General features: G+C 37.7%; 17 protein-coding genes, 1 long non-coding RNA gene and 2 pseudogenes across 29 annotated transcripts in view; 12 read left to right on the plus strand and 8 right to left on the minus strand.

The window, feature by feature from the left end:
• Positions 1-3,734: 3,734 nt before the first annotated feature.
• On the plus strand, positions 3,735-6,415 carry LOC137737625 (polygalacturonase 1 beta-like protein 2). Its single transcript, XM_068477161.2, has 2 exons — positions 3,735-4,184; positions 4,352-6,415. Exons 1-2 carry the CDS (start codon positions 4,113-4,115, stop codon positions 6,176-6,178), a joined length of 1,899 nt encoding a protein of 632 aa, XP_068333262.2. The 5' UTR covers positions 3,735-4,112; the 3' UTR covers positions 6,179-6,415.
• Positions 6,416-21,418: 15,003 nt separating this feature from the next.
• Positions 21,419-22,942, minus strand: LOC137735876 (uncharacterized). The gene is made up of 3 exons (XR_011068739.2): positions 22,650-22,942; positions 21,816-21,876; positions 21,419-21,702 (listed from the first exon to the last, which is right to left on the minus strand). It is a non-coding gene; the product is annotated as an uncharacterized LOC137735876 (long non-coding RNA).
• Positions 22,943-23,617: 675 nt separating this feature from the next.
• On the plus strand, positions 23,618-25,970 carry LOC137737948 (uncharacterized). Its single transcript, XM_068477536.2, has 3 exons — positions 23,618-23,853; positions 24,195-24,313; positions 25,636-25,970. The coding sequence occupies exons 1-3, from the start codon at positions 23,678-23,680 to the stop codon at positions 25,653-25,655; spliced, it is 315 nt and encodes a 104-aa protein (XP_068333637.2). The 5' UTR covers positions 23,618-23,677; the 3' UTR covers positions 25,656-25,970.
• A 946-nt stretch (positions 25,971-26,916) lies between these two features.
• On the plus strand, positions 26,917-29,448 carry LOC137738461 (protein CORTICAL MICROTUBULE DISORDERING 4-like). Its single transcript, XM_068478091.2, has 4 exons — positions 26,917-27,893; positions 28,074-28,286; positions 28,384-28,475; positions 28,572-29,448. The coding sequence occupies exons 1-4, from the start codon at positions 27,126-27,128 to the stop codon at positions 29,293-29,295; spliced, it is 1,797 nt and encodes a 598-aa protein (XP_068334192.2). The 5' UTR covers positions 26,917-27,125; the 3' UTR covers positions 29,296-29,448.
• Positions 29,449-29,888: 440 nt separating this feature from the next.
• Positions 29,889-33,149, plus strand: LOC137736995 (uncharacterized). 2 transcript variants are annotated; one of them, XM_068476331.2, is made up of 3 exons: positions 29,889-30,085; positions 30,204-32,015; positions 32,821-33,149. In XM_068476331.2, the coding sequence occupies exons 2-3, from the start codon at positions 30,250-30,252 to the stop codon at positions 32,825-32,827; spliced, it is 1,773 nt and encodes a 590-aa protein (XP_068332432.2). In that variant the 5' UTR covers positions 29,889-30,085; positions 30,204-30,249; the 3' UTR covers positions 32,828-33,149. The 2 variants fall into 2 exon arrangements, with proteins under 2 accessions (XP_068332432.2, XP_068332433.2); XM_068476332.2 differs by having other exon boundaries at positions 29,934-30,085; positions 30,209-32,015.
• A 1,463-nt stretch (positions 33,150-34,612) lies between these two features.
• Positions 34,613-39,560, minus strand: LOC137736294 (ubiquitin-like-specific protease 1D). 2 transcript variants are annotated; one of them, XM_088683002.1, is made up of 14 exons: positions 39,060-39,560; positions 38,737-38,794; positions 38,477-38,571; positions 38,122-38,387; positions 37,943-37,985; positions 37,629-37,714; positions 37,480-37,512; positions 37,276-37,371; positions 37,059-37,161; positions 36,611-36,708; positions 35,844-35,969; positions 35,636-35,750; positions 35,191-35,298; positions 34,613-35,072 (listed from the first exon to the last, which is right to left on the minus strand). In XM_088683002.1, the coding sequence occupies exons 1-14, from the start codon at positions 39,408-39,410 to the stop codon at positions 34,932-34,934; spliced, it is 1,719 nt and encodes a 572-aa protein (XP_088539128.1). In that variant the 5' UTR covers positions 39,411-39,560; the 3' UTR covers positions 34,613-34,931. The 2 variants fall into 2 exon arrangements, with proteins under 2 accessions (XP_088539128.1, XP_088539129.1); XM_088683003.1 differs by having other exon boundaries at positions 37,629-37,711; positions 39,060-39,512.
• Positions 39,561-41,041: 1,481 nt separating this feature from the next.
• Positions 41,042-47,559, plus strand: LOC137736685 (RNA-binding motif protein 25). 6 transcript variants are annotated; one of them, XM_088682446.1, is made up of 8 exons: positions 41,054-41,672; positions 43,002-43,246; positions 43,357-43,509; positions 43,712-44,126; positions 44,211-44,888; positions 44,995-45,593; positions 45,718-45,943; positions 46,280-47,559. In XM_088682446.1, the coding sequence occupies exons 1-8, from the start codon at positions 41,156-41,158 to the stop codon at positions 46,438-46,440; spliced, it is 2,994 nt and encodes a 997-aa protein (XP_088538572.1). In that variant the 5' UTR covers positions 41,054-41,155; the 3' UTR covers positions 46,441-47,559. The 6 variants fall into 6 exon arrangements, with proteins under 6 accessions (XP_068332018.2, XP_088538572.1, XP_088538569.1 ...); XM_088682443.1 differs by lacking the exons at positions 41,054-41,672; positions 46,280-47,559 and adding exons at positions 41,697-42,148; positions 42,292-42,396 and having other exon boundaries at positions 45,718-46,165; XM_068475917.2 differs by lacking the exon at positions 46,280-47,559 and having other exon boundaries at positions 41,042-41,672; positions 45,718-46,165.
• LOC137736686 (equilibrative nucleotide transporter 1) lies at positions 46,525-48,483 on the minus strand. Its single transcript, XM_068475920.2, has 2 exons — positions 47,943-48,483; positions 46,525-47,457 (listed from the first exon to the last, which is right to left on the minus strand). The coding sequence occupies exons 1-2, from the start codon at positions 48,481-48,483 to the stop codon at positions 46,727-46,729; spliced, it is 1,272 nt and encodes a 423-aa protein (XP_068332021.1). The 3' UTR covers positions 46,525-46,726.
• A 2,272-nt stretch (positions 48,484-50,755) lies between these two features.
• On the plus strand, positions 50,756-53,942 carry LOC137736643 (putative LRR receptor-like serine/threonine-protein kinase At1g07650). The gene is made up of 8 exons (XM_088682447.1): positions 50,756-51,655; positions 51,921-51,965; positions 52,076-52,186; positions 52,269-52,382; positions 52,566-52,784; positions 52,867-52,982; positions 53,081-53,341; positions 53,434-53,942. The coding sequence occupies exons 1-8, from the start codon at positions 50,950-50,952 to the stop codon at positions 53,683-53,685; spliced, it is 1,824 nt and encodes a 607-aa protein (XP_088538573.1). The 5' UTR covers positions 50,756-50,949; the 3' UTR covers positions 53,686-53,942.
• A 3,005-nt stretch (positions 53,943-56,947) lies between these two features.
• LOC137737330 (aldehyde dehydrogenase family 2 member B7, mitochondrial-like) lies at positions 56,948-62,612 on the minus strand. Of its 2 annotated transcripts, XM_068476775.2 has the most exons (11): positions 62,103-62,612; positions 59,881-60,015; positions 59,603-59,745; positions 59,348-59,501; positions 59,036-59,265; positions 58,649-58,738; positions 58,202-58,375; positions 57,978-58,115; positions 57,735-57,872; positions 57,569-57,630; positions 56,948-57,481 (listed from the first exon to the last, which is right to left on the minus strand). In XM_068476775.2, the coding sequence occupies exons 1-11, from the start codon at positions 62,167-62,169 to the stop codon at positions 57,208-57,210; spliced, it is 1,605 nt and encodes a 534-aa protein (XP_068332876.1). In that variant the 5' UTR covers positions 62,170-62,612; the 3' UTR covers positions 56,948-57,207. The 2 variants fall into 2 exon arrangements, with proteins under 2 accessions (XP_068332876.1, XP_088539261.1); XM_088683135.1 differs by lacking the exon at positions 59,881-60,015 and having other exon boundaries at positions 62,103-62,300.
• Positions 62,613-63,423: 811 nt separating this feature from the next.
• Positions 63,424-65,311, plus strand: LOC137736295 (putative receptor-like protein kinase At5g18500; annotated as a pseudogene).
• Positions 65,312-65,320: 9 nt separating this feature from the next.
• LOC137736912 (U-box domain-containing protein 19-like) lies at positions 65,321-67,588 on the minus strand. The gene has a single exon (XM_068476230.2). It carries the CDS (start codon positions 67,482-67,484, stop codon positions 65,568-65,570), a length of 1,917 nt encoding a protein of 638 aa, XP_068332331.2. The 5' UTR covers positions 67,485-67,588; the 3' UTR covers positions 65,321-65,567.
• A 9,548-nt stretch (positions 67,589-77,136) lies between these two features.
• On the minus strand, positions 77,137-84,259 carry LOC137736913 (aldehyde dehydrogenase family 2 member B7, mitochondrial). 2 transcript variants are annotated; one of them, XM_068476231.2, is made up of 11 exons: positions 83,814-84,259; positions 80,090-80,224; positions 79,812-79,954; positions 79,557-79,710; positions 79,244-79,473; positions 78,853-78,942; positions 78,406-78,579; positions 78,182-78,319; positions 77,939-78,076; positions 77,773-77,834; positions 77,137-77,686 (listed from the first exon to the last, which is right to left on the minus strand). In XM_068476231.2, exons 1-11 carry the CDS (start codon positions 83,878-83,880, stop codon positions 77,413-77,415), a joined length of 1,605 nt encoding a protein of 534 aa, XP_068332332.2. In that variant the 5' UTR covers positions 83,881-84,259; the 3' UTR covers positions 77,137-77,412. The 2 variants fall into 2 exon arrangements, with proteins under 2 accessions (XP_068332332.2, XP_088538303.1); XM_088682177.1 differs by lacking the exon at positions 80,090-80,224 and having other exon boundaries at positions 83,814-84,241.
• Positions 84,260-90,458: 6,199 nt separating this feature from the next.
• On the plus strand, positions 90,459-93,912 carry LOC137737220 (spermidine synthase 1). The gene is made up of 9 exons (XM_068476643.2): positions 90,459-90,914; positions 91,574-91,650; positions 91,757-91,879; positions 92,069-92,173; positions 92,452-92,524; positions 92,623-92,694; positions 92,788-92,983; positions 93,415-93,526; positions 93,621-93,912. The coding sequence occupies exons 1-9, from the start codon at positions 90,731-90,733 to the stop codon at positions 93,684-93,686; spliced, it is 1,008 nt and encodes a 335-aa protein (XP_068332744.2). The 5' UTR covers positions 90,459-90,730; the 3' UTR covers positions 93,687-93,912.
• Positions 93,913-100,770: 6,858 nt separating this feature from the next.
• On the plus strand, positions 100,771-106,202 carry LOC137736917 (putative carotenoid cleavage dioxygenase 4, chloroplastic). The gene is made up of 2 exons (XM_068476237.2): positions 100,771-102,013; positions 104,990-106,202. Exons 1-2 carry the CDS (start codon positions 101,341-101,343, stop codon positions 106,087-106,089), a joined length of 1,773 nt encoding a protein of 590 aa, XP_068332338.2. The 5' UTR covers positions 100,771-101,340; the 3' UTR covers positions 106,090-106,202.
• A 1,811-nt stretch (positions 106,203-108,013) lies between these two features.
• Positions 108,014-110,385, plus strand: LOC148692013 (putative carotenoid cleavage dioxygenase 4, chloroplastic; annotated as a pseudogene).
• Positions 110,386-111,488: 1,103 nt separating this feature from the next.
• On the minus strand, positions 111,489-112,791 carry LOC137736296 (uncharacterized). Its single transcript, XM_068475589.2, has one exon. It carries the CDS (start codon positions 112,667-112,669, stop codon positions 111,680-111,682), a length of 990 nt encoding a protein of 329 aa, XP_068331690.2. The 5' UTR covers positions 112,670-112,791; the 3' UTR covers positions 111,489-111,679.
• Positions 112,792-113,361: 570 nt separating this feature from the next.
• On the minus strand, positions 113,362-116,070 carry LOC137737147 (serine/arginine-rich splicing factor RSZ21). Of its 2 annotated transcripts, XR_015955153.1 has the most exons (7): positions 115,914-116,066; positions 115,647-115,756; positions 115,444-115,532; positions 115,040-115,277; positions 114,598-114,726; positions 114,225-114,422; positions 113,362-114,095 (listed from the first exon to the last, which is right to left on the minus strand). XR_015955153.1 is itself a non-coding variant. In XM_068476538.2 (6 exons), the coding sequence occupies exons 2-6, from the start codon at positions 115,733-115,735 to the stop codon at positions 114,416-114,418; spliced, it is 552 nt and encodes a 183-aa protein (XP_068332639.1). In that variant the 5' UTR covers positions 115,736-115,756; positions 115,914-116,070; the 3' UTR covers positions 113,362-114,415. The 2 variants fall into 2 exon arrangements, 1 of the variants encoding a protein (XP_068332639.1); XM_068476538.2 differs by having other exon boundaries at positions 113,362-114,422; positions 115,914-116,070.
• Positions 116,071-117,477: 1,407 nt separating this feature from the next.
• LOC137736790 (putative potassium transporter 12) lies at positions 117,478-122,109 on the plus strand. The gene is made up of 9 exons (XM_068476060.2): positions 117,478-118,052; positions 118,523-118,751; positions 118,857-119,105; positions 119,410-119,460; positions 119,617-119,877; positions 120,004-120,056; positions 120,148-120,262; positions 120,391-120,645; positions 120,919-122,109. The coding sequence occupies exons 1-9, from the start codon at positions 117,783-117,785 to the stop codon at positions 121,977-121,979; spliced, it is 2,544 nt and encodes an 847-aa protein (XP_068332161.2). The 5' UTR covers positions 117,478-117,782; the 3' UTR covers positions 121,980-122,109.
• Positions 122,110-133,933: 11,824 nt separating this feature from the next.
• The window catches only part of LOC137736792 (potassium transporter 6), a 4,459-nt gene continuing 162 nt past the window's right edge, over positions 133,934-138,230 (plus strand). Inside the window, exons 1-9 of one of the 2 annotated variants that reach the window (XM_088682167.1) lie at positions 133,934-134,049; positions 134,441-134,517; positions 134,612-135,101; positions 135,390-135,443; positions 135,918-136,178; positions 136,273-136,325; positions 136,510-136,633; positions 136,724-136,978; positions 137,147-138,230. The exon at positions 137,147-138,230 is cut by the window's right edge and continues 162 nt beyond it. In XM_088682167.1, the coding sequence (XP_088538293.1) occupies positions 134,479-134,517; positions 134,612-135,101; positions 135,390-135,443; positions 135,918-136,178; positions 136,273-136,325; positions 136,510-136,633; positions 136,724-136,978; positions 137,147-138,198 (2,328 nt within the window). In that variant the 5' untranslated portion in view covers positions 133,934-134,049; positions 134,441-134,478 and the 3' untranslated portion in view covers positions 138,199-138,230. Of the gene's footprint in view, positions 134,050-134,144; positions 134,518-134,611; positions 135,102-135,389; positions 135,444-135,917; positions 136,179-136,272; positions 136,326-136,509; positions 136,634-136,723; positions 136,979-137,146 lie in introns of those variants that run through there. The other variant, XM_068476061.2, reaches the window with a different exon arrangement.

Below are 138,230 nucleotides of genomic sequence, written 5' to 3' on the forward strand. Positions count from 1 at the left end.
ATGCAACCTATACCGTTCTAAAGCCAAACATACCATGTTCATACAATCGAATAGTACTACAAATGTTAATCATGCAAACAAACATTCAGTCTAACTCTCTTCCACTACTTGAAGTTTCTTCCTTCCCTTTAAATTTATTTTCCTTGCTTTTTATACGTAAGTGAACAAAAGCACTCTATAGCATCTTAGCTCCATTCCGCATATACTTTTGGAGAAGCTAGTATTCTCTACTCTTTCTTTATATTAATATGTTTTATTAGGTATTATTTATTTGTTTTCATATTTTTGGGGGCTTTTCAATATTATAAATGTAGCTAGATAGCACCAAAATTGATTTGACATTAGATTATGAAAGCACATGATTTTTGTAGGGTTGAGAATGAGTCTTACATTGATGGAAAGAGAAACTTTGCAAGATTTATAAAAAGTTTGGCTACTCCCCATATGGCCAATTGATTTTATAGTGAAATCTCAACTTTCTTGGTGGTATCAGAGTAGGTTGGCCCATGAGTGAAGTCCAACGTCCATGCGTGCTTCATGTATCCACGTCACGTGTTAGTTTGAAAAGCCGTCACACGTGAATGTGCATATTGAGAAAGAATCACATATTAATGCGAGGTCTGTTACACATAAGAAGACGTGTTGAGAAAGAATTTCCCATTAATGGGAGGAGAGCCCTTACAAGAGTTTATACGAAGTTAAACTACTTCCAATATTGCTAATTAATTTTACAATAGAACCTCGATTTTTTTCAAAAAATATATATAACATGACATAATTCGACAACGCAATTTTGTCACGCATGTTCGATCTATAACAATTAAAAGGTACAAGGACTTATCTTTAAAGAACCTTGAAATTTATTAATGGGTCCCTATATATTCTGATGCAGTCTCATTTGTCAAAAAATCCTAGTACCACGTCAAGATCAGAGAAAAATCTTCATTGTTTCACACAACATAATTTGGAAAGCCTGTGTCCTTGCCCATGTCTGATTCTTCATGTTTGTGTTTTGCTCATGAAATACGAATAATTTTAATTAATTATGAAGCGTGCGGAAGATGCATGATAATTAACTATATATAAAGCGACACAATCATATGATTTGGTGATCACGTACATCATTGAACACACATGCCGAATATTAATTAGGATTAGTCAAGATTACAAACTAATTATTTGAGATATTGATTCGCAAGCGATTATGAGTTTACTCCAAGTTCCTCACTTATGTGTCCCTTTTTTTTTCTTTTTTCTTTTTTTGTGAGATTACACTTATAGGTTTGTCTCTTTTTCCTCAAAACAAATAAATATGATGTGCGTCATATATACATTGGTGAATTATTCTCTGAGAATTTAAGCTTTGAGGTTAGCAGTTGTCTAACATGTTTTGTTAAGTTAAAAGTAAAAACAAATTGATTATCAAATGACTTTTTAAGTTTTGATAAGACTCATGGTAAGTTAACCGCAATGTTCCAAAAATTGGCCTAGTCGGACGCCTAAGCGCTAGGCGGTGGCCAGACGTAGGGATTAAGCCATAATCGAGAGGAAAATCGAGAAAGGGATTAGGCGGACGCTGAGGCGGCTCTAGGCGGCCTAGACAAGTGATTAGGCATCTTAGGCGATTTATTCTGATTATTTTATAATTCGAAATCATTTTTTTCCTGCTTTTCAATCTTGAGAAATGATGAATGGAGAGTTATAGTTTTTGCACTTTTTAGTTCCAACGAAGAAGAAGAGATCGTGGAAGAAGAACGAAGAGTTTCTCTCTCTCATTCCCAACCCGACCAGTCGACCTCCCAACTTTCACCAATTTTTTGTTTTGTTTTTGTAACTATTGTCCAATTAAGCTGTGCCACCTTGCTTGCTAGTTAACATGGGCTGATTGTCTGGCGCCCCTGCTTACCTTCTATGTGACCCACTTTGCCAATGTTTTTTAGATCACGCATTTGATACTGTTATTTCTCTTAAAATTCTATAAATTCATACAAGTCTCGAAAAATATTCTTTAAAGTACTACGGACTTATAATTACTTGTAATGTGGACTCGTAATCACTTGGATTTTCATATCATACAATCACTAACTTAGGCTCCTTCTAAATGTCCGACTACCATCTAGTGATTTTTAGAACAATGGTTGAACCTCGTTATAGCTAAGACTTGTTAACAAATTAGTTCAATCATCCCCGATCGTAATCGATCCAAAACACATTTCAAGTGGTAATTCACGCAATCATGTGATATTGCAAGCGAACAAGTTAGAGAATTCTCTTCCGCAATTCCGAATACAACCCTATCACTCTCGCTGAAACTACAAAACCTGCCAAAGCTCACGAGCCTTGGCACTGTCCATGATATAATGCAGCTCGTGTTGAATCAATTCTAATAATGCATGCCTTCCCGTTAGGAAAAAGAGGGATCACGAAAAGATTCCGGATTAGAGAACAAAAACTTAAGCGGCTAAACGCGTCAAAAATCTGTCTTAACAGCGACCCCCCGCCAATCCCACTTTGCCACCTGTGATCTACACGGTTTTAAGGGCTGCCACATCATCAGTGCACTCACTCTTTGTGCTCTTTTGCTAAAGAGTCAGAGCTCGGTTTGCGGCCTTGGACTCGTGGACTGATTGACGTGGCCTTTTCTGACGTCGGTTAGTTCACTTAATTAAAAAGATTTACATGATACGAATATACTGTTATCGTGTTTTCCGTTAATGTTGTAAACTCATATATGTCGTCGTAATATCGACTCTACATTTGTATTGTACGAGTCGCTCTCTTAATTAAGATTAGATTACAAACTATGAAAAATAAGAAAAATTGAATCGAGACATATTAGGGCAGCTCCAAGCTAACAAGTATTCCATCTTTGCAAGGAACATTTATCGTACGCAGCCTTATCATTACTTTGTAAATAGACTGTATCTACGACTCATATTGTGACCTTTCAATCACAAATGAGCAATTTTTCCATTGTGCGAAGACTCACCCTCCATTTTGCAATGATCGAAATGAGAATGTTTGTTGTACGCAACCTTATCTATTCCTTTGCATAATAATTGTTTTCACAACCCAAATTAAAAAAATGAAAAATAAATTATAAAATACAAGACTAAAGCAATCCATGACTTACTGAATTATTATATTTTTGGTTTCAGAAGTGGGGGTCAAATTCTGTATTGTCGTAGCTCTTGTATTTTTAGTTTTAGACAAAAACTTTCGTGATTCTTTTGAATAAACATTTTAATATTGTTGACGCGTTGTACATTTTTATATGTTATTTAAAGACAAAATTCTAGAATGTTTATTGACTGCCCTTTGATTCAAATCTAATTAGTGTGGATTTTTATTGATTACAGCTAGATTTTCTCTTAATTGGGAAATTAAAGTTGCACTAGTCTTTTTCTTTCATAAAATTTCTTGGACAATTTAAGAGGAGGATATAAAGGTTTCAAGACTTCCAACTTGAAGTCATACCATAAGATTTTCTAATTAATTTGCTTCATTTTGATTTTTAGGTACTAAATTTTATAATTTTGTGGTGTTCATCTTAAATTGAATATCAATTGTTTTTTCTACATTGTGGCAAATTGAACAATTTAATAAAAATCAACGCGTAAATTACTAATCTTGATTCACTTGGATATTAGGTTTTCTTGTTCTAGCAAATCACGTGAAGTGTAGTGACAAGACCACACCGTTATAAGTAAGCATCAAACTCATCAAAATACATTAGAACATGAAACCTCCACAAGAGAGAGTGAGAGAGAGTGAGAGAGAGATCAAAAGTCTAAATACACAATAGATTTTTAGCGTGTTCAGAATAAATATATTACAACATATGTTATTATATAAATGAAGAAACATTTCATTATACTTGTACAATAATATATGATGGACCGCCTCGTATTTAAGGCATATTGAAAAACTCTCCAAACCCACATACTCTCTCACTCACTCGCTCATTCCCTCCTCTTTCTTCGACACCAATATATATACCTGCTTAAAACCCAACAAATGCACCAAAATTCTCAACCCTCGCTCTCTCAGACTCTCTCACATAATCTTCCCCGCACCCAATAAATAAAAATAAAAAATAAAGAAAAACAAAAATGCAGCAGCACACACAACTCTGCCTTGTGACTCCCCTCTCTCTGTTCTTTATCTTCTTCTCGTCTCTCAATGTAAGCCATCTAAATTTCTACCCAGTAACAGTAATCCAATTTTTTTATTTATTTCGTACCGTTTATGAATTAATTCATACTATTGATTAATTTTTGTACTGCATTGTTTCTGGCTACTTTAATTTTACTTGTTCCGACCGATTTGCCATTGTTATGACACAATGCAGGTTGCTATCGCCGCCGCAGGCGGCAGCTCCGGTGCAACCGAAAACCCATTTTCGCCAAAGGCCTATCTGGTTCGTTACTGGAACAAAGAGGTCCAGAACGATGCTGAGAAGCCATCGTTTTTGCTCTCGAAGGCCTCACCATTGGACGCGGTGGGCTCGGCGGCCTTCGCGAAGCTAGCGGCTCAGAACGGCCTCTCGACTCGGCTGCCTGAGTTCTGCTCCGCAGCCAATCTTCTCTGCTTCCCCGATTTGGCACAGAGCCTAGAAAAGCACGACAAGGACGCGAATTTCGCGGTCTATTCAGACAAAAACTTCACCAATTACGGCACCGATCGGCTTGCCGGAGTCGACTCGTTCAAAAACTACTCGCTCGGCGAGAACCTCCCAGTCGACTCGTTCCGGCGGTACAGCCGCGACTCGGTCAACCACAAGGACCAGTTCACCAGCTACGCCAACGACGGGAACGTGGTGGACCAGAGCTTCAACGGCTACGCCGCCGGAGCCACCGGCGGCTCCGGCGATTTCAAGAAGTACGCCGACTCGGTGAACGTTCCCCACCTCGGATTCAACTCGTACTCGGACGATTCAAACGGGCGGTCCCACGGGTTCACGGGCTACAGTGAGAACGCCAACGCTGGCGACCAATCGTTCACTAGCTACTCCAAAAACGGCAATGGGGCCCCGAACGAGTTCACGGGCTACGGAACTAACGCCAATGTCGTCGGGTCCGGGTTCACGGCTTACGGCCAATCCGGGAACGGAGCAAACGACAAGTTCAATAATTACGGAAACGACCAGAATGATCCGGCGAACAATTTCAAGAGCTACGGCGACGGAGGCAATGCCGGAGTCGAGACATTCACCAGCTACAGAGAAAGAGCCAATGTCGGCGACGACTCGTTTCAGTCGTACGCCAAGAACTCCAACGGCGAGAAGATGGATTTCACGAGTTACGGCAAGTCGTTCAATATCGGGTCGGATAAGTTCACCGGGTACGGGAAGGGAGCGAGGGGGCAGGATATCGGGTTCAAGATCTACGGCGTGAACACGACTTTCAAGGACTACGCCAAGAAGGAGACCGTAAGTTTCAAAAGCTACACCAAGGCCGGCGCCAGCTCCGTAAAAGCGGCGCCGGCTAGCGGCAGTATGGTGAAAAAATGGGTGGAGCCGGGCAAATTCTTCCGGCAGTCGATGCTCAAGAAAGGAGTCGTGATGCCAATGCCCGACATTCAAGATAAAATGCCCAAAAGGTCGTTTCTGCCCCGGACAATTCTCTCCAAATTACCATTTGCCACTTCCAAAATTGCCTCCCTCAAGCAAATCTTCCACGCGGCGGATAACTCGACGATGGAGAAGATCATCGTCGACGCCCTGCAGGAATGCGAGCGAGCCCCCAGCGCCGGCGAGACGAAGCGCTGCGTCGGGTCCGCGGAGGACATGATTGACTTCGCCACCACCGTCCTGGGCCGAAACATCGTCGTCCGGAGCACCGAGAACGTCAACGGGGCGAAGCACGACGTGATGATCGGATCGGTGAAGGGAATCAACGGCGGGAAAGTCACGCAGTCGGTGTCGTGCCACCAGAGCTTGTTCCCTTACCTACTCTATTACTGTCACTCTGTTCCAAAAGTTCGGGTATACGAAGCGGATCTTCTGGACCCGGTTTCGAAGGCCAAGATCAACCACGGTGTTGCCATCTGTCACTTGGACACGTCTGCCTGGAGTCCGACTCATGGGTCTTTTTTGGCATTGGGCTCGGGTCCTGGTCGGATCGAAGTCTGCCACTGGATCTTCCAGAATGATATGACTTGGACTATTGCTGACTGATGATGATGATGACGTGGAGGGTTAGCCCGTTTGGTTAATTTGGGTTCGAACCTGTGGCTAAGAAAGGTTAGCCCCATGGCTCGACCTCGAGTTTTTTTCTTACTTTTTTTTTTTAATTTTTTTTTATTTTTACATTTGGAATATGTCTTGATTATGATATATGATCCTTGATAAATGTTTATGTGTTGCTTCCCCAATAATTGGAAGCCAAATTAATGGAGCAATGGGTTTAATCAATATATTATTACTAATTGTTTATTATTGCATTATTGTTTTTAGCTTTATATTAATTTTTTAAATAATTTGGTTAATTGGTGCTTTGTCCATTTTAATTTGAATATTAATAAATTCCAGTTGAAAAAGCAAAATGAAATTGCAATTTAGTTATATAAGCGATACTAAAGGAGATATTCAAACGCATAATTTTTAGACTTCAAGCGCTAAAAAGAATGTGTATAATTAACTGCGAGTGTTGAGAAAAATGCCAAAGATCGTAGCTACTCGTCTTATTGTAAGTAATTAAGAAAATATTTAATTTCAAATGCAGATGGCTAAAATGCGATAGATTTGAAAATGAAGTGGCAATGTAGTACTAGCCAGTGGCATACAAAATGTGTTTGGCGTACATATATATATATATATATAACGAAAGGCGGAGGTCAATTCGGCCGTGTGGGTAAAAGATGAGGTGGTCCAAAGGGCCGTGTGGGTAAATTGTGGGAATGAGAAAGGCTTATGACCCATGAGGGACAGCAGTTGTCGGCGGCACCGTCCTTTTTTTTGTTTATTCGGAAGAATCCATAAGAGTTACGCCGATTTTTATTTTTATCTTTGATAATGAAAATTAATAAAAATGGTCTTTGAATATGTTTTCTGTAAATTATTTTAGTTATTCATGAAAAATATATCAATAAGAGTTGTTTTAACAAAAATACCTTTAAAAGATGGTCGCTGTGCCATTCTTTAAGTGATAATTTAACGAAGATATTGATAGATTTTTTATGAAATTAACAAAATGATTTACTAAGGGACAATTGTTACATCCCACATCGCCCAAGAGTGAGGATCTTGTAAGCCTTATATGTATATTCTCATATCTACCTAGCATGAGGCCTTTTGGAAGCTCACTAGTTTAAGGTTCCATCGAAACTCTGAAGTTAAGCGAGTAGCACGCGAGAGCAATCCCATGATGGGTGACCCATTGTGATGTTCTCGTGTGAGTTCCCAGAAACAAAACCGTGAGGGCGTGGTCAAGGCCTAAAGCGGACAATATCGTGCTATGGTGGAGTTGAGTCCGGGATGTGGTGGAGGTCCGGGCCAGGATGTGACAATTTGGTATCATAGCCAATTCATGGCCAGATGTGTGCCGACGAGAACGTCGGGCTCCTAAGGGGGGTGGATTGCTACATCCCACATCGCCTAGGGGTGAGGATCTTGTAAGCCTTATATGTATATTCTCATCTCTACCTAGCATGAGGCCTTTTGGGAACTTACTGGCTTTGGGTTCCATCGGAACTCCGAAGTTAAGCGAGTAGCGCGCGAGAGCAATCCCATGATGGATGACCCATTAGGAAGTTCTCGTGTGAATTCCTACAAACAAAATCGTGATGGCGTGGTCGGGGTCTAAAGCGGACAATATCGTGCTACAGTGGAGTTGAGCCCAAGATGTGGTGGGGGCCTGGGCGGGGATGTGACAACAAATTCAGAAACCAATTGAAAGTTATGCAGATTTCATTGACCATTTCGAATAAAAAGCCTTCACAATTTAATGAAGAATATTTGGCTACTCAAAGAAGAGTAGCAGCTCCTACTCAAAAATCTTAGTGTTTTAGTTACAGAGTTTTGTGCTTGTGATTAGAACCATTCATACTATGAATCACACTGTAAAGATCATCTATGCAAAAAAACTAAATTAAAACTAAGGACGTTAAGTCAATCTATTGTAGCAGATACATAGACGGTTCGTAATGTTTTTACCAATACCATTTATTTGTTTTTAAACATTTTGATGACTAAACGACCTTATTTTTAAAGAAAAACTAATAAAAATGGCTTTAAAACTTTGAGTTTTAACAATAAGGACAACATAAAGGGTAAAGTGAATAGTACTAGAATTGACTTTTAGTGTAAAAATATGGTTTTTTTGTTAAAGTGAACAGTACCAAGAGTTTTTCGTTAAAGTTCCATATTTTTAATTGATTTTTGTAGAGGCGATCTTTATAGGGTGATTTATAATTTGAACGATTCTAATTATAAATACGATGTTCTATAAATTGACAACGAACAATTTTAAGAAATTTTAAGTAGAAGTTCCTACTCATCTTTAAGTAGCCAACTATTATTCTAATTTAACCCCCAAAAATATTACTGGATGAGCAAGGATGTCTAGAAAACTTGGGAAGGTTGCATACAACACACAACTAGCGGACATGCTGGGTGAGTGTGCGTAATACGTATGTATCTATTTTTTTAGTGTTTGTTTTTAACCTTTTTGGGAAATTTTTGGGAAATTTGTTTCATATTTTGTTTTATATGTACATTGTATGATTTATTAATTTGACATTTAAAATAAACAAAAATTATAGAATTTGGCATTACAGCTAGCATCCAGTTCAACTGACATCCCTTTTCTCAGACGCTGCATTGCAGTGTCCATTTCCTAGTTCTTTATTTTTTTCATCACTCACACGCCTTCTATGCTTCATTCTTCGAGCAACTATTTATTTTTATGTTTAGATTCAGACACTACAATGCAGTGTTCGTTTCCCCTGTCCTATTTTTCTTGTATTGCATTTTGATTCAGAAACTACAACGCAGTGTCTGTTTCCTAGTTTTGTTTGTTTTTTTTTTTTTTTACTACATTTTGATTAAGACATGGCAATGCAATGTTCGTTTCGTGGGTCTGTTTTTCTATTTTTACATTTTGATTCAGACACTACAATGCAGTGTCTGTTTCCTGGTTCTGTTTTTCTATTTTTACATTTTGATTCAGACACTACAATGCAGTGTTCGTTTCCTACTTCTATTTGTTTTTTCTTTTTCTTTTTAACGTTTTGATTTAGACACTGCAATGCAGTGTCCATTTCATGGTTCTGTTTTTACATTTATATTCAGACGCTTCATTGCGTTGTTCGTTTCCTGGTTCTCTTCTTCTTCCTATAATCTTTTCCACATCTCATGGAGTCTCTTTCTTGACCCATAAAATTACTTATTAAAAACAAACTATAAATTTCATATCACAGAACAAAAGGAGATAGAGCCCATCAAATTAATCAAAACGTAAAAAGATTTCAAACCCAAAGGAAGAAAATATCAAAACCCATAAAATTCATCCCCCGCAGATCCTAGTCACGGCTTTACCCGTTTTGGGCTCAACAAGAAAGCCTTGCCGGTGAAAGGGGCGAGGCGTATGTATTGAAATTAAAGCTTTTTGGGTTTGATTTCGGGTCTTTTTTCTCTTGCAGGTGGTAGCGGTGGTGTGGCATCGTCAAAGAGTCCTACCAAAAACAAGTTGCTAGATTGGGAGTGGGAGAAGGTTGAGAGAGATCGATGTGGTGTCCTAGTGGGGGAAGACGGAGCGCACATGGACGGTTTGACTGCAGATTTCATAGATTTGCTTAACGGTTGGTTATGGGGTGGAGGAGAAAGGTTGGGCGGCATGTAGTCACAATTTTTTTTTTGAAAAAATGAGAAAGATGGAGAGAATGGTAAAATTTTGACTATTGATAATGCCTTAAGAGCAAGTCCACCCCTAAAAAAATGCGCCAGCACCCAGCCTATTTAATCCACTCAGTGAACAGTGATAGGCCAAATGCATCTCCACCCCTAACAAAAAATAGCCTAATCAATTTTATTAAGATATTATTATTTTTTATTATAAAATAATAATAAAAATATTATGCTCGGACTTGTTCCCCACCCTTTCATCTAAAGCCTTTTTTTCCTAGCCCTTTTATCCTCATAACCACCGTCATATAGCTCGGCAAGTCCTGGTCCAGCGGCAAGCGAACTTGTCAACAAAAGCAGTCTCAATCCTGGTCCACTACATTGGGTAGAAGCGTAGATGGTCGGATTCCAAGATGAAATTCCAAAAGTGAAGGCATGAATGGGTGTGTGGATGATCTGAGTTGTTTAGGTGTTGTTCCTGGAGGTACACGTCTAGTTTCTTATTTTAGGATGAGATTTGAATACGGCAGGGTGATGGATGAAGGGTGTTATTGGGGTTTCTTATTTTGGTGGTGAACGCCCCCACGACCAACACTGTCCCAGCCGCCGAGCACGGGATTGCTCACGTTAGATGCCCTGGCTGTTGGGTCTGTCGATTCTAGGCCGGTCTCTTGCCTGGCTTGGGCTGGGTGCCAACCTATTAGGCTGGGGTGGAGTGATTTGGTTAGGGGCCGGCCTATTTTGGGTGCTTGGTGCCAGGCAATCCACTCCCGGTGGACTTGCTCTAAAGCCCATGTAGCATTTATTCTTGACCTGTACCTAATTAATAAAAATATATCACTAATTAAGTTTAGAACAAAAATATATCACTGATATGTTTCTACATAGTAAAGTTTTTATGATCTTTAGCTAAATTACCTTAAAAAGAAAAGTATGCGGTTTAATATTGACTGCCATAATTTAGGATGAAGGCCTTTAATTTTTTATAAATGTTGAATCATTATCCATTTGAAATTAGGTTTGAAAAATCGTTAAATGTGTAATGTTGACGTTGATGCGCAACAACTCTTCATATGATAGAAGGCGAAAGTATGGCGGATATACTTCATCAAGTTTCAAGATCAATTAGAATTAGGAATGGCAATGGTTCGATTTGATGATGGAAATGCTATATTTACCCTCATAACCACGAAAATTAACCATATCCATAACCGTAAATTAACCATCGAGGATTATCCATAACCATATCCACCGGGTAATGGATTTTCAATCGGTTATCGATTATATCCATCTTCATAAAAAATAAAAAAAATAAAAAATTATATTCATCCGATTGATGCACTATAAATTTTAGTAGATACTAATTCCATCATTAAATAGCAACATCCAATTACAAAAAACATAACAATATATTTGAAGCTGTTCATAGTAAGCCAATATGATAAATTGGTCCAACAAAAAAGAAAAGGAGGACAAAAGCAAATACGAAAGGAAGACAAAACAAATTGATTCAATTAATTAATTTCTTGATAGTGAGACCTCATGAAGAGAGATGAATCTGATAAACTTGGAACATTTGATAATTGATATATAAAATGATTCAATGAATTAATTTGGTTGAGTATAACAATAAGAGTGTTGAATTGATGAGGTTGTTGATATGCCCCATGCATAATGTTTGGTGCATAATAAAGATAATATAGGGTTTGATGCATGCATAATGAATTAGTATAGTGAGGGTTCGGTAAATTGAATAAAATTATATTATATATCAAATACACACACACACACACACACAATATATTCGGGTCAGATTCGAGGACGGATATGAATTGGGGACCCCTATAACCATATCCAAAACCATAACCGAATAAAGTTCACGGTTTTTCCCCATATCCATACCATACCTGAATTTTCATATCCAAATCTAATCCATTCGGATGGTTATTCACGGTTATCGAGTTTAACGGTTAGAATTGTCATCCCTAATTAGAATTTAGAAGTGGACAATATGATAATGCTAGTTACATCAATGTTTATGTCACAAATCAGTAAATTGTATGATGGGACATTAACAAAAAAATAAGTATATTAATTAACGTTAAATAATAATTCAATTATCAATTGAAATGAATCCGAAATTTTTAGAACAAATTTACAAATAATGTGATGTATCATCAATTAAAAATAAGCACGTTAATCAATACTTAAGTAATAATTCAATCATCAATAATAACATTATATGATTTAAATAGAATTATTATTAGCACTTCAAATTCATCATTCTACATTCTAAACTTTTTATATTTAAAAAGAAAAATACAATTTTAAAGAATGTAAAATGAAAAATTTTAAGTGCTAATAATATTTTTCTTTATAAAATATAATTTAAAACTCTTTAAACACGTCTTATTTTTAACAAAATATCCAAGACGAAAATATCGCATCCATAATTCACCTTGGATCCTGAAGTTTGAATCATAGCGATTCATTTTCAAGCATGTCAAATCAATCATGTGTCTTGAATTGGATATCATCATTGTCAATGTTATTGAGATCAGTGTCAATCTTATTGACGAGGTATCAATAATGTATGAATATATCTTTCAAATCCATGCACAGTTAACTGTATTATAGAAATTAAAAAAAAAATTTAATGAAAAGCTCTTGATACTGTTTATTTTAACGAAAACTTATATTTTTACATTAAAAAATCAATCATGGTACTATTTATTTTATCCTTTATTTTGTCCTTATCGTTAAAACTCAAAGTTTTCAAGCCATTTTCATTAGTTTTCCTAAATTAAAATTCATGAACGTTTTTGGAAAAAGGATCCTCGCCAGATCCTTTTTTGAGAGATCCTGTGATCGTGGTCATTCATTGTACATCGTGCAGTCAATTTTCGTTAAGTACTATTTATATTTAATTTTAAATTTTAAATTTCAAATGATTTCTGGGCGCACGATGTACGATAAACGGCCACGATCACGAAATCCCCAGGAAAAGGATCCGGCAATGATCCTTTTCCCATTTTTGCAGATAGTGTTCTAAAAGTTTCCGTCTAGAGCTGTTTAGGTACTAATTGGCTGATTACCACCACAATTAATCTTTAAGCGTTTAAAAAATAAGAAAATTCATCTAGACTTGTCGAGGCACCTGTCTAGATCGCGATTCTCAGGTAGTATGCTAAAGAGACTAAATTTGTAGACTAAATTTTGGAAACTAAAGAATATGAAAGTTGATAATTAGTTTATTATTTGAAACATTGATAAACGTGTTTATTCCTATTTGTAACATATAATTTAATTTACAAATTTAATTTTTCTAGAAAATTGATACCTTCCAGGCCGATCTGCTTTTCAGTTTCCACACATGCACAAAAAGTACGGTTCTTGGGTTCCATCGATTAGGGTTTATACTTATAGGAGCTTTAAAGGAGGAGGATGGGATTTTCTCAACTACCTAGCTGCTGGTGCTAGTACATAGGTGGACTGGACCACTGACAAGACAAACCAAGACCATCACTACTTGCCATACATTTGGTAGCAACGATATGAAGCAAGAGTCCTACAGGTTTAGGGAGGAAGCTCTGCATTTCCTTTCCCACCATATCATAAAACCAATGCCCAGTTTTCGGCCATGATATCAGACCAACCACTCTCTGCCCGTCATAAATTTCCAACACACATATGGTGAAGAAAATTTATTTTCGGAAATTTTATAGTACTCCAGAGTATTTCTTTGAGAATTTTTAACCGTATTTTGATTATTTATCATATACCGAAAAATCCCTATTATCTTCCCTTTTCCCCTCTTTTTCACTTAAAATATACGTACACTCTTGTAAGATCTATTCTACTTTGTGTTTCAATGATCGGACCTGTCTAATTTGTAGTTGCAGACGTCTTTCCTCAAAACTCATAACATAAATAGGTTTTTTGGTTGCGTAAACGCAAAATGCTGCAAGATGGCGATGGGTGAAGATCACGTTGTTGCTAGGGTGCTGCAACAGTGCTTTGAAGTGTGAAGAGAAGTTGTTGCAGGGTGAAAACTACTTTTATGGCTTTTGATTTTTGAGTTGTTGGGTCAGTCTCAGCAGATTCTCAGGACGCGGAGCGAATTAAATGCAACTAGCTAACTGCATGTAGCAGACACCCCCCCCCCCCCCCAATAACTCTCTGGTGTTCAATTGTGATGACTAAGCAGTTGACGCCGCAAACCCTAGCTCAGGAATATATTAGAATGCGAATCAAGAGTAAATTGCATACGATAGACGTTATCGACTCTCGCAAAGCAGAGAATCTTGTTGGTTTTAAGTCGCAAATCAATTGCTAAAGATGAAGAGGTTCAATATATTTTAAGCTTTTATACTAAGTTTTTATCCCTCTATGTCATATATTCTCACTATTTCCCTTTATGAAAAAAACTCTTGAGCCCGAATGTGTAGACAACGTCTTAAATTAAGTAAAACGTTTATCTATAGCTTATAATCATTTTTATTACAACATTTTTCTTAAATAGAATTTCTTAGCTCATGAGACTTAACATGTAAATAACTTGCTACAATACAAAATATAAATTGTGAACTTATTTAGTGACAATAGATGGATTGGCAAAATGTCTTTAAGCTCTTATGCTTAAATTCTATCCTTAATGTGGAAAATCGCGAAACATAATATTTGTTTTTCTTTTAAATACAACGATATTCTACTCTTTGAAAAGAAAGAGAGATTTATGTAGCTGATATTTTACTTGCTCAAAGTCAAAAGACAATCCTAAAATGGTATGTTTTTCCCAACTCCAAGTATGTTAATTGGATTCTTGATCAAATGGTTAAAAGGGCGGTCAACAAATTTACGATTGTATGTATACTTAACACCAAATATAATTTAATTAGGATTAGCTTCTATTTGCAAAAGCAAATTAATGAAAACATGGTGTGTCCTTATCCAAGAGGCATTGCAATTTCCAAATGAGTAGATGAGGATATAAAGTTATAAACAACGTTTAAAAGCTTAAAATTATTTCAATATTAGTAGATGAGGATATAAAGTTATAAGCAATGTTTAAAATCTTAAAATTATTTCAATATTGAGTTGTTAGAAAGGTGTTAAGGAGACTAAAAAAAGGGATTTTCCATGAACTTTATCATCTCACAGTTTAACGTTAATTTATTTTTGTTTTCATGATGACATGTTTTTTAGATTAAAACAGCTACGTGTTTCAAAATGAGGATATCATTAAAGTTAAGCATAGTGCTTAATGTGCAATCAAGTTCGAATTGGAAGGGAAAATTTGACCAATAACATCACCATAGATGAAAATGACCTACTTTGATCAAATGCATGCTTTTATTCAAGTATTTTGGCTATAACAATTAACATGGTGTTTACCAAATGAATGGTTTACTGTTTATAGTTCCAAACTTTCAACAATGAGAAAAGTTTTTTGACAAGACGAGATTTAAACTGTGAACATTTACGATAGGGTATTCAAATTTGTGTGCCATGAGGCGTACTACAATAGCTTTTTTTTTTTTTTTTTTGGTAAAAAAAAAAGTTTAGGAGGAGATTTGTTACTCTCACCACCAACGGCATTGCCAGAAGAACTTATGCATGGCATCTAGTTGTCATCTGCCACCAATATGGATTTACATAGAAATTTACAGATCACGCACAAACAAGAACTAACGGCATGACTTGAACCTTGGTGAGGTGACACAGAAAGCATGACCTTACCAACTTAGCCAACCCTCTTCGACCTGCAATAGCTAATTTGAGAATATTACAAGCTTAGGGTTTACTTGGAAGTTAAGCCCAAATTCCCCTATTTTACATTAAAAATGAACTTAATTAAGTAATTACAAGTAATACACGTTATTGGCCCAACTAAGTACTGATTTGGTACTGAGGTGCTTTTATAAAAAATGGAGCTTTAATGAAAATGGCTTGGACTAAGTTTATTTTAAACAAAAACCATCATATAACCTTTTTTAATATAAAAAGCTTGAAATTTAATAAAAAGCACAAAATATAATATAATAAAAACAAAAACTAAAGTCTCATAAGTAGGAAATGAGCCCACATGCAAAACCAAAACTTTTTATTCCAACCACTGCCCCTGACGGAAACTCCATTCCGTCAGTCCAATTCCATCAGAAAATTGAATTTATTATTTTAATTATTAATTGATTAGCACTATAATTAGGCATATATATATAGATATATAAGTATATCCACGACAAAATAGCATATTAAATTTCAAGTACACCAATCTCTCCCATTTCTCAAACACACCGTAGAAAGCAATGGGAGCAACTTCACTCGATTTTTTTTTCTTACTCAAACATTCCTTCATTTAACCCGATCTCCGACACAACCTGAAAACGAAATCGAAACCGAGAGAGAAAAGTGTGTGTCGTGTACCAGAGGTTTGTCAGGTCTTTTTGAGCACGGCACAAATTGCTTCCCTCTGCATCTCCTCTCTGCTTTTGGTTTGAATGCATGTGATGTGAGAAGTTCTTCCTTCCTTCCTCATCCTACGTGCTATCTTTTACTAATTAAATTTAGAACCCAGCCAACATCTTCCTCATTTGCTTGCCATATCCATATACTCTTTTACTTGCAGAACATTAATCATATGTAACTAAAATTGAATTGATTAAATCTCGATTGGTCTCAACTCTTAAGGGAAATTGGGCCAGGTTATGTCTTTTATTTTTTGGGGTGATGGGGCTTGAGTGGAGGTTCAGCTACATTAATGACGTGCATAAAAATTTGTAAAAGAAATAGAGGAACTAAAATGAGAAAGAATGATAGCTTATTTACTAATTTATAAATTAGTAAGAAATAGAGGAATTGAATTAAGAAGGATTTAGAATGAGAAAGATTCAAAATCATGTTAAATGCTTATTGAAATATTTATAGAATCAAAGTAAGATTAATATAAATTTCATATAAGCTATTCATAAGTTAAACACTAACTATTTCTTAAACACTCTCTCTCTCTCTCTCTCTCACTATTTTTAAACTGATTATTTAAAAAATAAATAAATGAACACATGTACTACAGTATGTCTGAAACTATACTCTGACTATTTATGAAACTGAACACGGCTATTACACTATTTTTGAAACTAAACACTAACTATTTATGAAACTGAACACGAGTATTATCACTATTTTTAAAGGAAAACTAATGAAAATGGCTTGAAAATTTTGAGTTTTAACGATAAGGACAAAATAAATGGTAACATGAATAGTACCATGATTGATTTTTTAGTGTAAAAATGTGATTTTTCGTTAAAGTGAACAGTACCTAAAGCTTTTCGTTAAAGTTGCCTATTTTTAAATTAAGCACTGGTACTATCACTATTTTTTAAATTGATCACTGATTATTTTTGAACTAAACATGAGTATTACACTATTTCTGAAACTAAACACTTACTATTTCTAAAAATTAACCATGAGTATTATCACTATTTCTTAAACTAAATACTGATTCTATCGCTATTTTTTAAATTAATCACTGATTATTTCTGAAACTGAACATGAGTACTGTACTATTTCTGAAACTGAATACATGTACTTGTTGACCCTAATAATTACAAAACCTACGTGGCGCGCAGGCCGAGTAACTAGTAAGCTAACTACGTCCTTCGGTTGAATGCGGGGCGTGCCAACTCGTCGGCCGAGCTCGGCCGAGGAGTAAAATTTGTTGATGTCGCTTGGAGCGCGTCGTTGACTTCTGTATCTTGCGATTGCGACCGAGGAAGGAACGCTCTCGGTCTCTGAGTTCTACAGCCTGAAGACAAGGCTGCTAGTTCTACGAAGTTCAATATCAAATTCGGCTTTTATGGTGCCGAATGTAGTAACCTGGTAACACCTCACTTCGCCGAGAAGGCTAATGAGATGACCTCTGCCAATAAGGATTTGAAAATCCTTCTCGACCGAGACTTGGATAGATAACCAGTCGGCCTCGACGCAGTGCTGTTTATCCAAACTGAAGGTGCTTCGGGAACGGCTGATTCTACGGCAACAGTGCTGTTTATCCAAACTGAAGATGTTCGCCGGTTGCCTTCACAGTGCTGTTTATCCAAACTGAAGATGTGTCGGCGGAAAAAGAAAATAAAAAATCTCAAGATGTTTGAGAGGTTTTGCGCAGGGCAGTTGGGTGTTGAATTGGAGGTCTTCTCTATGGTGTTCGCGGCCTTGTATTTATAGAAGCAGATGTGTGGTGCGGCTTCACTTGTGTAGAATTTGATTTTAATTCAAACTCAACAGCTAGAGTCTAGGTCAAAGACTTCTCAAGGTAAGCAACAACCTATCTTTTAGATATCATTTATCTTTAAACGATCCGCTGGATATAGCCAATATTAGGCTTAGATAATCCAATATATATTAAGAGATAATATTATGATTAAAACCACAATATTATTCCTTAATAATAATTGAAAATTATCTCAACCACTTTATCATCCAACGGTCTAGAACTTTACTCATCTAACGGCCTTGATTGTATGGGCCGATAGCGTAAATTTAGGTCCAAACATTGCCCCCCAGTTTCCTTGAGCTTCGGCCCATAAGCCGAATGGTTAAGGAAATTAAGTCTTTCCAGCCAGTCAGGAGTACCTCGACCACCTACTTATCAGGCCGAGAGAAACCTGTTGCTGTGTTGAGCCGAGAGAACATGATCCTGGCTTCTTTTGACCAAAGAACAACTCATGGTTGAAGAGAAGTGATAAGCAATCATGAACCAAGGTCGAGAAGAATTAGGGGGTAGGAAAAATAATTTGGGGTCAATAGTTCGGCCGAACTTTCTTTTATTCGGCCGAAGAATTGTATTCGACCAAATAGTTTTGTAAAGTGGGCCGAGGCCGAGGCCAAGAAGAATTGGGTGTAGAACCTATATATATATATATATATATATCCCATTGTATTCGGCCGAACTTTCTTTTATTCGGCCAAAGAATTGTATTCGGCCATATTTTCTTTTATTCGGCCATATCGTTTTGTAAAGTGGGCCGAGGAACATTAGCTAGATACGTTTCGTGGCCGAGGAACTTCATTGTCGGCCGAGGTCTTAAAGTGGCCGAAGACCATCATCACATATATATGAATCCAAAGCCACAAAAAACAAAATCAAAACTTGGCCCATTGGCTTTGGAATGATGTTGTCGGGCATGCATATTTCTATCACCCTTTTTTTTTTTTTTTTTTTCCCGGGGGCTCAATGCTCATTGCCCCCCCTGTATTTTCTTAAGTATCGGCCAAGAGGCCGAATGGTTAAGAAAGTAATTTAGCACATGGAAATAAAAGTGGCCGAACCATAAATAGGAGGAGGCCAACGATGCTTTATTCCAAGCCGAGATCTTATAATATCAAAATTCTCAAATTGATTTCGCTCTAGGCCAAATAAAGAATTTTCTCCAAATATTTGTAACTTGGTGAAAATTTTTTCATTTTCAGCCGCCGAATGTGTTGAACAATTATTATGCCCCACACGCATAATTTCGGCTTTTAATTCAAACAACTTAGCCGAATGAGATTTCTCTATATCGGTGTTATCACTAATAATCATATTGATTGGCGTAGTTTCGGCATCTAAAACCATGTCTCCAATTACCATATCAATTGATGTGGTTTTATGGTCCGAAGTCGTGTATCGGTATTGTTCGCCATTGGAACACTCCTCTAAAGAAACATTTTCTGAGTCAATTCTTGGCTCAGAAACTTGAACATTTTCTTCTAGGCCTACCACACTTTCAGTCTCGACCGAAAAAATAGATGGCCTTTGTTCCTCGACCAAATTAACAATTTTCTTAAGCCGATGTCTGATTACGGCCGAAGCGGAAAATTGCCCCCCAGTCTTTTCAACCAACCATTCCTCAAATGGAATTGATTTGTAGTCGAAAACGTAAGGAAAATATTTTCCATCTAGCCAGGCATTAAATCGAGCCCTGTCTTCATTTACCCATTGCTCTTGCAGGGCAACATGAGCTTTTATTCTCAACATGTAAGCGAATGACTTTTGCAACTCTTTATGGCCACGAAGAACTTTTTCCACTTCCAAAGATCTTTTCCGTTCTTCATTGTGTTTTTTCAATTCCTCTAGGCGCTCGTACAATCGGCTACGTAGAGCCGGATTGGAATCTTGATATATCATATAAACTTCGTAGTTTTAGCACTGGGTCCCACTGGGCGTGCCAAAATGTTGACCCTAATAATTACAAAACCTACGTGGCGCGCAGGCCGAGTAACTAGTAAGCTAACTACGTCCTTCGGTTGAATGCGGGGCGTGCCAACTCGTCGGCCGAGCTCGGCCGAGGAGTAAAATTTGTTGATGTCGCTTGGAGCGCGTCGTTGACTTCTGTATCTTGCGATTGCGACCGAGGAAGGAACGCTCTCGGTCTCTGAGTTCTACAGCCTGAAGACAAGGCTGCTAGTTCTACGAAGTTCAATATCAAATTCGGCTTTTATGGTGCCGAATGTAGTAACCTGGTAACACCTCACTTCGCCGAGAAGGCTAATGAGATGACCTCTGCCAATAAGGATTTGAAAATCCTTCTCGACCGAGACTTGGATAGATAACCAGTCGGCCTCGACGCAGTGCTGTTTATCCAAACTGAAGGTGCTTCGGGAACGGCTGATTCTACGGCAACAGTGCTGTTTATCCAAACTGAAGATGTTCGCCGGTTGCCTTCACAGTGCTGTTTATCCAAACTGAAGATGTGTCGGCGGAAAAAGAAAATAAAAAATCTCAAGATGTTTGAGAGGTTTTGCGCAGGGCAGTTGGGTGTTGAATTGGAGGTCTTCTCTATGGTGTTCGCGGCCTTGTATTTATAGAAGCAGATGTGTGGTGCGGCTTCACTTGTGTAGAATTTGATTTTAATTCAAACTCAACAGCTAGAGTCTAGGTCAAAGACTTCTCAAGGTAAGCAACAACCTATCTTTTAGATATCATTTATCTTTAAACGATCCGCTGGATATAGCCAATATTAGGCTTAGATAATCCAATATATATTAAGAGATAATATTATGATTAAAACCACAATATTATTCCTTAATAATAATTGAAAATTATCTCAACCACTTTATCATCCAACGGTCTAGAACTTTACTCATCTAACGGCCTTGATTGTATGGGCCGATAGCGTAAATTTAGGTCCAAACAGTACTACACTATATCTCAAACTGAAAACTGACTATTTCTGAAATCCAAACACGAGTATTATCACTATTTCTTAAACTAAATACTGATCTATCACTATTTCTTAAATTAATCACTGTATTTCTAAAATTAAACACGGGTACTGCACTATTTAAGAAACTGAGCACATGTACTACACTATATCTAAAACTGAAAACTGACTATTTCCGAAAACTAAACACATATATCATTATTATTTTTTAAATTGAATACTGGTTCTATCACTATTTCTTAAATTAATCACTGACTATTTCTAAAACTGAACACGGGTACTGCACTATTTATGAAACTGAGCACATGTACTACATTATATCTAAAACTGAAAACGGACTATTTTTGAAAACTAAACACGGGTGTTATCACTATTTCTTAAACTGAAACTGATTATTTCTGAGAATTAAAAACCTTGATCATACAATATGCACTCCTGCATTTACAAATTCAAGATCAAATGTGAATTAACCTTGAGTATTAATTTCTTTCGTATTAGGACAACAAAATCAATATCCCTTAGGGAAAAGTGCAAAGAATATGTCTGCCTTTTACACTAGCACAGAGTTTCAGTGACTTTAGATTGGCAGCAATTCGTGCTACGCAACCATCCACAACAAATATTGTTGAGATATACCAACGGGGTATTTCCAATCAGCTGCAGGAATCAAGAGGACAATGAGAATGCATCATAGGCCAAATCAAAGTATAAAACAAAATAAAAATTGAAAGCTAAATTGAATGCTTAAGCTTCATGAAGAAAAATGGTACTTCGGTGACATAGTTCTTGATTGCAAATTTGACTTGCATATTTATCTTCTCTTGCAGCAAACTGTGAAAGATGTGAAAACAGATTCAAATGTTCAATTCTACGGCAAACCAACCAATTTTTATATTTAAAAAAATAATTCATCGATTAATTTAAACAAAAAAAAGTTCTACAAATCAAAAGCAACCAGAAAACTCCAAACACTTAATCATTTCATCTTCTTAAAAAATCTCTTGAAAAAGATATGAGTAAAATATTGCAAAAGCCCAGAAATAGTCAACTCAATCAAAACTAGAAGACCCCAAATATGCAGAAAATAAATAGAGAAAAAAACTTGAAGTATTTAACAAGAATGATTAATGTCAAAACAACATATGTGAGAGTGGGAGAAAGTGGGAGAGAGAGCAGTTCAAACATAATTCCTATAACAATTTGGTTCTTCTAACAATCTATAGAAGCATCTTCCAATCTCATTGACATTGCATAGCCCGCAAAAACAAAACAGTAGAAAGCATTGCCTGCCGGCAGTGGCAGGTGCTAAAAAAACTGACGTTTAATGCACGGAATCCACCAATGGTGACGGACCCAACCTAAATTTTTAAGAACCAACAATTATATCAAAAAAGTACATGAAAAAAATTAAGTTAACTACCATAAACAAAGTAAACAAAAAACAGAATAATAATTCTGGAATTTGTCCAATATTTAGCAGCAGATTTTCAAGATTTCAAGCAATATATTTCGCACCCAAATGCTAATAACCAATGAATAATCTAATTATGTCATTAAATATTAATAAATCATGTGAAACTTGAAATAAAAGACCTTACAGGTACCTCTTGGAGTCCATCTGATTCTCTAAGCCATCTCTGATGATGGTCAGAACTCGCTTGAACTTCTAGTTATCAGTGGAAGATTGGTCGGGAGCGTCGCGAACTTCGCGAACTCTTCTTGGTCTTGACTTCCTCATGGATCACAAGGGTGGCGTCATCTCCATCGTCGACAATCTGATCGGAATTATAAATTGAGAGAATAGTAGAGAGAAAATGACAGATATATGTAGAAACTTGTAGAAACCGTACAAAAGCTTTTTTTATCACATCTGAAGTGAAACGGATTAAATAAACTGGAGGAGGTGTAGTCAGGGTATAATCAGAAACTCATTGTTTGGCCAGTTTCCTAACCATTAAATAAAGTTAGAAAATGATTTTTTGATTAAGATTCAAAGTTCAAATTTGTGAAACCATTTTTCTTAGTTTTCCTTATAAAAAAAAATTGAGCTCAAAAAGATGTCTGATAAATACTTAAAAACAGCTTATTTTCACAGTTTTGGATGAAAAAAATATGAAAACGTAAATCATAAAAAATGAACTTATTCTCACAACACAATAAAAGCAATTTTTTTTCAAAGCACAGCAATACCAAACTAGCCCTAAATATTTGTGGCAAACCACATGAGACACAGTATTCTTGACAAAAACGATATATTTATGTGAGTCCACCTAGCTTCTAGAAGGGTAAACTACTGTGGCAAAATCACCGCTACTCCCTTTTCCAAAGAAAAAAACAAGATGTTTCTTGGGTATTTGTGGCTTAACATTACACATGAAGGGGCGTGAACGGGTGCGAAGACACTAGTATAATTAATTAATAATGGAAACGGATATTGAATTTCAGGATCCAGTTTTGTGCCAATTATTTAAGTTAATAAGAAGCCCATGGGCTCACAAACTCAGCCTTTAAAATATTGGGCCAAGAGGCATGTGGTCCATATATGTTGTCAGACTCAGCCCACAAACAATTCTTTGACTGGGAGTCCAGGATCAGAGCTTTGAGCTTTGGAAAAGAGTCGAGGGAAACAGACATGGCGGCTAACTGCGCGAGGCGAACCCTACAATTCTCTTCAGCTTCTGCAAAAGCCATTCTGTCCCGTCCACCGCCTTCACCTTTCGCCTCCAATGCTTCTAAGCTGACCGAACTCACTTCCCTTAAGCCCGCTTCTGCTCCTCGACTCGCTGCCCAGAAGCTCAAGTTCTCAAGGTTCGATTTTTTTTTTTTTGAACTTTAATTTTGTACCTATGTTAGCAATTGATTGAAAAAAAATTAAATTGGAAAACCGAATTTTGGGTCTTTTGTGCATACGGGTTTTTTATTTTTATTAATTTCGGTTGTATGATTAGTTTTTATGTTCTTCATTTTACTGAAATTTCGAGCATTGTTAGGAAAACAGATGAATTTGTTACTAAATTTATAGTCAATATGATTTGAGAAAACATCGTTTGTGTTCAATTCATGAACTTGTTATTGTTGTGTTGACTGGTGGGTATTAAATTTAAACTTGCGTGTTGGGAGGCTTTAGAGGATTTGTATTTTTCACTTAGGCTTCCGGTGGAGTTAGGCGGTGCGCAGTCATTGATCCCGTTGCACAGTGCTACTGCTTCTGCATTGTTCACATCGCTTCTGTCTTTGCATAATACCAGCTGGGGGTGCCTCTCAGAAGGTACTTTTCGGAATTTTACGTTGGTTTTCATACAGTGGATTATGCAAGTGTCATATGTTTTTGAATGTCATTGCATATTATCATTTATCATTTCCGAGAATCCATAGCATGCCTATCTTCGATAGTGTTGTTAGTGAGTTGTACTCTCTGAAAATGAATAGGCGTTTTATGTTGGAACATCGTGAATGGGACTTTTGATTTATTACTGGGCTAAATGGTGTTAACATGCCATGAAGGGAAAGGTATTTTTACTGCAGGAGAGGGTGTAAGATATGAGATTTCTCTTATTACCTGTTTTTCAAGTGAGTTGAGTTGGACCTGCGGTCTACTGATGTTTGATGCTGCACCTAGTTTTTAAGGGGTCGCAGTGTGTTTCCAAATTATATGTCTCATGCTTTTTCATAGTGCCCGGATGGTATTGTATTGTACCAAGGGCTATTCTACAGAATATGACCTCATTGGTTACTCTGTTGTTTATTTTTCCATGAAAACGTTAGCCAGCATCAATATTGTTGGGATTCATAATCTCAACACTAAGTAATAGCATTTCATATCTGATACAGATGGCTAAGTTGCATACGAAAATAAGTAGCTGAATGCATTGTTCATGGTATTCTTCATACGTATTCTTGTGACATGGTGAAGGAAGGGGGAGAAATATCTCGACTCTGGAATTCGTTCTATTATGTATAGGTAGAATGACATGCCAAGTGTATTATATATATCGTTTTTGCTGCTTTTCATGGTTTTTGAATGTTGTCCATGAAAACTTCTTGGAACTTTAGTTTCCTAGACATCCTTATATCAGACGTACTTCGATGCTTTTGTTAATTGTAATACATACCAAATTAACTAAGGGTTCTATTAATATGGCTACTCATTTTTAATTTGGTAACTCTGGTCACTAATAAATCCCAAATCAACCTTAACCCTAAAACAGAGAAGATGATTACAATACTTAACAACCTTTCTAAAACAGAGAACATGGCTTATAAGCCACTAACAAATCCAACGACTAACCCGAGATCTAACAAACAGTTAACCATACTTAACTGATTCAACTAACAATTAACCCAGGTTACTCTCAACGAAGGATAACAATGGCTATTTGAGCCCCACCAATCATAACATGACATTTGGTACCTAACCGTCGCTCTTCCATATTTCCTGTTAATAATGGTTTCGTTACTGATGGGTGATTGCGATCAGAGTGTTGTCTATAACCATGTCAAATGATTCTCTCACTGAGGTTTACTGAAGCATGACTATGTCCTCCAGGCTTCCTTCATTTTCTCACCTTGTATATTTGTAACTGGGTGCAGGTTTTGCAACTCCACTATAGCATGGCCACTGAGCTGCTGTTTATGGGTACATGGCGGGATCATGAATACAAGAGTTTGTTTCTGATTGCAATTGAACTTTAATGTAACTTCAAAAAGTAGATTATCGTTTCATTCTTTCTCGATGTTTTTCAGACTGTAGTTATGGTGACCTGACATTCTTCATGTCCTCGTTAGAAATTTTGAAAACAAGAGATCGGGAATATCTTGGTACAAATCTGCGACTAGCTTACTGTTGTTTTTGAACCAATTGGTAAATTGGCTGTTATGCTTATTGGTTTTATTGGCAATAAAGTTTGCAATACATTATTGTATCATGACAGGGTCGATTAACTTAGATTAAGTTTGATGACCATTTCATTGCTAGATTTCAGTTTTCGTTTTCTGTAGTGGGAAAGTATTGTAAACTTTGTATTATTAACTTTACAGGAGCCTGGATCAAAAAAAAAAAAAAAAAAAAAAAACTTTACAGGAGCGTACTAGTTAATGGGTAGTGACAATCCGTGTTGGGTTAATGGATCATGAAGAAATTGTCATGCTTCATGTCTAAATCCGGCAAACAGGTCATGTTCGTGTTGCTTACATGTCATACTCGTTATCTTAACGGGTTATTGACATGTAATCCAAAAACGACCCGGTTCGTTAACCGGTTGACTCGGAACGTGTTATTTTTTCCATCATTTTGTATTGAATTAACAGGTTTGTATAAGAAATTGCAAGGACCTGTCAAAGCCACATTGCCTAATTTTGGAATTTTATAATTTTAGTTCATTGTAACTGTGAGTCTTGTTGACAAACAACAGCTCAATATCTTCGTTTCTCTAATTTTCAGTTCATTGTTATTGTGAATCTGGTTTAATTGGTAGATCAAACTGGTTTGAGCACAATAAAACTTCATATCAAATTAATAAAATAAACAACAACCTAATTTGGTATCGAATTCGTTATTCATGAGATTCGAACTTAAAACTTCTCATTCACAAGGAAAGAGAAATACCACCAGACTGTAGTACTGAGTGGCCTCCTTACCCCTTTTTTGGACCAATGAAATGAGCAAGTCGTGATATTTTCCATTTTGGCCATGTCAAATATAATTTAATTTTAGGTATCATTTTCCAAAGATGAAAAAACATTGATCGATTGATTCTTTTTCACCAAGAATTCAAAAACATTACGTGACGTACCAGCAAAATCAGACCGTTGCCTCAACGTTCGAAAATCTCCGAATTTTTAAAAAGTAACCTTTTGGCACACATAGCTCCCGTTGCCAACGGTCAGCTTAAACCTCAACTACTTCTTATCCCCAAACCCTCTGACAACTTGAAAGAGTTAAGAACTGTCTTCAACTCGACAAACTCGGTCGATTTTCCACTCAAATTTGGTTGATTTTCCGACAAAATTGCTACCTGGGTTTTCAATCTCCGACCGCGATCGTCATCTTCCCCAATTCAGCAACCTCAAAAAGGCGAAAAATGGCAGCTTTGGCGCCGGGAATTCTACTGAAGCTCGTGGACGCAATGAACACAGGGGTCAAGCCGACGGGCGAGTACCGGAGCGCGCTTCTGCAGATCACCGACATCGTCCCGGCAGACCTTGATGAGAAGAGCCTTTGGCCCACACAGGGCTTCTACATCAAAATTTCCGATTCTTCCCACTCAATTTACGCCAGCCTTCCTCCGGAGCACAATGACTTTGTTCTCAGTAACAAAATGCAGTTGGGTCAGTTTATATATGTCGATGGATTGGAGCCTGGGTCTCCGGTGCCGGTGGTGAAGGGAGCCAAACCGCTCCCCGGCAGGCATCCTCTGATGGGTACCCCGGAGCCGTTGATGGGGCTGAGGGAGAAGGGAGAGAAAAGCGAACAAATGTCGAATTTGAAGCCTACTAGAAGGGGGTCTTGGGGAACAGGGCTTAATGGAGCTGATGGGGTTTCGTCTCCCATGGTGTTAAAGCCTGTTCCTTTGGATTTCGATCAGTGCACTCCTGTTAAAGAGCGAGGCGGGCGAAACGGGTTGACGTCTCCAATAATTAGGGGGAGAGTGGGAAGAGACGGAGGGTTGAATTCGGGGATTCGGAGTTCATTTGGTGGTGGACTTCTGGCTAAGATGGCAGATTCGAAGGGAGGCGAAAGCCCTGCGTTGAGAAAGAGCTGTGTCACGCCATCTATGTCGAGGTTTCAGAGAAGCAGAAGTGTGTCTGATCGAGAGCCAAGGATCCCAATTAGCCCCTTCAACTCAGCTGTAGGTACATTGCTCCTCTTTAGCATATTTTTCTGAGCTGCACCGATTGATTTTTCTAGTTATTAGAATTTTTGTTTGTGGAAGAATGTTTGATTTTGTTTGCGGAAGAATGTTTGATTTTGTTTGCTGAAGACTGTTGTATTTTGTTGGCTGAGAATGCGAATTCTTGCTTTGTTGTAGGAAAAAAAGAAGAGCTCGACTCCACCACCGCGATTACGAAATGCAAGAGTGGCAACTTCACTCAATGTGGCTGGAGATGCAGCACAGAAATCCTCCAACTCGAAGGACACAAACACGAATTCTCAGCAGCAGCCGCAGCCCGGTAACTTGTGCAACGAAAACAGCACTAGCCTGCCCATGAATTTACCAGGAAGGCTCAGCTTGCTTGGCAAAGTAAGTACCTTCATCTCCAAGTGTTGCTTCTAGTTTACGACTGAAACCAATTTTTTTTTTGGGTTTTGACTCTTGAGATGAGATTATATTTATGCAGGAAGCTGTGCAGCATAGAGAGACTGCTCAGAAGATTGCCCTTAATGCACTCAGAGAGGCTTCAGCTACCGATACCCTAGTTCGATCTCTCAAGTAAAGCGAATCCCCTCCTTTTTCTTATATAGTAGTGAAAAATTGAACTTTGAGATATTTGTTTGCTAAGATGAATACCAATGCTTGCTTGTGCAGGATGTTTTCAAACTTATGCAGAACAGCTAGAGCAGATGCCCCATCAGCCTGCTTTGATAAATTCCTCGAATTCCATCACCAAATTGTCCAATCAGTAAATGATATGGTGTCGATACAAGCGGCTACTTCAGCTTCTGAAATGACTCAGAGTACTCCAAAAGTTAAGCAGCAGAAAGATAAAGATCAAGATGATGAAGAATTTTCCGTCCTACATGAAATTGTTCAAAACTCCGTGAACTCTAAACTAAACTTGTCGAAAAGAAGGTGCGCATTGTACAAATCAGTTGCAGCCGTTCCTGAAAGAAGCGAGCAGAAAACGACAACGTTTGAGAAGCACCTGAGAAGCTCTACTCATCAAAAGCCGAAAGCACCATCCACTCCGCTTGGAAAGCTGAGTCTTGAAACCATTGGTGAAAACGACGAAAACAAGAAGCCGGCTTCTGCTAGTTTAAGCAGCTTAAGCAACACAATCAGGTTGAGTAAGCAGATCGAAACGGAAGCTGGGAACTGGTTTATGGAGTTTATTGAGATGGCATTGGAGACGGGGATGAAGAAATCAAAAGGCACGACAACGGATAAAGATATCCGAAAAGTGCCTCAATCTGTCATTCTCAGATTGATTAATTGGGTGGAAGTAGAACAGTGTGACAGCAGCAAGCGGCCTGTTCATCCGAAAGCAGCGCAGTTGGCTCGAAAGTTGAGGATCAAAGTGAAGAATCCTTGAAGTGTTGGCATTGCTAGTGTTTGCGTTAGTAACATTAATTGGGGATTCTTTCTTCTGTTGCATTTGTTGAATTGAAATATCTTATTTGCATATGTTTTCTAGCATGTAATGGTGAGTGATTCAATATAGACAAAAAAAACTCTCTTTACGTCACTCCTGATTTGTCATGCTAACCTTTGACCCATTTTTGTGGACGTCTCACAATACCCTCAATTCAGGTGCTGTACCTAAGAACCTCTCCAAGTTCAAGTACTACCTTGTCAATTTGGCATCAACGTTTAGTCATTTTTAGTTTTTCAATCTTGAAAAAAAATTTGGTTTTATGAGTAATTCAAGTAAAGCTATATGATTGGGCAAACGAAATCCACTAAGTTGCCACCTCAATACATAAATAGAAAATTTAACAAAAAAATTAACAGAATGACCAAATTAATTTGCGTGAGCCATTTTATTGATGAATTCTTATTTCATACACCATTTTAGTTGAAAGATTCAATCTCAAAGAACCCCCAAAAAAAAAAATCCGAATTTCTACTACACAGTCAGAGCTCCAAAAAAGAAATAAAAAGGAATAGATTTAAAATACCAATAATACCCTCACAAGTTTCTCTAAATGACACCCCTACTATCCTTCTCCTATCCGGCGAAGTCGGATTTCTTTCCCTCTTCGAAGTTCGAAAGCAAATCGAAACCCCACTGGAAAACCCCAAATTATTCCAAAACCGCAACCCCGCCAAGAATCCTCCTGTGCCCGCCATAGCGACTGCCGTTTTCCTTCTCCAAGCCGCCGGTGAGTATCTTTCTCGATCCCAATCTTATTTTTTATTTCCCATCCAATCCCTCTCTTCCGATTTCTTTTCGTTCGATTTCCAATTTCAAATTTAATGTATGAAGTCTCAATTTTTCAGTACAGGGACCAAATTTAGGACTTAGGGTTCGTCTTTGTTTCTATGAATGGATCTTCTCCGAGCATACTCTGATCAAAACGACGACGAATCGAACGAGCCAGAGGAGCACAACCAAAACCCTAAATCCGCACCGTCGTCCCCAGACGCGTCGCCGCCTCGGCTCCTCCCCGCCAAGTCCGCGGCGCCCAATGTCGACGACACTATGCTGGCCCTGGCGGTAGCCGGGGCCAACCGGTCTTCCACCCGCCCCATCGACCCGACCCAACACATCGTCGGTTTCAACCCCACGTACGACCAGCTATGGGCGCCCATCTATGGCCCATCCCACCCGTACGCCAAGGACGGCATCGCCCAGGGGATGCGCAACCACAAGCTCGGCTTCGTGGAGGACGCATCAATTGAGCCCTTCGTGTTCGACGAGCAGTACAACACTTTTCACAAGTATGGGTATGCTGCTGATCCATCGGCCTCTGCTGGGTACAATTATGTTGGAGATTTCGAGGCCTTGCAGAAGAACGACGCCGTTTCTGTGTATAACATTCCCCAGCACGAGCAGAAGAAGCGGAAGATTGAAAAGAGGAAGGAATTGGACGAGAATGAGGGTGAGGATGAAGATATGGACCCCGAGGAGGTCCAGAACCCGGCTAGTGACGTGTGGTTGATGAAGAATAAGAAGAGTCCGTGGGCGGGAAAGAAGGAGGGTCTGCCAACGGAGCTGACTGAGGAGCAGAAGAAGTATGCAGAGGAGTATGCCAAGAAGAAAGGCGAAGAGAAAGGGGCTGGCGATAAGGGTGAGGCTGTGGTTGAGAAGACTACGTTTCATGGGAAGGAAGAGAGGGATTATCAGGGTAGGTCTTGGATTGCACCGCCGAGAGATGCTAAGGCATCTAATGATCACTGTTATATTCCGAAGAGGTTGGTGCACACTTGGAGCGGGCACACGAAGGGTGTGTCTGCTATTAGGTTCTTCCCTAAGTACGGGCATTTGATTCTCTCTGCCGGGATGGATACCAAGGTGAAGATTTGGGATGTTTTCAATACCGGAAAGTGTATGAGAACTTACATGGGTCACTCTAAGGCAGTTCGGGATATTTGTTTCTCTAATGATGGGAGTAGGTTTTTGACTGCTAGTTATGATAAGAATATCAAGTACTGGGATACTGAAACTGGGCAGGTGATATCTACATTCTCAACCGGGAAGGTTCCTTATGTTGTCAAGCTGAATCCAGACGAGGATAAGCAGAATGTATTGTTGGCAGGTATGAGTGATAAGAAGATTGTTCAGTGGGATATGAATGAGGGGAAGATAAATCAAGAATATGATCAGCATTTGGGTGCTGTGAATACGATTACGTTTGTGGATAATAACCGTAGGTTTGTTACTTCCAGCGATGACAAGTCACTTCGCGTATGGGAGTTTGGGATCCCTGTGGTTATTAAGTATATTAGTGAGCCTCATATGCATTCTATGCCATCAATTTCACTGCACCCCAATTCCAATTGGCTTGCAGCACAGAGTATGGACAATCAGATTCTGATTTATAGCACTAGGGAGAAGTTTCAGCTCAATAAGAAGAAGAGGTTTGCCGGGCATGTCGTCGCTGGGTATGCTTGCCAAGTCAATTTTTCGCCAGACGGACGGTTTGTTATGTCGGGTGATGGTGAAGGTAGATGCTGGTTTTGGGATTGGAAGACATGCAAAGTCTTCAGAACTCTCAAATGTCATGAAGGGGTATGCATTGGGGCTGCATGGCATCCCTTGGAGCAAAGTAAAGTTGCAACATGTGGCTGGGATGGCTTGATTAAGTACTGGTAAGTAAAGTTTCATTTTGTAACACTTTAGGCCGCTTTGTAATCATTCATACGTGCAATACTTGGTTTTCTGATTTATGTGTCTATTAGTTTAATTAGTTGTTGTAACCGATGTGCCTATATGCATTCATGTCTGCTAAAAATCATGCCATGAATTCGTAATGCCAACTTTTGATGCTCGATATATCTGGTAGCTAAGTAGGGTTTATTGATCTAATGCGATGCTCTGTATATTTTGTGTATGTATCAATTTCAGGATATCAAACTTAACCTTGTTCACATCTAGCCTCTATGTTTGAGAACTATAAATGTAGGATTCAGACTTTAGATGTGTTGCTTTCTCTCTGGAAGAAGCTTCTTTTCCTCCACCCACGACACGGATATAGGAGAAATCCCCCTCCCCCCCCAACAAAAACAAAGCCTTGAACTCGTACCTCATACACACCCTGTTCCTTTATTTCGAATCATTCTTTCTTTCCCCTACCTAATTGTGCTATAGAAAGTTCTCCGTGCATGTGTTTTACCTTTATTTTGAAAAACATCGAAATAAAGTCAATGTGCTGACTTTATTTTATCAAACCTTAAATGGATAAATGCTACTAAGATGAATGGAATATGTTTCTTTGTTATGCGATTGATTTTAACGACAGTAGGTTCCATCCCGCAATTGATTCATTGGTTTCATTGTTCGTTAAGAGATGTTGCAGTTGCTTTACGCGCATGTGTACTAGTTGACTAAATTTTTCATACCTTGCACTCTCCTAGAATATACGAAGTTTGATTAATCTTTTCGTGTGGTTTGCAGGGACTAGCTGCATTCCACTTCGGTTTGGATGAGGGACGATAACTTGATGTACCCTTTTCTGTTCCATATGGGGGTATAGTGCCGGTATCATCGGATGTACCCATCTTGGGGATTGCCGGACTTAAGGTTACGTATAAAGATTGCAGCACAAACTCTGCCTACATCTTTATCTTACTACAATCACCATATGTACTTGTAATACAAATTTTTCGGCGTTTTGTTGAATCTGTTGTTGTAGTTTTGAAGACTTTGAGAAGTTCTACAGGAGTAACGTTTTTGCAGATGTTTATGTACTTGTATTTTATTAAGACTTTGAGAAGTTGACAGCCGATGATAGCCCTCCTCTGCTTGCTTAAAATCTTGTAGCAAAAACTGCACCTTTCACTATATGGTGCAATACATGTTCCACACGTTGAAACCTGTGGCACGTAGAAAATATTCGCCTTTGGTTTGCATTTTTATCCAGATATTATCTAATGAGGAACTAATCTTGCATGAAGGTAGCAGATGTGTCGGATACGAGTGACCGTTAATCTGCTACTTACATCCTACAACTATCCCTTGCATTGGAGTGGGATATGAGGAATCGTTGATTCGTCACTCATGTTCTACAACTATTCTGTGTTTGAATTTATGAACAGAGAAAATTTAACTAGGCATTTGAGATCTTTAATTTTCAAGTTTAAATTCCATAAACAGAGAAAATTATTTTTTTGCTGTACGGCAATGATATTATTGGTTGGTCCAACCCAATTTTCTCTGTTAATTCATGCATTTGGTTATAATACTTCAGCGTATTGATGTAGTCATAATCTTAACAATAAAAAGATACTTGTACTAAACATAAATATTCACATGCATACATCTGACCGTTAGATGGTCACTTTAAAGTTACACATTCGATAAAAAACTGTTAAAATATTTGATTTAATGGAATCTAACAATTTTTGCTTAGATGTATAAATTAAATGTGAAACCAGCAGAGTTTGGGAGTGCGAAGACGGCTGCAGGCAATGTTGACATACAAAGTTGAAAAACATTTTACATTTTTTAACATTTTAATTAAAAGTTGAAAAATCCACAGAGGTGGAATCACTTTAATTAAATATTGACATAAAGGAAGAAAAGTAGACATAAAAGTCCAGCATTATCTTTCGAATAAATTATAAATTGCTTGTCCCCACTTTCAACTCTCTCCAACATTATCGTTCGGAAATAGGATTATTTCCCTTCTTTTTTTACCTATTCTTTCATTCCTTTCTATTTCAACGGTCACGGTTAAACCACGTTAACATTTTATATTAATTTTTTATAAAAAAAAGAAAGACAAAATAAAAAATATGAGAGAAATAGATGGAAGGAGATGGAAAGAGGAGAGAAGATAATCTCAATCCGTTCGGAAGTAGAGATGAAACCGCGGAGGTTTGGCCTCAATGGGAAAATCAAACAGAGAAGCTAACAATGTAAATTCATAGACCAAGAATTACAAGATCGCTCCCTTCACTCTGAAGTGACAGAGGGATCATATCATAAGTTTTCTTTTCATGCTTTTCCCGGAGGTTTGGAAAAAGCTGCAATCAATAAGATTTTCCTAATCCTCCCTTCCCGAAAGAAAGAACGTGAAAATTATTACTCGTGCGTGAAATGCTACAAGTGGGTATGAATCGACGACGTTGCTTGTGTTGGGAGTAATTAGTGAAGCATATGTTGGCAATGCAATAAGGATAAGCCAAATCTATAAGAAAATGGGAGGGAATCACTTTAGGAAAAAGCATCTCTTAAAAGCATAAGGTGTAAAATGGTGAGCATTGCATTAAGAAATCTATCAGCACTATCTTTGTTCCGTACTATACAGTTGAAGCACCATGCTAACTCACCAGAAATGGACAGTAATGCAGACGACTATGATGCACGCCTTGTCCTGGCCAATCTGGTATCCTCTTAGCTCTCGAAAAAATGGCATTTTAACCGATTTTCCCACGCTATACAATGCTAAACTCAAAAGATAATTTACACCCTGTCTGAGCTATACATGGATGGAAGACCTGATTCAATGCTGAGTTAGTTGCTACATCTGTGAACCGGATTCGGTCAGTATCCCATATGCCGGTTCATTCTTCAGAAGCACCAACCGCTGGAGCAGATTCTTTTGAGAGATTAACAAGAGCATCTCGAAATTCTTGCCTGAGTACCTTACGGATTTTCATTCTCAAACTTGAAGCTGCTTCAGGTTTGAACCACCGCCTGCCAAACTGGGAGTTCAAAATAATTAATCGAAGACGGAAAAGTTAAGAACAGAAGAAACATGTTTGAGATCATTCTATTTTCTCTTCAAGGACGGAAAGGTTGAGAATAGATGAAACACACTACCATTGACAAATCTTTCCTTTTCAGCCTTTCAGGGGCCTCTTCGATGAAGCGCTCCATGAAGAAAAGGACAAATAGACCACAATCATATTCATTTCGCTGTTGGGGGACCTGGTGGGAAATACAAAAAGAGGTAAGCTTCAAACCAACCAAGGCAGGCTAGTCATTCAAGCACAACATGCCCCGCACTTTGGGGATAGCTGGGTATTCTTTGGATGTTAGCAACCTTTCCAACTTCCTAGCCACAGTGAAATTTGAAGTTTTAAGTGAAATGTCCAAGAGCTTTATGATCTTATACAATTTTAACACACAACGTCTCAAAAGTAAGTATATACTGTACTTGTAATTCTAATAATCATATGCCTATGGAAATGTGGAACAAATTTTCTTTTTTGATAGTAATGGCATTCTAACATTTAAACTTCAACAATTTAAGAGCAAAATGTACCGCAAGTTTTTTCTCTTCAATTTTTTGGGGAAGTTGCTTCCATATACTGTCGGAAATAGGAAGATCTGAAACGGCAACTTCTGGACCCAAATAATTCCATTCTGCTCTCAGATAGCTGCTTAGGACATTAGTCATCAATTCCATCACCATTAACTAATTGAAATAACCTAGCAAGACATAAACAGATTAAGGGCACGTTTTGTCTCACCTTTTAATATTTTGAAAAACTGATCTAGGAGAATGGACTCCGGATAAAGAATCTAAATGAAGTACAATGGGTCCTGATTCTTCTTCCTTGTCAGGGATGCAGATAATCACTAGACTCCAATGTTTACTGGATACGTCAAACACCATAATGAAATCATATGTTTGGTAGTTTAAGTAACAAAAAAAAAATAGCTGGAAACTAGGATACAGAAAACATACCACATTAGTTTATCACAACATTTGAAAATTGATGAATACTAAAACACTGAGAGAAAATGATTTATACAAGTTTTTTTTTTTTCTTGAGCACTTTGTGTTTATATCATTCATCCGAGTTCAAAAGTCAACCATATTGATCCAGCCTCATCTTAGTTAGATACAGGATTTATTCTGCTTACTGCTTTTTACTACAATGGTAACAACTATATAAAAGTCATTAGTCATTGGCAAGGCAGTCAAGTCAACTAACCATGCCAGACACGCAAGTACAATAACTTCTACCCACATTCTCGTGAGCATTAATCCAGACAAGGCTTCCAACATTTCATCCCTTTTCTTCTGTTAAGGTGCATCTCATCTTTCAGTACTTGATCAAGTAGAAATTAAAATTTATAAAAAAAATATCAAATAAGCATCAAGATGGCAAACAGTTTATTCCAGTTATGAGCTTTCTAGCAAGTATGTCCATTGTCATCTACCACATTTTTCTACCCATGAACAATCTTACAACTACAAGTACTTAATCTTAGCAGTAACAAAAAGACTTACTCTTCATTTATAGGAATAAGTACATATGCCTTCTCAAATATATTAACACCCTTCCACCATCTCCTAAACTTGCCAAAACGTTTATCCTTGTCGTCCCCCTACATGGTACAAGGGAAACAAGCTAGGAAAAATGAGCATGATATAGCCATTGCATGATATACTGATATGTGTGTGTATGTACATATATATGTATACATCATAGGCTTTTCAGTCAAGATCTACGCCAGATGTCTCCACTCACTGTTTCTAAAAATGTAAAAGAAATTATGTGGTATGAGTAGTTTCCTTAGTCTCTAAAGACTTTGAAAGTCTCGACCATATTGGCCGATCATTAAGCACATAAAAAATGGATTCTGAGTTTCTAAAACAAATGGATTACCAATTTAACTAATCCAATTTTTGGCACAGAAACAGCAAGCACTGAAAGTAGAACAAGATAAATACTTACCTTATATGCTACATCCTCCTTGAGTTTCTCATAAAAAAATGTATTAAAGAAATGAAAGTTGCGTAACGCTCTGTCTGTTGGGGATGTTTGTTGTTGTAGATATCTAGTCAAAAGATATTGCAACATCACATATATGATATGGGAAAAGATAGGAATGCATGTCCGTTATTGTGACCTATAAATCTGCATTTACAGAACTACATCTAAAATAGCTAACCGAATGTAGAAGTTCATGATAGTTGATGTCAAGTAGCCTTCAGGATCAAGGCACCCAATGTCCGCATAACAGATTTCTACAGATTTTGGATCATTTCTGAATACGACAAAAAAACAAAAAAAAACACATGATTATCAGTTGTACTCTATATCCTCAACATTCAAAGAGGTCTCTTTGCATCCTCTCCAAAAAGAGATTTTCTACCTTGATGGGTAGTAGATCTTAACCTCGTTAATGCTGGAAAAAAGAGACAAGGTAAACAGATTATTGTATTGTTAATATCAACCTAAAATTTGGCTAAGTCTGAAACACGGTAAAAAAAAATTAGCAACAGTTTTTTAAATTATAGGTACCCCTCGGGAAGTTCTTCTTCTTGCTCTGCTGTGTCCGCAGGTTCAGCATCCTCCTCATCCAGAATTTCTACAACGGTCTGACCCTGCTATAATCATGAAACTATGGATTTAACTACTAAATGGAGAAAGTGACAGGATATATAAACTATGACAGGACAAAAACACAATGCCCATAAGGCAATGATCACACTAAAATATATCTAATTGTAGCAAAAGTTTCACCCATCAAGACAACTTCTCACTAATTCCAACATTTCAGCAGTTAAAAAGAAGGTGCCTAGATAAAATGTAGAATGAAACACAAGACATTGTACCCTTTGATGCCTCGAACCATTTATTTGAGAAGCGTCATTCCAGCTGGAAAGAAGGAAAAGAGAGAAATGCAAATTATTAAATAAAAGGGGTATTAGCCATTAAGGCTATCTAGTGTAGTTAGAACTTCAATAGAAGATAATACACTGAAAGCGAACGAGGTAAAAGAAAAGACCGTTACCTTCTGCCACAACTAGACAAGTCTTCTGAAACGTGGCGAAGTGAACAAGGGAAAGAAGCCCCGCCTTTATGACCACCATTTGAAAGAGAACATTTTTCTCGTCTATGATTAAAACTGCTAGAGCATTGACGAGGTACGTATCTTGATGAAGATCGACCTTTCCGTCCTCCTTTTTGCAATAACTCTCCATTGCTTTTCATGCTCTGCCGGTTGCATGGAAGAAGAGATGATTCTGTTTGAGCTTCACTGGCTGTCCTAGAATCAGACTGCATTAAGAATAGACCGAAGCAATTATATTTAAATTTTAAAAGCCACTTATTCAAACAATAAAGAAGAATATGGTGGATCGCATTACCTTTTCTTCCATCTTTTGTTCAAAATGGCAAGCAAATTCAGACTTTGGCTTTGCCAGAGGTGCTGTAGCCTCATTTTTGAAGCCAGTAGAATCATCTAGAAGCCACATTTAAGTTTCTTAAGCACGAGTTCCGCAAAACATATAAAATGATATTTGCAACACCACAGTACTTAACCATGCAAACAATCCGTAGCAAATTCGGTTCATTTAATGTGTAACTTTTTAGTTAACACAACACATCGATGAAAGAAAGGGCTTACCCATGTTTCTGTTTTTACAGCTCGTGGCTTGTGCGATCTCCTCCCACCTACTGGTGTTCTATTCAATGAAAACCAAAGCAACTACGGTCAGAAGACTCAGAATCAATTTTGATAAGCACTTTTCTGAGAAGTACTTCTACATAAACATTCAGAATTCTGATTTCCAGCAATTCCAACCAGACTGAAAAGGGCATGAAGCACATCAATATAAAACTAGAAATGAAGCATTAAACCCCCACCCCCCAAAAAAAAAATTAAAACTTTGCATTCAATTTTGCCCCCATTTTCTGAGAAACCAAACAGAACAGAAAAGCAAAACGCACCTTTTCAAGCCGACTGCATCTCCTCCGCTCCTTTTCGTCCTCCAACTGCATAAGAGCCACCCGGAGCTTTTCGCCTTTGTCCGGCAAGCTGCGGCTCAGTTTCTCAATGTTACTCTTCTGCCGCTTAATCTTCTCCTCTAGCTCGTGATCGGCTATGACATAGAAGAAATCATCCCGCTGCTGATCACCGCCCCCCATTCCGGACTGCTTCGGCGGCTGCTCCTCCGCGGCCGTAGCTTTCCGCTTTGACTCCGGCAAAACCACCCTCTCCAGCGGGTCGCCGCTGTCGTCGAGACAATCCAGCACCTTGCTGACATCGATCCTCCTCTTCCCACCCGTCTCTTCCTCCATGCAGAGAATGCGAAAGCCCCAAAATGTCTACTCTCCCTCTCTCTAATCGGAAGCTCTCACACTCCCTTCTCACCGATTGTGATTTTATACTGACTCACCAGCTTCTTGTGTCACGACAAAATCAAAAACCTAATAAAAATAATATTCGGTAGACCAATTTTTTAAACCAAATACGTTATATAATTTATAAAATTTAAACCAAAAATTAATTTATTTAACATTACTTGAATAATGTTAGGTAGACCAGACTAACCAAATCGAGTAGTAACTTTCATTTTGTTTCCGACTTTAGCTAAAAATCGAATTATTATAAACCAAATTAAACCCTATTGTTTAAGGTCGTCTCAATGTTTAAGAAATATCATTACATTTTTATCCAAAAAAAAAACCTCACACTTTACATCGTCAACATTTGGGATTAATTGTAAAATATAATGTACGAGATGTTACTTTGTTCACAATTGAACTTAATGTCACATCCCCGTTCGGGCCCCCAACCATATTTCGGGCTCGACTCCACCGTAGCACGATATTGTTTACTTTGGGATATCCAGCACGATATTGTCCGCTTTGGAACATCCCGGGCTCGACTTCACCGTAGCACAATATTGTCTGCTTTGGGACCCGACCACGCCCTCACAATTTTGTTTCTGGGAACTCATACGAGAACTTCCCAGTAGATCACCCATCATGGGATTTCTCTCGCGCGAACTCACTTAACTTCGGAGTTCCTACGAAACCCGAAGCCACTGAGCTTCCAAAAGACCTCATGCTAGGTAGAGATGGAAATATACACATGATCCACTCCCTAGACAACGTGAAAAGTTACAATTAACCCTTTTGACATCGTTCAATTTACACATTTTATTTGGCTAATTATCTGATCAATCATTTAGTCTAATGCGTGCCTTCTAAACGTAGTAGTCGTTCAATAGAAAATACACAAGTGTTTAACATGTGTGTCCTGCACTTACAACGTCGTTAGTTAACGGTTATCTACAATCAACCTAATGAAATATACAAATTGGATGTCAAAACATTAAGGTATAATTCCAGAAAATAAAAAACTCAGTGTCCAATTTGAAAAACTTGGACTTAACTACACACACAATGTCAAGTGGGGACCTAAAAAGTGAGAATCTTATGTCATATCATGTCACAATAATGTAAAATCTACTTAAAGTGAGAAATTTTTTTATGTGTTCGGAATATATGTGGTACACTATCTATTTAAGTAGGGGAGAATTTTATTTTTCAAGTTGTTAATTTTTTGAACTCAAGTATCTCAACACTTGTATAATAATACGTAGTATACTATCACAAGTTCCATACACATTAAAAAATCTCTTCTTAAAAGTAACAATGTTTTACGAATGTATTTTTGTTCATCACTATAAACTATGTTGACATACACTAATTATATGTCACGCGTCATTTCACTTGGCTTTAGGTAATTTTTTTCAAAATTAAAAATATAATGACACGTAGACTCATAGTAGACGATTAATTATTACACCATAGTTTTTGTGGCCTATATGTTCTTTTGAGTTTTGTTGGCCAATCGAGGGGCGACACGTATACTGCTAAACAAACAATTTTTTTACTAGTTCCGGAACACTAACCCGTGTAATTCGTACATAAACTCTCCCCTTGTTCTCTCTCTGTCACTATCCTTCTCCTTGTTTCTCTCTCCTAGGGCACGAAAACAGCAAAAATTCACCCACAGATTTCAATTCTTTCTAGCCATGGCGGACGCTCCTTCCTCTCCCGCCACAAACCCACTGTCCAATCCCCAATCCGGTAACCCTAATCCCCAATCTAACCAACCTGATCCCGTACCCGCCTCCACCACACCACCACCACCACCATCACAATCATCGTCGTTATCATCCACACCTATCACCGTAAACCCTGATTCGAATCCGCCTCTAGTATCTCTGCCGCCTCCACCGTCACATCCTTCGATCTCCTTCGTGCCACAACAGGTTTCCGGCGCCTTACCGCCGGTCGCGCCGTCTTTCCGGCCGGTTCCACAGTTCACTCCAATACTGAACCCCGGTGTGCCCAATCCGAATTATCAAATCCCCGGTGTCCAGCCGCCTGGTGTGAGCTCCGGAGCTCCGATGGCTCCTGGTGTGCCCCCGCCGTCCTCGGCCCCGCAGAATATGATGCATTATCAGATGCAGCCTATGAGACCGTACGCACCGATGCCTAATGGATACGCACCCATGTCCACTGGTGCTCCTCAAGGCGCCTTACCTGGTGGGTTTTTGCTTCTCTCTGTAATCACTTCGTTATTTCGTATGTTTTTTTTTCTGCTATTCAATTTCCATTCAATTCCAAATATTTGTATTTATTGTTGGTTCTCGTATTTCAATTGCTTGGTGCTGTTTTGGTATGAGTTGTTCAAGAAATACTTAGGTCCAGTTGATTAATGTGCCACACGGAATTGCTTGAGTGCACCAAGCTTTTGGTTTTTGCCTCGAAAAAGTGAAAAGTAATAACTTTGTTTAATCTACGGATAGCAATCAAATTAAGACTAATGGTATAATAGAGTGGGAAGAGTTTGCTAAAGCAGAGTTCGGAGTTTGTTCAGAAAAGTTAGTGTAGTGTGTTAGATTGAGGGTATCGATGACAGGATGTTTTCTCGTACAGTGTCTTGATTGAATTCGGTGAGAAAGGTTGGAAGGCTTGCTTCATATTGCTTTGAGAACCCCCCATCTACAACTCCTTTTTTGGTATGCACATATTTTGAAGTTTTATTCAAGCTCAAGTTGGTCTGGAGTTCAAAATATAAATGAATATTCCCAAATTTCGGAAAATTTTACTGTTCAGTTTGTCATGCTAAAGTTACATTACCATGTCGTGTTTATTTGAGTAGGATGCTTTCTGGTAATTTTAAGGATACTATCCCTTTCATGGGTTTATGAATTGCCAGAAGCAGACCATGTTTGCAACTGAGTGCTCATTGCCCTTGTGTTCTAAGGTACTGAAGTCTTTCTATCCATAGATACATATATATGTCCATCATCCATTCATCCATCCATCTGACAATCAATCAATCTATTTATATATACATTTAGACATCTAATCATGTGTTTATTTGTGCGTGTTTTTAGTACTTTGTGCATGTTTGTTAAAATTTTGTTTTTAATCTTCTAACGTTCTCATGCTGCATTGCATTGCCTACCGCTAACCTTTTGAGATGAATTAAACTGTCGGTATATCAAGTATGTGTAATTCTCATCAACCCCTATATGCATGAGATATTGGAGGTTTTATTATACTTGAGAAGGCTACTTTGGTCTAAGTGGATGTGCAAGGTAAGCACAATTTATTCATTTATGGTTTATGAACACGATGCTGCTTCTTAATGTTTCCTTCAGGTTATCTGTTCAGCTGGTGGTAGTTGCTATGCCTGTGCTGCCATCTCTAATATTCTTTTAATGTGTGGTAACAAAAGTCATTATTTAGAGTCATACTGTTTTTCATACATCTGTTTAGTTTGGGGAGGGTCACCTATCCATCATTGGATCCAGTTCATAAGCGTTCTCTGACATATTTGCAAGATATTTATTTGTGTTTTTGTAGGACTTCCTCGTTATCCTTCATATCATCCAATGATTCGGACCCCGTTTCCTCCACGCCCACTGGGAGCAACTGGTTTGCTTCAGCGTGCCCCTGTTCCTGGGATTCCTGGAGTTCGCCCGATTATCCCTCCTGTTGTTAGGCCAATTCTTCCTATTGTCGCTCCAGCTGAGAAACCACAAACCACTGTTTATGTTGGGAAGATAGCACCAACAGTGGACAATGAATTTATGAAATATCTCCTCCAGGTGTGCTGTCAAATTACTGCGATTTCTGTTGTTCTTTATCAATTTTCCCACTGTTTTGTTACGTTACCCAAATTTATAAGTTGACTTCTGATGGTTTACCTTTTGTGAAGTTGTGTGGACCTGTCAAGAGTTGGAAACGTGCTCAAGATCCCACAGATGGGACTCCTAGGCGCTTTGGGTTCTGCGAATTTGAATCTGCTGAAGGGGTTCTTCGGGCATTGCGTCTTCTCACTAATTTGAGCATTGATGGGCAGGACCTTGTGGTATGTCTTGATTCTAATTAGATAATTTGTCAGTTTAATTGTGTGTGTGTTTTTTTTTTTTTCTTTCTTTTTTTGTCATTGTCATTATGGTGCAATGGAAAATCTCACGGCCTTCCTTAGTAATCATGCCATATATACTTCTCCGCAAATTCAGCTTTGCTTATATTTATCTCTTTATATTTGATGTTGTAAACATAAACAGTTAAATGTTAATCAAGCAACAAGAGAGTATCTGGAGAGGGTTGTTAAAAAGAAGACTGAAAACTCAAAGAAGCTCAAAGAAGCTGAAGCAGCTGAGAAAGGTGATGGAAGTGCACTAGACGTTGAGAAGAATGTACCTTCAATTCCTTCTGTACAAAACTCAAAGGAGGAAGATGGTAATTCGAGTAACAAAGAAAATGACCCTGCCAATTTTGGAGTTGTGACTGACGAAGACAAGGAAGCTGACCGGGAGGCTATGGAGAAGCTTACAAGTTTGATAGAGGAGAGAATAAAAAACAAACCTCTCCCTCCTCCGCCACCTACACCAGCCCCTGGTGATGGTACTAGGAATTCAAACTCAGCGCTGCCAGCTAAATCAAGGGATGGAGACTCTGATGTTGATATAACAAGAAATGGTAAGATAAGCAATGAAGTTGCTTAGAGTCATTTATTAGTGGCAGTTTGTTGTTATACTTATGGTTGGTACTTTAACTTTTCAGATGCTTATGAAAAATTTGATGAAGAGATAACTAGTGACAACAAAACAAGAAGTGAGCAGGGGAGCCCTGAAACAAGCTCACATGATAGGAGCAGAAAGCAAGATCGGAGGAGCAGAGACAATGAGCGAGATATGAAACGGGAAAAGGAGCATGAGATTGAAAGATACGAAAGAGAAACAGAGCGAGAACGGGTACGGAAGGAGAAGGAGCAAAGGAGAAAACTGGAGGATGCGGAGCATCAGTATGAAAAATTTCTCAAAGATTGGGAGTATAGGGAAAGGGAGAAAGAGAAACAGAGGCAGTATGAGAAGGAGAGGGAGAAAGAGAGGGAACGCAAACGGAGGAAAGAGGTAATTTATGAAGAAGATGATGAGGATGAAGATTCCAGAAAAAAATGGAGGAGAAGTGCGTTGGAGGAGAAGAGAAAGAGGAGACTACGGGAGAAAGAAGATGACTTAGCTGACAGGCAGAAAGAGGAAGAAGAAATTGCTGAGGCCAGAAGGAGGGCTGAAGAGGAAAAGCAGCTGCAGCAAGAGAGAGATGCATTGAGGGATTCATCTGGTCATGTTGCAAATGGAAGCGAAAAAGCTGCTTTGGCTGAAGAATTCGTTGTGCAACTGAAAGATAAGGCAACTGAACAGGATAATGGGGGTGATTCTGGTCATGAGAATCATATAGGTAAATTACTCGGGAAGTTATTTATTGCTTTTATCGTTGTTTTCTTTTGCCCTCTTTTCCCTTTTCTTTTCCTTTTTGTTCATGTCGTTTGACTTTGATGCGACAGGTGATGGGACTCTACAAAATGGTAACAGTGGTGATGAGTCAACCATGACATCAGTTTCTGCATCAGAACCGCAGCAGAGTGGCAGTGCCCCTGCAAAGAAGTTGGGTTTTGGCCTACTGGGTTCTGGAAAACGTACCGCTGTTCCTTCTGTTTTCAATGAGGAGGATGATGATGCACACAAGGACAAAAAAATGAGGCCCCTGGTTCCCATTGATTATTCAACGGAAGAACTACAGGCTGTCCAACCAATTTCTGGGACAGCTCCATCAAATTTGGCTGCAGCGGCTGAATTCGCAAAGCGAATATCAAATGCTAGTTCTAAAGAAGAGAAGCCAGTTACAGAGAAGGAAAGAAGTAGACGTTCTAATGATAGGTCAAGCCACCGGGATAGGGACCAGAATGGTGATGAGTCTAATCGGACTAGAGATGAGCATAAGGAGAAGACTATTGACCGTGATACGGATCGTGACCATGCGATGAATAAACCAAGGGCAAAGGATAATAAGAAGCTTTTGGATGCAAAACAACTGATCGATATGATTCCAAAGACAAAGGAGGAATTATTCTCCTATGAAATAAATTGGGCTATTTATGAACATGTAAGCGCAGCCCATGATTTTAAATTATTTTGTTTAAACTTGCAAGATTTGCTTCCTGGTGATCATTCATTCAAATAGTCTAAAAACTGCTCGTACTAATGTCTGATGTGTTCTGCTTTCACAGCATGCACTACATGAACGCATGAGACCATGGATTTCGAAGAAGATTACGGAATTCCTGGGAGAGGAAGAGACCACACTTGTAGATTACATTGTATCTAGTACTCAGGAACATGTTGGAGCAGAACGCATGCTGCAGCTGCTTCAATCCATTTTAGACGAAGAAGCCGAAATGTTTGTTCTCAAGATGTGGAGGATGCTCATCTTTGAAATTAAGAAGGTCGAGACAGGTCTGGCTTCAAGAACAAGAACTTAATAGTTTTCTTTTGTCAGTTGTACTTTTGCTGCTGTAGACCCGAGTCTTGTTAGCATAATATGTCCTTTGGCCTCCAGCGTCGTTACCTAGGATAGCATAGATGGCCGTCAAGGCTAAACTATATTCTTTCTGTTTGTGTTGCTTCATAATACATTTTGTTCCGTAAGCTATTAACGCCCGCTGTTTTGTTTCCTCACTCTTGTGGGTTGTTTGTAGCTTTGGAATCTATTAGATGTCCTATTGCTGATTCTTTACAAAATTTTACTTATATTTATACTGGCACTTTCATTCAGGCCATTGTATTTTGCAGTGCATGACAGGGGAACCCTTCCTACCATTACACTTGTGTTATTCTCTTCTAAGAACGCCAAGCACGGGTGCGTATTATTTTTGTTTTCAAACCCACGGTGTGATTTGATTCACACTCCCGCTTTCTCATTCTACGCTTCTCCCTTTGTTTTTGTTCCTTGATCTTCCTTTGGTTTTGCCGAGAAAACGGGAGTGCAAAAATCACATCTTTAGCAGTTAGAAGGCAGAATTAGAGCTAGTATGGTATCCGATTCAAATTCAGGTTTACATAAAGATGAACAAATTGATAATCAACAGTTTACATTTCATAATCCATGTTTAAGAAACAAAGGGAAATATTAGTAACGGTAGAATTACAAAGCTATACAGAAAAACAACTGAGCCAGCAGTGGGATCTCGGCAATAGCAGGTTTTAGAGTTTTTGGTATGTACCCAATTTGCTGAGCAATCAGATGACCCAGAACCAAGATACAACCGAGCCAGCAGCCAACCCCAGAACCAAGAACAACACGATCACGATCCCGGCGGTCTCGGCATGTTGTAATTGGACAACTTTGGGAGCCAAAATCATCAACACACTGGTCAAGTAGCCGTTAGTGAGTCCCAAAAGGCAAGTTAGTATCGTCACTGGAATCTCTGTTCGGAAGAATTTGGGGCCGTGCAAGCACCCGTAGAAGAGAGGAAAGAAGAGCAATCGCACAACTGTACTGCCGATTGCAACCTTGGAACTTTTGGGGAGATACACAGAAGTCAGAGACTTGCCAACGAGATCAAACACATTGTAGCCAGCGATAAGGATGATCGGGTACCAATCCTTGAGAATTTGAGAGTGCACGTCTTCAGTAATGTATCCCGGGAAAATCGACAAAGTCACGATATAGATGAGGAGGATGCTAATTCCATACCACTTGACTCTATCGACTACGTGCCATAGAGTTGATCTCAACAGAGTCACAGTCCGCGGACCTTTCTCTTCTGTCTCATCGTTTACAGCCTGAACCTTTAAATCTGCATAATACTTCATAACTGGAATCCTTGGTGCCACATTGTAGAAAACAATGCATATGACAATAATGACTATCCCGACGGCGAAGTAAAGGTTAGCACTTTTCCTCAGGCCATCGGCAGTTTGTGGATATACAGCCTTGGTTACGATCCTTAGAGCAGAAACGACGACTCCTGTAAAATCATATCCAAAATTTGGAAACTCTGATGAACTCATAACCAGTAACCTAGAGCAGAAAAATTAATATGCTTCAGCAATGACATTTTCATTTGATACTTCCATAGAGACCTAAAAGTGCTTATGACAATCGGAAGCGTTTCTAACTACATTTGGTAGGAAAACAGGCCTCTATGGAGAAGGTTTCTGCAGACTTCCAAGTGCTTTTCCAGAATGCAGTTAAACTTTTAATAACAATTTCAATGTGTTTCCATTAAAAGCACTTCTAGCGGAAGCGCTTATGACCAGAAGAGTTTCCCAAACGGCCATTCAGATTACACAGAGATTCAGAAAATCAAACAAAGTCATCTGGGATTAACTAAAATCAGAATTTAATTCAGAGAATGAAACAATGCCCAGAAACCAAAAATCAAACAAAGAGAAAACCCAAAAATTGAAAATCCAAAGTCGACCGGAAAATCCAAAGAGCAGGGAGTTTTACCTGAACCAGCAGTCCCGGCCACAATGGCTTGTATATAAGTTCCGGGCAACTCACTAGCCGCCCCAATGAGCGAGCCTTGGACCAATGCATCCGCCACGCCGGAAAGCGCAACCGCCGCAACCGTCACGTAAAACCCGTCGTACAACCCGACCCGACCCTTGATGTAAAACACATCCATGAGGGGAACGACTAACAGCGAAACGACGAAGAGGCCCAGGCCCACATTGATCCGGACATAGGCTTCGGACTTGTGGGAGTAGAAGATTATCAGGAGGAGGCAGAAGAGGCCCACCACCATGTACACGACGGAGAATATCCGGTCGACGCTGGCATCTGGATAGAGGTAGGCGAAGTAATCGACGGCTGTGATGAAAGCGTTCCATGGGAGTAGGTAGCCGAGACCCAGTGTGAAGTAGATGATGTAGGCCAAGTGGAAGGAGTCCTTTGGGATTTTATTAGGTACGGCGGCGGCGGCGGTTACGGTGGGGAGCAGGAGGCTGGCCTCAGAATTTTCGTCGGCGGTTTTGGCATTGAAACCCATCGGAAATTGGTGGATGTGGATGTTTCACAATGGGTTTTCGGGTTCGGGTTGAGGGATTGGATCAGCTGAGAAAGCTCAGATCTTTGAGTTTTGCTTTTGGATTCCGGGAAGATATTTTGGCGATGGAGATTTGGTAGGACTGTTGGAGGTGAATGACGGAATGAGACGTTGTCGTTTTACTCTCCAGTTATTGAATTGAGAGGTAACCAAATGTCATGTGCTTTTTCCTTCTTTTGTGGGAGTTTGAAACGATGTGCTTTTTATTTTATTAAGGCGACTAGGCTTTGGGTTGTAAACTTGTAATCACACTTCTTTTTTAAGAAAGTGTTGTACGTGAAGAATTTGGACCCTTGCAAACGAGGATTGGCTCAGTTTGTAAGGTTTTTGTTTTATGTGTCGTTTTATTAAAATTTGAGTTTCGTTACCAACAGTTAGTGCGTGATCTGTAAATTTCTATATGAATCTATATCAGTGGCAATGGCAGTTAGTTGCCACACGTAAGTCATTCTGGCTCAAGGTTATGGGTATATCCTGACGCTGGTGGTGAGAGTTAACTAATGCACACTAAACTTTTTGTTACCAGAATAAAAAATTTGGACCCTAAGCGGGTAAATATTTTTGGTGCAGGATGTCTGTCTTTATTAAAAAACATTAACTAGATTGAAAATACATAATCAAGTAGCTCTTAGTCTAATAGTGCTTTTCTTTTCAATTCTTGATGTTGAAAGAATATAAATCTCCATTTTTGGTTTAATACTCAATGAATTTTACATTAGAGGTGAAGGATTATGGCTAAACCCTATAGTAAATCAATATAATAAATTAATATCAAACTCATCATTTTATCAGAATCAACTCAAAAGCTCTCTTAGAGTTAATAAAAATATTGCTAAAACATGATACTAATAAGCTAATAGCTCGGATCTTCATCGTTGATTTAAAAAGAATGGAAGAGGACATGGTTGTTGATTTAGAGCCCAATAACTTGGGGCCCCAAGAATGAGTCACGAGTCTCATGATCTAAAAAAATAAAAAAAAATAGAACCCAACCAATGATGGCAAGAAAGTCGATTTGCAGTGAGAATTATCACTGTGGCCGGAATATAGGGCAAAATATCACATGTTATTGTATAGTTGTAAAAAAAAATTATTTTCAAGTATCTCTTGAATTGTATAATATGTGTTGTTCTGCCTTGTATTCTGGCACACTAAAAAATCTCTCCAACTTGGGAGGGACTTTCCCATTCGGCAATCTGAATTGACTTATCTAATTTTAGGTGTCCAAATTGCATAACTGCTGGTGTTTGTGTGGCATAAAAATTATCGCATTTGTGATCTTGATCAAGTCAAACAGTTCTTAGAAGATAGTGTGTTTTGGAATTGAGACTTTTACAAAGTAATTTTCTGCTATTAAATGATATTCTTTGGGTGATAAATGTATGCTTGTCAAACCAGAGAGATATGATCATACACCAGCTCAAATTCTCAATTTTGAAAATTGACCTTTAGAACTAAAGTTAAGAATCTTGATCTTGAGTGCAACATCTGTCTTTGAGAAGGAAATCTTAGGTAAGGCCGTAGAGCTTTTGATTAAAGAAACTCTCATATTAGGTGAGACCAACGTGAGGTCGAGTGAGACCAAAATACATAAGGTCCGCTATTATTTTTGGAACAATTGCCCTACGAATGATGTGGTCAGGTGTCCCTACGTAGGGTTTTCTCGATTCTTAGGTTAAGTTTATTGTATTCATTCCAACCGGCCTTCCATCATTTTTAAATGAAATTTTGATCCCCAATGAGCTTGATTAGCAGGAGAATTGTACCATGCGTTTTGTCCCATTGGTTTGTCATTCCCTTAAATTTTTGACAACCAACTTCAGAAATCGCTCTCAAGATTTCTACATTCGGCATTGCTCGTTATTTATATCAATAAAATACTGTGGTTTGATTGATTCTTAACTAATTGTTTGATTAATAAAATGCTAATCTTGTTTCGATTAGCCTGCATAATACATGGCACGACAGAGCTATCTCACACACACCAGCTTTTTCTCTTCTGCATCACCTCACAGCCATTTGCCTTGTTTGCATTCTTCCAACTTCAAATAACTTCAAACACACGCACACACACTCTCTCTCTCTCTCTCTCTCTCTCTCTCTCTCTCTTTCTCTCTACACACACACACACACACACACACATACATATATATATGTTTTGTATAAAAGTTTGCAGATAAATTTATATGTGACAGCCGTCTCTTCTGAAAAATAGATATCCAAGCCAATGATCGATCCTCTTAGATTCTGAAATCATTCCAGATACCAAATTTGAAGTTTTTGAGCATCCGTTCTTTACAGAAACACAAGCACTAAGAATACATAATCTTCCCGAGGACGGTTTAAGGAGGGCATAATTCTGGCATCTAAATCTACCCTTTTGTTTATGATCCTTAAAACCCACCCTCCATGGCCAAACTTGTGTTGAATTTCCATCGTCTTAATCCGATGAAATATCACAAACCGCCCCTTATGATAGTACTCTTTCTTTTCCTCAGTGCCTTAAATTTTTCCTTCTCACAAACCCCAGATATTAAGTGTGTCCTTGATGTTCAAGACTCTTCAGAGTGGCGCGGCACGAGTTGTGAAGAAGGAAATTGGGGTGGATTTATCAGCAATTGTTGCGGAGCAGCTTTTGATGATTACTTATACGCCTTGGGGCACAGGGCAAACCGGACGGAGCACAGGGCATCCCGGACAGTGCAGCTCTTCTTAAACTCGACAGAGCAGACAAACTGCTTAATTTCAATGAAGGGTATTAAAGATGGTGTTTTGAGTTGTGGAATTGACAAGCTAACAAGTGGAGCCGGCGGATGCTCTGACTACACGAAAGTAGATGTTTTCGACAATCTGGGGAACACACTGGAAAATTTAGATGAAGATTGTAAGCTTTTGGGCATGGGAGAAAAGTCCGAGCAGGATCAGGCTTGTAGTGCATGTCTGAGAAGGTGGGAAGAGATTGTGGCATTGTCGGAAAATGAGTCGTCGTCGTCAAAACTTGAAGCTGATATTTGTGGTTTTGCAGTTTTGGTAACTTTAACAAGCAGGAGGATTGATGATAAGAATTGGGTTTCAGCACTGTATGAATGCCTTGGGGATCAGAAACTTTCAGAAGGTATGGGCTGTCAAGAAAGAAACTGATACTATTTCATGTCTTCATTTTTCACAACAGTAAGTTGTATCATTTTGTTAAACTGTTGGAACTGCTTCCTACGGAAGCCCTTCTGCTATTAACTCATAAGCGCTTTTACTAAGGAGTGGATTTAGAAACAGTAGTCAGAAACGCTTTTGGTTGTAAGAGAATTCCTTTAGCCCTTTTAAAAAGCAGTCCCAAACAGACCCTAAACTGGAGCTGAGTATCGCCTTTGCTTCTGTTGCAGATGTGCAGAGAAGTTCAAGAAGTACGGGCGTAAACTTGAGAACAGGTAATCTAACTTCCCAATTGTCACCACAACCATGTACGGGAAGTTGCTGGCAGTTTTTTTTTTTAAGGTCAGTCGTGATGGTGTTTTGATTAATTTCATGAGAATGTCAGGTCTGTGGATTCTATGTGGAGGTGTGGCAGGAATTACAGCAATAATTCTCATTGCAACATGGACCTTATGCAGAAAAAGGACTCATGAGAGTATTTTAGCTCGAAAAGATGGTATTTCTGCAACAAGTTTCATATCTTACTAGAAATTAACATAACAATTGTGAATTGTTGCTAACCTTTTTTTACCGGACAGCATCAAATGATTTACTGTCTGAAGAATGCGTCAGCCTTAAGATATCAAGCAAGGAAATCTATTCGGCGACTGACAATCTAAGCGCAGTCAACTTCATTGGGCAAGGCGGAGCTGGTAATAATCTTCCAGAACAGTAAGAATATTGGTTAGTTTTACGTAGGGTTTCAGTAAGTTCGGATATGAGTTTGAATACGTTGAGTAGTTCAGGAGCGACTCGAAAATGGCCATATTGTTTGGGTAATTTTTATGTAGTTAATCCAAAGTTTCCTTTCTGATACCATCTGATAATATTTCTAGGAAAGGTATATAAAGGCATACTATCAAATGGGAAACATGTTGCAGTGAAGCACATAATCAACGATGGATCTGTTGAGACATTCATCCGCGAAGTAACGAGCCTTTCCGATGTTAGACATCCAAACCTTGTAGCTTTGCTTGGCTCTTGTGAGGATGTAGAAGAATATTTCCTGGTCTATGAACTCTGTCAAAATGGGAACCTTTCGGAGTGGCTATTTGGTAAGTTTCCATTTCCATTCGCGTAGATTTTCTCTAGCATTTTCATCATTCGGAAAGCCAATTCAATCAAAGCTGATTGCAGGTAAAGATAAAAATCTGCCATGGAGAACGAGACTCGAGCTTGCAATTGACAGTGCTAGGGGCCTTTGGTTTCTGCACACTTATCCGGGAGGCTGCATTGTTCACCGTGATATCAAGGTAGGAAAATTTTTTTTTTTTCTTTACGCCGCCTCTGTAGCTGTTCATTTGCCACTCATTTCATCAAACTTCTTTTCTTGTCGCGTCCCAACTGGCAGCCAACAAACATTCTCATTGATGAAAACTTTCAAGCAAAACTGTCAGACTTCGGGTTATCTAAAGTTATGGACTTGGGACAGTCTTGTGTGAGCTCAGAAGTGAGAGGGACATTCGGTTATGTTGATCCTGAGTACCGAAAGAATCACCGCGTAAATGCTTCAGGAGATGTCTACAGTTTTGGAATAGTTCTTCTGCAACTTATCTCAGGGCGCAGGGTTATCAATCTAAACTCAAACAAACCAATGCCTCTTAGTAAAATGGTAACAAAGTTCATACTTTTTTCCCCACATATTGGCAAAACTATTTCGAGTCACTTATTCAGCCTCTTATGTTCCGTGTCTTTGTTCTTCAGGCAAGGGCTCTCACAAGAGGCGGTGATGTAACAGAATTCGCAGATCCCAAACTTAACGGGGAGTATTCGGTAGAAGCTTTTGACCTTGTGTTCAACCTAGCTTTGTCGTGCACGGGACTAAAGCTGCAAAGGCCAAGCATGGAGCAAGTGGTATCAAAACTTGAAAGGGCACTTGATACCTCAACCCGAAAACAGTCAGCTTCTTCTACCCTACCAATCAAGGCTGGAAATCGGAGAAACTCGAGCAGATAGTTTTGTAAATTGAAACAATCATGAATGATTTTAAATGGAAAAAGAATTACAATACATTGCAATATAACAATGATTTTGTACAAAAGCTTCATTGAAAAAAATAGAAGAAGCTGAGGTCGCTCTATTCTCTAGTTCCCTCGAAGCATTAGCAACAGGGAAGAGCTCGTAAAGTTTACTCGTGGTACTTTTTTTTTTTAGTCATTAATATGAAGAATCTGTATTGATAGTACAGGTAGAACAATAAGATTTCAATTAAATGTGCCTAATTTTTTCATTTACACGCTTTTGGGATCTATGTATTAATCGACGATGCAATCATTGGCAGAATATTTAACTGTAATTGTACTTCATTAGACCCAGAAAAAACTGTCGTGTGAGCCTCCAAAACTTCCATATTTACGATGGTAAATGAAAGGAAAAAAAATCTTCCGTACTTTTGACATGTCTAAAGGAGCTGTTTAGATGTTCTTCGATGAAACCTTCGATTTTCCAAAATCCGCGATAATCTATCAGATTAAACTGTCTGATTTGTACCCCTTGTTAGCTGGATTAAACTGTCTCTCAATTTCTTTGCCTGAGTGTCTTTGTTTGCATGTGGACGAACACAGTGCAATGCATGTGTAAGAAAAGTGAGCAAAATAAATTGTTCTTACTCACTATCGATATGAGATGATTTCTTATCAAAGGTTCAAATACAAGATGAATCTTCTTTTATCGGAATCTTACCTCAACGTTGAGAATGTATAAAACAGTTCCATAGAGTGTCGTGACATTGGCATCAACAACTTGAAGTCCTAAGGAATCCATATTCTCCATCAACCTTGCAAACCCGCCTCGGTTCTGCTCAGAGAGCAGCTTAATCAAGCACTCTCTTCTGCCAATCTGGTTCGCTTCCATTTGCACCAAAGACACGTGGGTGTTGGGAAAATAGCGGCTTCGTAGAGTGTTTCGAGTTGGGGAAGGCTAATGGGAGTGCGACCCGTGTACCGTCGATTATGGGAAGGGAAAGTGTACGTGAAGAGAGGTCGCCGACGGTCGAGAGAGTCGACAGGGGGTAGGGGGTTCTAATTACGTGGAATTATTTTTAATTGTTGTGGGAGAAATAATATAATTTGGAAATGATTAAATTGTGTTTTACAATTAATTTATGCCAAGTCGAAGGTGTTAATTAGTTATGACTTGTGAAGATAGGAAGGGAAGAAGAGACTTCCCTTTTGATTTTAATGATTATTGTGATTTCAGCGTAATTTTCTAATAAAGATAATGTCTGTTTGTAGTAGGAGTGGACTCACTTCAAAATCATGAAGAATGAGCAATCAAGTATGAACAAGTGGTGTGAGTACCACATTTCGTGAATGTTTATATTGTCACCAAATAGAATGGTCGAGTTGATTGAATATTTTATACGAATGTATAGGACTATGTTTGATTCAAAAGTGATTAGTTGGAAACAAAATTTTTGATAAGCTCACTTTGGAGAAAGCCTAAAAAAAAAAATATCATAAAAGCAACACTATTTGGTTTTCGAAGACAATTCCATTATTGAATGTGCCTCAATGTAGCGTTGAAATTAAAAAAAAAAAATGAAAAGGAGGGATCGGTATGAAACTAGCGATTTTTACTAGAAAAATCGCTACCTTTAGAGTGACAGATCTTGTGGACAATCGGTAGAAAACTAACGACCATATCATTTTCAATTTTTTTTTTTTTTTCATTGAATTTTTTTTCTTCTTACATTTCTTTATTTAGATTCAAATAACTTTAGATTTAGATTTATATTTATATCCTTGTTTTTCGTGTGCTGAGCAGCCCCATTTTGGGTGCCGCATTTTTTGTGCGCCGAGCCGACCTCTGCTTGTGCGATGGATCCCGCCTCGTTTTGCATGCTAGAAGCTGCCACATTTTTTATGAGCAGAGTCTGACTCGTTTTGTGTGAATGGAGCCAGCTTTTTTGTGTGATAGGAGCTCGCCTCGTTTTGTGTGCATGAAGCCCGCTTCACTTTTCCTGCATCCAAGTTCGCCTCGTTCTACATGCGCAAAATCTGCCTCATTCGGCATGCGTGCCTAGCTCCCACGTTTGTTTGTTAAAAGTTCAAATTTTTTATTTTTGCGAAATATTTTTCGAGAGCATTGATTTATTTACGAATTTGTAAAATCGACTAAAAATCATGAGTGTCAATCCACATTTTTGTCGTAAATGCAAAAATTTCATTTTCGCAAAATATTTTTCATGAGCATTAAGTTAAATTTTTAACGAATTTGAAAGCAGTTTTACGGTTTATTAAGCAACAAATGTATATTTAGTAGAATATTTAATCCGAAAACTAAAAAAAAAAAGGTAAAAAATATAGTAATGTGGCCCAAAGCATTGTCAAATGGGGTTCTACTGTAACATCCCACATCGCCTAAGGCAGTGGATCCTGTAAGCCTTATATGTATATTCTCATCCCTACCTAGCACGAGGCTTTTTGGGAGCTCACTGGCTTCGGGTTCCATGGGAACTCCGAAGTTAAGCGAGTAGCACGTGAGAGCACTCCCATGATGGGTGACCCACTGGGAAGTTCTCGTGTGAGTTCCTAGAAACAAAACCGGGAGGGCGTAGTCGGAGCCCAAAGCGGAAAATATCATGCTATGGTGGTGGAGCGGGCCCGGGATGCGGTGGACCCCGGATCGGGATGTGACATCTACACTCAAGAATGTCAATGGAAAGTCTCAACTTAATTTTCAAAATTTCACAGTGAGGCAAAGGTGTAAATAAATAGATTGAACGGTGATTTATATACGAATTTGCAAAATTGACTGAAAACAATGAGTGTTAAAACCCACGATTTTTTGTAAAAAAAAATACAAATTTTTTATTTTCCCAAAATACTTTCCATGAACACTTAAGGAAATCTTTATAATGTATTTGGAAGTGGATTTACGATTTATTGAGCAACAAGTGTATATTTCGTAGAATATTTAAGCCCAAAAATTAAAAAAAATAAGTGAAAAATATAGTAGTGAGGCCCAAAACATTGTCAAATGGGGTTCCAACCTCAAGAATCTCAACAGAAAGTCTTACCTTAATTTTTTAAACTTTACGGTGAGGCTAATATGAAAATAAATGGATTGAACAAATGATTTAAGCTTTGAGTTTAATTGGCCTTGTAGACGCTAAAAGGTTTTGGATTTAGTTGGCACATGGTTAGATCAACGTATCATAATTATCAAAACAACTAATTAACATACTATTAATGACAGAGAGAGTAAGACACAATAATCATGTAAACTGAGCCGTGATTTGTGATTTGAAAAGGAGAAAATGATGAATCAACAAACCATGGGAAGTTGATTTGCCAGTAGACCAACCACTTAACCAACAATTAATTCAACAGAAACATTTCTAGAGTTCGTCACAAAGAAGCAAAAGTTTTTATCACCATCATCATCACCACCCTAATGCCATCATGACATCACAGCCACTTATTTTGATGCAGTTCTCCATTTATTTTTGGCAACGACAAAAAAAGCTTATGAAGTTCATAGCCATGCAGGATTCTTCAGGGGGGTGACAACAGCCTTGACTTGCAAGTAATTGGAAAGACCATAAATGCCCTTCTCTCTTCCGATTCCACTCATCTTGTACCCTCCGAAAGGAATAGAGGCATCAAAGACATCGAAGCAGTTTATAAATACACTACCGACGCGCAATGCGCGAGTCAATGTGTTCGCAGTGTCTATGTTTTGTGTAAAGACCCCTGCAGCAAGTCCATAGCGAGAGTTATTTGCCCTTTGTATCACCTCATTAAGATCCCTGCAATCAGCCATATCGTTAGTTCCAATGGAAGCGCCGGACGCTGTAATCACAGCAGGCATAGAGAAAGAGGATTTTATTGCTTACTTGTACTTCAAGATGGTCTGCACCGGACCAAATATCTCTTCGCGAGCTATTCGCATGTCATCCTACTCCACGGGATAGCAATGTTTAGATCAATATAAATATATAATCATGTTTCGGCTTCTCAATAAATATTATGGTTTTTATGATCTGCAACGTAAATTGGTACCTGAACATCTGAGAATACGGTGGGCTTAATATAGAAACCCTTTGTGCCAACCCTCTCTCCTCCGGTTTCCAGTTTAGCCCCAGCTTTAACACCGTAATCTATGTACTTCAGGATCTTCTCAAATTGGTCTGAATCGATCTGATTTAGAATACAAAACCGGAAATGCAGGTGAGGCTGTGTAAACAACATTCGACAGCAGTATGTTTAATGGTCAGAGATCAATAGAGGTGTCACTTGTTTTACCTGAGGACCTTGCTCAATGCCCCCTTTGAACGGGTCTCCAACAAGGCGCCTCTCAGCACGGGCTTTTGCTTTCTCTAAGAACTCGTCATATACTTTTTCATGTACAAAAGTACGAGAACCAGCGCAGCAGCATTGACCCTACAAACAGAGGTGTCATGTAATCAGCAAATGGATTTCTTTGCCTCTTAGAATCAAACTTTTTTTCGAAGACAATGCTTAGATACCTGATTAAAGAATAGAGCGAAATGTGCCATCTCAACAGCCTTATCTACATCAGCATCCTCACATACAATGAACGGGGATTTCCCACCAAGCTCCAAAGTTACGGTCTTAAGATTGCTTTTGGCAGCCAATTCAAGTATTTTTTTACCGGTATCAGTTGATCCAGTAAACGCAACCTGTGGAGGGATGAACGGTAATTTTAGCACGAACATTGCAATCAGATAACAAATTGATGCAAAGTTGCAAACTGGAACACTAGCAGACGCATTACTATTACTCGAATTCGTTGCAGCCTTTAGCAACATTTGTTCATCATGAATTTGGAGAAGTTATGCTTGAGCAAAATATGTTATTGTGGATACAATAAATATTTGAGAAATTCTCAGTTCTTATGAACTTACATAAGATGGCTAATTACAAGAAAGAAGCTTACATTAATTATACATTACCTTATCAACGTCCATATGGCTGGCAAGAGATGCACCAGCAGTTGGACCAAAACCACTAACCACATTCAAAACACCCGGAGGAAGTCCGGCCTGTGAAAAAAAAAAACCAAAAGGAAAATCAATCAGTATTAGTAATTGAAAGATCAATGTGAAAGCTCATTCACATAATCCACTCGCAGGTTCAACTCAAAACAGAAAATTGTTAAAATCCGTCAAATCAGAATGAAAGGTAAAGCACCACAGTAAGCACGGAAAGGCGGATTATCTCTAAAAATTTCAACTGGACTTGAGACACCATTGAAGCAAATGAGACCACATTGAAGCAAACGCATGGGAAAGTGAACTTATCAAAAAGGGTAATGCAGAAAATTTTGATTCGTGAAGTACCTCTTGCAACAGGTTTGCTGCATATAGAGCAGACAACGGTGTCTGCTCTGCGGACTTCAGAACAATGGTGTTGCCGCATGCTAAAGCAGGCGCAACCTTCCAAGCAAACATGAGAAGAGGGAAATTCCATGGTATAATCTGACCTGCAACACCGATAGGTTCATGCAAGGTTTGCACATGATACTCTCCATCGGCTGGAACTGTGAGACCATGAATCTTGTCCGCAAATCCTGTGGTATATCCAAGATCAGATCATAAATTTTGTTCAAACCCCATAAAGCATAAGGTGTAGTTGTGTAAAAAGGTCCATACCAGCATAGTAACGAAAAAACCGAGCTAACATTGGTACTTCAATTTTAGCAGCCTGTTCAAATGGCTTCCCATTATCCCAAGTCTCAAGGGCTGCAATTTCATCATTGTGCTTTTCAATCAAATCAGCAAAGCGGAAAAGGACTCGTGATCTTTCCTGCAAAAAGATGTTCTATTAGAAAATTTGAACAAAGCACTGAACTTGAAACAATTCACATAACCATATACTATCATAGAACAAGTAAAATGAGTAGTTACATAAGCTGTCATCTTAGGCCACGGTCCTTCATCAAAGGCCTTGCGGGCAGCAGAAACTGCGCGGTTTACATCTTCAGCATCGCCTTCAGCGACATGAGCAATCACTTCCCCAGTCCGGGGGTCCAATGTGGGAAAAGTTTTCCCTGAGACCAAATCCAAGCGTCACACGAAGAACCAGAAAATGCTAAATTGAAGTTAAATTACAACAACATGAATGCTTGACACAATGCTGAGAAACACAAACTGTTAGACAACTCGTGAAGGAAAAGAAAGATCACCTGATGCAGAATCTACAAATTGTCCATTAATTAGAAGCTGAGTATAATTTACTTTGACGGATGGAGAGATTGGTGACTCAATGGAAGCATCGGTGCTATATTTACCAATTCCTCTAACCACAGAAGATGACCTCCCTGGTTAAAATAAAATCAAGTCAATTGAGTAAAAAATATAAACGGTGTAAAACTACTAATGTCAAATATCCAGTCAGAAAATACCAACAATACCAAAATTAAAGAAAAATACAGGAAGATAGACATTTATGATTATTAACATCTCTATATTGAGGTGATATTTTAAACTACTCTAATTTACGAAGTATGGAGACTTCAACTTAAATGCAAATAAACGGACACATTGTGCTTTGACCAATAAATCAAACTCATGTACACTTAAGTAACATATTTAATCACCAAATAGTGTGACAAATGACATGATAATTTGGTAGGAACATCTTTTGAGATAATCATGACTAATGTGACATATTGCTCGTTAAATAGAAGGGCTATTTCTCCTAAAAAATGAAAGTTGGCCAGTTGGGAACATAAATGATTGAGTCGAGATTCTTTTTAATTTTTATGTTTGGAGTCTAAGAATTTAAAGATTCGGATTGTTAAAGAGAGAAAATAAGAGATTCGAACCTTAGGATGAGCTAGTAAAATGACTAATAAAAATAGTAAAATTTAAAATGAATGACTTGAATCCCTAAGATTATCGTTTCGAGACACACAGATTCGGAAAAGATTTTATTTCTATATCATAGAAAGATACAGTGAGTGATTGAGAAAAGGCCAAAAGCCACCGTTGAGCTTGACGAATAAGAAAGGACAAGGATTGCCTGGAGTTCTTCCGTTTGTTTCTGCAATCACGTTATGTTAATATTTTATATTATTATTTATTTTTATCTTATTATTTCTATAAAAAAGTAATATAAAATATTAACATAACTTAATCGTGATCATACAAAATAGAAGGACACGGGAGGGCACCGAGAGTGAAAGGGCAGACAATCTTTGTCCTATAAGAAAAGCTAAAAGTCAGAAATAGGGATAGTAGGCATACGTAAAAGGATTATCTTCAGATCTCTTCCATCAAATCCATCAAATTAAAAGAATATAGGTTCTTGAAATTTGATTAAATGGCTAAAAACAAGAGCTCTTTTAAAAGTTATAATAACTTTAATCGTTTGATCAAATTTCAAGAGCTCGAATTCTTTGACTTGATGAATTTGATAGAAGGGATACGGAGAGGATCCCTTTCCGCAGGCATACATCAGCCAGGAAAGAATAAGCCAGTGGTTGGGTCGGTTTCAGGGCCACTTGCACCAAAAAGATCAGATATACAAAAACGCATGCGTCTAAGACCTGGTTTGGTATTGAGGTGATTCTGAAAAAAGCTGCTATAAAAAAAAGCTGGGAGCTGTTTTTGTGTTTGGTAAACACTCAGCTTCAGTTTTTTTTCACAGTTTTGGATGAAAAAAAGCCAAAAACAAGAAGCTGCAAAACCTAGCTTTGAAAAACCGGCTTTTTTTTCACATCTGTTTTACATAAAAGTTTACCAAACACTTTAATACTGGTTTTTTTTTTTTCAAAAGCACTTTTACAAAAAAGTTTACCAAACACTCTGCTACTTTATTTCACAGCTGCTTATTCTTACAGCACAGCAGAAGCAGCTTTTTTTTAAAGCACAGCAATACCAAACCAGCCCTAAGTCTCCAAAATTCAACTTAATCCATCTGATGGAAATCCAAATTTTGTTTATTCAAACAAAGAAAAAGAAAAAAATAAAGGGAGCTGATTTCACACACTTTTTTTCTTCTCCGGAAAAATCAAATGACGAAACTAAACAAGTTATGTAGAAAGAAAAAAATGTGCAGAAATTATTTTTTATTCAAATGTCGATGTCAACTGAGGAAAACTCAAGAATTCAAGAAATACAGTTTATGATTATCAAATTCAACAAGGGTTTTGTGTATTTTGCAAAATTTCTACACCCAAGTTCTGAAAATTTCGAAAAAGATTCAATATTTAGTTCTTCATCCTTCATTTTTCTCACCAACCAAACAAACATGGCAGCTAATGCACGATATTACAAAATGCAGATCACAAACCGATCAGACCCGTCGGCCATATGATCCAGGTAGCAGAATATAAACAATAAAAAAAACACAACAGATCGAAAAGGCGTTGGAATTGGGGAATTGGGTTAGTAGATTGATTACCTTTGGAAAACATAGAAGCAGAAGTGAAGGAACGATTCAAAAGCGAGCCGACCCTCCGAGTCGCCATGATTGATAGTTTGCAGCACCACCACTGATCTCTTGCTCTCTCAAGGTGACAGGTGACGGGCTTCAAAGTGCAACTCCAAAAGTGTGATACATATAATATGAGAGAGAGAGAGAGAGAGAGAGAGAGAGAGAGGCTTCAAAATATATAATTATACAAAATCAAATGCGTATCAACAGGAATTCCACAAAGATAGGCGTTTCTTCTGCTGCTGCATATTCAAGGTTGCAAACTTTATTGTGTAATATTATTGTATTATTGAATTGTTATTACTGATTGGGTCGTGAATTATGGTCAACCCACCACACACACGAGAGATTTTCAATTTGATCCGAACATAAAATAATACGTCAGACCGTATATATATATGTAGTATTTCGAGCATATTGAAAAATCAATTTAAATGAAAAATGAAAGCATGTAAAATCTTCATGTTTTTGTTTCTTGGATTTGGATCTCATCCAGATTCTCTTTATGAAGATCCTAGAAATCCTCTTTGTGAGGATTCTAGATATTCTCTTTCACTTCTTATCCGTCATTGTGTAGTCATAAATCATTTTGAAATTTTTATTTAAAATTACATACAAACATTATCTAACGAAAACTGACCGCACGACTAGCTGAACGGTGAGAATGTTAAGATCCCTAGAATCCTCACAAACTAATGATGGCAAGAAAGTCGATTTGAAGTGAGAATTATCATTGTGGCCGGAATATATGATAGAATATCACATGTTATTATATAGTTATAAAAAAAAAATTCTTTTCAACTTATCTCTTAAATTGTATAATATGTGTTATTCTACCATGTATTCTGACACACTGAAAAACCTCTCCAACTTGGGAGGAACGTGCCCATTTGGCACTCTGAATTGACTTATCTAAGTTTAGGTGTCCAAATTGATAACCACTGGCGTTTGTGTGGCATAAAAATTGTCACACTTGTGATCTTCATCAAGTCAAACAGATCTTAGAAGATAGTGTGTTTTGGAATTGCGACTTTTACAAAGTAACTTTCTGCTATTAAATGATATTCTTTGGGTGATAAATGTACGCTTGTCAAACCAGAGAGATATGATCATACACCAACCAAAAGTCTCAATTTTGAAAATTGAGACTTTGAGTACCTTTAGAACTAAAGTTAAGAATCTTGATCTTGAGTGCAACATCTGTCTTGGAGAAGGAAATCTTAGGTAGGGCCGTAGAGCTCCCTGATTAGGGAAACTCTCATATTGGGTTAGACCAGTGTGAGGTCGAATGAGATCAAAATACATAAGGTCTGTTATTATTTTTGTGGAGAATTGTCTTACGAATAACGTGATTGGGTGTCCCTACACAAGATTTTCGCGATTCTTAGGTTAAGTTTATTATACTCATTCCAACCGGTCTTCCACTATTTTTAAATGAAATTTTGACCTCCAGTGAGCTTGATTAGCAGGAGAATTGTACCATGCGTTTTGTCCCATTGGTTTGTCATTCCCTTATTTCTTAACAACCAACTTCAGAAATCGCTCTCAAGATTTCTACATTCGGCATTACTTGTTATTTATATCAATAAAATATTGTGGTTTGATTGATTCTTAACTAATTGTTTGATTAACAAAATGCTAATCTTGTTTAGATTAGCCTGCATAGTACATGGCACGACAGAGCTATCTCACATACACCAGCGTCCTCTCTTCTGCATCACCTCACAGCCATTTGCCTTGTTTGCACTCTTCCAACTTCAAATAACTCCAGACACACAAACACTCTCTCTCTCTCTCTCTCTCTCTCTCTCTCTCTCTATATATATATATATAGATACATACATACACACACACATATATATGTTTTGTATAAAAGTTTGCAGATAAATTTATATGTGACAGCTGTCTCTTCCGAAAAATAGATATCCGTAAGTTCGGGTCTGAGTTTGAATATGTTGAATAGTTCAGGAGCAACTCGAAAATAGCCATATTGTTTGGGTAGTTTTTATGTAGTTAATCCGAAGTTTCCTTTCTGATACCATCTGATAATATTTCCAGGAAAGGTATACAAAGGCATACTATCAAATGGGAAACATGCTGCAGTGAAGCACATAATCAACGATGGATCTGTTGAGACATTCATCCGCGAAGTAACGAGCCTTTCTGATGTTAGACATCCAAACCTTGTAGCTTTGCTTGGCTCTTGTGAGGATGTAGAAGAATATTTCCTTGTCTATGAACTGTGTCAAAATGGGAACCTTTCGGAGTGGCAATTGGGTAAGTTTCCACTTCCATTCGTGTTGATTTTCTCTGGCGTTTTCATCATTTGGAAAGTCAATTCAATCAAAGCTGATTGCAGGTATGGATAAAAATCTGCCATGGAGAACGAGACTTAAGCTTGCGGTTGACAGCGCTAGGAGTCTTTGGTTTCTGCACACTTATCCGGGAGGCTGCATTGTTCAACGTGATATGAAGGTAGGAACGTATCTTTTTTCTTTACGCCACCTCTGTAGCTGTTCGTTTACCACTCTTTTCATCCGACTTCTTTTCTTGTCGCATTCCCAACTGGCAGCCAACAAACATTCTCATTGATGAAAACTTTCAAGCAATACTGTCAGACTTCGGGTTATCTGAAGTTATGGACTTGGGACAGTCTTTTGTGAGCTCAGAAGTGAGAGGCACATTCGGTTATGTTGATCCTGAGTACCCAAAGAATCACCGCGTAAATGCTTCAGGAGATGTCTACAGTTTTGGAATAGTTCTTCTGCAACTTATCTCAGGGCGCAGGTTATCAATCTAAACTCAAACAAACCAATGCCTCTTAGTAAAATGGTAACAAAGTTCATACTTTTTTCCCCACATATTGGCAAAACTATTTCGAGTCACTGATTCGGCCTCTTAAGTTCCGTGTCTTTGCCCTTCAGGCAAGGGCTCTCACAAAAGGAGGTGATGTAACAGAATTCGCAGATCCGAAACTTAACGGGGAGTATTCGGTAGAAGCTTTTGACCTTGTGTTCAACCTAGCTTTGTCGTGCACAGGACTAACGCTGCAAAGGTCAAGCATGGAGCAAGTGGTATCAAAACTTGAAAGGGCACTTGATACCTCAAACCGAAAACAGTCAGCTTCTTTTACCCTACCAATCAAGGCTGGAAATCGGAGAAACTCGAGCAGATAGTTTTGTACATTGAAACAATCATGAATGATTTATTAGTGATTTTAAATGGAAAAAGAATTACAATACATTGCAATATAACAATGATTTTGTACAAAGCTTCATTGAAAAAAAATAGAAGCTGATCATATCATACATACAGTCATTTTGAAAAAACCGAGCCAATAACGAAACCAAACCAGACAGAAAATCAAACTAAAATAACACGATATATACACAGGACCCTGGATAATGTAAGTAACCCCACAAATATTCGGGGTTACCTAACGTGAACGAATCGCTCTTGTGGAAGAACCGGAGAGATTGAGCCGGATGACCTTTCATGGAACTCATGCAGGACCCTGATGAGAGAACTGGCCTTTCTGCTTGCTCGGGATGTGCCTTCGCTTAGTTGGGAATACAAAGATCCCATAAGCGAAGGGCTCTTCGCTAGAAGAGCAACCACATCTCCGCTGCCATTTACGCAAAGAGCAAGCAACAGAGATACACAGAACTCCTTCCCTGCCCTTGGAATGGAGGAGTTCAGGATCCCCACAATCGAATCCAATGCTTTGCAATGCAAAATTGCAATCGATCCATCAGCTTTCTCTGCGAGAGTTGACAGAATTTCCAGAGCATGCATGACGAGAGCTTCACTATCAAATGATGTTAAGACATGAACGAGCAGAGGAACTACTCCTGCTGCTATCACCCTCCTATGATTTGCAGGGCGTGTGAGGAGCCCAAAAATCGCAACCAACGCGTTTTTCTTGGCCTTATCAGTCCCATCCTTGATCAGCGCCATCAAAGCCGGTATGGCATCTGCATTTTCTCCGATCAATCTCCTGTACTCCTCGATCGAAGCGGGGTAAAACAATGTGCCAGCAGCATGCTGACGAGCCTCTGATTTGAGACCTTTCTTCAACACATCTACCATCAAATTCAGACCCCCATTTTCGACAATCAAGGCCTTGCTTTTCGAATACTTCGAAATATTCAGCAAGGATGCAACGGCGTTCTCTTGAGTCACCGAATCAGCTGAACACAACAGCTTCAACAAATGTGGAACCACACCGGCTTCAACCAAACAAGACCTGTTAAAAATGCTTGTTTTCGTAAGAAGCCGGATTTCATAAGCAGCCTTGTTCTGCTCTTCCACTGTCCCAACCGCAAGCCTTCCATTAAGAAACTCGGCCACCATTTTCATGGCTACCTCATCTGCCAAACTCCCTGCAACTGCAAGCCTAGCCCTCCCAATGTCGCGATTTCGATGACCCGAATCAGCAAACGCACCACCATTTTCGAAACAGTGCTGCTGGATCAACCTCTTCAGCGCCAAATTCGGCACCACTTCCGTGTTCTTGAGCTTCTCCCCTGTCTTGGGACAAATGAGATTGCCAGCTCTGAACCATTTCGCAATCGAGCACCGATCGTAGCTCTGCCCTGTTGCTACCGTCACCGGATCAGCCATGATTTCCAGCGAAATCGGGCACCGGAAATCTTCTAAATTGAAGCAACCCACCGCCTCGCCGCCGCCGCATTTGGTCTCGGATCTTCGACCCGGTTCCCCATCGACAACATCGAACAACACACATCGACAGTAGCACATCAACCCCTTCAGGCTGCTCAACAAGGCCACCTCTCTCTTCTCCTCGCTCAAATTCTCGAGAACAATTTCCGAATCCAAGAACTTGACTTGCTTCTCACACTTGCTCCACTTCCTAATCCCGAGAAACTCGAGAACCCGTTTCAAATCTCCCACGCCCGGAACGACCCGTTTCTGAAACCCGGACAAAACGGACCATACCGCCGACGCGACCCGAATATCATCCGGGTCGACTTCATACCCCGCCTTTCGCGCTTGCCTGGCCACCAATTCCACGTGCTCCTTGACCTCGACGGCGGCGCTGACCGACCCGAGAGGGAGAACATCGATAGCCGTACCCATGGCCCGACTCAGGACACGGAATTGACTCGCCACGAGACTCGAATTCATCAGCATCCATACCCGGGCGTCGTCCCTGGCCAAGTCTTCCAGCAAGAACTGAACTTTCTGGAAGGCCAAGTGGAGCTCCGACAAGCTCAGAACCGCGGAGGCCGGAAGACCCAACGACCCGTCTCGGACTTCTTCGAGAAAAACCCGTACGACTCCGACTTGTCGGATTATTTCCCGGGCGTTTCTGGCGTTGCTGGCCATGAACTTCGGCTTGAAAGAGCATGTTAGACAAATAAGGAATATGGTTGGAATCCTTGTGTAATTGTATATAATATTATTATTGGAAGAATAAGCCGTTCTACAGCCGTCAAGCCGTCAAGCCGTCTTACAGTCGTCCTACCTTGTCATACCTACACACTAGCCGTCCTACAGCCTTCAAGCCGTCTTACCTTGTCCTACCTACACACTAGGACGGCTACCTTGTCCTCTACAGCCGTCCTACCTTGTCCTACCTACACACTAGGACGGTTACCTTGTCCTACCTACACATTTGTATCATGTATATATATCTTTGTAATCTTGTAGAGAAACATAATGAGAAAAAAACATTCTCTTCCATTTTTCCACATTCACGTATCAATAACAAATATATTTTTTAGCCTACATACCTTTTTCTACATGGTATACAAAGCAGGTTTATAACCCTAGCCCTAATTTTTTTTTTTCGGCAGCTTTCTCTGCCGTTCCCATGGCTGACTCTTCTTCTTCCGATGGTGTTTTTTCCCTTCATCATTCCGACCACCCGAATCTTGTCCTTGTATCCAAGAAGTTGCAGCTTGCCATGCCTGACCTCTCTGCCGAGCAGCACTCCCGTGTTCTAGCTGCTCTACGTGACACCACCACCCATCCTCAGGCCAATGCCGTGCTCACTACTGATTTTGCCCAAGGTTTGTTACCTGTCACCTCTCATCATGGTCAATGGATTCTTGACAGTGGTGCTACGGATCATATTACTTCTTCCGCTTCATGTTTGGTTAATCGTTCTCCTTCACATTTGCCGCCTGTTTCTTTGCCTAGTGGTGCTTCCGCTCCCATTACTTTTACCGGCACTATTCCTTTAAATTCATCAGTTACTTTGAAGGATGTTTTATGTGTCCCTAATTTCCGAGTGAACCTTTTATCGGTTGGTAAACTTACAAATGGATTATCGTGTTCCATAACCTTCTTTCCTTCTTGGTGTGTTTTGCAGGACTTGGTTTCGAAGGCGATGATTGGTGTGGGTAAGCGACGTGGCGATCTGTATTACCTTGTGGCCCTTACCTCTTCTCTCCCCACCCGTCAACCTCTCTGCAACATCATTACCATCCCCTCCTCCCTCTGGCATAGGCGTCTTGGTCACCCCTCCTCCACTCGTTTGCAAGCTTTAGCATCTAGCTCTCTTAATTGTACTTTTGATTCTAGTCATATTTGTGATGTTTGTCCGTTGGCAAAACAAACTCGTCAACCTTTTCTTTTGAGTTCAATTTCCTCAACTTTCCCTTTTGCTTTAATTCATTGTGATATTTGGGGCCCGAATCGTCAATCTTCTCTTTCTGGTGCTCATTATTTCTTAACCATTGTGGATGATTTTTCTCGCTTTACGTGGGTCTTCCTCATGAAACATAAATCCGACACTCAACAATTAATTAAGGATTTTTTTGCTTATGTCACTACCCAATTCCGCACTACCATCCAATGCATTCGTACTGACAATGGTGGTGAATTTTTATCTCTTCGTAGTTTTTTCTCTGATCATGGGGTGCTTTTACAAACTTCTTGTATTTATACCCTCCAACAAAATGGCGTTGTTGAAAGAAAACATCGTCATCTTCTTGAAACCGCTCGCGCCCTTCGTTTTCAATCCCATCTTCCTATCAAGTTTTGGGGGGAATGTGTTCTTACCGCTACTTATCTCATCAATCGTCTCCCTACCCGTCTTCTCCATCAAAAATCCCCATTTGAGGTTCTCTTTTCGAAAACCTCATCTTATGACCACTTCCGCGTCTTTGGTTGTCTGGCATATGTGATGCGTTATTTATACGCGCACAAATTAAACCCTCTTTTTTTCGATTTGTAGTATAAGTATAAGTAGGGATCGTTCTGGACCGGGGATTAGGAGGGATTGCAAATCTCCTGGAAACTGACTCAAAAACGTAAAATAAAGTTTAAAACACTAAACTAGACTCAAAGAATGCAAAATTAAAGTTTAAAACACTAAGACAAACCAAAAAACAAAAAAATACTTTAAAACATAAACTAAACAGATTCTAAGCACTAAAGAACAGGAAAGTAAAGGGGGGGTTTGATTTGACGAAATTAGCTAAATTGCACAAATTGTAATTAAAGGCAAAACGTAAATATAAATGTGATGAAAATATGGATGATGGAATAGCCAAGGGGTTCTTCTCCACACATGTTACACTTGCATACAAGATTGATTCTCAGTTGGTCTTTCGATAAATTATGAAACTCAACACTCCGGGTTAATTAGGTCCGCTTAAATTAACCGTCAAGTTTTCCTTAAGTTAATGAATTGGATGGGTTAGCGCAACGCAATTCACAACATTCTCCAAAAGTCCTTTACGTGAACAGCACAATAAAGATACAATCAAAGATCATTAAGCAACATGAAAACTATAAGTGTTGACGAGGCATTCGTTACTATGGAATACGCATGAAACTTATGCCAAGAATTCGTTTAACGCGATTGTTTATAAGCAACCTCCACTACTTGTGAATATAAGTTCATAACGATTAGGTGAAATTCACTTATATTCTAGCGTCATATTCATGCATGAAAATTAAGCGCGCATTCTTAATAAACATACATAAATAAGTTATCAATCAAACGGTTAAACAAATTGAATCAACAACTTATGAAATTCCAACGAAAGTTAATCAATTCATATTGCAAATATAAACATAGTTTCGAATCACCCCCTAGTTAAAGGGGGTTTTATTTCCTCATATCTTTGAAATCAAAGAAACGCCTAAACATTTCAACAACTCAAACTTGAATTGTATGAACGTTTAGGCACTCTTCTCTTCCATTCCTCATACGCACAAAACAAAGAGAATTAAAATGAAACATTGAAATCAAAGAATCACCTAAACATTCCAACAACTCAAACTTGAATTGTATGAACGTTTAGGCCCTCTTCTCTTCCTCTTCGTTGTAGCACAAGGTCTAAGGTGAGGTTTGGGGGATTATGGAAATGGATGAGGAGTGGTGTAGAAGTGGAAGGGGAATGGAAAAATGGTGTTTGGATTATAAGGGGAGAGATGGGAAGCTCACGGCTAGGGAAGGGAGAATGTGTTTGTAATGTGTTGTGTATGAAAATGAGATGTGAATTGAATGGATGAATGCAAGGGTATTTATAGGAGTAGTGGAGGGAACATATGGCTATGTCATTTGTAGGTGAAGTAGGTGGATGTTGTAGGTGAAGTAGGTGGATGTTGTAGGTGAGTAAGTGGATGTTGTAGGTGAAGTAGGTGGATGTTGTAGGTGAGTAGGTGGATGTTGTAGGTGAAGTAGGTGGATGTTGTAGGTGAAGTAGGTGGATGTTGTAGGTGATTATGAGTGATAAGTGATAAGTGTATGATATGTTAAGTGATAAGTGAATGATTATGATAAGTGATAAATGAATGTATGATATGATAAGTGGTGAATGATATGTGGTGAATGATAAGTGGTAGTGTTTAAGTATTTAAAATAGGGAACAAAGCCCTTCCTTGCATGGCAAGGAAGGGAGACACAAGGAAACACACGACAATGTCCTAAGGTTGCTAGGAATGTTGTTTTTGTGTTCTAAAATGCGTAGGAGTTTTCAATGATGCTCAAACATGAGGTCTTTTTAGGATTTAACTTTCCTACTTCAAGTCTTCAATTTCGTCCAAACTTTGGCTCCATGGATAAGCTATCCAATTCATGCCCAAAAATGCTCCAAATAGCCTCAAAATGCACTTTCTTGCTCCCTAAGCCCTTAGAACCTGAAAACACACAAAAGAAGCATAAAGAACTAAAATAACTAAAGAAACATAACGTAAATGTACGAGAACAAGTCATTTAAGTCGCATGAATATGCTCCTATCAATATGTCACCTCTGTCACTCCCACCACCAAATTTTCCCCTCGGGCTCATCGTTGCATTTTTCTCGGTTATCCTCATAGACAAAAGACCTATACCCTTTACGATCTCGACAATCACCGCATTTTCACTAGTCGAGACGTCATCTTTCACGAAACTACTTTCCCTTATGCCGTTTCTCACCCTCCTATCCCATCCTCTTCGCCTACCCTACCCATCCCACCCTCTCTGGACTTTACATATAACCCACCCCTTCCTGCCCCGACGCCTCACCCTCATCCACCTTCCTCCCCTTCCACGCCTCCCACAGATTCCCTTGCTGCCCCATTACCCGTTCCTCCCCATGCCCCTGCCCTCTCGGCATCCCCTCCTTCCCCCCTCCCCCCGCCCGCTACTTCCTTACCTTTCACCCTTTTACCCACGGACATCCCTACCCCCCCCCCCACTACCTACCAATCCTCCCCTTCCCCGCACCTCTTCCCGTGCCCATAAACCTCCATCCTATTTAAAAGACTACGTTTGCTCGCAGGTGATTCTGCCATCCCACCCATCTTCGACTTCGCAACCCGGTTCTACACAAGGTACGCGATATCCACTTTGTAATTTTCTCTCTTATCACCGTTACTCTCCCAGGCATTTTTCTTACATTAACTCTGTCAGTCGGACTGTGGAGCCTTCCTCCTTTGCCGAGGCTGCCACTGACCCCAATTGGCAACGTGTTATGACTGAGGAGCTTCAAGCTTTACATGCTAATGGTACTTGGACTTTAACTTCCTTGCCCCCTGGCAAAATTCCCATTGGTTGTAAGTGGGTGTACAAACTCAAGCACAATTCTGACGGTTCTATTAACCGCTACAAAGCTCGTTTGGTTGCTAAAGGCTTCACTCAGGCTGAAGGTATTGATTATCATGACACTTTTTCTCCTACTGCTAAGATGATTACGGTGCGTTGTCTTCTTGCTCTTGCTGCTAGTCAGTCTTGGTCTCTTCATCAGCTTGATGTTAATAATGCTTTCTTACATGGTGACTTACATGAAGAAATCTATATGTCTCCTCCTCCTGGTCTTCGGCGACAGGGGGAGAATCTTGTGTGTCGCCTTCACAAGTCACTTTATGGTCTTAAGCAGGCTTCTCGCCAATGGTTTGCTAAATTCACTAGTGCCATCATTTCTGCCGGTTTTCAACAATCCAAAGCTGACTATTCATTGTTCACTAAAAAGTCTGGTATTTCTTTCACAGCTTTGCTCATTTATGTGGATGATATTGTGATTACAGGCAATGATGCTAGTGCCAGTAATTCTCTGAAGTCTTTTCTCCGTGATCATTTTCGGATAAAAGACCTTGGTGATTTAAAATATTTTTTGGGTATTGAGGTTTCTCGTTCTAAACAAGGGATTTATATTTCTCAACGCAAGTATGCATTAGAGATTCTCAAGGACTATGGTTTTTTGGGAGCACGACCCATTGCTTTTCCTATGGATGACACAAAATTATCTGATAAAGGAGAACTTCTCAAGGATCCTGAAAAGTATCGACGATTAGTAGGTCGGTTAATATATCTCACTATCACTCGGCCGGATATCACCTATTCTGTGCATGTTCTAAGCCGTTTTATGCACGAGCCAAGGATATCTCATATGGATGTTGCGCTTCGTATTGTTCGTTATTTGAAGGCTACTCCAGGTCAAGGTTTATTATTTCGTTCTGACAACCAGACCAAGTTAACTGCGTTTTGTGATTCTAATTGGGCAGGTTGCCCTATCACTCGCCGTTCGACTACTGGGTATTGTGTATTCTTGGGCGGTTCTTTGATTTCTTGGCGGACGAAACGACAGAAAACCGTTTCGCTCTCTTCAGCAGAGGCAGAATATAGGGCCATGGCAGGTGCTTGTTGCAAGATAGTTTGGCTTCGTTTTTTGTTGAAGGATTTGAACATTCCTTTGGATGGTCCTTCCATTTTATTTTGTGATAATCAAGCAGCGTTACATATAGCTGCCAATCCTGTTTTTCATGAACGAACTCGTCACATTGAGATGGATTGTCACTTTATACGAGATAAGATTGTAGATGGCACAATAGAGACCAAGCATGTAGGTACGGCACAGTTGGCAGACTTGTTTACCAAACCTCTTGGGAAAGAAAAGTTTTCGGGTATGTTACGCAAGTTGGGAGTTCTTGACATCCACTCTCCAACTTGAGGGGGAGTGTTAGACAAATAAGGAATATGGTTGGAGTCCTTGTGTAATTGTATATAATATTATTATTGGAAGAATAAGTCGTCCTACAGCCGTCAAGCCGTCCTACAGCCGTCCTACCTTGTCCTACCTACACACTAGCCGTCCTACAGCCGTCAAGCCGTCCTACAGCCGTCCTACCTTATCCTACCTACACACTAGGACGGCTACCTTGTCCTCTACAGCCGTCCTACCTTGTCCTACCTACACACTAGGACGGCTACCTTGTCCTACCTACACATTTGTATCATGTATATATATCCTTATAATCTTGTAGAGAAACATAATGAGAAAAAAACATTCTCTTCCATTTTTCCACATTCACGTATCAATAACAAATATATTTTTTAGCCTACATACCTTTTTCTACAGAGCAAATGTTGCGGGTGAGAGCGATGAGCGACGTCAGGAGTGTCTGCGGAGCTATGGCTTCGCAGGGATGAACCGCTGGGTATGTGAGAATCCGGCGACCCGAACCGTTAGATCTTTGGATCATCGAAAAGAATGGATGAAAAGGTTAGATTTGGTTGGTTGTTTGTTTGCTTGTTTGGGTTCAAGAACTTGACGTCCGTGAGTTTATGTTAAGGGATTAGTACGGGACACGTGTTGGAAGTATGTGCGTCGCTGACGAATACGAGACATCCGAGGGCGCCATACTTGGGAGTTCACCGTTCGACACGTGTCCTGTGAGACACCTGGGTGTTGGGAAAATGGCGGCTTCGTAGAGTGTTTCGAGTTGGGGAAGGCTAATGGGAGTGCGACACTCGAGAGAGTCGACACTTTGGTTTCTAAGGTCATTTCCAATTGAAAGAAGGTTAAAGGGTTATGTTGAGCTCTATAGTCTTATAAAAAATTATATTTTAATAAATAATGTTAGGTTATATTTTATACTATCTTTAAACGAGGGGGTCAAAGAGTGCTAAACATAGTCTTTTGACAAAAAATCATTACCAACCGAGGGGGCTAAAGGATCATAGGCCAAACATAATTTATTATTTTAATTGAATTGAACTACCATATTAAAATAAGGTTTTCGAACATATTTTGAGTGACACTTGTCACTAAAATAATAAGTTTTTTGATTTCTTATTTTTATAGAATGAAAAGGAAGTGAAAATTTGAAATAAAATAAGGTAAGATAGTATAGAATTGTGAAAAAAGATATGAGAAATGGGCTAGAAATGACTTAGGCGTTTATATATAAAAAAAAAATAGAATTTTGTTTGTTTTTTTTTTATTTATAAATTTCGTCAAAAAAAAAAAAAAAGGTCAAACAGTAACTTGATGTCAACATGACATCAGGTAGCATGTGCTTGGGCTGGCTGCTCTTGGCCAGCTTTCCGTTAGAGACAGTATTTGTGTCAAAACGGGCAATTAGCCTTATGGTCCTTTGGTCGAGTCCGTTTGAGATGACCTAATAATGTGGAATTATTTGGAGGAAGTTAACGTGGACTTATTTTTAATTGTTATGGGAGAAATAATATAATTTGGTATTGATTAATATTTAAAATTTTGTTTTTCAATTGATTTATGCGAAGTCAAGGGTGTTAATTAGCTATGACTTGTGAAGAGAGGAAGGGAAGAATTGACTTCCCTTTTGTTTTCAATGATTCTTGTGATTTGAGTGTAATTTTCTAACAGTTATGGAGAATTTAAAGTGTAATTATTTAGTTTCTTATGAGTGAAGAGAATAATTATAACATATTGAAGTCGTTGCATTAAAAATAGAGAAACGGAATAATTTTACAAATGGAAAAATTTGTCTAATAGAGATGGTGTTCGTCTATACGTAGTGGGTGGCAAATAGCAGGAGTGGACTCGCTCCAAAATCATCGTATGTATAATGAAGAATGAACAAGTGGTGTGAGTACCACATTTCGTGGATGTTTATATCGTCACCAAATAGAATGGTCGAGTTGATCGAATAGTTTATACGAATGTATAGGATTATGTTTGATTGAGTGATTAGTTGGAAATAAAAATTTTGATAAGCTCACTTTAGAGAGAGCCTAAAAAAACAACATAAAAGCAACAAAAATTTATTGAACACTATTTGATTTTCGAAGACAATTCCATTATTGAATGTGCCTCAATGTAGCGTTGAAATAAAATAATAATATAAAAAGGAGGGATTGGTATGAAGACATCGATTGATATTTGTACAAATCACTACCTCGCTAGTGACATCTCTTGTGGACAATCAGCAGCAAAGTAATGATCGGATCATTTTCAATTTTATTTATTTATTTTCTGCTTTTTTCTTTTTTTCATTGATTTTTTTTTTATCCTTACATTACTTTATTTAGATTCAAATACCTTTAGATTTAGATTTATATCCTCATTTTTCGTGTGCCAAGCCTCCCCCGTTTTGAGGGCCGCATTTTTTGTGCGCCAAGCCGGCCTCAGCTTGAGCGACAAAACCCGTCTCGTTTTGCATGCCAGAAGACGCCGCATTTTCGATGAGCAGAGGCTGATTTGTTTTGCATGAATGTAGCCCATTTCTTTTTGTGTGCCATGAGCTCGCCTCGTTTTGCATACACGAAGCCCGTTTCACTTTTCCTACGTTCAGGTCTGCCTTGTTTTACGTGCGCAAAGTCTACCTCATTTGGTGTGCATGCCTAACACACACGTTTGTTTGCTAAAAGTTCAAACTTTATTTTTGCGAAATATTTTTCAGGAGAATAGATTTATTTACGAATTTGCAAAACCGACTAAAAACCGTGAGTACCCACATTTTTTTGTCATAAATGCAAAATTTTCATTTTCGCGAAATATTTTTCATGAGCATTAAGTTAAATTGTTAAGGAATTTGAAAGCCTTTTTACGGTTTATTGAGCAACAAATGTATATGTAGTAGAATATTTCATACGAAAACTCAAAAAATAAGTAAAAAAAAATATAGTAATGAGGCCCAAAACATTGTCAAATGGGGTTCTACACTCAAGAATGTCAATGGAAAGTCTCAACTTAATTTTCAAAACTTCAGAGTGAGGTGAAGGTGAAAATAAATAGATTGAACAGTGATTTATATACGAATTTGCAAAACTAACTGAAAATCGTGAGTGTTAACCCATTTTTTTGTTAAAAAAAAAATGCAATTTTTTTATTTTCCCAAAATATTTTTCATGAGCATTTAAGGAAATTTTTATAATGTATTACGATGCGGATTTACAATTTATTGAGCAACAAGTGTATATTTAGTAGAACATTTAAGCCGAAAAGTTAAAAAATAAGTGAAAAAGATAGCAAAATATAGCGGTGAGGCCCAAAACATTGTCAAATGGGGTTCCTACCCTCAAGAATCTCAACGAAAAGTCTAACCTTAATTTTCAAAACTTTACGGTAAGGTGAAGGTGAAATTAAATGGATTCAACGATGATTTAAGTTTTGGGTTCAGTTGGCTCTATAGACGCTAAAAGTTTTTGGATTCAGTTGGCACATGGTTAGATCAACGTATCATAATTAACAAAACAACTAATTAACATACTATTAATTTTGACCAAAAAAAAAAAATTAACATACTATTAATGGCAGATAGAGTAAGACACAATAATCATGTAAACTGAGTCTTGATTTGTGATTTGAAAAGGAGAAAATGATGCACCATCAAACCATAGAAAGTTGATTTGCCATTAGACCAACCACTAAAATACTGATCAACTTAACCAACAATTAATTACACAGAAACATTTCTAGAGTTCATCACAAAGAAACAAAAGTTTTTATTATCATCATCATCACCACCCTAATGCCATCACGACATCACAGCCACTTATTTTGATGCAGTTCTCCACTTATTTTTGGCAAGGACAAAAAAAGCTTATGAAGTTCATAGCCATGCAGGATTCTTCAGTGGGGTGACAACAGCCTTGACTTGCAAGTAATTGGAAAGACTGTAAATGCCCTTCTCTCTTCCGATTCCACTCATCTTGTACCCTCCAAAAGGAATAGAGGCATCAAAGACATAGTAGCAGTTTATAAATACACTACCGACGCGCAATGCTCGAGTCAATGTGTTTGCAGTGTCTATGTTTTGTGTAAAGACCCCTGCAGCAAGTCCATAGCGAGAGTTATTTGCTCTTCGTATCACCTCATTCAGATCCCTGCAATCAGCCATATCGTTAGTTCTAATGGAAGCGCCAGACGCTGTAATGACAGCAGGCATAGAGAAGAGGATTTTATTGCTTACTTGTACTTCAAGATGGTCTGCACCGGACCAAATATCTCTTCGCAAGCTATTGACATGTCATCCTACTCCACGGGACAGCAATGTTTAGATCAATATAAATATATAATCATGTTTCGGCTTCTCGATAAATATTATGGTTTTTATGATCTGCAATGTAAATTGGTACCTGAACATCTGAGAATACGGTGGGCTTAATATAGAAACCCTTTGTGCCAACCCTCTCTCCTCCGGTTTCCAGTTTAGCTCCAGCTTTAACACCGTAATCTATGTACTTCAGGATCTTCTCAAATTGGACCGAATCGATCTGATTTAGAATACAAAACCGGAAATGCAGGTGAGGCTGTGTAAACAACATTCGACAGCAGTATGTTTAATGGTCAGAGATTAATAGAGGTGTCACTTGTTTTACCTGAGGACCTTGCTCAATGCCCCCTTTGAACGGGTCTCCAACAAGGCGTCTCTCAGCACGGGCTTTTGCTTTCTCTAAGAACTCATCATATACTTTTTCATGTACAAAAGTACGAGAACCAGAGCAGCAGCATTGACCCTACAAACAGAGGTGTCATGTAATCAGCAAATGGATTTCTTTGCCCCTTAGAATCAAACTTTTTTCCGAAGACAATGCTTAGATACCTGATTAAAGAATAGAGCGAAATGTGCCATCTCAACAGCCTTATCCACATCAGCATCCTCACATACAATGAACGGGGATTTCCCGCCAAGCTCCAAAGTTACGTTCTTAAGATTGCTTTTGGCAGCCAATTCAAGTATTTTTTTACCGGTGTCAGTTGATCCGGTAAACGCAAACTGTGGAGGGATGAACGGTAATTTTAGCAGGAACATTGCAATCAGATAACAAATTGATGCAAAGTTGCAAACTGGTACATTAGCAGACGCATTACTATTACTCGAATTCGTTGCAGCCTTGAGCAACATTTGTTCATCATGAGTTCGGAAAAGTTACGCTTGAGAAAAAGATGTTATTGTGGATATAATAAATATACGAGGAATTCTCAGTTCTTATAAACTTACATAAGATGGCTAACTACAAGAAAGAAGCTTACATTAATTATACATTACCTTATCAACGTCCATATGACTAGCAAGGGATGCACCAACAGTTGGACCAAAACCACTAACCACATTCAAAACACCTGGAGGAAGTCCGGCCTGTGAAAAAAAAAAAAACAAAAGGAAAATCAATCAGCATTAGTAATTGAAAGATCAATGTGAAAGCTCATTCACATAATCCACTCGCAGGTCCAACTCAAAACAGAAAATTGTTAAAATCCGTCAAATCAGAATGAAAGGTAAAGCACCACAGTAAGCATGGAAAGGCAGATTATCTCTAAAAACTACTTCAACTGGACTTGAGACACCATTGAAGCAAATGAGACCACATCGAAGCAAACGCATGGGAAAGTGAACTTATCAAAAAAGGTGATGAGGTAAATTTTTATTCGTGTAGTACCTCTTGCAACTTAGTTGCTGCATATAGAGCAGACAATGGTGTCTGCTCTGAGGACTTCAAAACAATGGTGTTGCCGCATGCTAAAGCAGGCGCAACCTTCCAAGCAAACATGAGAAGAGGGAAATTCCATGGTATAATCTGACCTGCAACACCGATAGGTTCATGCAAGGTTTGCACATGATACTCTCCATCAGATGGAACCGTGAGACCATGAATCTTGTCCGCAAATCCTGTGGCATATCCAAGATCAGAACATAAATTTTGTTCAAACCCCATAAAGCATGTGGTGTAGTTGTGTAAAAAAAGTCCATACCAGCATAGTAACGAAAAAACCGAACTACCATTGGTACTTCAATTTTAGCAGCCTGTTCAAATGGCTTCCCATTATCCCAAGTCTCAAGGGCTGCAATTTCATCATTGTGCTTTTCAATCAAATCAGCAAAGCGGAGAAGGACTCGTGATCTTTCCTGCAAAATGATGTTCTATTAGAAAATTTGAACAAAGCACTGAACTTGAAACAATTCACATAACCATATACTATCATTGAACAAGTAAAATGAGTAGTTACATAAGCTGTCATCTTAGGCCACGGTCCTTCATCAAATGCCTTGCGGGCAGCAGAAACTGCGCGGTTTACATCTTCAGCTTCGCCTTCAGCGACATGAGCAATCACTTCACCAGTCCGGGGGTCCAATGTGGGAAAAGTTTTCCCTGAGACCAAATCCAAGCGTCACACGAAGAACCAGAAAATGCTAAATTGAAGTTAAATTACAACAACATGAATGCTTGACACAATGCTGAGAAACACAAACTGTTAGACAACTCGTGAAGGAAAAGAAAGATCACCTGATGCAGAATCTACAAATTGTCCATTAATTAGAAGCTGGGTATAATTTACTTTGACGGATGGAGAGATTGGTGACTCAATGGAAGCATCGGTGCTATATTTACCAATTCCTCTAACCACAGAAGAAGACCTCCCTGGTTAAAGTAAAATCAAGTCAATTGAGTAAAATATAAACGGGGTAAAACTACTAATGTCAAATATCCAGTCAGAAAATACCACCAACACCAAAATTAAAGAAAAGTACAGGAAGATAGACATTTATGATTATTAACTTCTCTGTACTTACAGGTGATATTTTAAAGGAGAAATTAGGTTCTCATCCTTCTTTTTGCTTGATTAAAATCCTATTCATTTTCAATTTTTTATCAAGGTCCTTGGGTATTAATAACATCATTAATTATTTCAATAATAAAATATTTTTTTATTTCTAAATATATTCATTTAATATTAAAAATGTTACAATTAGTATATTTATATTTATGACTAAATTTTTTATCATATACTTTTAGTTTTAGTTTGTACCCATTTTTAATTTGTACCAATTTTCTTTTCAGTTTTTATTTGTACCCATATATTAATTTCTTTTTGTGCCCATATTTTTTAAAGTTTATTTGTATTTGTACCCATATATTTTTTTTATTTGTACTTTTTATTTTGCTAAATGTACACATGCTAATTATAGGTACTCATTCATGTAAAACTTTTTAATCTTAAATGTACTCATTCTTAAATATACCAATTTGTTATATGTAAAATGTACAATTTTTTATATAAAATCTATTCAATTTTTTTCTAATTCATTTTTAAACTTATATGGGTACATTCTTTTTTCTTTGATTTTAAAATGTATCCATGTCAAGTTTAATCGAAGAAATTTACAAATGTTATTAAGCCTCATGTCTTTATTTTATTTTATGTGATTTTGAAGAATGTACCCATGTTTTGATAAAATTAATTTTTTGGTTAATTTTGATGAATGTACCCATGTTTACACACACACACACACACAATAGTATATTTATATTTTAATATTTTTAATCCCACAAATTATGGTTTTTTTAATTTAAAATCTCATTTATATAAACAACTAAAATTTCTCATTTTTAATTTTAAAAATATAGTAACGTACATAGAAATAAATTATCACATTAATTTCAAAGACCTTGATCAAAAATTAAAAACCAACAATGTTTCAATCAAAGAATATTCATGACTAAGGACCGCATCCAAAGTCCCCCTATTTTAAACTACTTTAATCTACGAAGTATGGAGACTTCAACTTAAATGCAAATAAACGAACACATTGTGCTTTGACTAATTAATCGAATTCATGTATACTTAAGTAACATATTTAATCACCAAATAGTGTGACAAATGACATGATAATTTGGTAGGAACATCTTTTGAGATAATCATGACTAATGTCACACTAGCATTCATGCACGCGCGACATTTTTTGAATCAAGGCGTGCTATGCGTAACTTACATGTTTTAAATGTATTTATATGCGTAAATTGACAAAAGAAAAGTCAAATACTTGAAGTACATGAATAATCTTAGATCATGCTAGAAGAAACCTCTCATAAACCAATTAAAGCAGTTGAATTCACATAATAAAATCGGTCTCTAAAGAATTTACACTAAGAATAGAGAAAATAATATTTAATAAACAATTGATTGAATCACATTATTGCTAGCCTATTGTGAGGCTAAGCCCACCCCTTCCCCTTAGTGTAGATAATATCGTTTGTTAAAAAAAAAAATTATTTGACAACTAATTTAACTACATTATTATCTGTGTGCGAAAAGCATTTTTTATAATCGACATTATAGGCCTCTTAAGATGTTTTGATCGTGTTTAAAAATAGAGAAAATAATATTTAATAAACTACTTATTGAATTATATTATTGTTAGTCTATTGTGAGGCTAAGTCCACCCCCTCCCCCGTAGTGTAGATAATATCGTTTGTTAAAATAAAAAATAATCATTTTACAACTAATTTAATGTAATTTAATCACATTATTATCCGCATGCGAAAAATCTTTTTTATAACCGGCATTACACGCATTTTAAAATGTTTTGATTGTGTTTAAAAATAGAGAAAATAATACTTAATAAATAACTTTATCAAATCACATCATTATTAGCCCATTGTGAGGTTAAGCCCCACCCCCTTCCCCCTTAGTAAGGTAGATAATATCGTTTGTTAAAAAAAAAAAAAAATCATTTGACAACTAATTTAATCACATTATTATCCGTGTGCGAAAGACTTTTTTTATAACCGGCATTGCACGTCTCTTAAGATGTTTTAAATGTGTTTAAAATAGAGAAAGTAATATTTAATAAACAACTGATTGAATCATATTATTGCTAGTCCATTGTAAGGCTAAACTGATCTCCCTCCCCCTTAGTATAGATAATATCGTTTGTTAAAAAAATAATCATTTGACAACTAATTTAATCACATTATTATCCGCGTGCGAATGACTTTTTTTTATAACTGACATTACATGTCTCTTAAGATGTTTTGAACGTTTTTTAAAATAGATAAATTGAATCACATTATCGCTAGCCTATTATGAAGTAATAATTAAAAAAAATTATTAAAAAAGTACAGTTAAAATGAAGAAAATGATATTGCCTTATTTTATGCATTATTTTGGGATGACTTTGAAATTTTTTGTCTTAAGAGCATTTTTGTCCAATTATTTTTTGTTGAAATTTAGTGACACCAAATTACTATTCACCTTTTCCATTTGGTTTATATATAAATATTACTCGTTAAATAGAAGGGCTATTTCTCCTAAAAAATGCAAGTTGGCCAGTCGGGAACGTATATGGTTAAGTCAAGATTCTTTTTAATCTTTATGCTTAGAGTCTAAGAATTAAAAAATTCGGGTAGCTGAAGAGGGAAACTGAGAGTTTCGGACCTTAGGGTGGGCCGATAGAATGACTGATAAGGACGGTATGATTTAAAATGAATGATCTAAATATCTAGAATTGTCGTTTCTGGACACAGATCCATAAAAGATTTTATTTCTATATCATAAAAAGATACAGTGGGTGATTGAGAAAAAGCAGAAAGCCACCGTTGAGCTTGACTCATTAGAAAAGCTAAAAGCCAGAAATAGGGATAGCAGGCATACATCAGCCAGGAAAGAACATGCCAGTGGTGGGATCAGTTTCAGCGCCACTTGCACCAAAAAGATCAGAGATCCAAAAACGCAAGCATCTAACTCTCCAAAATTCAACAATCCATCTCATGGAAATCCAAATTTTGTTTATTCAAACAAAGAAAATTTTAATCAAACCACAAGAGAAAAATAAAGGAACTGATTTTACACACTTTTTTTCTTCTTCGAAAAAATCAAATGACGAAAATTAACAAGTTATGTAGAAAGAAATGAATGTGCGGAAATTATTTTTTATTCAAATGTCAATGTCAACTGAAGAAAACTCAAGAATTCAAGAAATACAATTTATGATTATCAAGTTCTGAAAAATTCGAAAAAGATTCAATCTTCAGTTCTTCATCCTACGTTTTTCTCACCAACCAAACCAACATGGCAGCTAATGCACGATATTACAAAATGCAGACCACAAACCGATCGGATCCGTCGGCCATATGATCCAGGCAGCAGAATATAATTATAAACAATAAAAAAAACACAAAAGATCGAAAAAGCGTTGGAATTGGGGAATTGGGTTAGTAGATTGATTACCTTTGGAAAACATAGAAGCAGAAGTGAAGGAACGATTCAAAAGCGAGCCGACCCTCCGAGTCGCCATGATCGATAGTTTACAGCACCACCACTGATCTCTTGCTCTCTCAAGGTGACAGGTGACGGCCTACAAAAATAATTCTGAGGCTGGTTGATTTTTTATTATTTGAAAAAGGGAACTCTTTTACGGATCGGAAAAACTCATAGTTGTATTTTAAGTTGTTTCTCATCACTATTTAGCGATTCACCGGTTTTAAGAGCTGAACTCAAAACGTGAAGTGTGAAATATGTGTTTAAAATACATCCCTAATCACTAAATCACCCGTACAAGGCCGGTTGCATAAAGTGTTTGTTGCCTGACCAACTTTGACAAATCAAAACGTGTAATGGTGGATAAGTAGATAAGACTGAAAATTTTGGTTTGCGTTGGATAAGTTGGAATATTTGGTGGAATTAACTCAAGAAACTTTAACAAAAAATTGTTGGTACCGTTTACTTTAACGAAAAATTATATTTTTACATTAAAAAGTTAATTATGATACTATTCACTTTACCTTTTATTTTGTCTTTATCGTTAAAACTTAAAGTTTTTAAATCATTTTTATTAGTTTTCTTTTAAATCAATTAGATGCAAGATAAGAACATTATGACGACAAAAATCTGTATTTATAAAAAGTATGTTACTGTTTGGAAAAAAGAAAAAGAAAAAAAAAAGACTGTTACTGCCAAAAGAAAAGAGACTTTTTCAGTTATCATTTTCTCTTTTCTTTTTCTTTTTTTTTTGGGCAAAAGTTACCATTTTCTGAGTCAGTCCTTGTATTCGTTCTTTGGAAACTCCTTGAAATTGATTAATTATCTTACTATTTGAGGGTTTTTTTTCTATATAGGGTTTTGTTTTTCTTCTTTTATTGGAATTTTTTTTTTTTAAGATGACAATTTCCCCAATTTTTTTTTTTTTTTTTTTTTTTTTTTACTGTTTTTAACCCATCTATAAAAAGTAAGATTAAATATATTCAGGTTAAGCAGTAATTTCATATCCGAACTTATGTTCCTAATTTATAAAAAAAGTATAAAAATTAAAGTTTTTTTTCTCTCTTCTACCTTTCTCTTCAACTTATCTCTTTCATATACATGTTTTTCTAAATCCTTTATTTTACACACGTAATATGTGTGCTCCGTCTAATCCGTAGAGAATTCTCCATGTCAATAAAAATAAATAAATGATCACTATGACCCTTAAATACCAGAGATTTTCACCAATTAATATTGCAGTCTAATGTTATTAATCTTACTTATAAATAAGATGTTTTAGGTTAGATTCTTGTTAAAAGCAAATTCTAATACATTATTATAGCTAGCCTAGTGTGAGGCTTAGCTCACTTCCCACTCATTAGTATATATAATATCGTTTGTTAAAAAAAATGCTAGAGATTTTCAATATTTGTTTTAAAATTCAAAGCCAATATTGTAATTCAGTTTTACAATTACTACATAATGTCGTATGCCCGTGCATAGTATGTATAACAAGAAAATTACTTAAACATTCATTAGTGAGTACCCTATATAGTATATACTCATCTTTTGATTTTAGCCTAATAATAACTTACACATGTTTTAATGTCTTAAAAAATAAAAGTAATGTTAGATAGACTAAATTTGTAAACTAAATAACGTGTCACCGATAAGGAATAAACATGTTAATTAACACTTAAGGAATAATCCAATCATTAACTTCCATGTCATTTAGTTTACAAAATTTAGTTTACAAATTTAGTTTCCTTACCCAATAAACAATAGACACGTTAACTAATTTATCTTGGGTTTTTTTTTTAATAAACGATATTATCTACACTAAGGAGAGAGAATGAACTTAGTCTCACAATAGGCTAGCAATAATGTGGTTTAAATTCGCCTAAGGTGAGAATCAAACATATGACCTCTCACTTACAAGTAAAAAGAAATATTATTAAACTGTAGTATTAATAAAATAAATATGACATCTTTTGATTAAGCCGAATCAAGTGAGTATATAAAGTACTAAGGGTTACCCGGTGTAGAAATTGCTAGTTTGAAATGGATTATCTTGCACGCTGTTCAATGTATTGGATTAAATTTAAGTCCTATTGTACAAAGCAAGAAAAATAAACCAGAAATCCCCAACTTTTTTCACGTAATACAGTTGAATAATTACGGTGTACCACTTATATAATGACATATATTTTATTATTTATATAGTAATACATATTGTATTTTTATGTGTTTCGAGCATTTTGAAAAAAATTTCGAGATCCTCATCCATTTTTATATTGACACATTGTGCACGTTGTCGTCGTAGTGCACCGCTTTGTGGACGAGATGATCGAGATATTATTTTATGCACACCTTGAAATGAATGTACATATTACGATAAATATCAGTTTACTATTCTTAAGTTTTGTGGTTTTTAATTTTTGGTACATGAAGTTTTTTTCGTTCCAGAGTCATACTTAAAGTGTTAATTTTAGGACAGTCTCATACATCAGTTAGTCTGGTTGTTACATTAACTGTTAACTGATGATGTGACGTCTACGTAGACAATTACTGGATGTCACATGTCAATATAGGCCATGTGAATGTTAAAAATTTAAAAATAAAAGTCTGGGCGTCCCTTCTCTTCCCTGCACTCATTCCCCCCCTTCTCCCTCCATTCTCTCCTCTTCTCCTCTGCAGTCCACACAGAGCTCTCCCACCCCTCCCTCCGATCCCTAACCCTAACCTCAAAATTCAGAACCAAAAAAAAAATAATAATAATAATCTGGGCGTTCACCCCCTCTCTCCCTCCCTACCCCCTCCCTCCTTCTCCCTTCCTTCTCTTCCCTGCACCCATCCTCCCCGTACACCCAGCCATTCCCCTTATTCTCCCTCCCCTTTCTCCTTTGCAGTCCACACATATTTATTGTTGGCAAGCCCATTTACTGTTGTCAAGAAATCCAAAAAGCTCCGCCGCAAACCGACAAAAATACGCCAAGATTTAAGGCTTTTCCTTGAAACCCATAAAAGCTCCGCCGCAAATCGCCGTAAAGATCAGGTATTTAGCTGCCTTTGCTAAAATCTCCACCTGGGTTCTTGATCTTGGTGGTGAATCTACTGTTTTCTTTCTCCTTTTTTTTGTTTTGAATTTTGAGGTTAGGGTTAGGGTCGGAGGGAGGGGTGGGAGAGTTCCGTGTGGACTACAGAGGTGAGAAGGGAAGGAGAAGCAGGGGAATGGGTGGGGTGTGCGGGGAGGATGGGTGTAGGGAGGGAGGGGGGGAACGCCCAGAAATTTTATTATTTTTAACTTTTTAATATTCATGTGGTCACGTGACGCCTAATCATTGTTTAGTGCCACATCATTAGTGAACGGCTGATTTAATAGTTAGACTAACGGATGTATGAAATTGTCCTAAAATTAACATTTTAGATATGACTCTGAGACGAAAAAAAGTACTAAATGTTAAAAATCACAAAACTTGAAGGTAGTAAACTGATATTTACCCTATAAATTATATACCATGCATATCATTGTATTGCGTATTTGATCCCATACACATGATATAATACAATATAAACCCAATAGCTCAGCAGCATCATAATTTATCTACAGTTTCCCAACATGTGAATGGATATATATATATATATATATATATATTCTTTCCTGGTAATGTGGTATGAAACAAGTTCTTTTATTCGAAAACCAGATTATCGGCAATGAGAGGGGAAGAGAGGGGAAGAGAGCGAGACCAGAGAGTGATGTGGGTATGAATCTGAAATAAAATAAAAAATTGGATAACACAGGTATTATCTTTTGTGTCTTGACTGTCTGTTGGCATTTTAGATCAACGGGTCGGGGCTCCACTAACGGATTTAGGGTTTTTAAATCTGGGGATCCTAATAATAAAGAAAAAAAATTATGGCAAAAAATGTCCTTTTTATGGAACCATTGATATCTCACTTTGTTACGAAGTAGACCCTCAATGATATTCATAACGAAAAATTTTATCTCCACTAAAACAATTACAATCGGTAAAACCAAAGTCAATTGAATAAACAAATATACATACACAAATGTTTGATGTAACCCTTTCTTCCGTAATTTTTTTTACCAAGGTTGCTAATCCCCTAATTGAAAAAAATCATTACCATAACCCACAAGATGAATATAAATATCAAGTTTTTTTTATAGGTAGAATATAATATCAAGATGAGCAAGGCATGCGGTGGGAGGGACGTGCTAGGGGTTTGGGTTTTTTATTTTATTTTATTATTTTTTTTATGATACAAAGGTAAAATTCATTAGTTACCAAGAAAAGTTACAAAATAAAGACCCAAAAAAGTTACACAAAGAAAACGTGGCCCTTGAAAACAAGAAAACAAGCAACACACTAACCAGCATACTAAAAGCTTAAGAAAAAGATTAGGCCCAAAAACATACAGCAAGCCGAAGAAAACCAAACAATTGGCCTAAACGAGCGTTATGGCCCAAAAGTCTTAAAACAAAAAATTTTCTTTCGTCTTCACAAGGTCGTTTTCTCTATGAATTTCGCTTGTTTTCTATCATCTCTACTTTCAGAAATTGGTTAGCCCCTTGATAGTCCTACGAAGCTTGTCTCACGCCCCAATGTAGCGTGTAAAAATCAGTCTTCTCAATGTAGTTTACTTGAAGACGCCGCCGTTGCAGCCTGCACTGGTCGGTCTTCTCAAGGCAATTTACTTGAAGACCACGCCACTGCAGCCTGCATTGGGCGTTGTCTTTGAGTACGAGAGGTCTCCAGATAATTTTAAAGCACAATTTAGGGCCTCCGAGGGGTCATGGAACCTCTAGGTCCCTCTGTAAATCCACCAATGGCCCACTCTAACGAGATCGATATTATCCCAAACTTGGGAATTATTATCTGCCCAATTCGTCAGGTGTGAAGCTTTATCACAAGAAGTCTTGTTATTAGTTAGAGTGGAGTAATCATATTTAAACTCATTCTTTCTTCTTTCCGCATCAATGTGGAATAGCCAACATTGTCCAGATGACAAACCTTAAAATTATCGTGATCGGCATTGGGACATTTGACTGACCACTAGTTCGGTGCAACCAAGGGGCAAAGAGCCAGCATGAACACCAAATTTTAAGATTAAAAAGATCAACTAAACGGAAGGAGACTCGGGAGACTCTTCAACAAATATTTTGTTTTTTGGGTCATAAAAGTGTTTCCTACGTAAGTAATCTCAAACGCCTCTAAATTGACAGTGCTTACATCTCTTACGAGCAGAAATGCGCCTTAGCGGATCCCAAACGGGCCATTAACATTCATCAAGTGCGTCATGCTCTGCATTTCGAAGAGGCCATTATGTGGCCCAACAGGTTTCTCAGCTCTCAATGATACTTCTTCTATATATTGGGCTACAAAAAGACGTCAGAGAAATGATTTCATAGGAATTAAAAAGCGGACCCAAAGTTGATATGGGAATCATGCGTGCATGGGTGCATGCATGTTACAGACGACAGGCCAGCTCGGCATCCACTGCTATTAACATCAAGTTAGGAAAACCTAATTATTTGGCAAAAGTTCATTGTCCCTCTCGATCTCTCTCTGTCTCTCTCAACAGTGAAAGCAATCGCCCGCAAGTTGTGATGGCCCAACAATGCGTTCACATCACACGCATCATTGCCTTCTGGGGCTGATCGATCTCTCCATCTAGAAGCCTGAAGCCATCATTGTCTCTGTAATTTTGATGCTAATTGCTTTCTCAATAAAATAAAATAAAAATGAAAAAAAGACATGGTGGAATGGGGTGTGAAAGCCGAAGGATATGTAGGGTTTGCTTTCCTACTTTGTTTACTGGAAATGCACCACACTACTTTTTACTCAGCACACACGCCCAATCAATTTCTCCAACTTATCTGTTCTTAGTTAGTCCGCAAATTGCCGACATGGTGGAATGGGGTGTGAAAGCCGAAGGATATGTAGGGTTTGTTATGTTTTATTTTTTTGTCGATGGCACATCAACTCTGTTGTTTGCACTATTATCTTAATCTCGCTCGACTTTGCTGCCCCACAACTAATGTACCCTGTCGCCCATTAACTAAAAACACTCCCAAGTCACAGCAGCCAGCCACACAAAGCCACCGCCCACATCTAATTCGAATAATTTCTTCACTTTATAATTACAGAAACCAAAAGTTCAAAAAAAAAGAAAAAAAAGAATAAGCAAATCAGTGGCAAGATTGGTAAAATACCGACAAAGGAAGGGCGTTTATTGCGCAAATATCAGGCGTCAGACATATGATATTTTGGGGAACATTTGTTTCTTTTTTTTTTTTCCAACAAAAACAAAAGCCGAATTCAGCAAACCCTAATTGAGAACCTTATCATTTTATATTGTACTTTCCCATTAAACAAATAATTAAATAAATAAATAATTATATATATTTCTAAAACAATAAATAAATAATTATAAATATTTCTAAGATAATAAATAAATATATTTCTAAAATAATAAAGAAACATATATATTTCTTAAATAATAAATAAATAATTATATATATTTATATTATACTATTAAATAAACATTATAATTTATCTTTTTTAAACAAACGATATTATTTACAAACGAAACAATAATACTACATGGCCCGGGTGAGGCGTACTCTTTGTGTGTTTCACCAGATTAATTTACCATACAACGTTTTAATTCATTTTAATAACTAATTAATTATTAAAGAATATATTAAAATTTGTGGCTTTATATAAAATTGAGCGACGCCGAGAGTCCGAGACTGTGCGGTCTGTTTTCTCAGAGTGTCCTTAAAAGTTAAACCGCTAGCAAACTCGCTCGCTCGCGGCTCACTCATTCATATCTCGCCTCCTTTAGGTTTTCGCTGGTTCATTCCTTTGGTGCGTTTGGCTATGGCGGACGAGAGCGTGGTGGGGTCCGCTGATTTTCCTGTGAAGAGGCCCAGGGAGGAAGAAGAGAACGGCGCCGCAGCTGCTGCCTCAGCCGTCTCCATGGAGACTGACGGTAGCAAGGAGCCGGATTCTGTCTCCGCTGTCATTCCCGGCTGGTTTTCTGAGATTAGCTCAATGTGGCCAGGTTGGTTTTCTCTTCCATCCCCATTTATTTTCTCGCTATAACTTGTGTTTGGAAGCTCAGAAATTGTGGGAAAGTTTCCAAATAGTTTATTTAATATTTATAGCTATAAATGTTATGAAATTATTGGTGGGTTTTCTGAATCGTTATTTGTTTGCCTGTTAGGTATTAATGCTTGCTAATGAAATCTTGGAAATGGGTTTTTGCACAGAATAACAGTTTAGATTGAAGCTAATAGATTGTGCCGCTTTTATGGACCACAATTGTTGGGATGCAGGGGTACAGAGTATATGATAAATTTCACTCCTCTGCTTTCTTGTATGTCATCAAGTGTTGGAATGCAGGGGTATACTGCTTGATGTCGCTTAGCGATTCTGAGTCACTTGCAAGTTTGAAATGTTGATATTATATGGTCACATGCTCCAATACTTGCACTTTCTCTAACTATGGTGAATAATTTCTCATCAAATGTTTGTTCAAGTTATAATGCGTGTTGCTGGATGTTTGAAACATAAGATTGATAATCGGATGCTTACCAAATGAAAACAGGGATTGCTCGGTGTTTTGTTGATTGTTTATTGTATCTTCCCGTTGTTTGGTAGACTGATTATAGAACTAGACTGCAACTCTATGGAAATTGATTTATACATGATATTATGCAGGAGAGGCACACTCCTTGAAGGTAGAGAAGATTTTGTTTCAGGGAAAGTCTGACTATCAGAATGTGATGGTCTTCCAGGTAAATTGACACTTCTCATAAATTCACGTCTATTTCTAATCGTTTCAATCATTTGATCTTTAAGAAAAAAAATTATCTCAATTGATGCTACGATTTCTGTTTACAGTCAGCGACATATGGAAAGGTTCTTGTGTTGGATGGGGTGATTCAGTTAACAGAAAGGGATGAATGTGCCTATCAAGAAATGATTACTCATCTCCCACTCTGCTCAATTCCAAATCCAAAGAAGGTTAATATTATTTTTTGTTGAACTACCATTTACTAGAACTGTGTGCTTTGACAATTGTTTTTTAATAAATTCTTTTGAGTGGTTTTAGCATTGTGAATTGTTTTTGAAGTCTAATACTTTGACGAACCCTGTTTATGTTTACAAATTGGTTTTGTCTATTAATCGTCTTTCCAAATTGGTATTGTTTAGGTTTTGGTTATTGGTGGAGGAGATGGTGGGGTACTGAGGGAAGTGGCTCGTTATTCTTCGGTTGAGAAGATTGATATATGTGAGATCGATAAGATGGTGATTGATGTAAGTGTTGATGATGATGTCTTTCGGCTTGTTCTGTTTGATGTCTTTCGGCTTGTTCTGTTTGTAATTTGAATGTATAAAACTTTTCAAAGTAGCTTGTGTAATATTTTCGTGTACACCTAGATTCATTACTTGAAGGAATTTACTTTGACTGGAGCATGCATGTTACCATGTGGTTCTCATTTGACATAGCCTCTGTCAATACGCACAATTGGACTCAAGACTTCTGACTTTTATACGATGAAATGGTAACAGATTTATTTCCTTCTGCATTCCAGGTGTCTAAACAGTTTTTCCCTGAGGTAGCTATTGGATATGAGGACCCACGGGTCACACTTCATGTTGGTGATGGTACGCTTGTTCTTCTTCTGTCTAATTTTTTTTTTTCTTGCCTTTTCGTTTCATTTCTTGTAAACGGCTTACTCATAAGATTTCTCTTAATATTGTAGGAGTTGCATTTTTGAAGGCTGTTCCTGCAGGAACTTATGATGCAGTAATAGTGGATTCTTCTGACCCAATAGGTATTAATAAGAAACTACATGCATCTTGCTTTCGATAGAAATGTGAGAGTTGTGAGTTTACTGGTTTTGATGTTTTTTTCTTTTTTCAATCAGGTCCTGCAAAAGAACTTTTTGAGAAGCCCTTTTTCCAGACAGTAGCGAATGCTCTTCGTCCGGGAGGAGTTGTGTGTACACAGGCAGAGAGTATATGGCTTCACATGCACATCATTGAGGATATTGTGGCAAACTGTCGCGAGATATTCAAAGGCTCTGTCAACTACGCATGGACTACAGTCCCTACATATCCAAGGTATACATTTTTCTGAGTCTCCTTCACACATACACTCTCTCTCTCTCTCTCTCTCTCTCTCTCTCTCTCTCATGCACACACATACACGGATGTACAAGGATGTGCCTGCCTGCATGACCACGTTTGTGTTTATAACTTGTTTAATTGCGGGATTCTTTTCATTTTGCAGTTTACTAGTCGTAAATTATCATAGCTAATGGTTTCAAAAGTGCAACAATTGACTTATAGGCCACATATTTTTTCCAAAGTTAGCTTAATCTGTTGTTTTCTTCTGTGCTTCCATCACTTGCATGGTCGTCACTCGTCAGTTACAAGTTTTCTTTCATTATCACAACTTGGCGTTGTGTTGTATGTTGGTTTGGTGGTCCATCATTAATCTGATTGAACAAGTTCCTATCTTACCGTTGATTTTGCTTTCGTTTCTGTTTCAGTGGGGTGATTGGTTTTATGCTTTGTTCTACCGAGGGACCTGCTGTGGATTTTAAGCACCCCGTGAATTCAATTGATGAGTCGAAACGATCCTTGAGATTTTACAACTCTGAGGTGTGATTTTGCTTTTTCTTGTTTTCGTTGAGCTCATCATCATGATATCCCTATTTCTGTCAGATTTAACCTTTCTTTCCTTTCTCATTTTCAGATTCATACAGCTGCTTTCTGTCTACCATCTTTTGCGAAGAAGGTGATTGACGCAAAAACAAAGTGAGGAACACTTTAGTAGCATCCAACAAGCAGAATTGTTGTTGCCGAGCGCCTTTTTATCCCGTAGTTGAAATAGTTTAATTCAGAGCAATGAACCATGGAATAATTTGATATTTGAATTGCTGTTCTAGGGTCGATCCCGATTGGGATTATTGGAGCTGTAGTAGTGATATGAACAGTGTTTTCGAAGATCGTCTTTCCGCATGATTAATTACAGAGATGGTTATATACGTGCAAGCTAGTTTTTGCCTCCATTTAATCTTCATTACATCATATTGTCCTGCAAATGCGTGATTTTTCAACAGGTCCCGAAATCAAGTCCTTCGTCTGGCGGATCATGAGCATCATATGCCGTTAACCGTCGTCTCCGACGACTTCATCATCAACTTTCTTCCCCAAGCTCTGCCTTTTGCAGTTGTTGAAGTAAACCACGAAGACAACCCACTTCATCACATTCACGGTGCAGAAAACCCCAACATGAGCAACAACTCCATTCCTTCCTCCACAGCATGCAAAAAACAAGCAAGACCCTGTTAAACCGAGTCCGAAAACAGAGAAAACGAGTGAATCATCAAGTCCTTGACGCCGTTGCCGCTCACTACCTCTGATTAGAGAAGCTGAGAGTATCAATGCAACGATCAATCTTGTGGCCGTGTGGAGCGATGTTTTCCATTCGTAGTTGAAGGAATCGAGGTGGTGTTGTCGGACGAATTCTGAGATTTGAACCAGAGTTGTTTGGAGCAATGGTTCATAGACGAGTGAGAAGCAGAAGAGAGGGAGAGAGGTGAGTAGAATAAAGTGGGTATTCTTGTACGTCAAGTTTAGAGATCGTTTCAGTATGTCAAATAACCCTAGATTTTGCTTCAACATGATGTGGTTGCTTTCCATATCAACAACCTTCACCAGCTACAAATTAATCAGGGAATACTTCAGTACTTATATGAAAGGAAAATGATTTCTGCATAGACGCATACTATTTTTCAATTCAAATGTTAAAAATAAATAACAATATGAGTGACAGAGTTTGTGGGAATCACTTGTCATGTAATATAAAATAACTTATTAAGCAAGTCAACGACAATGTATTGAGAAGGCTTGGTTTGATTAAACCCAGTGGCCATCAAGTCAATGAGTTTGGATGGTATCTGACAATGATACTGTACTTGCTGCTACGTGAGGTTCTACTTCCATACATTGACATTGTCATACAAGCGGATGCTGGATTAAGACTAAAAGCTCTTCTGGATAATTAAAAGCAAAAGCTCTACGTAGGAAGCTCTTGAAATCTTAATTAAGGATTTGAATATGCTTCTAACAAAAGCACTATTAGTGCGCTTAGAGCATTTCCAATATTGTGGTGTCAAATGCTAGATTTTGGCATGCTAAAAGACAAATTTTAGCTTCCCAAAGTTTTTTTTTTATTTGTTTTCTTTCTACTAATTCGAGTAGCTTAAGACGTGCTTAAAGTGATCTCACAATATTAACGAACAGATTGTAAACACCATGCATCACTTGATCAAGGCTCCACATCAATCACTCTAATGTCCTTACGAGATATTGAGAATTTAGCAACAAATTGGGGTTGGGTTTTATCAACACATACTTCAATGGGATTGCATTGTGATTGAACTTGTTGCCCGCTTTCCGCATTTTTAAGTCCAAAAGGGAAGCATGGCTAATTAACCAGAAATAAATATATGTACCTGGGTCTGGATAAGCCCAAAATAAGATATTTTTCATAGCATTCTGGATTAAGGAGGCCCAATGTGCTAATGTGGGAATCTGAAACTCAATGCAGCTCCACTTCCATTGTAAAAAGACGTTAATATAAGTGGTGTTTAAAGTATCGGTATCGGTGAAAATAGCAATATGTGAATTTGTGAAAATATCGAATATCGACATCGATTATTTTCAATGGAAATGATGGAGCTTTAAAATGAAACTTTAGAGATTGTCAAACATTAGTTTGGACAAAATATAAGAGTTTCTCTGATATTTAACATATGGGTTAGAAATATTGGTAATATATGTCGGTTTTAGCCTAAACTTAAGAGTTCCTCCAATATGAGGTGAATTTAGACTTCGCTCCCCATTTCCATATATTTCTCTGATTTTTTGATATTTCCATGAAAATATCAACTGCATCGAACAAATTTTAAACTTTGAATGTAAGTAGACCTGTGAATTTTTGCACGACACGTAAGCCGACACGAAAATAACATGTTTCGAGTCAACTTGTTTACGATTCGAGTCATTATCGGGTCACCTATTAAGAACTTATTAATAAGTCGAGTCATTGTAGTGTCACCCATTAAAAATCCGACAAGATATCGTTTTTCAGATCTAGACATTAGGTATGTTAATTTCTAGCATGACCCGTTAACCCGATACAAAACGACACAACCCATTAATAAATCGAGCCATTATATAGTCACCTAATAAGAACTTGTTAAGATAATAGGTTTGACATGACATAACCAATTAAATTAACAAATATCACACGAAAACGGTATGAACACAACAAACACGATCTTTTCGTGAGGCCAAATATAAGAAAGGACAATGGTCAATCATGACATGTATATGATATAATTTTCATAAGCGTCTTCCATTACCAGAATCTTGCATGATAGAGTATTAATTCATAACTAGAGGTGGCGCATGTTATTTAATCGGTAATTTGGTGATTTTGACTGATTGGACATTGGTGTTATATATGTGGTGACGAGTGAGTAGGGTTTTGAATTGCTTTTGAGTGCGGGTTATGTCTTCTTCATTTTAAACATGCCCCGCGAATCAATCAATGCAAAAGACAGCCACAAGTCGAAAGGACAGACTTGCATCATTGGGATAGTGATCTTGCATCCTCCGTTTTCTGGTTTAGGTATACTTCTTCAATTATGGTCGTGTTAGCATTAGTCGCACGTTTACATATAATTATCATGAAGCTCATAAAGATTAACAGCTAGCATGCTTCTTTTGCAAAAGTTGTGCTAAAAACAGTCTTTCACGCAAATATGAACAACTGTATAATTTTTCTCTCTAATGCAAGGTAGGTGATTAATACGAAAAGCAAAATGAGGAAATTTTCACCATCATAGGGTTGGTAGCTTTTCCTTTCTAAAATTGAAGTTGGCAAGAAACATAGAGCATATTTTACCCAAATAGTAACTATATTGACACTAAAAGTGTGTGAGAAATACATACAAATAAAATTGGTTACAAAAAAGAGAATGCAAAGCAGTGACAGATCCATGATTCTAATATTAGGTGGTTCTAATTAAGGTATGTTAGGCGCTTGTCTCGCAAGCCGAATACAAAGATATAAATAATGATTTTACAAATGATTCAATCAGTCATTTCTTATTGCATTCTATCTAATCATTTCAAATCCCTCAATCTAATTTTTTTACAATGTATTTCCAATTAATTTAGCCTGATTTTGTTAGTCTTACGTATCTCTCATCCAAATATACGATAACGTCTAGTTAATGGCATTATATCATGATTTTTGGTGTTTCCAATTTTGTTTATTTTTATTCTTATTTTATCAAAAACTCATAACCTATTTATATTTGTGCATATATTAATCCAATACTAGACAAATTTAGAGGTGTCAAACGGATCGGCCGGCACAGGCACGATCTATTTAAATAGGGAACGGTACGACATGATTAGTAAGAAGTGGACGGACCGCACCTAAGATATAGGTTCAATGGGTCACCCGGATAGAGGCCCATTGGGCATGTTATGGGCCTAGCACAGCTCGCGACCCTGACTTATTATAAAAAGAATTCATTATTCGTTGATTTTCAATTAAAAGAATACATTTTTAAGGTTAGTAAGACTTAATAGCAGTGATATTTAGCTTAATAACATGTTTAACTGCAGTTTGTTTTGCAGAATTTGGCGTGTTTAGTAACATGGTCCAAGTCTTAATGTTGGAAAAGGATCCTTGTTGGATCCTTTTTTTTGGGGATCGGGGATCCTAGGAATCCTGTGATCGCGACCGTTCATCATATATCGTGCGGTCAGAAATTATTTTAAATTTTAAATTTTAAAATTAAATGTAAATAGTACTTAATGAAAATTAATTGCACGATATACGATGAACGATCGTGATCACATGATCCTTAGAATCCTCAAGAAAAGAATTCGACGTAGATCATTTTTCACTTTTTATTAAAAGATTGGCTCAAGCACAATTCGTTTATTAAGTGGGCTGACTGGAGCTGGTCGGCATAAAAGAGTCAATTTAGATATCCTTTTGTGACTCCGATGACGACTAGATCAACGCCTTAATACTTCAAGAGAAACTCGATCCCAAACCCATGTGAGCGAACTTGAAATGAACGAGGATGGACCAAGCCGAACGATTTGACAACTCTAGTCACAAGTTGATATGAATGTGACACAAACCACATCCCCTACAGTTGTTTTCGCTTGTACGTTTGGCTTTGATCTGAACCCATGGTCCCATGTAACATGATAACTTGTGTACTTTGAAACTATATCCACGTTATTTATATGTTAAAGAATGCCTTCTGGGTAAGAATATGCATGTCACGAGTGTATACTATTTTTTATTTCTCTAACCACATGACATATAACGTGATCTAATAAGAAGTAAAGATAAAGTAATATCTCGGTGATTTATGTTTTCCTGTAACGGTAAGGTTTGCTTACTTACTTGAGATAAGAGAAGTCATGAACAACTCCTCTATGCGAAACACATACTTAATTGTTTAGATATGACATGTATAGTACTTCAACGTGAAAATCGCCTACTTAATCCCTACTGTGTTAATAAACGCAAAATATGCCATTAATAAAAACAATAATCATACTTTACGTATCTATTCCATAATATGTGTGTATGTATATATCTCACGTTATTTAGTAAAGCAACGAGAGATACCAGACTAGTTGTCCTTATATATATATATGTGTGTGTGTGTGTGTGTGTGTGTGTGTATCACTTATGTTTAGCACTCTCATTACATTACTTAGTCTTGTAATAGGAGAGTTGAAATTGACTATCCTCATATGTTTATCTCATCTGTCTATCGCTCCCATCACATTATTTAATCATGTGGTGAGAACGATAAAATTAAGGGTTCTTCTAGAGATAGATCTTTGTAACTCTTGTTTCTTCAATAGAAGCCCATCTATCTTTAAACATTCAAATAAAACTCAAAATTCAAATTTGTTAAAATGTGAGCAAGGAAATAACGTATTATTACAAATTATTTGCAATTTATGACACAATACACTAATTATGTTAATGAATCATATTATTATCTACAATAATGATGTAATTCGTTGAGTTTTAATAAGCACGATTTCAGTTTTTTTTCCTCTTTGTTTTTTCTCTCGTAAAATCCTTATTTCCATCTAGCTTTTTTCTTTAAGCAATTTAACATTTTAAAATTCAAATAGTAGGTGCACTATTTGTGAGAGTGAAAAACTGTAGCTTCTTTCAAGAGTTGACCAAGACAATTATGTGTATTCTATTTAGATTTTGAGAAATTGCATGTAAACTTTTGATTCAATTCTCTTGAAATCTCAAGAGAAGAGGTGAGATTTGCGAGTGCTTAAAATACATTACGAAATCTCTATAATTCCCTCAAATTCCTCAACTTTTAAAAATTATATAAAATGAATTTCCAATTGAATACACCTGGAATGTTATCAACATTTTGAAATTCTAATTGAATACACATGGATTTCTAAAAATCTAAATAAACTATATTAAAACCCTAATTCAATGCATGTTAAATTTCAGAGAATCATTTAAAATCCTGATTAAATATTTCTAGATTTTTTTTTGTTGAGATTTATCAAAAGAATTAAAATTCCTTAGAATCTGAATTGAATACACCATCCATTTATGATATGTACAAAATTTAACTATATTTTTGTACTAATTAATTTACCAATATATAAATACATATATATATATATATATATATTTTTTTATAAAATATATAACATGCCTAATATATATAATATTACATGCAAAATAAGTTACCTACAAAATAAATGAATGTTAAAAAACATACTTATAAATAATAAATGTAGAGTTAATGTTACGAAAATTATATTTTACATATAAATGTGGGTAAATTATTTTAAACACATATATATACTATATAAAAAAAAAATTATGTCTAATATATATAAGAATCCATGCAAAATAATTTACCTACAACATAAAAAAAAAGCTGTTTGATTAAGTTAACAATACATGCAAAACAAATTCACCAATAAAAATGAATAATGAGCTAAAATATGCCTAATATGTGTAATAAATTTATTAGGCATATTAGGCATGTTAATCATTAGTCAATTATTGGGTGTGACAAAACATACATAAATCAATTATTAGGCATATTAGGCATTTTTGTCTATTTATTTATAGGCTTCTTTTTATATCCAAAATGGTCTCTGAGATTTGCATAACACATCATTTTGGTCTCTGAGATTGAAAATCAATAGAAATAGTCCCTGAGATTGTTCATCATCCATTATTTTGGTCATTCCATTAAAAACTTTGTTAAGTGTCCTGGAGCTCTTGGCCATAAGTTTGGGCAAATTTAAAAGCTTCGTAACTCAATCGTTTCTTAACCAAATTCGACCCATAATAGATCAAAATGAAGATAGAAAAGTGTAGAACAAGATTATACCCATTTGGAAGCCCAATGGTTGCCGGAGATGGCGGAATATGGTGAGGAGGGGGAGGTTAGTGATCTTATGCGTTGGGTGGTTTGTGGTCTATGGAGAATATTGAAGTGTCGTACTAGTATGGTGTTTGAGAAAATTGAGGTAGAGCCTACTGTTGTGATGCAATTACTTCAACAACAATGGGAGGAGATAGCGGGATGTGATGGGGAAGTAGTGCAACAACCAACCTGTGGGCAGAAAGGAAGAGGGGAGAGTCCTGAAGGGTGGGTTAAGCCACCTTTTGGAACAATAAAAGTTAATTGTGATGGAGCCTGGTGTAATCATACTGGTGTGGGTGGTTTTGGGTAGAATGCGAGGGATTTTATGGGCATTTTAAAAGGTGTTGGAGGTGTGGGCAAAGTACTATATGTTTCGAGCATCATGGTGGAAGCGGAAGCAATGAGGTTGGCTTTGCTTGTGTGGAAATGGGCTTCGGGTCTGTTCAGTTGGAAGCTAATTCAAAAGTCTTTGTCAACATGATTCATGAGAGCATGCAACCAGAGGCAATCATGGATGGTATTCTATGGGACATTAACCTTATTAAGCAACAATTATGTTTTGTTGAGTTTATTTATACTCCCCGTGCGTGTAATGAGGCTGCGCATCTTGTGGCATCTTATGCCATGCGTGTGGAGGGTGGTCACTCATGGGATGGTTTTGAACCAAAATAATTATTTAATACTATGGCATCTGATGTAAAAATTTCGATTCGTATTTAATAATATTCAACTTTTGACAAAAAAAAAAAAAAAAAAAATTCACATAAGAGAGAGAAACCCAAGATAACACACCACCGATTTGGGAACTGGCACAGATGTAGCAGAATTGTGGCCAGAAATACTTTGGCCCCCAACATCATGTAAATATCCCAAGCTCCCAACCCTTTATTTATTCCAATTTCCAACCAGCTGATCTCGTCCAAGGCCATACCAAATATGGATGCCTTCTCTTCCTCCTTCCTATCTGCATTTCCTGCCTTCTCTTCCCCCAAGCTCAGCAGTATTTCCTCTATCAGAATGGAAGAAAGACCCAGCTCCCAACCACCAGCTTCAAGGCCGCCGCCGTCGCAGCAGCCTCCGAGAACCACTCCACCACCGCCGCTAGCGGCAAAAGCCGATCATGCTCTTCAAAACAATGCCTCAACTTTCACTGCGGCAAAACAAACAGTTTCTGCGCTACCCGCAGTGATCTTCAATGCTTTGGACGATTTCATCAACAGCTTCATCGACCCTCCAGTGAAACCCTCAGTGGACCCCAGGCACGTGCTCTCCCACAACTTTGCTCCGGTTGAGGAGCTCCCGCCGACGGAGTGTGAGATCATACACGGCTCCCTGCCGCCGTGCCTCGACGGAGCCTACATTCGCAATGGCCCCAACCCGCAATACCTTCCTCGTGGGCCCTACCACCTGTTCGACGGGGACGGCATGCTGCACTCCGTTAGGATCTCTGGAGGCCGGGCGGTGCTCTGCAGCCGATACGTCAAGACCTACAAGTACACCGTTGAGCGTGACGCCGGCCACCCTATACTTCCCAACGTCTTCTCTGGCTTCAACGGCCTCACCGCTTCCGCCACACGTGGCGCTCTCTTCGCTGCCCGGGTCTTTACAGGTAGGGTCCACAATCCATTCCATACCTAAAACGCAAACATTTCAATGCATTCTCTTCTACATATTTCTTATTAAAAAAAAAAAAAGTTTTAACGGAAAAATCTATGGTAATGTTCACTTTAACGAAAAATTATATTTTTACACTAAAAAATTAATTCTGGTATTATTCATTTTACCCTTTATTTTGTCCTTATCATTCAAACTCAAGTTTTCAAACCATTTTTATTAGTTTTCCTTTAAAAAAATTGACTTAAATGTTAAAATGATTTCTATGTTTTAAAATTAAAGAGAAATTAATGAAAATGGTTTGAAAACTTTTAGTTTTAACAATAAGGAAAAAATAAATGGTAAATTGAATAGTATCATGATTGACTTTTTAGTGTAAAAATATGGTTTTTCGTTAAAGTGAACTGTACCGGGAGTTTTTCGTTAAAGTTCCCTTTAATCAAAGGATCAATGTAATCTTTGTGTTTCTAATTTGGCCAATTTAGTTATTGTCTTTCTTTTCGTTCGCTAATTAAAGACATTTTTATCTAATTTTTATAAAATATATATATATTATTATAAAATTATAATTTATTTGATTTAAAATATTTAAAATTAAATAAAATTAAAAATTATTTTCCTCCCAACTCTCTGACCTCCTCCCTAACATTGCTCCCTCTTTTTTCTATGTCACAACCTTAATCATTTTTCAGATTAGAAGTTTTATTTCTTATATGTGTTATTTCTTGTTGATTTGCATTTTTCTCAAAAGAGAAAGTTTAATTATTTCTCATATGAAATTTTTAAAAGAGATTGAATGAAATGTCCTTAATTGGTTAATAGAGACAAACATGAGAATTAAAGTAGTCAAAATCGAAATACGGGAACTAAATTGGCCATATGGCTATAACACAGAAACTATTTTGACATTTAAGCCTAAAAAAATTGGATAACATAATCTTTAGCGATCCGGACTACAGAACATGTCGGCTTTATGGCTACTAAATTGATAAAGAAACAAAATAGTTTTTCTTCAATTTAATCATTATTGTTCACTTTTCTTATTATAAATTGTCCTGACTATTGAAAAAAAAAAAAACTATTATAGTTTTATTTTTGGGTAAATGACAAAAAATTACCTCAGCTATTGGTTTTACGACACTTTCATAACTCATCTTTTAAAATTGACAATGTCATACCCCATCTTACGAATTTGTGCTAATGTTAGACCTCCGTCAGTTTTTCTGTTGTTTTATCTGTTAAATCCTGACGTAGCCAAAGACAGGACCCACTCACTAATCCTATTAGATTAAAAAATAATAAAATATATTTTTAATAATAAAATATTCAAAAATTAAAAAACTAAAAAAAATAAAAAGTGGCCTAAGGGATCCGCCCTTCTTTTTCCTCCACCCGCACCAACCCTTTTTCTTCTTCTTTTCGACAGCCACCAAACCCTTCCTTGTCCCCCCAACCTTCCTTCACCACCCTCTCTCTCTTTTCTCTCTCTCCTCTCTTTGGGATGCGGTCTCCCTCCTCCGTCCCTATCCCCACTCGCACTCATCCCGTCCCCTACCTTTGTTCTTATTTCTGTTTCAGAACCCCCTCCCTTCTTCAACCTAAACCCTAACCCTAATTCCCCAATTTCAAACAGAAAACCCTAATTCCCCCAAACCTTAACCCTAAATTTCAAATCTCCATAGTTGAGGCAATGCTGCAAACAGACTTACAACCATTGCAGGTCATCTTCTTGGGGCTCTCCTTGGCACCGTAGGCGAGGGATTCACCGCCTCCGTTAGAAGAAGCATCAACGGCCTTGCTGTTGTCTTCCCACTTGAGGGGTTTGTTGAGCGCGGAATGAATGTAATTGATCAAACCCCACGCCTCGAGGAAATAAAAAATCCTCTGAACGGAGCCGATGTCGTCAACTAGAGACTTGCGGGGGTCTATGAAGGTGAGCTTTCGAGAAAGGTTAATGGCCCTAGATTTGGCGACGATGGTGTTGCGATAATACTTGTAGAGGGTAGGGTTTTTCGAAGGGGATCGAGAATCGAAGAACTCAATGGTGGATGTGGTCCGGCAAGAACTAGCTGGAATAGCTAAGGATGTGGATGACGTTGGCGTCAGAGGTGGGATGTGGTTTAAGATGGCGGGGAGCGGCGGTGGTCAGAGTCTTGGGATTGGCAGCGATCAGAAGAGGAATGGGTGGGGGTTTGGATGGGGTGTTGGAGGAGGAAAGGTCTTGGGCCTCTGTTTGGGTCGAAGATCTTCGAAGGGACAAAGGTAGGGGACGGGAAAAGGTGGGAGTTGGGGGATGGGGTGGGTCCCACATTTTCTTAATAATTTTTTAAATGATTTTCTATATTTATTAGTTTTTTTTTTTTTTTTTGAAATATATTTATTTGTATTTAATTAATTTTTTAATTTAGTTGGGTAAGGATGTGGTTCCCACACCTACCAGCTCATAACTTAACGGTCAAACTTAATAGAAAATTGACGGAGGTCTGACATTGGTACAAATTCTTAAGACGAGGTATGAAATTGTCAATTTTAAAAGATGAGGTATGAAAGTGTCGTGGCACCAATAGTTGAGATAGTTTTTTGTAATTAACCCTTTATTTTTTGTTCAAAACTGTTGTTCTTACTATCTATTTATATCATTATTTATTATCTCTTTAATAAAAATGGGATCCATATACATTTGTGGGCCCAAATAAATAGTACAAATACATGATAATTGTAGTAATGATATTTTTTGTTACTGCACATCTCCTTTTTCTTCCTCAATTTTTCTTTGGTCTATTCCATCCAAAAGTTAAAGGATGAGCACAAAAGAAAAAGGAGTAATTTCTGATACTTAGTACAACATTAGCAAGTACATAACTGTCATAACAAAATTAAATTAATTATATTTTTATTTTAATCTTTCATTCAGTATTACTATCAAATGATCGATGTAATATTCAAATATTCACCGTTACTTTGTTTACAGGCCAATACAATCCTGCAAATGGCATTGGTCTTGCAAACACAAGTTTGGCCTTCTTTGGCGACCGACTTTATGCTCTCGGCGAGTCCGATCTCCCTTACTCCATCCGCCTGACGTCCAACGGAGATATCGAAACTCTGGGACGCCATGATTTCGATGGCAAGCTCTCCATGAACATGACAGCTCATCCCAAGATAGACCCTGACACGGGGGAGGCCTTCGCCTTCCGCTATGGCTTTATACGGCCGTTTCTAACCTACTTCCACTTTGATTCGAATGGCGTGAAGCAGCCGGACGTTCCGATATTCTCCATGGTCACTCCAACGTTCCTCCATGACTTCGCAATCACCAAAAAACATGCCATATTTGCTGACATACAAATTGGGTTGAACCTTATTGACATGATCACTAAACGAGCCTCCCCCGTTGGTTTGGACCCCTCGAAAGTGCCGAGAATTGGAGTGATTCCGCGGTACGCAAAGGACGAGTCGGAGATGAGGTGGTTTGAGGTGCCGGGTTTCAACAGCGTACACGCCACCAATGCATGGGATGAGGACGATGCTATTGTGATGGTGGCACCAAACGTTTTGTCAGCAGAGCACACAATGGAGAGGATGGATCTTGTTCATTCCTTGGTTGAGAAGGTTCGGATTGATCTCAAAACGGGGATTGTGACGAGGCAGCCGATTTCGACCAGAAATCTGGATTTCGCCGTGATCAATCCGGCTTACCTGGGGAGGAAGAATAAGTATGTGTATGTAGCTGTGGGTGATCCCATGCCTAAGATATCAGGAGTTGTAAAATTGGATGTGTCCAATGCGGAGCACAAGGAGTGTATTGTGGCCAGCAGGATGTTTGGGCCGGGGTGCTACGGGGGCGAGCCGTTTTTCGTAGCCAGAGAGCCCGAGAATCCTGAGGCGGACGAGGACGACGGGTTTTTGGTGTCGTATGTTCACGATGAGAAGGCTGGGGAATCGAGGTTCTTGGTGATGGATGCAAAGTCTCCTCAGCTTGACATTGTGGCTGCTGTGAGGATGCCCCGGCGGGTGCCTTATGGCTTCCACGGACTCTTTGTGAGGGAAAGTGATCTCAACAAGTTGTAGTTTCATATGTCCCCATGAAGCAACATAGCAAACGTTACACAAACAAAAATATATTGCACATATTTATATTTTACAATAAAGCTTCCAATAAAAAATAAAAGTTTAAAATACAATTAATTTTGCTCAAATATAAAAAAATAAAAAAATTTACCATTAATTGGTGTTTATAAACATGTATCGGAGAAGTACGACAATAATCTACAATTAGATGGTTTATTGGGCCTATCTGGTGTGTACAAACCACATTTTGTTGGACTGATGATTAAGTTAAAGATAATATCGAAATTATATTGAATTCTATATCGCATAAATAAATCGTGTAGGTGATCGCACTTCACCATACTAATTCCCCAAAGCAGAACAAGCTAATTGATCTAAGCATTGAGTGTTGGAATTTAATACAGCTGCAAACATAGATTACGAACATGCATCAAGTACTGTGATTTGAGTTCAGACTTTGTGAAGCCATTGATCGCTGGGAAATGAAAAGGAAATATTCTACTCAAGGAGGACCTTATGTTCTTTCTAGAATAGGGCTAGATTTTCTGATATACAAACATGTTCCTCTTGAGCAGGGACTTATACTTTTATAAATGTGCAACCATAACTATTTCCTCCTATCAAGGAAAACGGTTTGTTCAAAACACACGTCTATAGTGCTCCAACGTGGGATATCCACTCACCAACATGTTTAACCCTTAATGTCCTACTTTAAAGGAAAGAGGTTTATTCACCTATTAACTCTAACCATTCTCAGTTTCCACTAAACTCAAAACCCGAATGAGATAAGTTTATAGTCCAATATGGTTCCAACATTGAGCAACAATACCAATATCTGTTGTAACGAATAGTGGAGGCTTCCAGCTTCTCATAATTCTTCATCACAAGGTTGCTTCCATGTCCACTGCCTTCACTTGCACGTTCATCCCAGTCACAATCGAAAATACGCAGAGTATTTTCTGATGATTAAAGGACCGTTTGATTTTGTTCTTTTCAGTTTTCAATCATACAGCTGAATAAAACAATAATCTATACATATTAATAGAATTCTGATTCTTAACCAAAACTTCGTAAAATTATCATTCTAACTTTCTAGACAAAACTGAACATAAATAAAAACTATGAACAATTTAGTAATTACACGAACATGAATTTTACTTTTTTTTACGTGAACCTTATATCCACACAAACATAGCAGCCCTATTCAAAATTAAAAATTAAATTAAAAAACCCTAGCTCTCTCCTCTTCCTCTCTTTGCACTCTGTCGCCAAAAAAATCCTCAATCGCTCTTCTCCCACGTTCTCCTCTTAACTGATCTACTTTCTTCAGAACCACCCAACAACACTATAATTTGTCTTTTCCCGAACTCCCACAAGTTACAAAAACAAATCTTTCAAAATATTAAAATCCCCATTCCATATTAATTCTTAAAAATTTGTTTAATGTTCAAAATTGCAAGATAAATGAAACAAGGATTAATCTATAAGGTTTGATCTGTATTTCTCTTCTCTTCAAAAATTGATGAAATATAAATGATTGTCTTTGCTGGTTTGGTGGCTATGTTCGGCCGTCTATTGACAATATTCCTAAAAAGCAGGCAACTTTTTCTTACAGTTTTGTGGATGTGACGAAACGTAGAAAATTAAGAAGCACATTTAATTGCACACGTATTGGTGTTTGCCAATTGCTAGTTTGAGTTGAGTATACTCGAGCATGGTGATTAAGAGTTAAGACCCACGTTTACTTAACTTTGGGAGTTGCCGCGCCGACTGTCACCTTGTACGTTGTTGCATGCACGATTTATTTTGGTCCTCAAACACCAAGTAAAATATCTTCCCAGCTTCCCGACACCCTTTAATAGTTCCCCTTCCCCTAGGAACAAAAATCCATTGCTCCGTGACGGTTTTAGATACGGACGGAATTTAGAGCCGCCGAAACAAAGAGCAATACAAAAAAATGGATGCCTTGTCTTCCTCGTTTCTACCCACATTTCGCACTCCAAATATTCTAGTATCTCCTGCCATCACTACCCCCAATCTCCTCATAATTTCCTCTGCCAGAAGAACTGAAGAAAAACCAGATAATGCTTCAACTTTCACTGCGGCATAACAAACACCGTCCGCGCTACCCGCAGCGATCTTCAGTGTCCTTGATGACTTGATCAACAATTTCATCGACCCTCCACTGAAACCTGCTCTCAACCCCTGGCACGTGCTCTCCGGCAACTTTGCTCCCGTCGAAGAGCTTACCCCAACAGAGTGCGAGATCATACACGGCTCCCTGCCGCCGTGCCTCAACGGTGCATACATTCGCAATGGCCCCGAACCCGCAGTTTCTTCCTCGTGGGCTGTACCACCTTTTCGACGGCGACGGCGTGGTTCACTGCGTTAGGATCTCCGGAGGCCGGGCGGTGCTCTGCAGTCGCTACGTACGGACATACGAGTACACCGTCGAGCGTGACGCCGGCCACCCTTTTGTTCCTAACTTCTTCTCTTGCTTCAACGGCCTCGCTGCCTTCGCTGTACGTACCCTTCTCTTCGCTGCCCGCATCTTAACAGGTAAAGTCCAAAATCTTGTAGCGTAATGCTACTAGGGAGATTAAATTTGTCTACAAAATTTTGTAAATAAAATAATATGAAAGTTGATGATTGAATTATTATTTAAGTGTTAATTAACGTGCTTATTTCTATTTGAGACACATAATTTAGTACGATTTTAGTCTACGTAGTACTGCTGTTATAATAATCCAACAATTTAGAATATAACACGTCACTTATAATTAAACTACAAGTAAGAAAAAAATTATTTCAAACATAATTCAACAGTTTTGAAATATATATTTTTTAAGAACTTTAAACCTTAATTGTAGTAAAAGTTAAGCTTAATTACATGTGATGTGTTATATTTTAATTTCGTTAGATTATCTTTATGGTGGAGATTGAACAAAATGCGGGTAGATACACATGGCTAGATGTAGAGACTCGAAATCATCTAGCCCATCATAACACACCCAAAATAATTACAATTAGTTATCTTTTTTGTAATGTTCCATTCAGCTATGATTCGATACTTAATTATTGAGGTTATGTTTAGCTTCTACAATCCTTTAAAAAAAAAAAAAAAGTAAGTACGTCAAAACGTGTAATAAAAAATCAAATACAACCTAAAAAAAACAATTAAAATATGAGATGCTTCTTCTAAAGTGCACTTTCTAATACTTTTGTAATGCAATTAACTTTTTCAGCTGACAAACATTATTGGAAGTAATTCTTGTTATTTGCATGCGCTTTTAGCTATTCTAAAAAATTTCAAACAAGTTTATAGACAGACAATAACGAGACAATATGTAATATATTGGAGTATTTACTAAAAAATTCCAATAGGTTAGGGTATATAATATATTATTAAATAAATTCACGTGCTATATATATTGTGTGACGATTTGATAATCACATTTCTTATTGTCCCCACTCACTTCACCTTTCCACTACTTTGTTAGTTACACGCCAATACAATCCTGCAAATGGCATCGGTCTTGCAAACACAAGTTTAGCTTTCTTTGGCAGTCGACTCTATGCCCTTGGTGAGTCTGATCTGCCTTATTCCATCCGCCTGACGTCCAATGGAGACATCGAAACTCTGGGACGCCATGATTTCGAAGGAAAGCTCTCCATGAGCATGACGGCTCATCCGAAGATAGACCCTGAGACGGGGAGGCATTCGCCTTCCGCTACGGCCCCATGCCGCCGTTTCTAACATACTTCCGCTTTGATTCGAACAGCATGAAGCAGCCTGACGTGCCCATATTTTCTACGGTCACTTCCTCTCTCGTCCATGATGTAGCAATTACCAAAAAATATGCCATATTTGCTGACATACAAATCAGGATGAACCATATCGACATTCTCACTAAGGGAGCTTTGCCTTCGGTTTGGACCCCTTCAAAGTGCCGAGGATCGGAGTGATTCCACGGTACGCCAAGGACGAGTCCGGGATGAGGTGGTTTGACGTGCCAGGGTTCAACATCATGCATGCCATCAATGCTTGGGATGAAGATGATGATGATGCTATTGTTATGCTGGCACCAAACGTAAATGCTGCTATTGTGATGCTAGCGCAATTGCACTGCTGTAAATGCTGGCCAGCACCAAACAGCAGAGTACAGACCGAACATTATTTGCAGGAAGACAACATAGTAGGTTGCTGCTGACCTTATCAATCCGAGAAGCGCACAGGTTGACAAGACAAGAACATAGACAGATGTAACAAAACTTCCCTTCAATCTTGTTTTCTCAAAAGGGTATATGTAGCATTGCCTTGAGAGTCATCGTCGATCCCTCTTCATAGATCTTTGAGGCCAAATCAACGATCAAAAGCATGGTGCTGAGCTCTAGGATACGGAGAGGCACCAGATAGAGAAGACCGAGATGAATGAATCCAGCTGAATAGTCTTTCATTTTTCTGGCTATGTCAAATGGTATGAGCCAATTGAAGTGGAGATCATCGGGGATTTGTTTTACAATTTCTGAGATTTCAACCATGAACTTTTAGGGGAAAAAAACAGAAGAGAGGGAGGGAGGTGAGGGGAGAAATCCGAAGGCAAGAAGCTAAGTATTTTTCACCGTAAGGTTGCTTTCCATCGCTTTCACTTCCAAGCTCAATCCACACGGTTTCATATACAACCGTGAATTTCTAAATGAACATGAAGTCTTTGAAGTCTTTCTTGATGCAATTAGCAATGCGGAAAAGTCCAAGTCAATACTCAAGTCCACCCCAACCACCATCAACAGAAAAAGTCTTTCTTGATGATTTCAGCCTATTGAATACTTGGAGAGCCAAGGGTAGACTTGACTTAAACTTTAAGTCTCGTTCGGAATTGCTTATGTTCATAAACTTTTTTTTTTTTTTTTTTTTTTTCTAAAAGTGCTTTTGATGCAAATACGTTGAGATTTTTATTAAAAATTCAAGTGCTTCCTAAAAAAGGGCACTCGAAGCACTCTGTTTCCCAAAAATATTTTTATGTAAGTTTTTCTGTCAAATTTCGCAGTGCTTTTGATTGTCAGAAAGCACTTTTAACTCTTCTTGAAACAACCCCATTTGTTTCTCTACTAATTACAACATTACTATCATGGCCCAAAGTTGTTAATTTTCACATGTAGAGGGGGCCATTGGTTTGTTATATCCTTGACCTTGTCTCTTGGCTCACAAAAGATAACGAAAAAAGGTTGGCCTACTTTGTGGAAGGACCAAAATTTAAATTTACCAATTCTTACCCTGTGCAACAACAATGCAGTAATACATAATTCAGTGTAACAGCAATGTAGTTACTGGTTTTGTTTCTGTAGATTGTTGGACGCTTTGAAATTCCGATGAGATAATACAGTTGCCCTAGCAATGGTGCTGCAAAATGTCAAATTCTTATCAATATAGTAAAAGAGAAAGACATATAATTTGATGCAAGAATGCATCCAAACTGCAATAGTATTACATGAAGGGTTGCAACATCTTCACAATTTCATTTCCAAGTAACACATTAATTAAAACTACCAAAATAAAAGTTACAAATTGAGCTACAAGAAAACAGAATATTCATCCACTGCCTCTCTTCTTAGCCTGCATCTTCAATTTCTTCTCCACCGCGCGATTCTTGCAATCGTAGAAATATATCATGCAGACAATCCACTTCAGCACATTCCCAAAGCAGAACAAGCAAACCTGTGCAATAATACCACCAAAATAATTCCTGCTTTTGTAGCAGCCGGAATAGAGGCAAGGCAACCTCAAACTTATTTCCCAGAAAAAGAAAATGAGCATCAAACTAAACCCTCTCCACTCACATCCGCTGCTCAAATATATCGCCTGACCAAACGGCTTGATTCCGCCCGCCCCATCCAGTATCGAAATCACAACGCTCACATTCCACACAGCACTCCATGCCAAATACATTACCAGAAGCCCAAATGCCGGCCAACACAGTACAGCATACAACAAAGCATCGAAATCATTGAAGTTTCGGAAGACAGCATAGTAGGTTATTCCTAGCCATGTCAGCCCTAGCAGAGTATAACTTGACAACACAAGAACATAAGAAAATGTTACAAAAGTTCCCTTCAGCCTTGTTTTGTCAAAGGTTTTTTTCACCATTTCTCTTAGAGTCATCACTGGACTCTCTTCTGTGTGTATCTTAGATCCCAAGTAAACGATCGGAATCGCGGTTACAAAATGGAGGAGATGAAGAGGCACCACAAAGAGAAACCCCAGATAAAATAACTCATTGGGAAAATCTTGGTTCAATTTTCTGGATACCTCAACTGGAATGGACCAACTCAACCTGAAGGAAGTCAAGTAGCGATTCATGCCGGCCTCACGCGGAGGCAGGCTTAGGGTTTTCAAGGTTTCAACCATGATTTTCTGGAGATGGGATTCATAGTAAATCAAGAAACAGAAGAGAGGAAGGGAGGTGAGGATTGTGAAAGTTAAGAATTTGATGTTTCTGGCAGGGATTATAAGAGCTTTCCTGAGAATACCGGAGGCTTCCAGCTTCTGATTCTTCATCACAAGATTGCTTTCCATCTCCATGGCTTCGCTTCCAAGCTCGATCCACTCACACTTGAACGTTTCTGATTATCCAAAGCACATCATTTAATAAATCATTTGAGCAGTTTTAATTCTTTTTTATGGTTAGGTCAAAGGCTGCGTGCACGTCCCGTTGCACCCAAGTCAAAACTCCCTCCATGTAGATTAGACCTAGGTGATTTACGACAAAACGCGTACAAAGAGAAGAAATACGTTAAAATACTTCGTTACTTTATTTATTATTTAAGTTTACAATATATACGTATGTTTGCCTTATTCTATAAGGAATATAATTACAAGGATATGAAAACTAAATACAAGAGAGATTACAATCAAACAAATCTTAGTCCTATCTAAAATAGGACTCCTAGAATATTTACAAGTTAAGACTCAAATCAACACTCCTCTCAAGTTAGTGCATAGATATCATACATGCCCAATTTGATAATTGGATCCTAAAAAAACTTTACTAGATACTACCTAAGTAAGAACATGAACCTGCTGGTCCTCAGAATTCACAAACGGTATAAACACAATCTTCCTTACAGGATTTTCTTTGACAAAGTATCGATTAACCTCCACATGTTCTACTCGATCAACATTTGACTTGATCCCCGAAGTAAATTACAAAATATGGTATTCGATTCTTAATTATTTGCAACATCCGCTAACCACGCACGATTACGCACAAGATCTTGTTCAGAATATGGTTTTCGATTCTCAGCTGTTCGCAACATCCACTAATTGGATCATTAATTACAATGGTCAAACAAAGAACATACAACCAAAAAAGAATGGTTAGTCTTGTATAGTATGTGGTAGGTTTGAACTATGCTGCACAAATAAGAGTACCGCAACCAGAAGATGTCAAAAACCAAGTCTTTGTGACTAATGATGGGGTGAGATGGACTCCACAAGCAAAAAAGATCGTCAGCTCATGGGCACTTAGTCAGTAGATTAACCAACCATACTACTACGCTCAAAGACTACTACCATAAATGCTCAATTCTCAACCACTGAGAACCAAACTCTCCTTCGATCAGCAAGCGGAGAACTAAGAAGTGGAGTCTTACTGTGATACACGGTAGATGATGACGACACTCTAATATGGCCAGTTGCTTCCAAGTTTCTCAAGGAAAGAGAAGCAGACTTACGCGTAGACATCCAACGTATCAAAGTTCGTGGATACAACTTCATCTTCTTGAACCAACAAAAAAGGGTGTTCATGAAGCTCTGCTGGAGAAGAATGCAATAAAAAGGTGTCGCGTGCAACCAAAGTACCAAAGTTCGTGGATATTCCAGTTTCACTGAAGAATACGCAGGAGCAACTACAAGAAGAAGACTTTGATGGATGCAGAGCAGAGATAGAAATTGTGAGCGCTAAGATGCAGTAAGTGTTGAAACGAAGCCGTTTTAGCCGAAAATACACCTCAAATCAAAACAAACAAACTTTAGGAACATCTAATGCAAACAATGAAAATCCAACCACAAAGAAAGAGTTCACATAAAATTATATATAAACAGATATAATATAGCAACTTCAAAGTAGGAAAGCAACCTCTAATTTTTAGCACGCAGAAGTGAGAAAGCCGAGGCAAATGATGTCCAAGTCATCCAATCCAAGTTTCTAATAAAACCCATTGTCACGACATCGACATAACTAACATGATTCTCGTCAATCCTACTAGAACTACCATATAGCAGAGATATCATCCTTCCAAGTCATCCAGCAGTTGCTCCAATTCCAGCTTAGTCCCTGTAGAGGCAAACAAGCAGATGCACTCAGCTACTCGATAATATCTACAAGAAAAGAAGTCCCAAAACACAAAGCCCTAACACTTTCGACAAGTTGTCCCATTCCAAATACACTTTACTTGTTCGAGCTTATATCTTTCACCATTTTGTAAAAACGTTGTATAGCCATGACTTACCCATTGGCATAAGGTGAAGCACGGTGAGCATGGCGATGTGGAGGAGACCTGCTATAGCTCCGTCCACGTCGAGGAGGTGTAACACTACGGCGTCGTGGAGGTGATCTTCTCCTACGCGGACTATAACTCCTGCCAAAAAAGATATCATTTAAGTGTAATAATTTTAATTCTCCTCATCAAGAACAAAATATTTTCAATTCAAAAGTAGACAAACATTAGGAATATTGTGTTCCAAATAAAAAAACTTGGCAAGCACAAGGCAAATTCTAAGTGAGCTGAGACAAGTATGTCAAGAAGGATGCGGTTAATCAGGGTACAAACAATTCTCATAACCATTCAAACACTCAACGCAACAATAGCATAAAATGGAAAGACAACGGGTCATCAAAATACAGAATCACAATTTTAACAGAGTGAGTTAAAAAAAAAAAGATGGCCACACCTGCGCCCATAGCCATCGTAACTAGGACTTCTGCGGCGTCGAGGGGATGGACTTCGACGCCTTCCACTACTCACTCCTCGTGAACCAACGCGCGTGCGACATTCTCGAGCAAAATGACCAGGTTCACCACACTCATAACACTTTAAGTCCTCTCCTCCACCACGCCCACGTCCACCACCACCACGGCCTCCACTACCCGTAGAATTGTGAGAAAGCTCCACACGCCATCCATTTTTACCTGTAGACACAAAAAAACGGGAGATAGGAAGAATAAATGAAGATATGATGCAATAGATAGTGTGGACTATAAAATAAGACACCAACTTATCACTTATAGTTGCAAAGGTCAAAACAAAACAAATTAACACACACAAATACAGTTAGAGTGGGATAGTTGGGCAAACCATTCAAAGCTTGAACCGCGTCTAGAGCATCCCTGCGATCATCAAATTCAATAAATGCATATCCTGGCGGTCTTCGTGCAACCCATACACTGTCATCAATTTCATAAAAATATCGGTTAGCAACACGAATCCTTCAAACCTATGAAAATTGATCACAACTCGCTAAGACAACGAAAAAACAAGAGGAATGTAGCAGAAAATACTTGCGAAGAACGCCGAACATCCGAAATTCATCTTCCAGATCCCTCTCGTTCACTCGAGGGTCCAAATTCCCAACATAAACCCGAGTCATCGTCGCAATACCACCTTCAACCTAGCAAAATACAAATTTATTTAACACAAATTTATCCTATAAAAAAAATTCTCATATAAATTCCAGAAAGAATCGAACTTTTCCAGGAAAAATTAGAACAAATCGAACGTTCAATGATTAACGAATCGAAAGAGGGAAAAATAGCCTTGAATATTACCTTGAAAAAAACCCTAGAATTTGTGAACTTTGATTGATCAGAGCGACGGGGAAACGAATTGGGTGCTCTGCGGGTGGAATCGGAGAGCTCGATTAAACCCTAGAAACCAGAACCAATTTCCCCGCGTGTTCTTCGACGGATTGTACATTCCCCTTTTAGCCCTTATGGTGAATCTCCTCTTTTAACCTTGTCTGTGAGTTTCGGGAGCCCAACTGGCCCGCTATTGGGCTTATATGTAAAGTTATCTGTTCTCAAGGCCCAGCCTTCTAATGGTGTCTGAACGGCATGAAGTTTTTAATATCCAAAGCCATCGTCATTGCTAACATATGCCTTTGGGCACGTTTGAAAAATACTTTTAAAATTACCGAAAATATTTTTGGTAAAATTAATTTTGGGTTCTATAAGCACTATAAGTGCCTAAAGAAGTATCATATATGTTTTTCTTGCAATAAACACTTATATAATCCACTTGGATTTCTACTAAAAATTGGTTTAAAAATTTTGGTTTTTTAGCCAAAATGGTCCTTGAGATTTGCATAACTCACCAATTTGGTTCCTGAGATTTGAAATCAATAGAAGTGGTTCTTGAGATTGTCCACCATCAATCATTTTGGTCATTCCGCAAAAAAATTATGTTAAATGAGAATCAAAATGACAAAAATACCCTCAATTTAACAAGCAATAGACCAAAATGATTTGACAAAGAATTGAGGGTATTTTTGTTATTTTATCTTATTTAATGGATATTTTTTATAGAATGAACAAAATGATTGATGATGGACAATCTTATGGACAACTTCAATTGATTTCAAATCTCAGGGATCAAAATGAGGAGTTATGTAATTCTCAGTGACTATTTTAGGTAAAAAGCCAAAAATATTTTCACCAAAAGTATTTTCAATCATTTTAAAAGAACTTTCAAACAAGCCTTATGTTTCTCAAATCATTTTCGTAGGATAAATTTTTACTTCTTCACATTATTTCACCCCCTTTATGAATCCATGTCATATTTCCAATGATTCTGCTTACTCCATTTGAAAGTTATTGGTTATTGTCTAGAAATATCTTAAGAAACATAGTCTCTACAAAATGGCGTGCAAGCGTTTAATATTTCTCATCAAACAAGACTAATGACGCACTTGGAAAACTTTTCTAGTGGAAGTGATGTTGTTATAAACACTTTAGAAATTTAATAAAAGTTCAGTGTTAAAACTTCCCAGTTTTATTAAGTGAAACACATTTAAAAGCTTTTTTTTTGTTCATAAAGTGTTTTTCCTCATATGAAAGCAAATTATAAACAAGCTCTAAATTTATAGTGAACAGTTTGGACCAACATAAAAATAAAATAAGAGAAATGCTTTCAAACATCATATCGTCTTATACTCAAATTATCAGAGTAATTCACTGTCTACAAAAGATAATCTATTTATTAAATATACAATCATTGAATAATCTGAATTCGTAAAACTAAATAATCCAAACTAATTCACATTATTTAATATTCGTAACATTTAACATTACGTAATATAAAAAGAATTCCGAAAGGATATACTGAAATAATCTTATAGAAAGAAGCAAGATATACTATAAAACAAGAAAAAGGTGCGTGAAAGTATGGTTATGGACCAATAGCAGAAAAGCCGAAGGAAGATAAATGGATGGTTTGTTGTTATCATGTCAATAATGTCCGTGTCGTTATTCGAAAACGCTGTCGCCGTCCTCACTCCCACTCATCTGCCAGGCTCAAACATAATCTCAGCAGGCACGATATATAACCCACAACAAATCATTCAATTTCATGACCAATTACTGAAGCTCGAAGAAAAAGATTGGATTTTTGCATGTGGGTTCTGAAGGATTTGTGCAAAAATGGCAGAAGAAGATGGGATTGTGGAGAGGAGTGAGAGATGGGCGGGAAGAAGTGGGAGTGGGGTTGGGAGCGACTCGAGGTGGGTGGATGGGAGCGAGGTGGACTCGGAATCGCCGCCGTGGTCGTTGCAGTCTGAGAATGGAGGACGCGGCAGAGGAGAAGGGTATGGAGGATCTCTCAGGAGGAGGCTTGTGAAGAAGCCCAGGAGAGTTGATTCTCTTGATGTGGAAGCCATGGCGATTGCTGGTGCTGGTAGCCATCACTTGAAGGTAATAACACAGTTCATTACATTTTTCTTCGGTTTTTTTGTGAAATAAATGATTTTTATGTGGTATTAGTGGTTTTTCTTTATGTGTTGGTTAATTTTAAATTCATTAAATGTTGTAAGATTTTAAATTTGGTTATTTGGAATAAAGGTTACTTTGCAGACGTGGGTGTAGCCACAATGGCTAGAGCTGACGTGCTCCCATATGCACCCGAGTTTGAATCCTCATCCCCGCAATTTAGATTAGCTTGAAGTTGGAGTAGAGTATCGTTTGCATTAAAAAATAATCTTTGTAATATGGTATGTTTGTTACATCATGTGAACCTTTTATTAAGAAATTGTACATCAGCAGAATCATGATTTGCCACCCCTTTTGGCAGACAAAATTACCTTTTCTCAATTCTATAATGTAAAAAGTTTGAAAATGCTAGTATGATACTATCCATGACTTACTAACTTTATTTAATCAATCAGGATCATTCTGTTTGGGGCACTCTTGCTTTAGGATTCCAAACTCTTGGCGTGGTCTACGGTGACATGGGAACGAGCCCTTTATATGTCTTTGCTGATGTGTTCAGCAGGGTGAGCGTCGAATCAGATGTTGATGTCTTGGGAGCTTTATCACTAGTGATGTACACAGTTGCGCTTATACCTTTAGCAAAATATGTTTTCGTAGTTCTCAAAGCCAATGATAATGGGGAAGGTAGGCACTTTTTCGTGTCACAATTATTTTGTCCTTAGTTGCTTGGTAGTATATGGTCATGTGAGTACTTGTTAACCTGTACACTATTTATGTTTCCAATTGTAGGAGGAACATTTGCATTGTACTCACTGATATGCAGATATGCAAATGTTAATCTGCTGCCAAATCGTCAGCCAGCTGATGAACACATCTCAAGTTATAAGCTCAAATTGCCCACTCCAGAGTTGAAAAGGGCTTTGCGTATAAAAGACACTTTAGAAAGGAGACCATTCTTGAAAACTATCCTCTTGTTGTTCGTTTTGATGGGAACTTCAATGGTTATAGGAGATGGTATTCTAACCCCAGCTATATCAGGTGCATTACTTGACTGGGCTTGAGGTGGAAAACTCTTGATATCATGTACTCAGCCAACAAAATATGTTTAAGCTGTAGCTACTGACATGAAATCACATTACCAATAACAGCCACAGATTGTTCTTGCATCGTTTTCAAGTTCCTCTTCCTTAGACAGGAAACCACAATTAGGAAGTAGGACTTTTGTTAAACCTGGCTGAAACTGCAAAATTGTGCAGTCATTTTCATACATTATACAAATGTTTTCCATTGTATCTGTGTAGGAGAGTATACTGATGTACTTTCTTCTTTTTGGTCGTCATAGTGATGTCTGCTGTGAGTGGCCTGCAAGGTGAAGTGCCAGGTTTTGGTACAAGTGAGTATCTTTTTCTTAGTCTGATTGAGAATCTGTGGTTCATTTGTTTACTTAACTATTTTTTTTTACCTGGGATAGAATTGGAAGGGGAAACACAAATAATAACTTATAAGTTGCGGACAATATGGCCCATAATCTGATTGATTTTAATTGCAGATGCTGTGGTTATTGTTTCGATTGTAATTCTCCTAGTGCTGTTCAGCATACAGCGGTTTGGGACTGGAAAAGTGGGTGTCATGTTTTCTCCAATACTTGCTTTGTGGTTCTTCAGCCTGGCTTCTATTGGAATCTACAATTTAGTGAAGTATGACATTACCGTCCTGAGGGCATTCAATCCTGCTTATATTTATTTTTTCTTCAAGAAGAACAATAAGGAAGCGTGGTTCGCTCTTGGTGGTTGTGTTCTGTGCATTACAGGTATATTTCACCTTTAACTCCCCGTTAGGTTTCTAATGAGAGCCATTTGTTTTTCCTGTTTCAATGTCTCCTATGGATTTATAGTAAAGAAACTTCCCAAATGCATTAGCGGTTATGCTGTTTCAGGAGCTGAAGCTATGTTTGCTGATCTAGGACATTTCTCTGTGCGAGCCATTCAGGTTGGCCAATGCATACCCTTTCTCTCCCTTGAAATAGCTTCATACATTTTATTTATCGAAGAGCGTCATATAATCTATACATCTTATGCAGGTTGCCTTCAGTTTGGTGGTGTTCCCCTGCCTTCTCTTAGCTTACATGGGCCAAGCTGCTTATCTGATGAAACACCCTGATTCCTCGGCTAGAATATTCTATGATTCTGTGCCAGGTGACACTTTCCAACATCTTGGCTACCATTCTTTTCAACTCCACTCTAACTGTCTCATAAAGGGGCATCTCTCTGTATTTGGTTCCTCAGTTTGACACTTATGGTTCTCCAATCTTGTGAACAAACAGATAGTCTTTTCTGGCCAGTCTTTGTGGTAGCTACCCTTGCTGCAATGATTGCCAGCCAAGCGATGATATCTGCTACATTTTCATGTGTTAAGCAATCAATGGCTCTTGGATGCTTCCCAAGGCTAAAGATAATTCACACCTCAAAGAGGCGAATGGGCCAAATTTATATCCCTATTATCAATTGGTTTTTAATGATCATGTGCATAGTTGTGGTTTCCATCTTTCGAAGCACCACAGAGATTGCCAATGCATATGGTGAATTATCCTTTTCCTCTCCTTCCTATAAGAATTTTGTCCAAAGGAAAAGATATTTGTATATTTGAAATGAAGTTGGTTTAACATTCATATTCTAATGTTATCACATGAAATTCTGTATGTTACAATTTTAAATGCCGCTAGGCAGGACTATTGAGCTTATATTCCTCACAACAATATATATGAGTTTTATTAGTCGAACATGAGTCAAGCTATACCAACTATTAATGTGTAATGATAATTTTGCTAATCCAATTATATCTATGCATGCAGGAATAGCTGAAGTTGGTGTCATGATGGTGAGCACAACCTTGGTGACACTTGTAATGCTTCTCATTTGGCAAACCAACTTGTTTCTAGCTTTGTGTTTTCCACTTGTATTTGGATCGATAGAGTTTGTCTACTTGTGTGCGGTTTTATCAAAAATCAAAGAGGGTGGCTGGCTGCCTCTTGCTTTCGCCTCTTGCTTCCTCTGTGTGATGTACACTTGGAACTATGGGAGTGTGCTGAAGTACCGAAGCGAGGTAAGGGAGAAGATATCCATGGACTCCATGACTGATCTTGGCTCCACACTAGGGACTGTTAGAGTCCCAGGAATTGGATTGCTGTATAGTGAGCTAGTGCAAGGCATCCCATCCATTTTTGTGCAGTTCCTTCTAAGTCTTCCAGCTATCCACTCCACTATAGTTTTCGTCTGCATTAAGTATGTCCCTGTCCCAGTGGTTCCTCAGGAAGAAAGGTTTCTGTTTCGAAGAGTTTGCCCAAAAGACTACCATATGTTCCGCTGTGTAGCCCGATACGGTTACAAAGATATCCGGAAGGAAGATCACAATTCATTTGAACAACTTCTAGTTGAAAGCCTGGAGAAGTTTCTGAGGAAGGAAGCTCAAGATATTGCCTTGGAGAGCAATTTAAATGACTCGGACTTTGACAATGATTCTCCCAGGTCAAGGGATTTGGGAGTCCCAGGAGGCGATGAGATTGAGGAACTCAGGATTCCATTGATGCACAATGGAAGATCACTGGAGGTAGGAGGAGCTTCAACCTCAGAAGAAACTGCTGTTGCTGAAACGTTGCCATCTAGTGTGATGTCATCGAATGAAGACCCGAGTCTGGAGTATGAGCTCTCAGCACTGCGAGAAGCAATGGATTCAGGATTTACGTATTTGCTAGCGCACGGAGATGTGAGGGCAAAGAAGAACTCGTTTTTCTTCAAGAAGCTAGTCATAAACTACTTCTATGCATTCATGAGGAGGAACTGCAGAGCAGGTCCTGCAAATATGAGTGTGCCTCACATGAACATCATGCAAGTCGGAATGACTTACATGGTCTGATTTATTTATTTTTACTTGCAGAATTTATCTCATTTTATGGATATTTATCTGCTGCTTATTGCAACCTCTATGTGAGACACTGTAAGACAAGTATTGCATCATAAATTGGCTACCTGCTGCCACTTTCATATTTCTCCAACCTTCAGAACAACATGCAACTAGGACGCTCTGGTGACGGTATCTCAAACCGACTGATCATACCATATATCTCGTGATTTGTTTGCAATACCGCCTCCTTAACGGGCCAGTTGAATGTGAGTTCTTCTGTTGGTCTCTTTGTGTTTCCTTGTCTTTGTTTTGGTCCATTTTTCAACACCAACCAAAGTAATTCTTGCGTACAAGAAGCTCTGTTGGGTCAATTTTTCTTGTCGGGCTTTAGGTAAAAGTGGCAACCTATTTTTCTTGGTGGAAAAGTATCGACATTTAGAATAAACCCTAAAGAATATTTTTATGTACAAATATAATCGAGCCACATTTCTCACGCAGTGGGTTTTAATAAGAAGGCCAACTCATGCAAGTGCGTGCTTGAGGGTTCTTATAGAAGGAATAGGATCCTCTCGGGATCTTCTTTGTGAGGATCCGGATGATTAATCAATTGTGTCCGCTTATCATACATGGTATGATTAGAAATTATTTAAAATTTTTAATTTAAAATTCAATATAAATAGTACCTAACGAAAACTAGTCACACGATGTACAATGAACGAACACGATTGAAGGATCCGGAGAAGATCCCATTCCCTTATAGAAAGCATTTATGTTTATAAGAATTTTGTTAAAAACGCTTTAGAAAGGTCACCTTCAAAAAAGCATTATGTATAAGACTACGTGTTTGGGGTCGCTTCAAGTGTTTTATGAAGTGCTTCATGAAGTAGCATTCATGTGCTTATCTCGAAAACACTTCTACAATCACTTCTAAATTTTTTTGTCAAACACAATCATAGATTCATAAGCGTTTTTGAGCGTCGGAAAACACGTTTAGTTTTTCTAAAAGCAATCTCATTCATACCTTGTAATTTGAAATCACACTCATATCAATCTATTTGTTATCATAATCGTTTATAGCCATTTTAAAAGCACCCTGAACAACAAGGACTCTTAGTGGAGTTTGCGTGTGCGGGAAGTTGGATTACACTTTGAAAAAGAATGGAAGTGGAGAGGATGTCGTCGATGAACAAAAGAGGAAGATGAGTAGGGTTTGCACTTTGCATCATCAATTGGATTGGGGAGCTCTCAGACTCATTCCCAGTCAACCGTTAGATGCACCACGTGTCATGACTCCTAAAACGTGGGGAAAGAAAGCACGCTTGAGAGTTTAGATACTTAAAATTTGCTTTTTGTTCGTTGAATTTTCAAAAGAAATTCATGAAAACTAATTTTTTGTTCGTTGAATTTTCATAAGAAATTCATGAAAACTAATTTTTCTGGACTGAGATCCGTGGAAGCTGAAAACTTCTTCTAAATGGTGAAAAGTCAGATGTTAGTTGATAATTAAGACTCTATAAGATAATTAAGTGACCCATGTGTCTCAGAATAATTGAATAATTAATGGCATTTTAATCCAGCAGTATTTCGATAATCAACGGGTGTAAACGGTCCTGTTAAGCTTTAAAGGGCCATTAGAGTCCAACCATAAACCAATCATATAGTTTTTAATCAAATTTTCTACGAGTGAGCTTTGCTAAGACCACTGAGAACCATTGATCTTTAGGTTTCTTCTTGAGTCGTGACTCAGATGAGTACACCAACGACCTAAAGTCATCTACATGTGAAGGATTGTATTGCTTTTCCTTCTATAATAAACAATTAATGGCTGCACAGACTAATGCTGACAGTTCTTATCTATTGGATCCCAATCAGGGTTTAAAATACCTATGAAATTGTCGATTTCTGTCGAAATATCTAAAATCAAGAATCGTTGGAGGGGGATGAAATATAAACTTCATCATGTATCGGCGAGATATTGGAAAATCAATGAATATCGACAATGTACAAAAAATTTGCTAGAGAACCGTCAAGCGAGAGCCCTTCCACACAGGACTCCCGGATCACTATGGCGGACTTTTGTCTCTGTTCGACCAATAGGTCTCACAGTCAGGCAGGCCTGGGATAGTATTTTACTTGCTCAAGTAATGAGAGGTTTTTTATTTGTAACCCAATCAATTCTTAGAAAATATATTATATTACCTTCATTGATAATAGCTAAAAATATCATCCGTATACTATTATTTCAATTTTCAGACTCATTGCTGATTTTGAATTTTTGTGAGTATTTTTGTCGAAAGTAACTGATATCGATATTTTCATAAATTTGCATATTGATATTTCCTGCTATATCGATATTTAAACAATGATCCCAATACAATTAAATGAGATTAAATCATGACTAATCCTATAGCTAATTTATTTGAGAGCCAACAGGCTACTGGATCCATCGCTATCCATGGACCACAAACATTTACAAACCCTATGGTTTATAAGAGCTGGAACTAGTTAATTAAACAACTACGTATTAATTAATTAATTTGTGTGATCCGGTGCTTCTTGACCTAACATCGTTGAAATTAGACAAAAATATGTTACTTGATTTATTATATACACATGCTCTTGGTGCAGGTTAAATCTAGCTACCTAATCCCCCATGCTGAATCGTAATCATTTAATTAATTTGATTCATGCATACGTGCTGCATAGCTTGAATTCTGGTTTTGATACCGACTCTCATTTTTTAATGCCTCTCTCCTCCCATGCATGCAAACTCCTAACTTCAAAATTCCTTGACATAAACTATTATAAAGTAATTTGGATAACCGATTAGGTACGATAACAAATATACTACTCTCATAACTTGCATACAAAAATGAGTTTTCAGTTACACTGTGTTTGGATGCATCAAATTTTATATTTTATGAATTCAAATAAAAAAAATTAATGTATGCTAATTTATAAATTTTGATTTTTGTCAAAATACGAGTATTTGCATAGTTTGATTGAACCTGTAAAATTTTTAGCCCTAAATTATCGAAAAATATTCGAGCCATTGATGTAAAATGTATACAACTTTGATTTGACACATGTTACCTGTGAAGGTTGGCTGCAAGGGGAAAAGGGTCCTCACTTGATCCTTGAGATCCTGTGATTGTGACCGTTTCTTGTACATTGTGCGGTTAGAAATTATTTCAAAATTTAAAATTAAATATAAATAGTACCTAATTATTTCTGACCATACGATGTACGATAAACAGTCACAATTACGGGATTCCTAGGATCCACACCTTGGTCGCTTCTCTGTATGTACAAAGTACAATTGTCAGCCCTCCCATTTCCATACTCCCTCCATGCCCTATGTTTGTGTGGTCACGGTTAAGTCACGTCAACATTTTATATTCCTATTACTTTTTGTTTTATTATTTTTATAAAAATTAATATAAAATATTGACGTGGTTTAATTGTAACCACACATCACAAGAGGGTATAAGAAAAATATGAAAATAAGAAGGCAGACAATCCACCTCCCAAAATATTAGCCTGAACCCTAACCCTAAAACCAGAAAGGACTATTTATTGTACGAAATTCAGTGCATGAAATGATTTTTTACGCTGAAGTTTCAAATAAACCCTTCAACCTTTATGGCTGCCTCGTCGTATATGTCTTAGCAAATGCGCTAACAACAGTAGAAAATGTGTTTCTGTTTTCCTCCCTCACGTTAATTTGATAATATATATATATATATATATATATATATATATATATATATATCAAAACGTGAGCCATGCATGCATTCTCCAAATTCCAGCCATGCATGAGGGACACGTATTGTTGTTGAGCCGATAGGAGTACGACACGTGTTTAATTCGTGCATCCTAGAAGTTTCTTTCTTTTCTTAGAAAGGCAAAGAGTTAGGTAAAACCGAGCTGTTGTGCTGCATGAATTGAACGTGTACGTCCATTAAGAAATACATTGTTTCTTTTTTATCTTTTTTATTTTGAGATAGGACGGCATATATTTCATAAAGTCAGTCAGGCTAATTGGTACAAGATAAAGAAACATCCTCAGCAAGAAGATTAGTAAGAGAAGGTTCATCTAACCAAGTACAATTCGTCTCCCTCGGAGGGTAAAACGGGTCAGATGATGGGTTAGCGATTGAGTTTGCTAAGCGCATCACTCTTAATATCAATCTTAATTAAACCTCATTCAACCACCAGTTCAAGACAGTGCTTACATTGTTTCAACTCCGAAGAAGGAGAGTGATTTTGCAATCTTCTTTTTACCTTTTGCAGTTCTTTCTTTCTTTTCAACTATTTAATATCATTAATAAATCAAGGGACAAAATTACCAGGATCAGTTTGCAAAAAGTAAAAAGAAGAATGTAAGAATTCACTCGCTTGAATAATAATAGGAAATTGGATTTCATTTGGATTTACTTTGTGGGGATCTTATAAATCTTTCACATCTTAATCATTCATCATATATTGTGTGATCAGAAATTATTTGACTTTTTTTTATTTAAAATTAAACACAAATAGTATCTGATGAAAACTAACCTCACGATGTACAATGAACGATTAGGATGTGAGGATCCTTAGAATCCCCACAAAGTGGATCCGGAGAGGATCCTCTTCCTAATAAAGGGATCCCTACAAAATGGATCTGGAGAGGATCCTCTTCCTAATAATAGTGTGCATAATCCAGAAGGCATGGTTAGCTTGGGGATTAAGTGACTACAAAAAGTAATGCTAAATAGATTAACTTTTTAAATTAAATTTATATACCATATGATAGAAAATGACACGTGATAATTTGATCATCAAAAACCACTTCATATATAAAAATATAATTTAAATGAATAATCTCCTTAGCATTACCCAACTAAAAATCCAATATAATTCATCGTCACCAACCATCCTTCAAAAGAACCATATTTGTTCACTTAGTTTAGGGTTATTGGTAAACACTAGTTACAAACTATTTTTCTTAAGAAAATGTGCTATTGACAATCCACTAATGATGTACGTCTGTATACGACTATATACCATATAAAATGAAATTACATTTTCGTCAATCAACAGTTTGTAATCGTGCTTATATATAAAGAATGGTAATTGACTACTAAACTTGGTGCTTTAATAAGGATTAAATTTTGTATGGAAATAAGTTAAACCCTTACATGGTGACGTGAGTTCAAACTCTCTCATTTACTAATTTAATATTTAATCTAATAAAATGTATATTTTGACAAAAAAATAATAATTTGTATGGAAAGTGTAGCCATACATTTGGATATGTGGATTTCAAAGGAACCCTCTCGAAATGTGTATCATATTATTTCCTATCCTGGGTTAATTAATTTGATTTCTAGACATCAAGGATATCATATTAGGGTTGGTTTGTGTGACATCTCACATCGTCCAAGGCAATGACGGATCTACAGAGGGACCTGGGAGGTTCCAAGACCCCTCAGCGCCCTAAATCGCTGCTAGAAATTTTTCGGGGACCCCTCGTACTCGAACACGAGGTCTGTTCAGGGTGTTCTGTAATTTCTGGGTTTGGTGGTTTTGTTCTTGCGAAGACGAAAGCAGGAAGAAGATGATTAAATGAGTCTTTATCATCCCTTCATTCCCACGTGACCACCCTCAAACTTTCCCATTTAATGTATTTTTTAATTGGTCCAATCACGTTTGGACAGCTAACATCAAGTTGATCTTTCCAAAAAAGAAAATGGGTTGTCAGTCCCTAGGTGTATTTTTGCTAATTGGCATGGCTGCCTCTTTCTGCGTCCAGTGCCTCATTTTACTTTCTACACCCACATATTTAACACACTTATTTGTCTTAAAATTCAATATCAATCAATATGATCTCTAAAAATATTATGTAAATTATTATGAACTTGTAATTATTTGAACTTTTATCTTATACGTTAAATTCGATAAAATACTAAAGGTATATAATAAATTTACTTAAATTCACCTAGTCCGCCTAGATCGCAAGCGGAGAAGAAAGAAAATAGGACCCTTTTTAACAATTGGTATATGTTTTGTGTTTTTTTTTGTTAAATGTGTAGTTTAGAAATAAAAAATATAGAGATATTTTTCAAGCCAAAGACAATAGCACCATCTATTTGTTCATTGAGAAAGATAGTTGAGTGACTTAATTAGTTATTTATATTGAGAAATATGCTTTTTTATGTACTGATAATGAAGCTATCATATAACATTTTCAGACTATGAAACCCCGTCGTGGACGCTCAAATTAGGATTTTATAACTTGTAATGTTGTTTTGCATATGATTTTTGAATGAAATGTATTATATTTAACTTTTCAATGTTAATGTTGTCTATAAAAAATTTTACCTTTATTAATGAGACCCCCCGAATTTAAAATCCTGGATCCGCCACTGGTCCAAGGGAATGATTCTTATATGTATATTTTTATCCCTACCTAGCGCGAGGCCTTTTGGGAGCTCACTGGCTTCGAGTTCTATGGAAACTCCGAAGTTAAGCGAGTAGCACACGAGAGCACTCACAGGATGGGTGACCCATTGGGAAGTTCTCGTGTGAGTTCCCAGAAACAAAACCATGAAGGCGTGGTCGGGGCCCAAAGCGGACAATATCATGCTACTGTGGTGGAGCGGGCCCAGGAAGTGATCCCTCCCGGGCCGAGATGTGACAATTTGGGTGTATGGTTCTTAAAAAAAAAAATTAAAAAAAAAAAAAAACATGTTATTAAAAAAATTTGGAGCATTAAATATGTTTGATAAGATAAAAATAAAATTACTTTTTAAAAAGTTGTCATTGACAATGGAGAAGCATAGAAAAGTAGAAGTAAGGTCTACCATCCTTCTAAAAAAACATGTTTGTTTTTTTTTTCAAAGCATAGTGAACAATGCCTATTTAATGAAATTTTAAAATGTATACTTCTGCATATTTTACAAAATTATAATCTTTACCCTGTATTAATTTCTTTAGTCATTTAACATATTCGCATAAAAAATTTGTATAAAAGTTTACCAAACACTGAGATTTGTTGAAAGCACTTTTATCAAAAAAAAAAGTACCAAACATCAACAATTTTATTTTACAACTGTTTATTTTACAGCACAACAAAAACAATTTTTTTTAAAAAGCATTGAAATATCAAACTAGTCCTTAGTCTATTAACTCTAAATCCCTTTCTTTTAACCAGACGAAGGGGAAGACAAAATTAAATTATTTGCATATATAGCTAGAGATAACTCCACTCTCTAAATCCTCCTCGCCCACAATCCTACAAATCAAGTTATATATTGTTTTCTCTCTTGGTTGCATGGTAATTTTATTCATTCGAGTTCCGACAAAATTTTAATGAAGCATTCGCTTGTGCATCATATTCTTATGTTTACAATTCCATTTTCCCTCTTTAACAAATATCGTCTTACCTTCAACATAATTGACCCTAAAAAGACTTCTGGATAATTGAAATTGAAGTAAAATTAATTGGATAATGAAGTAAAATTAAAATAAGTTCTTTGAACTGACATAATGAGGTAAAATTAAAATAATATACAACATAGAGCAATTTTCGAGTACTTATTAATTACTTATGTCAAATTCTTAAAAGATTATTGATCAACAGTTGTTAGGGTCACGTCACCACATCGCCGAAATTTCTTTCCAAGCTCAGAGCTACCCTAAAAAAGCCACTTGGGCAAATAAGCCATAAAGTTCCAACAAAGCGTCTCCAACCGAGGGTCAAAGAATCATAAGGTTCGTTTTAGCCCTGTCACATAGGGCCAAACATAATTTATTATTTAAAAACTACAACTTATATTTAAAAACTACAACTAAATTTAAAAACGACAAATTAAATTTAAAAACTACAAATTAAATTCAACATTAACTTAAATTTAAAAACTACAACAACTTAAATTTAATATCCATAATCAACATCATCTTCATCATCCGCCATTGTAGGAGTATAGTAGGTAAACAACTGCCGCCAAGTCATAATTTCTTCTTCTTTTTTTTTTCCCTATCAAAATAGGCCTTACTCATTAGAGTGTAATTCGAAGTGTTCCTTTTCATATTCTTATCATCTATCTCTTCCTGTATTTGTTTGGCCCGTTCTTCATACCTACACTTCCTTTCTTCCGCCTCAAGGGCATTTTGATCCGCCATTAATCGCAATGAGGTCGCCACTTCATGTTGAGCGGCGTAATCATCATTTGCCTTGCCATTTTCCTTCAACCTTCACGCCTTGTTTCGTCCCATAGCCCTAGGTATGGAACCTTCACCTGAAGACGGATTTTCTACCCTTGTTTGTTGAATGGTAGGAGATCCACCTCATCCATATCTGCAACTAAGGATGCAGTTCCAAATACCGGCGTAAGAGCTCTATGTTGAGGTGGATCATCAAATAACACCCACCCTTTACAAATTTCCCAACAATTGTGAAACTGAAAGGGTTTCGTGCTGCTCTCCATATACAATTCCTCCGCTTGGCGTACCTAGAAAATATAGTTACAAAATTAAAGGAAATTAATTTATGAAATTAAATGTAATATAATTAAATATTTAAAATAAATTGTGAAAACATTTACTTCGTCGTAGTAATTAGCGCCGTTTTCATGTCTACTTATGGCTGCTAACAATGCTTGATGCCATTTGTTCAAACTTGGTTGAAGATGTTTCTTCCATCTTGAATAACAACTCTCGTGGTTTCAGATATTCAGTGGAGTGGTGCTTTCATAGAACTCTAAGTATTTTTTGGATACATGAGTCCAAACATTGTCATTTGTTTGACAAATCCCCCTTACACTATCTTCTGACAACCATCTATAAGCCTTGCAAAGAGCTTCATCTTCTTTTCGGTTTCAAGCCCTACCTTTCATAGCAGACGAAGTCATTTGAAAATTATTGAAAAAATTGAAGGATAGATTTTTGAAAGAGGAAAGAAAATATGAGAATTGAAATGGTGTAGGAATGGTGAATGAATGATTTAGGTATTTATAGGAAAAAAATTAGAATTTTTAAGAATTAAAAAAAAAAAAATTTTAATCCAACGGTAACTGGTATCAGCTAGCTGTTGGATTCAAATTTTTCTTTAAGCAATCATGTCGGTTATATTCGACAGGATTGCTCTGATTTTCTGGTTAGCCCAGGCTGGCCGCATGTGGCCAGCCCTTTGGCCGTTTCAGATTTCATGGGGCCCACGATCCCTCTAGCCTAGTCCTCGGTTAGAGGCGGTTTTCGGGCTATTTTAGGCCCTCTGACCCTCTGGACCCTTCGGTTAGAGATGACCTAATATTAGTGATAGCAACCCCTTATATTTATGGGAACTTTAACGAAAAACTCCCGATACTGTTCACTTTACCCTTTATTTTGTTCTTATCATTAAAACTCAAAGTTTTCAAGTTCTTTTTATTAGTTTTTCTTACATTTATTTGAGTTTTATGAACAAGTAAGTCAATCATAATATAAATATTGTTTTTGTGGTGGGAAGGGAAAGACATTTAAAACACCTTATCAAATGGAGGCAGAATTATTCTGTCTAAAGATTCCGAATGGTAGGGTTTTTCTTTTTTGGCTTCAACGATCCCTATCACACTTTGCCTTTGCTTATTACTGGTGATAGCCTATCAAACACTACACGTACGTGCTGATTTTTAGTCAAAATCCAACTTTAAATTTGTTGGCTTTTCAAATAATCACACTACCAAAGCCTCAAAAGCTGCCTGCTCTTTGTATTATTTATCGATATTTATTTGGTTTTTAATTAAGATGGTTTATGATATTAACTCTTTATTTTGATCTCTGATAATAAAAATGAATAAAATTAGTCTATGAATTAATTCACTATAAATTATTTTGGTATTTATATGAAAAAGCTGTCAATATCCTCGTTAAGTGGAGGAGTTGGTTTGATAAAAATACCCTCAAAAGATGGTCACATGGTCATTTAGGTGACAATTTAACAAGGATATTGACAGATTTTCACGAAATGATCAAAATGATTTGCAGTGGACAAACTCAAGACCGTTTATATCGATTTTTATTTATCAGACAAAAGTGAAAATGAGGAGTTATATCACTCTCAAATACCATTTTGAATATTGAAAAAAAAAAAAAAACACCATTACCAATTTGTTATTGAGCTTTTGCTTTTTGAACCCACCACCAAAAAAGAATGGGTCCAGATTTAAATTATATGAGAATTAGATATGAATAAAAACTCCAAAATCATGAGCGAACTAAAAATCTTTTCAACTAAAATTTCAAGAAAGTCAAGATTCATGTTCGGTGGCTGCCAAAAACTAGCCAAATTATATTCCAGAAGTAACTACTGAACTTGGAATTCACACAAAGGTCACACCAAATATTAACAATTAACAAATACTGAAACATTTGGCTCTTCTCAGAAATGGATAAGAATTTATTCTTCTTTATTTTTGTTTATTCTCATAAAGCTTCTAAAAGATTTGGTTCGTATAGTTCTTTTTCTACAAAAAGAATTCTTATCCATTCAAACTTAAAGACCAAAGTAGCGAGCACATTAGGACTATCTACCTTAACCAATATCAGTCATTGTTAAGTTTAATTTATGAAAGGGGTTTGCTAACAATTCTCACATGAACTTTCTTGTTTCATTTTCTCAGCTTTTTTTTTTGTTTTATCATGCAATGTTGTTTGGTGATAAAAAAATGTCTAATTTCTAAGTCACATTTTTAAAAGATTAATAACACAAAAAACCAATTAAATTATAAATCTCAATCGTTTGATTAACGTTGTCAAAATTTCAGTGTTTAAATAAGCATGATTCATCTATGTCATAGATAACGGTTAGATAATTAAAGGCTTTCACATTTAATTAGTTAACTTTTGCATAAATAATCTTTAAAAGTTGATCAGATAATCACCATGCAACAATGCAACAAAATAAAAGGGAGAACTGAGAAAGTTAAATAAGAATATCCAAATATTCGCAAATAACCCGAGAATAAGAATATCCAAATGTGACTCTGCCCCTCTCCCTCCCTCCTGCCTCATCCAGCCCTCATTCTCTCTAAAAAGCTCTCACCCTTCCGTGCTCCGCCCTCAATCATCTCCGTCGGCTGGCGGTTTCAGAATCGGTGGCATTAATTTCCAACGTTCTTCGCCACTTCTCCGACGTTTATCGTCGGTTTTTTATGCCTTAATTTCCTTAGTTTTCCACATTTCCTATCTTCTTGTCGTCCCTTTTGTGTTGCGATGCCTTGACCAAATTCACCACTCAGTTGTTTTCTCCAATGTACTTGCATTGGTGGTTGTTGTCAAGACGTTGGTGGCGGCAACAAATGTTCTTTGCGTTAGAATGATGAAATTAGAGAGTTTCCTTTATTTTTCTCTTTTTGCTTATTGAACGAGAACTTTACGTATTCTATTCTCCCAATGCGTTCTGGGTTTTTTGCCTTCCTCTATATTGGTCCCATTATAACCTTTGCTTCTCTTTAATGAATATTACTTTTAAAATAACATATATAAAAAAATCATATTCGAACTTAATTGTATATTTTTGCTCACTATCATAAACAATGATGATATTTACAAGTTACAACCTTCTTTATTAGTGTTGAATGAATTTAATTTTTAAAATTTGTTAAGTAAATAGACACAAATATCAAAATTTAACTGTATTCAATAACGATCACAATGTTACTTCTGAGTCGAACCACCTAAAATTTAGAAGAAAAAAAAGCATTAGATTTGGAAGGAAAAAAAAAAACCTCCATCGCAACTCCTAATTTGGCTGCTGGAAATCGGAAGAAACTCACTTCACCGCTCTCTCATTCTCAACAGCCACCGAGTGGTCTTTAATTTACTCTCCACTTTCCGGTTAATCCATATAAAAGCCCCAACACAAAAATTCCACCAACTACAATACAACAACAAATAATACAAAACAAATCTCTCTCTCTCTCTCTCTCTCTCTCTCTCTCTCTCTCAGAGAGAAGCTTAAAGCCAGATATTCTAATATTTTTTTTACAGAAGTGACTACTGAGTAGAAGGAAGGCACCACCACCTTTTGGCATTTCGTGTTTTTGTTCTCCATTTTCTGGTTGTTCACCTGCTGTCTACATTTCCCTCTTTAATTTTTATATCTGTAAACTATTATTTTATCAAAAGAAACAATCTTTTTCTCTCGCTCTGCAGGTTTATCACAAACCAATTTCGTGTTCCTGTAACGCTTCTTTTGTTTTCAGTTTTTCCGAAAGCCTTTTCTGGGGAGGCGTTTTCTGCAGAAACTTTGTTTTTCTGCTGAGTTTTTCTCCTGTTTTTTGTGGGTTTCTTTGTCAGAGATTCAGAAAGTCGCTGAGTAAATAAGTTAAACAATCCATTTCATCTTTTTGCAATTTAATGAACACCAAAGGAATGTGACTTTTCACTGCATATAACTTGGGGAGGCTGTTTTTGCTAAATGGGTTTCGTTTTCTCTCTCCAATCTGAAGCAAAAAATGGCTCTGCTCGATCACTGAGTCCACCCGCCATGGATCAGGAAACTGGGGTTTGTCAAAACCATATAAAGGTACAGTATTTTTCTTTGATTTCATACTTTATCTTCGCAATGATGAAAACCCAATTGAGTTTTGTGATCAAATTGCTGCTTTCTTGTGTTGCAGAAACAATCATGGAGGACAATTCTGACTCTGGCTTACCAGAGCCTCGGCGTCGTCTATGGCGATTTGAGCACTTCGCCTCTGTACGTTTACAAAAGCACATTTGCTGAAGATATCGAGTACTCAGAGACCAACGAAGAAATCTTCGGCGTCTTGTCCTTCGTATTCTGGACTCTCACCCTCATCCCCCTTCTCAAGTACGTGTTTATTGTGCTCAAAGCAGACGACAATGGCGAAGGAGGAACATTCGCCTTGTACTCGCTGCTGTGTCGACACGCCCGAGTCAGCTCGCTGCCCAACAGCCAGTCTGCCGACGAGGAGCTCTCCGATTACAAGAAGGAAAGAGCCGGGACGGCGCTGCAGTCGAGCTTCGGGTCGAGGTTGAAGTCGACTCTGGAGAGGCACAAGGTGCTGCAGAGATTTTTGCTTGTTCTTGCTTTGATTGGAACTTGCATGGTGATTGGTGACGGTGTTCTCACGCCGGCTATTTCTGGTAATTTTGGGTTTTAATTTGGAAAATTGGCCAAAATGATCATTTTTCAAATACAAATTGCTAAAATGATCAGCTTTACAGAATGTCATCGATATCTGATCGCTGTAACGTCAATTGATTTGTCGTGGATGTTTAATTTTGATCAATTCTACATTAAGATTTGACTTCTGATCATTTCTAGCCAGTTCCCCTTTTAATTTATTGCTTTTGGGTTTTTTGGAATGAAAGTTGGAATTTTGTTTGTTTTTATTTAGAGACTAACCGGAATTTTGCTTTAAATCGGTGCAGTTTTTTCTGCGGTTTCAGGGCTTGAGCTTTCCATGTCCGAAAAGCATCACAAATGTAAGAGAACTTATTATAGCACAATCACTTTTGGAGCTCTAGCAGTTTGTTATGAGCTTCGATATAAGTAGAGATTTCTTATTTAGTGAACTTTTTTACTTCGGAGTTTTTGGAATCGAAGCCATAAATAGGTCCAGTTTTTTCCAACTGGTTTCGTCGGATTCGTAAGAGTGAAATTGAATAACCGAGTTTTGCACCTTAATACACCAGCTGTTTTCCTCTTTCCGGAATTCCACGGTGCATCTCATCTTTTACCAATCATAATTTCCTTGTACTTCAAGTTAATTGTGCCTTATCCTTACTTTAGTTGTCTGGTATTGTTGATCCTTAACGTGATAAGGCTTTTTTTCCTTAATTGTCGGCCTCCATAAATCTCGTTGTGTAATTTAGTGGACAGTTTGATTTCACTCTGGTGTATAAAGATCAATGCTTTGCCTTATACTTCCTCCTGAAATTTTGATAATCTTTATGCAGATGTAGAAGTTCCAGTTGCATGCGTCATTTTGATAGGCCTGTTTGCACTTCAACATTATGGAACTCACAGGGTCGGGTTCTTGTTTGCTCCTGTAGTTCTGATATGGCTTCTATGCATCAGTGCGATCGGTGTTTATAATATACTTCACTTCAATCCGTGTGTGTACAAAGCACTTTCTCCATACTATATGTACAAATTTTTAAAGAAAACTCAGAAAGGGGGCTGGATGTCCCTTGGCGGAATTCTGTTGTGTATAACAGGTAAGTAAGCATGTATAGGATTGACTAACGTATATATTTCCTCGGAAGCAAAGTGGTTTACCTGTTTCTCTAATGCACAACTTGACTTTTCCAGGTTCAGAAGCCATGTTTGCTGATCTTGGACACTTTACACAATTGTCCATTCAGGTATATTATTTTTTCACGGCTTGTTATACTATCCGAAAAGAGTTGATATGGCAGTATTGATAATGATTGTATAAATGTGGTTCGGCACTTCAATGGTAAAACTTTAGCACACAGTCCGCAGTTATTCAGCCTGGTACAATTCGCAAAACAATTACTTTCCTGATAAATATTCACGTTTTTGCAGATTGCGTTCACCTCTTTGGTTTATCCAGCTTTGGTTCTAGCATATATGGGACAAGCTGCCTGTATATCTTCACATCACAATGTTGGGAAAAATTCTCAGATTGGATTTTACCCATCTGTACCAGGTAGACACCTTCATTTGTTTAGCAGGAAGTTTCTAGATTTGAAAAATATGCAACTTCTTAGCTAATCTGGCAAACCCCGCCACTCCTCAGAAAAATTGAGATGGCCCGTTCTGGTAATAGCTGTACTTGCTGCCGTAGTAGGAAGCCAAGCTATCATCACTGGAACTTTCTCGATCATCAAGCAATGTTCTGCCCTGGATTGCTTCCCAAGAGTCAAAATAGTCCATACATCATCCAAAATCCATGGTCAAGTTTATATCCCGGAAATCAATTGGATCTTGATGGTGTTGTGCTTGGCTGTTACTATTGGTTTTAGAGACACAAAGCGCATGGGTAATGCTTCAGGTATGACATCGTTTACAAATTTTAATGTTTGATATTCCATTTTAGACATTAGTGAACCCTAAACCCTAATACTTCTGTATCTATCGGCTGGATTTGAACTTTTAGCTATCCCTATATATTGATGCTTTCGTGTGGAAGTTACTTAACCAAAAGCTTCATGTCGAACAGGTTTTGCAGTTATCTCAGTGATGCTGGTCACCACGTGCTTAATGTCCCTAGTTATTGTCCTATGCTGGCAGCAGAGTGTCTTTGTTGCAATTGGCTTTGTGGTCTTTTTCGGCACAATTGAAGCTCTTTACTTCTCAGCTTCTCTTGTAAAGTTTCCTGAAGGAGCCTGGGTTCCTGTTGCTCTTGCTCTCTGTTTTTTCTTCGTCATGTACGTTTGGCACTACGGCACAATTAAAAAGTACGAGTTTGAAGTCCAAAACAAGGTCTCCATTAACTGGCTGCTTAGCCTTGGTCCCAGCCTTGGCATTGTACGAGTCCGTGGGATTGGCCTCATACACACCGATCTTGTATCTGGAATTCCGGCAATCTTCTCCCACTTTGTCACCAACCTTCCGGCCTTCCACCAGGTCCTAGTTTTCCTCTGCATCAAATCTGTCCCAGTCCCCCATGTTAGACCCGAGGAACGGTTTCTAGTGGGTCAAATCGGCCCAAAAGAGTATCGGCTCTATAGGTGCATTGTGAGATATGGATATCGCGATGTTCACAAAGATGACATGGAGTTTGAGAATGATCTTATGTGTAGCATAGCAGAGTTCATACGCTCAGGAGGCACTGAATTCACTGTTGCAGTTGAAGATGCGGGCAAGGAAGATGATAAAATGACGGTAGTTGGCACACGCTCCACTCATGCAGATGGGATTCAGATGAGCGAGGACATCAACGTGGAAATGAGCCCATCAGGGCAGATAGAAATAAGATCTCCGCCAGTGGCTCAACGAAGGAAGAAGGTAAGATTCATTGTTCCGGAGAGTCCAAAGATCAACACGGGCACAAGGGAGGAACTGCAGGAGCTAATGGAAGCTCGGGAAGCTGGAATAGTGTACATAGTTGGGAACACATACACGAATGCAAAGAAAGGATCTAGTTTCATGAGAAGGTTTGCAATCAACTACGGATATGAATTCTTGAGAAGGAATAGCAGGAAATCCAGTTATGCACTCAGTGTACCGCATGCGTCCGCGCTGGAGGTAGGGATGATTTACCATGTATGATTCGGATTACACGACGAATTTATAGGGCAAAT

Source organism: Pyrus communis, chromosome 13 (assembly GCF_041283825.1).
Source record: "Pyrus communis isolate YQ-2024b chromosome 13, ASM4128382v1, whole genome shotgun sequence".
Lineage (NCBI taxonomy): Eukaryota > Viridiplantae > Streptophyta > Magnoliopsida > Rosales > Rosaceae > Pyrus > Pyrus communis.

Excerpts from the sequence above, each read along its gene's own strand:
- LOC137737330 (XM_068476775.2), bottom strand. The coding sequence starts at position 62,169 with ATGGCGACTCGGAGGGTCGGCTCGCTTTTGAATCGTTCCTTCACTTCT. Across the intron at positions 60,016-62,102 it reads TGCTTCTATGTTTTCCAAAG|GGAGGTCATCTTCTGTGGTT; the intron begins GTAATCAATCTA and ends TATTTTAACCAG. Across the intron at positions 58,376-58,648 it reads GCCATATGGACGTTGATAAG|GTTGCGTTTACTGGATCAAC; the intron begins GTAATGTATAAT and ends ATCCCTCCACAG.
- LOC137737948 (XM_068477536.2), top strand. The coding sequence starts at position 23,678 with ATGGCGGCTAACTGCGCGAGGCGAACCCTACAATTCTCTTCAGCTTCT. Across the intron at positions 23,854-24,194 it reads CAGAAGCTCAAGTTCTCAAG|GCTTCCGGTGGAGTTAGGCG; the intron begins GTTCGATTTTTT and ends TTTTTCACTTAG. Across the intron at positions 24,314-25,635 it reads CTGGGGGTGCCTCTCAGAAG|GTTTTGCAACTCCACTATAG; the intron begins GTACTTTTCGGA and ends AACTGGGTGCAG.
- LOC137736913 (XM_068476231.2), bottom strand. The coding sequence starts at position 83,880 with ATGGCGACTCGGAGGGTCGGCTCGCTTTTGAATCGTTCCTTCACTTCT. Across the intron at positions 80,225-83,813 it reads TGCTTCTATGTTTTCCAAAG|GGAGGTCTTCTTCTGTGGTT; the intron begins GTAATCAATCTA and ends TACTTTAACCAG. Across the intron at positions 78,580-78,852 it reads GTCATATGGACGTTGATAAG|TTTGCGTTTACCGGATCAAC; the intron begins GTAATGTATAAT and ends ATCCCTCCACAG.
- LOC137736790 (XM_068476060.2), top strand. The coding sequence starts at position 117,783 with ATGGCAGAAGAAGATGGGATTGTGGAGAGGAGTGAGAGATGGGCGGGA. Across the intron at positions 119,106-119,409 it reads TCTAACCCCAGCTATATCAG|TGATGTCTGCTGTGAGTGGC; the intron begins GTGCATTACTTG and ends TGGTCGTCATAG. Across the intron at positions 120,057-120,147 it reads TCTCTGTGCGAGCCATTCAG|GTTGCCTTCAGTTTGGTGGT; the intron begins GTTGGCCAATGC and ends CATCTTATGCAG.
- LOC137736912 (XM_068476230.2), bottom strand. The coding sequence starts at position 67,484 with ATGGCCAGCAACGCCAGAAACGCCCGGGAAATAATCCGACAAGTCGGA.
- LOC137736686 (XM_068475920.2), bottom strand. The coding sequence starts at position 48,483 with ATGGGTTTCAATGCCAAAACCGCCGACGAAAATTCTGAGGCCAGCCTC. Across the intron at positions 47,458-47,942 it reads GGCCGGGACTGCTGGTTCAG|GAGTCGTCGTTTCTGCTCTA; the intron begins GTAAAACTCCCT and ends ATGATTTTACAG.
- LOC137736917 (XM_068476237.2), top strand. The coding sequence starts at position 101,341 with ATGGATGCCTTCTCTTCCTCCTTCCTATCTGCATTTCCTGCCTTCTCT. Across the intron at positions 102,014-104,989 it reads CGCTGCCCGGGTCTTTACAG|GCCAATACAATCCTGCAAAT; the intron begins GTAGGGTCCACA and ends CTTTGTTTACAG.
- LOC137736296 (XM_068475589.2), bottom strand. The coding sequence starts at position 112,669 with ATGGAGATGGAAAGCAATCTTGTGATGAAGAATCAGAAGCTGGAAGCC.
- LOC137736294 (XM_088683002.1), bottom strand. The coding sequence starts at position 39,410 with ATGGAGGAAGAGACGGGTGGGAAGAGGAGGATCGATGTCAGCAAGGTG. Across the intron at positions 38,572-38,736 it reads CTGTAAAAACAGAAACATGG|ATGATTCTACTGGCTTCAAA; the intron begins GTAAGCCCTTTC and ends TGTGGCTTCTAG. Across the intron at positions 37,372-37,479 it reads AAGATCTACTACCCATCAAG|AAATGATCCAAAATCTGTAG; the intron begins GTAGAAAATCTC and ends TGTCGTATTCAG.
- LOC137737625 (XM_068477161.2), top strand. The coding sequence starts at position 4,113 with ATGCAGCAGCACACACAACTCTGCCTTGTGACTCCCCTCTCTCTGTTC. Across the intron at positions 4,185-4,351 it reads TCTTCTTCTCGTCTCTCAAT|GTTGCTATCGCCGCCGCAGG; the intron begins GTAAGCCATCTA and ends GACACAATGCAG.
- LOC137737147 (XM_068476538.2), bottom strand. The coding sequence starts at position 115,735 with ATGACTCGGGTTTATGTTGGGAATTTGGACCCTCGAGTGAACGAGAGG. Across the intron at positions 115,533-115,646 it reads ATGTTCGGCGTTCTTCGCAA|TGTATGGGTTGCACGAAGAC; the intron begins GTATTTTCTGCT and ends AATTGATGACAG. Across the intron at positions 115,278-115,443 it reads CGCGGTTCAAGCTTTGAATG|GTAAAAATGGATGGCGTGTG; the intron begins GTTTGCCCAACT and ends TTGTGTCTACAG.
- LOC137736643 (XM_088682447.1), top strand. The coding sequence starts at position 50,950 with ATGGCCAAACTTGTGTTGAATTTCCATCGTCTTAATCCGATGAAATAT. Across the intron at positions 51,966-52,075 it reads GGGCGTAAACTTGAGAACAG|GTCTGTGGATTCTATGTGGA; the intron begins GTAATCTAACTT and ends TGAGAATGTCAG. Across the intron at positions 52,187-52,268 it reads TATTTTAGCTCGAAAAGATG|CATCAAATGATTTACTGTCT; the intron begins GTATTTCTGCAA and ends TTTACCGGACAG.
- LOC137736995 (XM_068476331.2), top strand. The coding sequence starts at position 30,250 with ATGGATCTTCTCCGAGCATACTCTGATCAAAACGACGACGAATCGAAC.
- LOC137738461 (XM_068478091.2), top strand. The coding sequence starts at position 27,126 with ATGGCAGCTTTGGCGCCGGGAATTCTACTGAAGCTCGTGGACGCAATG. Across the intron at positions 27,894-28,073 it reads TTAGCCCCTTCAACTCAGCT|GAAAAAAAGAAGAGCTCGAC; the intron begins GTAGGTACATTG and ends GCTTTGTTGTAG. Across the intron at positions 28,287-28,383 it reads GGCTCAGCTTGCTTGGCAAA|GAAGCTGTGCAGCATAGAGA; the intron begins GTAAGTACCTTC and ends ATATTTATGCAG.
- LOC137737220 (XM_068476643.2), top strand. The coding sequence starts at position 90,731 with ATGGCGGACGAGAGCGTGGTGGGGTCCGCTGATTTTCCTGTGAAGAGG. Across the intron at positions 92,525-92,622 it reads CACACTTCATGTTGGTGATG|GAGTTGCATTTTTGAAGGCT; the intron begins GTACGCTTGTTC and ends TTAATATTGTAG. Across the intron at positions 92,695-92,787 it reads GGATTCTTCTGACCCAATAG|GTCCTGCAAAAGAACTTTTT; the intron begins GTATTAATAAGA and ends TTTTTCAATCAG.
- LOC137736685 (XM_088682446.1), top strand. The coding sequence starts at position 41,156 with ATGGCGGACGCTCCTTCCTCTCCCGCCACAAACCCACTGTCCAATCCC. Across the intron at positions 41,673-43,001 it reads TCCTCAAGGCGCCTTACCTG|GACTTCCTCGTTATCCTTCA; the intron begins GTGGGTTTTTGC and ends GTGTTTTTGTAG. Across the intron at positions 45,594-45,717 it reads ATTGGGCTATTTATGAACAT|CATGCACTACATGAACGCAT; the intron begins GTAAGCGCAGCC and ends CTGCTTTCACAG.